This window comes from Heterocephalus glaber, unplaced genomic scaffold (assembly GCF_053883595.1).
Source record: "Heterocephalus glaber isolate CG9 unplaced genomic scaffold, H.glaber_assembly_v1.0 deba00001472, whole genome shotgun sequence".
Classification (NCBI taxonomy): domain Eukaryota; kingdom Metazoa; phylum Chordata; class Mammalia; order Rodentia; family Bathyergidae; genus Heterocephalus; species Heterocephalus glaber.
Genome location: NW_028258315.1, coordinates 42,187,360 through 42,331,538, shown reverse-complemented (window position 1 = coordinate 42,331,538; position 144,179 = coordinate 42,187,360). Strand labels below are relative to the sequence as shown.

General features: G+C 40.2%; 1 protein-coding gene and 1 pseudogene across 1 annotated transcript; both read right to left on the bottom strand.

Moving 5' to 3' along the window:
* Positions 1-48,088: 48,088 nt before the first annotated feature.
* Positions 48,089-132,470, bottom strand: Itih5 (inter-alpha-trypsin inhibitor heavy chain 5). Its single transcript, XM_004854533.3, is given in 15 exon segments — positions 48,089-48,296; positions 48,298-48,605; positions 50,232-50,609; positions 52,683-52,799; positions 54,799-54,852; positions 58,833-59,392; positions 62,177-62,486; positions 64,834-65,002; positions 87,435-87,551; positions 88,317-88,486; positions 109,778-110,028; positions 112,854-112,955; positions 114,043-114,206; positions 124,110-124,154; positions 132,279-132,470. Coding segments are annotated over 15 exon segments (2,859 nt in total). The 5' UTR covers positions 132,369-132,470; the 3' UTR covers positions 48,089-48,272.
* An 8,378-nt stretch (positions 132,471-140,848) lies between these two features.
* LOC101725567 (transmembrane emp24 domain-containing protein 5 pseudogene) lies at positions 140,849-141,534 on the bottom strand (annotated as a pseudogene).
* Between the last annotated feature and the right edge of the window lie 2,645 nt (positions 141,535-144,179).

The window sequence follows — 144,179 nt, the reverse complement described above, 5'->3', positions numbered from 1 at the left end:
TTCTACTATTGCCCAAAATGGAATAGAATAGAATAAAAGCGGTAATTTTCTTTCTTCCAAGTTTAACCCTACCCATGTAATTTTTCATTTTTATAATATCATCTAAATTATAATGCTGAATCATTTTACCTACAAAAGAGTGCCAATCGGCGCCAAATGAATTTAGATTTGATTTGTTTCCTGGGATCTTTTCCAATCTCCAAATATGGAGAAGCTCAGTAGGTATATCTCACCAGCACAAACAACTGACTTTTCTTTGGGAGACCAAAGAGACCCTAAAAATGTCAGCTTGAAAGACCTAGAAGTTTATTTCTCCCTTAATAATCATTCCAAGGTGACAGGTTCAGATTCTTGGGGTGCCTCTGTTGTGTGTGACCACTTGGGGACATAGATCCACTGCTTTTTACCACTCTGCCATCCTCTGGGCCAGACTTTAGGAAATATTTGTCCTAAGGGACCATGCAATAAATACTTTTTGGCTTTGTAGGTCATATGATCTCTCTTCCAATAACTATTCAATTTTACTGTAGTAGCCCCAAGGCACTAATACATAATACACACCTTATTTGCAAAAGCACTCATTGTGTGGAATTTGGCTTGCAGGCTGTAGTCTGCCAACTCCTGTTGCACAGTCTAGGCTGGACTATAAGATACTTCCATGTTCATACTCATGACAAAAGAAGTGAACACATAGCTATTGCAGGAGGCCCAAACCCTATGATGATCCAACCAATTCTCTCCCTCTGGGCTCTTGTCCCAAGGAAGACAAAGAATGAAGCGGACAGGACAGCAGTGCAGAGAGAGGGCACTAGCAGGGCAGCCATATGCACAGCCTTAACCTAATTACTCTCAATAAGCAGAAGATGGGTTTTTGATGATAAGCAGCAGTTTCTATTACATTGGCCAAACTTAATTAAAGAGTTATCATCATCCCTTTCTTAGTCTTCTTGTTGTTGTTGTTGTTGCTTTTGCAGGACTGGGGACCGAACCCAAGGCCTTCACACTGAGCTACATCTTCAGGCCTTTTTACTTTTTTTCTTATGAGGCAAGGTCTAAGTTCCTAAATTGCCCAGGTTGGGCTCGACATTGCGATCCTCCTGTCGCAGCCTCCCAGAGTACTGGGATTACAGGCACATGTCACTGTGCCTGTCTCCTTTCACCTAGCATAGTACCTGACCTACAGAAGATGCTTAAGTTAATAGTGGAGTAAACGCATGAAAGAAAATCAAAGCCAACCTGCATGTTAAATCCTACTAAGCTTACTCTGTAACCAAGCAACTTCCTCTACACAACCTGTTCAGGCTATCCAAAATCAGTAAAAAAATGAAACCGGGGGCTGGGGATTTAGCTCAGTGGTTTCGCCGCCTGCTGCGCAAGCGCAAAGACCGGAGTTCGATCCCCGGTACCAAAAAAAAAAAAAAAAAAAAAAAAAAAATGAAACCGAGTGCTTGTCACACAGTCACTCTTTCTGACTGCTTGTTAATTGAAAAGGTGTCAAAGGTTTTTTTCTATAAACAACAATAATTTTACATTTACATACAATGTCATCGGATCTGCTCAGCGCCTTGCGTGGAAATGTATTGTACTTGCTACATTGTCCCAAGGTGAAGCAATGGACGCTGTAATTGATCCAGACAAGGAGGAATTAGGATTCAAATGCAAAGGCAATGACCCAGATCTTTCTATTACTACTCGAAAGAGTCTATTTCACTCATTTGATGTAATTTCAATCATTTAAATGTTTTGTAATTTAGAGACAGCTCTAACTGATTAATTCAGACCATAAGTGATTTCATTCCTAATGTGACTTTTATAACATCTCAGCAAACTCAATTGTTGGTAATATTTCATCAGCATATAAAGATTATCTTGCACACCAGGTTTTGAGATAATAAACTGGATGCAGAATAGCCTATTTTCAACAGATTATAAAATTTGTCTAAAAAGGCATTCATGAATATAATTGTTTGAAAAAGCACCACAGACTGTAATTAGAAGTTATAGTGGTGACACATCTGAGCAGTAATGAGATAAAAACTTCATAAATTCTTAGGATTTCATGTACTAAAGGCTAGTTAAAAGGCTGTTTAAATTTTTAGTTTTAAAATAATATATTTTTCTACATTTTGATATATTAACTGTGCTTCCAGGCACCATATGGCCCTGAGAGCCTAGCATAGAAAGAGTAGCAGGAGGGGTGCAGGTGAGAGAAGTGGAGGGGAAAGGAAGCAAAAACCTGTCTGGATTTGCCTCCAGCGCTCAGTCACCAGGATAAAAGCTGCCCTTAACAAAATCCTCGGTGGGATTCCTAAAGGCAGAAGCTCTGAGACTGAGCCACCCGGTCCCATACCAACCACGTCCTGAGCTTTGGAGCTCCTCGATGAATGCACCCAGCAGAGCCTTTCCACTGCCCGTGTCCTCCAGTGATGTGCACACATCCAGAATTAAGAGTGATGCCGAAGATAAGTCAAGAAGATCACAAGTTCCAGCCCAGCCTGGGTAACTTAGAAACAAAGTGAGGCTTTGTTTCAAAAAAAAAAATTAAGGGTGCAGTAGACAATAGCCCTCTGTTGCATACAAGGTGCCCAGGGGTTTCTTTTTAATCAGTGTGGCCCCCAGTCAGTGCTTGTGCCAGGCATATTTCCCCCCTCACTGTGATCCTTACTATGGTAAATCAAGGTATTTAAATAACATTGGGGAAAGGAAGAAAGTTCACTAAGTCAGATTTCCCAGGAAGTTGCCAATACCTGGTCATCCCCATCCCCCCTCCTCATCCATCTCCTTTCCTTCTCATTCCCTTGACAGTGTCTTTCTCAAAGCATTTTAACTTTAATGAAGTCCATCTTATCAATTATTTCTCTCATTTGTCATAATTTTGGTGTTCTATCTAAAAATCATCACTGGACCCCAGGTCACCTAGATTTTCTCCTATGTTTTTGCTTTTTACACATAGGTCTATGATCCATTTTACCTTTTGTGAGGGGTGTAAGTTCTGTCTAGGGGTGTGTGCGTGTGTGTGTGTGTGTGTGCACACGCACGTGTGTGAATTCCAGTTTCCTATTGTTCCAGCATTATTTGTCTGGTGTTCTTTCAGTAGCTTTTCCTAGAAGATGTCTCCAACTCAGTCAAGGGCTTAACTCCAAAATGCAGTCCAGGAAAGCTTTTTCTGAAGGTGAGGCTGCACTGTACAGTCTAGTTATAGCTGATATTCTGGGTCCATCCTGGGATAAAACCTCCAGTAGTGGTCTTCCAAACCCTACAAACTGGTTATGAGCTCTGTGGCTCTGCCTCTGAAGCCCCCTCTTCTCCCTGTGTCAGAGGCCTACTCAGGACTCAAGGTTCTGGGCACCATCCGCTTACACCTCAGTGACTACCTGATGTGGACTCCTGGGCAATGCTTGTCCTTACCATCATATGATCTTGGATTATTGGATGATGCTCAAGTACATCTTCCCTCCCCTACTATGCTTCTTGGTGGCCAGGACAATATCACTAATTCTTTGGTCCCCATGTAGCTCTTCGTACAGAACTTGACAAATAGTTTAATAAATGTTTGTTAGCTAATTTATTAGAGAAGTTCATGTGAAAACCTACCAGTAAGTAGCTTCTGACCTGTGAAAAAATTTATACAATTATCCCAAGCAGCACAGAGGAAACTATGACTTTCAAAGAAACTGAATCCAAGGGTTTTTTTTACTGAAAAATGTATTGTTTTGCAAATGTCAAATGTGCAGTTAAGAAGCTGTGAAGTGAAAGGGCTTTTGTTGCCATATGTGTGTGCATATCTTATGTTTATGTACATGGGTATGATATGTGTGTATTGTGTGTATTGTTGTATACTAGTAAAGAATTAATCCTTGCAACTGTTGATGTTTTCCTTCTACATAGTAAAGATTTATAAATTAGTGAAATTATCAAAGTTAAACATGTTCATTGTAAATATTATTTTAATGGATGCCATTCATTTACTCACAAATAATGATCGTAGTTCAGGATTCAGAGCAAGACAAGCAAGATTCTGTCCTTAAGTCATACTCAGGCTATTATAAAAACGTAACTGAGATAATTAATACAAGATCAAAAGAAACCATTTTATGTGCATTTTATGCAGTCAGAAAGCCTATGCATCACATCAATTTAAACCAATGCACATTTATCCTCTTCCCATTGTCATCATCCCTTCTTGTCTGCCTGACATTGTTTGTCAGATGTTAAGCACATCATGGGACTATTCAGCCGAGGCCCCTGCTCAGTATAATGTCTTGTTCCTATGTGCAGATAAATGTACTGCTTTTTAACAACGTGTTGTCGTAGCCTTAGAGATTTTCCTGCTTCAATAATGTAAGTTGTTTTTTTGCCCATGTAGACAGGAACTGGATCAATAAAGTAAAAGTATAATGACTTTCCCTGCTTTATTTTAGTAGGTTATCTGATACTGTTTACTTTTGTAGTCTCAGTCAATATTGGTGTCTCCAGGGAAGCAGGGCTGATAACTCTTGCGTAAACCCATTTCTCCACAATGCTAAATTAAAAGCCAGCGAAGACAAAGGGCATTGACAGGCAGTGCTGGGGACTTTGAAAGTGGTCCTGGAACCAGTGAAGGTACAGCCTAATTTCTATCATGGTAACATCCTTTGCTCCCCTGAGACCCCGGGCACTGTATTCTCCATCGTCTCAGCTGTGTTAATGATTAGGACAGGCTCGGAGGATAAGGACAACATGGCCACATTGCTTAGCAAAAGCCTCCAAAGCTCCTTGCTGACAGTTTAGGAGAGTTGAAAGCTGAGGCACAATAAAGTCTGCAGCATTGTCAAACAGAAGGAAAGAAGGACATTCTTCCGCTTGCATCTGCATTTCTCTGGCTGTAACAAGTTCATTACATTCTGGGGTGCCACTCCCGCCTTTCTCATTTCTGAAAAATTCCATTCCTTCCCTCTTTCCCTCCCACCTGATTTCTACAAATGGTTATTTCAAAGGATTAAGCCCCTTGGGAGAAACATTTGGAGTTGCCCAGCATGATGGTGAAAATGAGATCCCTCGTAGAATAACTAGCCTCACATCCTGTTTCCACAGGCTGCTGGGCTTAATCTAGCCTTAGAGGGCAAGTGTTTGTGGGGCTTCTTCCTCTACATGGGACTTTCACCTTAACTGTGACATTGATACCCAAGAAAGCTTGCCGAATGGCTCCTCATCAACAACTAAAAATGAAATTGTTTCCCAGAGAGCATCAGAAGTATTTTTGCAGGAATTAATCTCGCAGTATGTCCATGGTCATTGTCCAGGTTCTTATTTTGTATATAAGGAGACTGGGGCATAAAGAAACAAACTTTTTGAAAGCTGTACATTAAGCATCATTGCAATAGGGGAAAATATATGGGCTGAGTAGACTTATAAGGAAGACCATGTAGGAGTCAGCAATAAAATGGAGCTCTTGAGAGCTCTACTCATGCTCAGCGTCCTTTGTGACATTTCCACTTGGGAAATGTCACTCTTTCCTGCTTATTTCACAGACCTGGAAGGTGGGAGGAAGAGGATTATTTTTCTGGTGGTCCATCTGTAGCATGAGTGGTTCCAGTTTTTCAAGCTATTTCCAAAACATTAAGCATAGCATGTTAAATCTGAAGCAATTCTCCTTTCCATGTTTAAGAGATAGATATTCCACTCATCCGCTCTGCCTCAACAATCAAATGTTTTTATCCACACAGAGATTCAGTACACAAGTCCTGGGATAAATAAATTAAATTAAATTTGATTTAAATTAAATCTTACCTCCCTTTTTTTGTGCTCAATTTCTAGTAAATTTTAACAGAATTAAATTTGGATTCCTTTGTTACCTTCGTTTGGAGTATTTCAAGATGAACAGATTTTAACCTGAGGTTTATGGACTCTCCCAGGGACCTTACTATCACTCCTGAACAATATGAAGTGGTTTTTCAATTCTCTGCATAGAGTTAAAAAGATTTCATGTGTATGTCAATACCTGTAATCTTTTCACCTGGGCAGAATGCCATATTTTTTCTCATAAATTTTAAGAGATCTTATTCATAAAGAAGATTATTAACAAGAACAGTGCCCAAAAGAATAAGAATCACTCACTACTCTGGGTACTAATTCATAATATTTGACTTGAGAATATACCATTTCTTTTTTCTTCTGTCTTAGCTATAGTATCTTTAATTTTTAAATTTTTATTAGTACATGGTTGCAGTACACAATGATTACATTCATCATGGGGAGTTGGTATATGTACGTAACATATCTTAATTCTTTTTACATCCCCTTCCTCTCCACTCTCTGTCTCCTTTCTCTAACACTTTCCAGTTGCAAAAAATCTATCTCCCTGTTTCCTATTATCTGGCTTTTATTTTGCTTTTAAAATTATTTATACTTTGGATTTCTCATATAAGAGAAACCATACAATATTTAAGCTTGTGTGCCTGTCTTAGCTAGAGTATTTGAATTGAGCTACTGTGTGCACAGGCTTAAAAAAACTCCTAAATTTCCAAAATGTCATCTTTGTATACTAGAACATCTACCATTTACAGGAGTTTGTGCTTTTGTACTAAGTATCTGTAAGACCCATTTGGTAAAAGGTAACATGCTACATTTATTGGTTTTAAGGATAATGACTTTACACAAGATTGTGAACATCCTGGGGCCTTCAGATTCTCCTTTATGAATTATTTGTCTTTTGGGAACATAGTTATAGTTTCTTCTTTCTTTACCAAGCAAACACAAAAATGCTACAAAACCCGGCTTTTTGCTCTACACTTGAGCTGCTAAATCTTATCTCTTCAGTACAATATTTATGACCTTCCTTCCTTTGCCTCCTTTCCATTCACTAGTTTTGAATTTTGACTGAGGTTACACAGATAAAATGTTACCTTTGGGGAAAATGTTGGCAGAAATTGGGAAAATACCAAGAGTTAAAATGAAATAATCCGATCTGTACAGAACAGTACAACTTATAACCTGGTCCAGGAAGTCTCCTCTTTTTCTAATATCCACAAAATTAACACTGCTTAGTATAACCGCATTAGTCAATTTGGACAATAACTTTTACGTGGATTATATGTATACACTGGGATCTAAAAAACGGATGCACATGAAAATGATCAAGGTCATCTTGTGTAAGTTACATTGATGTGAGGTTTCATTCATGCATTTATTGGCAACCTCCTAACTGTAGGAAAGGCTGAATAAGGAAATGGAGGACCTAGTCCTGTAGACCTTCAATCTCAATGAGTAGATGAGACCTGAACCCAGGAGACACCAAGGAAATAAGATGTGGACTACAGAGTTCAGTTTTAAAACACCCCCAATGTAATTCTGTGAAAAGTTAAAAGAGGACTAATTGAGGGCACTGAAACCATGGGAGACAAGATTCTTCTTAAAATGCACTTGAACAAGCCCAAAAGGTGGAGAGAGCATTCAAAGCTGGGGCAACAGCACAGTGAAGGCTATGGTGAGGTGCCACAGGAAGGGATGAAGCCACCAGGAAGTGTGGACAAAACACAGGAAAGTGCACACAGGGGCTGTGGCTCCTTGTTGGTGTAGTAGGACTCCCTGAGATGGGGCTGAAGGCGCTGTTTTCCCAGCAGCAGGGATGGAAGCCTGAGCCGCACCTGCCTCCAGGGCCAACCTGCGTCTGGGTCACCAAGGATGGCCAAAGACTTGGGCAGGACCAGTGGTGGAGGAAGCAAGATAGAGGAGAGAGGGAAGAGGGGATGAAAACAAAAGCCAACAGCCAGATTTCATTAGCTGCCTACTATGACCAGGGCTTCGTAGAGCCATTCGATAGCATTTTGGCTTTATGAAAAATGCTTCTATGGGTAACTTCCTGGAACTAAGTACAACTCTTAAACAGTATTCTGATCCTTTTAACCAGTCTCCTTCCTGAGACAGAGAACCCGTCGTCACAGACAGAGGTTATGAATAAATACATGACTCACACCTAGTTGGAATTGCCATCAATGTAGTTTATGCAGGATGACCTTGATTATTTTTGTGTGGATTCCTTACCTTTGATCTCAGTAAGTACTTGGAGTCCATTGAAAAAGGAATGGTCCAAAGCAACACATGTTTTTTCCCATATGTGGAACCTAGGGAAAGAAAAACAAATGATGTTAAAGTAGTGGGCCTATCAGGGAAAGTGAAGATATAAGAAAGGGTAGTAGAGAGGGTGAATACAATCAAAGCTTGTTATTTGCATGTATGGAAATGGCACACTGAAGCTTATTCTTTTGTTCAACTCATATTGATAATATTAATCATTATAAAAAGAATATAGTCCCAAATGACTCATGCTGCACGATGCCCCACCCAACTTGAAAACCAAAAGTGCCCCCCCTCAGAGTCTGATTCCTGGACCAAGCAACTCAGCAGATGCCCTATTAAGCAGTTAATTATTTCTCTTTGATACTGGCTTTTTTATCTTTTAATACAACAGTTTTACTGTCTGTGATAATTACTCTGTCTCCGATAACTCTTTTAAATCTAATGAGGCGTGGCCAGCTCCACTTAACAAGGCAACACATCATTAACTTCTTGCCTCTTTATTTGTCATCGTATCACACTCAATTACTATGTCACCGGCCATATACCCAACTTGTCACTCACCACTGGAGAACAGTGTGAGGTGACCTGCTGTCAGCTCGGCTGGCAAGTGGGACTCAATAAACTTCCAGGGCCACTCAAGCCCTGCAGCTTAGCCTGCTCAGTCCAGGAGCAGGGACTTCCAGCGACCCCTGCTTTCTCATCCCTGGACTACACATCTGGTTAAGATGTTGTACCATTTTGTGCCTAAAGTCCCCAGTAGAGAAGTGCCAGGAGCACCAGGTTTAGTCAAAAGGCTTTGGGTCAGTCTAGCAAGCTCATCACCACCTGTGTGATTTTGGGCAAATAATTTAATCTTTGTGAACTTATTTCTTTATCTAAAACAGCAACGATAACAACACATTTCTGAGAGAGATCTCAAAAGTTAAAAGGTAATTACTAGCTGGGCCTGGTGGTGCACACCTGTAACCCCAGCATGCTGGCAGGATGCAGCAGGAGGATCACAAGCTCTGGGGCAGGAGGCAGCCATTTAACCAGCAAGCATGCTCAGAATGATTACAGGATCTGACTTCATGCAAAAGGGAATAGCTTTTTAGAGTATTTTTTGCTCATAATTTCTCATTGCCCAGAACACTGGGTATATACATGATGGCCTTGATAGTGTGTGAATGTAGTTAGAGGTGAGGAGAGTTACCAAACGGGGGTCCATTCTGAGAAAGCAAGTGCAGGCTCATGGCCTGGAGATTGAGTTTGGGCTCCAGGTGCCTTCCTGCTAGCACCTCCACCTTAGCCAAAGAGTAGAACTGCAGGGGCATTGTTAAGGCAAAAGTGGGAATGCTGCACTCAGGAACAGGACTTGGAGAAGACACATGTGAAGCAGCTGAGTGTTGCAAACTGTAAGTCACTACTGGAAATATTATCTCTGGTTTTGGTTGATTTCCTGGGTTGTGGGTCACCAGAGAAATGACTTGTGGTAGAAGAAGGTGTTTGTAAATGAAATGTGCCCTGTCTGGGTGATGGGGAGAGCTGCCATCTCCTGCAAAGGACCACCTCTCTCTGGCATATTTTCCCATTGCACCTCTGCTTTGCTGCCAACTGCATAACCAAATCTGTTTCTATCAGTGAACTGAGAAGCAAGATCCCAAGAAAGGCTTTCCATCTTTCCATGATTACTGCTAGGGTTTTGGAAGTAATCATAAGCATTTCTTTAGCAGAAATTCAGTGTTAATCTGAACACACAAATCTCTTCTATTTCTGGAAGATACAAGGTCAAGTCATTTGTCATATACTCTCCAGGTTATCATATTGTGGGTTCCATCAGCTTATATAAACACAAAGAAACTACATTTCTATACCTCACAATCTGGGAAGATCACTAGGCTGTCACTATCAAACTCTCTTCCTTAGCTCAGAGACAGGACCATGGGGACAGGGGAATGGGGTCCTTTTCAAGCTATCAAAAGCAATAGGTTTTCTCCAAATTACTAGAGAAAAGTCACCCCTGTTTTCTCACTGTCACTTAGAGCACTCAAATGTTGTCCTAAGGTGCTTCTTTCTTTTCTGGAAGGTGCTTTCTACCATGCATGAGGAAAGTGAGAAGTGAGAGAGTCCCACCCCCGTGAGCTGTGCACTCTACTCTAGAATGACACAACTCCACTGCTTCATGCTCACAACTTGCACAGAATCGGCATAGTCACATCTTATATTCGATTTTACTATCTTACATCCTGTCCCCAGCACACTCACCCAGAGAAACCTGGTCCAGAAGCCAAGCTGAGGCCCACTGCCCCAGGAGATCCCTGAGGATCCTGCCTGCCTTTTGTGCCTGGGTCCCTGAGGACAGCTGCACTTCTGTCCTGGTCCTCTGTATACCCACGGTGCTCAGTACAGTGCTTGCACCAGGGCGCCACCTAGCAGATTCCTTGGGGTGGATGAATGAGTGCAGGCCCCCACCTGAGGACCATCCCACCCACAGCTGTGGGCCTTGACTTTCTCCCATACCCAAAAGGTCCTCTGCTCGAGATGTTCTTTAGACCGTAGAGTAATGAGTGACCCACATCGCCTTGATAAGTTTTTTTCAGCAACAGCTAACATGGCAACTTCAGCACATCCAGGCATTGGTCCTTCTCTCCTAATTCCTGTGTTCATTCATTCATTCATTCTTCCTTTCAACAAAATTCACTGAGCACCTGCCATGGGCCAGCACTACTCTTCTTTTTAAAATTCCATAATATAGGGGTCGGGGATTTAGCTCAGTGGTTCCACTGCCTGCCTGGCAGGTGCAAGGACCCAAGTTCGGTCCCCAGTACCAAAAAGCAAAAACAAAAAAAACCCTCCATAGTATGTTTACATGACTCAATTTCCAAATGAGGTAAGAAGGTATAAACTGAGTTCCTCCACTGGTAGCCATCACTACTAGATGTGAATGAGACAGCAGCCTTAGCTCTTCCCACTGTCCGTCCCTCTCGTAGTCTGTTTTCTGCTGCTATCACAATGCTATGGATGAGCTCATTTATAATTAAAAGAGATTCATTTACTCCATGGTTCTGGAGGCTGTGAAGTCCAAGATTGAGGGGTCACATCTGCCAAGGGCCTTTGGGCTAATCACCCCATGGCAGAGAGCTGAGCGGTAGTGAGCTGTACAGAGGAGCCAAGCCCAGGGAGTCAGGCTCACTTCATAGCAACCTGCTGCAGAACAACAGCACTGACCCATGACCCAAGTGCTTCGTAAAAGCCCCACCTCTTGATACTGTTACAATAGCAATTCAATTTCAGCTTGGATTTCAGAGCAGACAAACCTTCAAACCATGGTGATCCCCATCTAGTTTATAAAATTGTTGCCTTTTTTCCAACTCCTGTAATATATCTTTTTAATTGGGGGCTGAATCTCACCCGTTTCTTTTCTTAGCAAAGAGAATAATTGATGCACTTTAGTGGATGATTAAGTAAAGATGAGTCAAATCAACAGCACCTTTAGACCATAATGTTAAGAGAAATAAATCAGATACACAAGCTTAAATATTGCATGGTTTCTCTTATATGAGAAACTGAAGTTATAAATAAATACCAAAATAAAAGACAGATAATAGGAAGTAAGGAGATAGATCTTCCTCAAAGAGGAAGGGAATCAATAGGTGGAGAGAGGGAAGGAGGATAAGGAAAGGGGTAAGAAAGGGAATCAAGATGATTTATGTACATGTATCAATTTCCCACAAGGAATGTAAACATTATTCCTACAAATATATACTAATAAAATAACATTTTAAACATTATTTAAAAGCAGGCAGGGTGATGTCTTCCCAAGGCCAAACCACTCACTTTTGCATCTGCTTGATGCAGTGATGGCTCCTAACAGCCACTGGTCATAACTGATCATCCATCTTCTTGCTGTGCCTGCAGATCGTGCAGTGCGTTATCTCCTTGTGATTCATATCAGAAGTGTGCACACTTTCTATTATCTCTGTTCTGCCGTATTCACAGTGGTGATTACTTGAAAGATAAGATTTGCTGCTTTGTAATTTTATAACGAATGAATTTTTATAATCTGTTAGAGACAGGTCATGTTATTTTAATGAGTGACAGAGGGCCATATGAGCCCTTCTTATTTGTAGAGCGAGGTTATCAATATGCATGATGCAATACAAAATAGATTTATTATAAATAAGTGCAATGGGAAATCTGTAGATAAAGAAAAAAATATATCCACTGGTGTTATCCTGACAGGAAAAATTTCCTCGGCTCTTCTTTCTTTTTTAATTTAGTGTGCCCTATGGCAGTTGTCCACTAGATGGTGATATTCATCCATTTATCTGTCACTGCGTGGCTCTTCCGCGAGGTCAAACTCAATTTTGAGACTTGAAAGCTAGAGGGCAAGATTTCCTTAGAAATTACATCAAATTTAAAAACTATTAAAATCCCTTTGAGGAGAACGTGTTTGTGAAGGTCCCAGATTTTAAGTTGCAAGACTGAACAATGGATGTGAGGGGTTGTGTGACAAAGCACAGGCTGCGATTTTCTCAAGCTGAGTCTGAAATCATCAAGGAAAGGTTTGTTTCCACTCTGCATAATTCTTTTTGTTTTACTGTGGCCCCAAAATACAGCTTAGATCAGCTTTCTTTCGTTTCCATGATCGCCTTCCGTCAATGACTATTTGGGTGTGTTGTGAGCAACTCCTCCAGTCCCCCATGATGAGAGCAAAGAAAACATGCTGCTTTCATGAGCTTGCAAGAGACTCAGTCCATCATCTGGAAGTCATAAAAGCCACTCTTGGAAACATTTGATGTCATCTGTGATGAATGCTGGTCATGTTTCAAGGTCTCTCGAGGGTCTGAACTCTGAGGCCGAGAGCTGGTGCAATAGGTATGCATTTCAGAGGTTGGTGTCAGGCACTCTTGGTCATGAAGTGGAAGCATGGACCTGCTGTTTGCTTCCTCCTGCTGTGCCTTTTCTGTCCTGTCCCCTGACTCTGCTTTTGTCCTCTTCCTTTCACTTTCCATTTCATGACCTCTGTCTAGAACAGCCAGTCACTTAATCTCTTTATAATCTTGATTTTGTACCTTTCAAATTTTCCTCTAAGATTTAAACAAATGGAATACATATTGGTGTACATATTGGAATGGAACTGGATGCTTATCTCGGACTCACAGAGAGCAAAGCTTGTTTCCGGAGGCTAAGACTCATCAAAGGCTTTAGTGCTTATGACCACCCTTAACCTAAAAGTGGGGGCAAAAGAGGTCCCTGAAGCCAGGAGATGGGAGGCCCTCTTGCTCTGTCACCAAGCTGATGAGATGCAAGTGACGACTCTCCCCAGACCACCCTGATGCTTGTCCACTTGAATTAACATCAACATTATGGATGCAATGGGGTTTGGGTCCTCAGGAAAGGGCCTTGGACACATTGGCAGAGGAATTCAGGCACACATGCCAAGGTATCCATACTTTTGTGACACACACACACGGGAGTCTGTCCCACACTCCAGCCCCCTCTTGAACTCTGCCTTCTTCTGTCTGTTGAAGGCATTCACCAAGCAGAGTTGGCTCCAGATTTCAAACAGTACCACCTCATACTGCTTTCCAAAAGTGGCCTTAGTTTTTCAAGTTTAAGTAAAGGAAAGGGTGTGAGAAAGTAGGAATGAGTGTATTTGGCCTCTGAAATATGGGGTGCGGTTTTCCAGGCTAAGAAAAGTCACTAGAAGGGACAATTGTGTTCATTTTATTTAACAAAAGAGATGATAAATATAGATAGATAGATGATAGATAGATAATGCATATATACATACATAGATGATAGATGATAATATAGGTGATAGTGTGATAGGTGTAGACAGATGATAGATAATAGATTATAGATAGACTTATAGACAATGGATAACTAGACTTTGTACAACAACTTATTTTTCATAACTATTAGAGCAATCCAAAGAAAGCCAAACATAATTTATGAGTACGCTTCATAGGCAAATCCCATTAGAAGTTTGCATTTTTGGCGAAATGAGCTTCTTGATTTCCTTCTGGTTGGAGCTATCCCAGCCCAGCACTGGGAAAGGACATGCTCAGCTCTTATCAGTGCTGTCTGTGGGAGAAGGAGACCGTTATGTGGAGGAGCTGGACCTTCGTCTGCCAACCATTGCAACAAAGCAGAGTGAGAATTTAGAGACAACAATAAATACGTTTACCCTGCTTTTAAGTGGCAGAATCTGTCCTAAAAAACCTCTGCAGGCTGCTGTGAGTCTCTCTTTAAGGGATTCCCGAGAGGCAAGCCCAATATCATCAGACTTGAAGGCCTCCTTGGGGCACTGTTGTTCCAAGAGCACCCTACTGGGAAACTGACTGTGGAGGAAAGTAGACTACTTTGACAAGAGGACATAACTGAACTGATAGGATGGGCCCTTTTTGTTCAAAAGTTAAAATATTCCACTTGAGGTCACAGCAGAAAGTGCTCTTGATGAATTTTCCTAGAGGCCTTGGATGCTTCCTGTGATTTATGCATCCCTGAGGTCTATTTGCCATGAATAAGCCACTTTAAAAAATACCCAGCCCTTCTGCTGTTTGAAAAGGATCCCTCAAACAACAGATTTGTTGTTTTTTGGATTGGTTTAGATACAACGGGCTCACTTGATTACAATGCCACATGCTTCAAATATTTTTACTGAAACCGATCAGGCCACAGGGAGAGCCTCAAAAGCCAGGGGCCCTGGAAAAACCTCTGGAGAGAAAAGGGAGCTCACTTCAAAGGTTTTGGTCCTGTGATTAAGAAGAAAAAAGACTCCACAAAAGGTACAGGATATAGGTTTGGATCTTTCCTTTTCACATCCTGGTCTATGACTTTTCCCACTTCAATAAATTCGAAAACATAGCTGCAGAATTTTTATTTTTCCTTTTCCTTTTCTTCTAGTATAACATATTCAGGAACCAAAGGAAGAAAAATTCTTGGATGAATCTAGTTAGATTTAACCATCTTCAATATATGGAACTGAAGAAGATGGAAAGATCTCACCAGCTTCCAGAACATCTTTCCCAGTGATAACTTGTGTTTCATTGCTCATTCATCTCAAGTGTTCCAAACATGATGCCTCTGCGAGAAAGGAGTGCTAATTTTTCTTGGCTTAATTAGCCTTTAATATAAAATAAGTTACCTGATTCCTATTACACACATACATGAAATTCAAATGAGATAAGCCTGGTATGTACAAAAAAAGACATAAAAGTACTTCAGAAATATTTGCTGGTTCTCTTTAATTTCTGATTATTTTTAAAATCTCATTGGTTTGGATAGATGAATGTTCCTCAGATTTCTGGTTTATTCACTGACCTGCTAATAGACTGAAGATGTTTCTTAAGCAGTCTCCACCTCAGTTTCCTCATATTGTGAGAACAAAATCACATTATTACTTATGATCAAAGTTATTGTAGAAATAAATAAATATAATACTATAATTTAATTTCTCCAGTGAAGTTATTGGGATAGTAAAAAAAAAATCATAACAAGCAGAGAATTGTATTTCTAAATGCTTGCCCTTGTCGATGTTACGGAACTGAATGCATTTACAGATATATGACAGAACAATACAGTGTAGATTAGAGACATAAAATTAAGCATTAAAAGAACTATTTCTAGGTTCTATGATATCTTGAAACTTCATTAATATCTATTTTTCATATCTTATGAATCAGTGCAAGAATCTATCTTTAAAACCTACCACAGCCCCTGTAACCAAAATTAATTGTATTTTCAACGTATAATATGTGTTATCCCATATTTAAGTTTTCTTTTTTTCTTTTTTGGTACCGGGGATCGAACTCAAGACCTTGCGCTTATGAGGCAGGTGGCAGAACCACTGAGCTAAATCCCTGGCCCAAGTTTTCATTAATTATTATACAGCAGATAATTGGCTCAAGCAAGTAATTAGCAGTACCAAGTGACTTTATAATTGATATTCAGTGCTCTTTGGCACCATGGCACATTTTAAGCAGAGCAACCTGATGTCATAGTGATAAGCTTTTCCTTTTCTTCAACCCTTAATTGACTAAGAATGCTTAATAATAAACAAACATGTTTTTTGAGCAAAGACTCAATTCACTTTCACTGGGCGTTGCTGCATTGCATTTTGCCTTTGACCTGGGAAAATGGATTGGTCAGTTTCTTTTAAAGTGAGTGGAAGCATGGTCTTTATTAGAATTGAAACAAGAGGGCACAATAGCATTTGACTCAACAAACACAGGTTGGTACCTAGAACCATATACCAGATATAACGCTGAGTTTGAGACACATAAATTTAGCTTCTTCCCTCTGCTCCTGGCTTTATGAAAACTATAAACCTCTGATTCTCCTGCCCTGTCTGATGCAGAACCCCATCATTTTTGTTAATATAATTTTTAAGTATATCTAACTCCTCAACACTTTTCCCTTTTAAAATCCATTCATTCAACAAATTACTACTTAGTACCTACTGTGTGCCAGCACTCTACTGGGTCACAGGGGTAAAACAAGGAATAAAACCATCTGTTTCCTGAGGCAGGAAGTTTATATTTGAGTAGGGGGAAAGACAATATAATCAGAGAATCATTCCAACCAAACACACATTGGCATCCATGACAAATACAGTGAAAAAGAGACACAGGTGGGCACATGTGTCATGTGACAGTAAGAGGGGACAGGAATGACAACTGGGCCTGAGATCCAAAAGTGGAGGAGGAAATAAGTCAGCACAGGGGAAGGAAGTGCTCCCTGCTTCCCCAGATGAGAATCAGGGAGTGAGACAGAGACAGAGGAGGTAAAATGACAGAGCAGGTGCAGAATTGGGGGCAAGATAAGGGAAGAAGGGGAGCAGGAGTCAAACCATGGATTTAGCCTCAAAGGATTCATGACATGTGAGAACATAAAAATGTGTGTGCCTTGATATCTACCTGCAGTGCCCTGGGTTGTGTAATTCTCCCCCCACCCCAGCACTGATCCTAGCGGTCAGAAATTGCTGTGCTAGTCTTTATAACACAATTTTCAGAACAGACTGATATCCTTGGGAAGGAATTTTCCTTCAGTGGCCTATGAATAGAAGATATGGAGTTTGTTTGTTATCTCTCTCTAGGAAGCAGCTATGGAAACATGGCAACAGAAGTAAAATTGTAGAAGAAAATAACATTGTGAGCTCCTAAGATTCTTCTTCCTTTGCAGGATTTCCTTTCTCCAAAGGCCACACTCATGTCTTCATGGTCTGGAAATGATGATGCCTTTGTTCTTTATCCACAAAATGATGGTGAAAGACTGATTCATGTAAATAACATGGATTGCCATTACAGAACTAGCTGCCAATGTCAAGCCTTGAATTTTTTAAGGTTGTAAGGATGGGAGACATAGGAAGCCATGTTTCCCAGTGAACATATATTTATGCATCTCTTTTTTATGGGAAAAATCTGCAGGTTTGCATAGCATCTCTTGTTCACTTTGCCCTTTTTCTAGTTATCCAGTGAGAGTGTGACCCAGTGGATTTTGTCTTAGATATCACAGCGGGAAGGTCACTCATTTAGCCTGGAGTAAAGTTAGTCCTGGATAGTGGGATATTGGGATCATCCCTTACTGGTGTGTGCAGAGAGCATGGTAGGTAACAAAGGAAATCCAGATTTGGTGGATTTAGCCTGTGTGACACAGAAGGAGGAAGTAGTGTGGAGTTTCTGTTTGCTTGGAGCTTCAGCTGGATGTCTCACACAATGGACCTTCACAGAAGGTCCTTTGTCTGGTCACCCCTACTCCTGAGCTCAAATGACCAGCATGCTGGGTTAGTCAGGATGCACTTGCAGAGAGTAGCATCTGCTGTGTGGTTTAAACAGAGAAAGATTTATTACAGGTGTTAAATGACTTCCAGAATCATTGGTGGAACTGAGAAAATTGAAAAAATTTAGCTGAGTTTCCTGAAGCTGCTCCCAAAGCTACACCACAGAAATGGGCCACAAAAGAGCTTCAATCCTGTCATCATCACAAAGTGATATGCCATTGTAGAGGCATCTGATGTGTGTGTTTCTACCATGTCCACACCAGCCAATGGATGACTCACACCCTGTCTCTCTCTTCTCTAAGTCAGTTCAGAAGTCAAGGCCCAAGGAATTATTTCTGACTGATGGCACATAAGCCACATCAAGTACCTGGTATTAGGGTTCTCAAGTGAGAACCAGTAGAGGAATTGTTGACCCACACAAGTATGGAGTCTTGGCTAGTCCAGATGCAGAGTTGGTCAGCAGGCTGGAGACACAGGAGAGTTGATAGTGTAGTTCCAGTCCAAAGGTCATCTGCTGGCAGAATACTTTCTTGGAGGGATAATTATTTTGTTCTATTGATATCCTAAACTTATTTGATGAGGTGTACCCACATTTTGGAAAACAATCTGCAACAAAGTCTAACAACTGTCTCCATCTGCTCCCCTAAGAACACACACTGCACAGGAAGTCATAGCATCACCTGGAGAGAGTCTGCAATAGAGGTTGTATAAGCCACTCCGAAGAATCAGCAAGATGTTTATGGAGTCTGTCTTGTGAAATTAAAATAATTCCCCTAGAAAAGTTTATTTAGGAATCTTCTTAGAGAGCAAAGATGAAGTTTCACTTGCAGTTTTTGGTCTCTCCCGTTCCTATGTGCTCTTATCGGAAGGTGAAACATTGAATGGAAGTTCTACCCAAATGTAGGGGAAATATCTTCACCACAATTATGACTGATGAGGGTCTTGAAAGCAAAATCAAGGTCATAGGTTACCAAGAAAAAAATACAGGGACAAGAGTCTCCTGGTCACGTTCATGGTTGTTCACAGAGGTGTCCTAAAATTGATGCTTCCATTCCTACCTCTCCTCTTAAATGCTATAGAAGTCTCTTCATGTATGTACATCCTCCAAAATTAATATAAAGTGACCAGCTGCCAAGATTTTAAGTTTCTCTCAAAATTTCAGCCAAATGCCATCTCTTCAAGAGAGGATCTTGACTCCTCCCACTAGAATTTAGCAAACCAACTTTCAGAGTTTTTATCTAACCAGTGAATACCTTTGAGCTCTTTAGGCACTAATTGAAATGTAATAATTACTCCCATCCATATGGTTTTTTCTATATTTGGAAATATTTTCTTATCTAGTATGTTCTTTAGTCTGCATGAAAATCTGTGGGGTTATCAGTACCACCTCCTTAGAGACAAAGTGCATTATTTGACTTCTTCTATGTAGTTAGTATATGTGGTTAGTACTAGGGGCACCAAGCCCATTTTCTTTACTCAATTCCTGTTTGATTTCCTTCCAGCACATACCCATATACATACTATACAACTCTAGGTTGCAAGTTTAAGACATCAAGCCTTAAGGTAATTCTCAGTCTTGGTCTGTAGCATTCATTTTGAGGTAGCTCAAAGAGTTGTGAAATTTTGCAAAGCTTAATTTTAATTCTCTCTCATTGAAAATATATTTGAGACATATATTTAAGATACAGACTCTTGGTGTAATATTTTTCAAAGTCCCACAAGGGGGCAACAAGACTTCTTGGAATGGCTAGAAAGTCTAGCGCTGTCTTTCCTAAAATAGTTTTTTAAGCATTTTTTTATTTATAATCAGATCAGACAACTTAATATTTATGAATTTTATAATAAAAATCCAAGAAGATTTGCAAGAGCTTACTCTTTTAAAATTCTCTTTTAACACACTAATTTAAGCTGTTTTCGTATTAGAATATGCTAAATGTTAAGGGTGGGGTTTTTTTGTCTCTTTTCTCTTTTAGCTTTTGCTAGTATTTTCTTATAATTAGGACCCTCTAATCTTTTTCAGATCCTCTCACCTCGTAATGGCTCACACATAGGTCCCATGGTATCTTGGCTACAAGAACCCTAAAAAATAATGTCAGCTTAATGTTGGAAGCTTCTTTGAGGAAGGAACCGTGCAGTGTCTTTTTCTGTGTGTTCCACAGGAGCATCATAAGAGGGAACATCTTAGTGCCCATGTGATATAGTAGATGTCTTCAAAATAAAATAGTGGCCCAAAAACTTGGGAAGTCCAGAAAAATGACTGAATGGATGAATCAATCAATAACTGGTCTGTAGCAGAGATGGATAGAAGGATTGTGGACCTGAGTCCAATGCTCATTTCAGCTAAATGATTTTTCATCCCAAGAAGCAAAGCCCATCTCTCAAAGCCTTGCCTTTTCCACAGCTGATAGGTATAAACCTTATGTCATATCTTGATGCCTCTGTTAAAGTTTTTGGAGATCCTGGAACAGAGACTTCTGCTGACAGTATGCATCACCGCTGGAGATTACAAAGGGTCACGTCTGGGCCTCTTGCTTGGATTCAGTAGGTCTGAAGTAGAGGAAGGAGTCCCCAGGTTTCCCCGTCTACTGGATGCACACAAGACTATGAAAGCCATTGTTCTAAAGTTGAAAGCCAAGAAGTATGCACTATTGCAATTCTCAAAGCTTTGAAAAATAGTTTTCTTCTTTTGCTCTTCTTTATAATAAGCTTTGCACTGAGAGAGAAAGGAGAGTCTATTTGTTATTTTACACCCTATCAAGGAAGCACTTTTAGCATACTTACCCTAGTGAGACCTTTCAGAATTTCCAACTCTGTCAGCTGATATGGACTTGGCTGAGTTGTGGCTGAATCCTTGACTGATGGCCACTTACCCTTTCTCACATTGGTCTCACTGGATGTTAGAGTAAACCCCTGGAAAATTAAGAAAGGTCTAAAATAATGCCATAGTTGCTGTCCGAATTGAAGCATGCCATTGACATCCACTGCACTCCTGCTGTAGCCAGGCCTTGAGCTTGTCCTGTACATTGTCTCTTTTCAGTTTCACAGCAATCCAGTAGAACCTGCCACCTTGTTCCCACTTTAAAGATGTAAGAAGGCAGCTCTGGTGGGCTGAGCAGTGTGGCCAGAGCTACATAGGCTCCAGACTCCAGAGTCCTTAACCACTGTGCCATCCATTTACTGCTTAAATTTCTATTTGAAAAGGATGAATTCAAGCTTCCTCTCTGTTGGAGCTGTTGTTCCTAAGTCAAGAGGGTAAAATTAAAAAAAAGTCTCTAGGCAGTACCTGAGACTCATCCAAACTTGCAGTGAATTGCATGCTGGGAAGTCCATCTAGATGGAAGGGGATTCTGGCCATTATTTTAGGCGGGGAGTTGTTATGGTTTGGATGCCAAATGTCTCCTAAAGGCTCATGTGCTGAAGACTTGGTCCCTATCTAGTGCTACTAGGAGATGGTGGAAACTTTAGGAGAATAGGCCTAGGAGGAAAAAGTAGCTTATTGAGGGCATGACTTTGAAGGGTATATTGGAACCCCCAGCCACTTCTCTCTCTCCCGCTACTTCCTAGCCACCATGAGGTGTGCAGCTCTCTCTACCAGGTGCTCCCTGTCATGATGTTCTACATTGCTACAGACCCTAAAGCCAGCCAATCATGGACTGCAACCTCTGCAGTGTGACCCAACATACATTTTTTTCTCCTTCTAAATTACTTATCTCAGGTATTTTGTCACGGTAATGCAAAGAAGACAAACAAACACAGGACTGAGTATAAATTAATTTTCAGCTTCCCACACAGACTTAACAATCAGTAGTTCCACAATACATGCTAGATTAAATTCCCCAGTTCTGACATTGCTGATTTTTTAATAACTACTCTACTGAAATGACAAAAGATAATGAATATTTGCAACTGGTCATGACATGAGCCCATCGGAAGAATAGAAGAGCACATGGAATAACTGTTTGGCTTTAAACAAACATAGGTGCCTGTTTTTCCGAAGACATGTTTAAGAGGTAGAAACGGCCTGGCTTAAGAGGCCAACATATTAAGTGAGTGAAGCTCTAACCTCATCATTTATCTCTGGGAGCCACAGGAAGAGGAGGAAAAGTTCAGATAAAGGAATATAGACCACTCCACCCAATGCAGTGCTAAGTGGAAATGTAATTTGAAAACAAGTTTATCAGTGCCCTTGAAATGAAAGGCAATATGTATAAAACAATGACATCACTTTAACTTTGCTGAATTTTTATGTACTCTGATTTCCTGCTGGAGTTTTAGTAGGACTGAATCAGGAGGCTGGTATGAAATCTATCCCATTTATTAAGTATTGTATAACAAACCACCCCAAAACTTAGAAACAAAAAACATTTATTTTGTTCTTGAAAATGCAATTTGGCAAGGACTTAGCATGGATGGCCCCTCTCTCCTCCACTCACTGTCATCTGGGGCTGGCATTATTTGAAAATGATTCTGCTGGACTTGCCATCGTAACACCTACATCAGGCTTCTTCCCAACACGGCAGCTGCATTCCAATGGCGAGGTCCTCAGAGATGAGCAGAAATCATATCACTACTTATGGCTTGGTGTAAAGAGTCACAAGCATTATTTCCACTGCAGTCTATTTATTGAGGCTGCCGCAAAGTTTCCCCCAAATTCAGAGGAAGGAGAAATAGACTATAACCCTTGATAGGAGCAGTAGCAAGATTCTGGACAAGCGTGTGAGACCAGAAATATTACTGTGTTCGCTTTTGGAAAGTAAAACCTGCCTTAGAGCCCATTGCATGAAAGTGATCCAGAAAGCCATATGGAAGCAGAATCCTTCTACAATGGAAGATGGGCACTCTGAAGACCAGATGACCTTTGTCACCATTCTCCAATGCCAGCCTTTTCTCTGACCCAGGAAGGACTGTCTGTTCACAGTGGCTGAGCCTTTCTGTCTTTCCTCTTGGTTTCTGATACCTTATCTCTACCAAGCCTCAGTGACATCATTTGCATTCTTCTCTGGCTGTACTAGTCACAATATCCCTTCCCTTCTCTGAACTTTTACTCTTTATGTCATTGGCAAAGCCCCACGTCTTCTTTCTTCTCTTGCAAGTGGATTTTCTTTTGTACGTGTTTGCCTGTGAATTAGATAATAAGCCCTTGGCATCTCTTACAATGCCTTGCACAGACTAGGCATTCAATCCATGGTTCTTGATTAGGTTACACATTCATTACATCACTGTATAGTTAGTTTCCCTGAGTTACATATCAATATGAAAAGGAATTACAGTTCCATGGTCTATTATAAAAGTGACATCTCACTTGAGTGTTTGGTTGCCCTTCAAAGACAAGAAAACAAATGACAAATTTGCCTTCTTGTTTTTCTGATCTTCATGCGATCAGGGCTTTGTACTTCTGGAGATGGAAAGAATTGGATCACTTCATAGCTGCTTTCAATTGAACATAAAATACACTGTAGCATGTAGCTCTGAGAGTGATAAAAAGAGGCTGGGAAGGGTCAGAATGGATGGAATCTGCTTGGGTGCCCCTTATTTTCTCTTGTGTCGGGGAGAAAAGCAATTGAAGGAAAGAGAAAGGAAAGGCTATTTCAAGTTGTTCCCAAAACTGGGAGTGGTGGGAATGCAGTCATCATTGGGTCAAGTTAATACTGGTTAGTTAGCAAAGTGAACAACGGTGAACTTAATACTCGTGTTTATTTTGTTGGAAGGAGTTTAAAAGTCCTCCCTACAAAGCATTCCAGTTTCACCTAATTCAATGCTTATGAGTTGTCCCAAGCAATTTCCATTGACTTACTGAGGCTCTGTTTTCTCTGTGGATTGAAAGTTTTGCCTTTTCCTTACTTGGGGCGGCCCAGTGTGGACAGAATTTGTTTTCCTTCTGTTTCTTTAAGAACCCTGTTCCCAGCTGGCCTCAGCTTGGCAGAGGCCGTAGTAGACTCCCTCTCCTACCCTGAGGAATTGAAGAATGTGGCCTGTTCAGAAGCACCAGGCAGACCTGATGTGAGTTCAGCAGCTGTGCACCCTGGACTGAATACCTGAGACATATTCAAGCCTTAACTGAACTGTAGAGGAGTGGAACATTCATAGCACTTATCCAAGAGGGTCGTCAATCCAAAAATTCAGAGGTTTTTAGGTTTAAAATATGGTGTGCTGCTTTCAGGTCAAATTTTCCTCTTCAAATTGTGTCTTACTTGTTTGATATTATAGTTTCTTTGTATTTATCTAAAGCACACACCAATTTGCACAAATGGGATGCAGCCAGAAGTGCATTAGGTATAGGAAAGAAGCAAGTCTGTACCACCATGGTCTGGACACCACATATCCATTCACAGGGAACAAATATGTACATATGACCTGTTTATCTAATATATGTCATCTAATAATATATGACATAATTATATATTTGCCTTTCTTTCCCCTGTATGGAACACTAAGTTCCTTGAGGACAGATATTCCTGCTGATGTTTGTTCCCCCAACAGGCTTTGTGTTTACATAGCGAGTACATGGCAAATATCTATTTCCATAGCATAAATCAAATATCTCAGTGTGTGTAGTAGTGGACATATACAAAGTATCAACTACCAGGCAACAAGTGCCATTTTGGAATTCCTTAACCTACCAGGAATTTTTTTTCCTACCAGGAATTTTGCATAATGATTCCTATCTATCTACACACACACATATATTCGTATATATGTGTGTGGGTAAACAGACTTGACAAATAACAGTTGTGATTAACTTGAAGGTGAAAAAATTTTTATTCTAGCATATTATAAGCAGCATTTCACTCCTTTCACATATTTAAAGCAAAGATTGAGAATCAAAGAAAACCTGCATTTGATGTTTTGTACTTCTGAAGAAAAACTCCTTGAAGGCAGAGACAGTCAATCTCTTAGAAGAAAACCCCACAGCATGTCACACAACACCACACATATAACAGGTGTATAGCTGGTGTGGACTCAACGATACCATGCACAAAGAACAAGATGAAAGTTTGATATATATTCAATCTCTTACCTAAGAAATAAGACCACATTGTTCAGAGAAAGACAGAACTGAAACAAGCCACAGCTCTTGCCTTTCTTTGTTTCTCAGGACTATAACCATAGGTATGGCCCTTGGGATCTGTGGTCATCCACCATCCCAAGGACACAACAAAGGGTCACTCCTTGATAACATACGGTGGATTCTGTTTGTGGCTGGCTCTTCGTAGTGCTGTCCTGGACCCACACATTCTGCCAGCTGCAGAGCAGCAGGTTTTCAGTGCGTTGCTATGGCACTGAGCAATGTTTCCATAACACAGCCTTCCCACAGCCTTGCAAGCCAACTTGGATGTTTTGTCCTGCCTGATACCAGTTCGGCTGGATAGTGATTAAGGATCTTTGGGATTGAGATTCCGTGTTTTTGTGTGAAAGTTTAACTCTGGCTAATACTGCGCATGTACATAGCAGAGGCCCATAACCTAAAAGGGGAAGCCCTGGATGCTTTCTACCTCCTTTCTTTCTATTGTGCTTTTGTGAGTTTGTCTGAGTACTTGGGCTGCAAGAACACTCACATGTGAACACTCTGAGCAGCTGCAAGGAATGGAATGGACCAGAGAAAGCAGTGAGCTCATGACAAGTGGGCAGGCAAGGGATAATTCATGGTTCAAGATTTTAGAAAGTGATTTGAAAATTTCATGACTTTCTTTTTGTAGAAAAAGGCATGAAAGAGTTAGGTAAATTCATTTTAACTTGAACTAAGATCTTTTGTTTCTGGGCAGTGGTGAGCCATTCACCATATCAGGCTTGTGTGGAGCAGAGTGGTAAGTGTAACTTACCATCAACACACAAGCTCCTGCCTTAGTCAGCAGTTTCATGGGAGGACCAAGTATCTAGGAAACAAAGTTCACTGCTGAGCTCTAGTGAGAACCAGAAAACACTTCGGCCCAGGCTGAGGGGAGTCCTCTTGCTGACCGTGGCTCCACCTGCAGCAGACGTGGGGCTTCTACCAAGATCTGGTGGGGCATAGCCAGGTTTCCATGGCTGCTTCCATGGCTCTGTCTTGGCTTGCTTCCCCCTTCTCAGTGCCTGAGGGTGATCTTTTTCCCAAGATCACCCCATTGTACCATTTTCCTTTAGGCCTGGCTGACTCCATAGTCTACCTGGTTTCTAAAATGAAGACGGTATCTAAATTGTTTTCGCATTTAATAAAGTAAGCCATGGTTATATATTTGTCTTTCTTATCCCTTCTATGAAACAGTAAGTTCCTTGAGAACAGACATCATTCTTGCCTGTGTCTGTATGCCTTAAAGGGTTTTGTGTTTGCATAAGTACAAAACAAATATGTATTTCAATAGCATACATTAAATATCTCAGTCTTTTTATAGTGAACATATACCAATAAAGTAGCAACAATGAGGCAACACTCCCATTTTGGAATTCTTTAACCCATAGGAATGGAAATGACCATATAGATGATGTTTTCCTGCACAATACTCTACTTTCTTCACATGATACATGAGATAATATATTTATAATTCTGTGATCCATATTTAGTTTGTTAGTAGATTCGACTGGTACTTTGATTTTGCCCAGTTTGTTGCTCTGATGTGATCCCAATAAAAAGGCTTGACAAAGTGCCTGGTGCAAGGTAGGGACTCAGCATAGGTGGGAACCTTTCCTCTCTCTGCTAATGAGCATCCAGCAGGAAGCAGCAGTAGAAAGTAGAGCCTGAATCTTTGGTTACTGGCCCTGAGACTGCTATCTTGCTTACCTGGTCATCAGGAAGTCATTTGCTGATTTGTTTTATGTGCTAGGAGAAAGTGATTGATTTTTTATTGGATCACAACAAGAAAGAAAGAGTGCAGTGCTCAAAGATCTCAGACCATTTCTCTGTTGTCAAGAAAAGAAATGTATGCCTGGTACAGGGACTTACCTGTAGCAGATAATAGCAATATGTTCAAGTGAAGGAACTAACAATCCCCCCTCAAACTATCAGTGTAGCAATTCATCCGTTTTGGTTATCTGGTCCTCTTGAGCACATGTCCAACTTTTGGGGACTTCTCCCACTTTGTAAGTTCCATCTGCCATGTGCAAGCTTTGGAGGGGTTTATTGTTGGGGCCAAGTTTGAATAAGTTGAATAAGAAAGCTCTACTTTACCACCCTCATTTGTCATTATCCAAGAGGTGCTCTTCTGGAAGTTTCCTTGGAAGAGATAGAGTCTTAAAGAGGATCATCCTTGGTTCTTTTTGGGCTTTTCAGTCAGAGTTCTACAGTCTTCATTTTCAGGGGATATGGAAGTATGAGATAGAGCTGATGGAGAGGAAAGAGGTTTAGACATTTAATACTCACAGTGTGGTCCAGGCCATCAGCATGGGCCTCATTGGGCACTTCTTAGAGAATCTAAGGTTTATCCTTTCCTACTGTCAAAGTCAGAGTCTTTTAACATATTCTCTAGGTGATTGTACGGACTTTAACTTTTGAGAAGACTGGTTGAGAAAAAGCCCAGAGTCTTCAGAGCTGTGAAAAGAAGTGTGTGCTTGACCCAATCAGAGGCACTTACTTGGCCCAGCTCCACAGATGACAGAACATTCCAGAAAGATTTGGAAATATGGATGTAGTTCCAACACAAAATTTCATTGTAGAGTTTACTCTGTTCCTTCAGTTGCAAATCCTGAGCAGATCAACAGTCTGACTAAGCCCTGCCAAGTGGAAAAAAGGCAGTGGTACATAAGAGAGAGAAGGAGAAAAGAGAGAGACCGCAAATCATTTCTTATTAATTTTAAAGTAATCCATATCCACTATAAAATTTCCAAACACTACACACAAATGTAAAGTAAGACTTGGACATGAAAATTATCTTCCTTTAAAATTGTACACATAAAACTGATTAAGGGGATAGACTCCGTGTGATCCTGAGATAATACTGTAACCTCTCTGTGCCTCAATTTCTTTGGCTGTAAAATGGAGATAATGCAGGGTTGTTGTGAAGATTCAACTCCTATGTGTATAAAGCACTCTCAAACTGTGACCTCGCATAAGGATTACATGTTGGCTATTGTCATTCTAATAATGTGATGATTTTTCATGTTTAAAAACATGGTCCATTTGGTATGTCAGAGTAAGGAAGAGGGTAATGAATTCTGAACTTATTTCCCAAGTAATTAAATGATTGATTAGTTACAAACCAGGCATCATAGTACATATATAATCCCAGTACTCTAGGAGGATGAGGCAGGCAATTTAGTGAAACCTTGCTTCAAAATTTTAAAAAATAAAATAAAAAAGGGCAGAGAAGTAGCTCATTACAAAGGCACTGGGTTCAATCCCCATTACTAAAAATAAATTAGTCATACCAATATTATTCATAGGTTAATCTCTTTCTATATGTCTTATAGATTGAAATGTGTCATCCTCCAAAACATGCAGATGTCCTTATTCCTAGTACTTCAGAATATAATCTTATTTAGAAATAAGGTTGTGAAAAATGTAATTTGTTAGGAGAAAGTCATATAGGAGTTGGTGAGCCCTTGATCCAATATGACTGGTGTCTTCATAAGAAGAAAAGACAGAGACTCAGGGACGACAGCATCAAACATGAGGGACACAAGGGCTCAGAAGCAGGAAGAGGCATGGAAGGGTCTTCCCTAGAGCTTTAGAAGGAGCCAGCCCTGCTGTCACCCTGATCTCAGGCTTCTGGCCCTCAGGACTGTGCAATAAGAAATCTCTGCTGTCTTAAGCCACCACATTTATGTTACTTTAGTATAGCAGCCCTAGAAGAGTAAATATATAATGGGAATTTTTTTTCTTTGGGTCTTGTTGCTTATTTCTGTGACTTAATGATATGTTTTAATGAGCAATAAATCTAGTTCAGAAGAAAGAGATATAGAACATTCATTCCCAATAGAAAATTTTTGAGATAGAATTTGACATCTCAATATTTCAAGTGCCAGCTCAGTAACTGTAATTGCCTATTGTAAAAATTTTCATACTTTTCTGAATTCTGTGTCCCAGAAGCCCTCGTAACCCAATTGTCACGTCATGGCCCCAGACACTGAGAGTCTTTGCACTGTGACACGCAATGGAGGATTTTAGATCACAGCTGCTGTGTCTCTAACTGAAGAAAGTTCACAAAGCTTAGTGGGAGAAGCAGTCAGTGATTAATAAACTCCATCCATGGAGAAAACTGAAGACCACGTTAGTGCAAAATGAAGTCTTTGCTCCTTAGCTCATGACGGTGTTAATGATTTTAAAGGATCATAGGTGAGTGGGTAAGTGTGATGCCAGGCTCTATTTCACTTGAGTAAAGCAAATCAGATTAAAATAATGAATGACAATCCAGGAACTGTGAGTCTTCCTGGGGCAGCTAATCCTGGTCCGTGGGGCCTTAGTGTGAGACCTCCTTGGCGACATAAATAGGGATGCATTTCATAGCAGCTAAGCATCAGGAAATATGCTTTTAATTATCACTTAAGATGTAACCTGTCAGAGGTATTAGGATCACTTGTGTTTAATGAGAATTGATTTTCAGATTGCATTACCCAGGAAGTCAAGGATAATGGAAAGCCCTGGTTCTCTGCCGAGACCTTTAGTCACCACATGTCTCTCTGTAGAAATGCTCCCCCGCATCAGCAGCCACCAGATACCTGATCTGCCCACATGCGGCCCAGGCAGAGGCCTCCTCAGTCTTAAAGTGATTTCTGATGAATGAGATTCTATGAAGCTGAGCCTGGCCATGAGTTTCGTTGCAAAGTGAGGGAGGCCCAGGGACAACTAATTAAGGGTCAAATTTTTCACTGAGGTCTACAGACTGGCCTTGTCAGAGCAAGGATGTAGGCTGGAAACAATGTGTTGATAGGAGAAGCATCCATTGGAGCAAGGCTCTCCTTTGGCTTGACCTTTCTCAAATGGTCAGGCAAGTTCTGAAGAGGCAGCTCAGTGTGGGTATGCAGTGGGCAGTGTACGGTAGGAAATGCTTCTTCAATTTCCCAAACTTAAGTCATTCTACCACTGCTTCCACCGCCTTCTCCTTTTTCTCTTCTTCCTCCTCCTTGTCTTCTTCATCTTTTCCTCCTCCTCTTTCTCTTCCCCCTCCTCCCTGTCTCCTTCTTTATCTTCTTCTCCTCCTCCTTCTTCCTCCCCCTTCTCTTTCCCATCTTCCTCCCCCTCCTTTTCCTCCTTCTTCTCCATAAACTTAAACTATCTTGATAATAATTGGCTTAATATTTTCCTTAAAGCTGACTTTGTTAACTTTATAAGCATATTTTGCCTAAGAGACTTAAATCACTACAGTACACAGGTTAGTAGTACTGGTTTGAAAATAGAAGATCTGTGGACTTTAAAAGGAGGCATATTGGGCCCCAGTACAAGAGGTACTAGTCAGTAAAATTCCAAAGCCCAGGAATAGTGAGGTCTTAATGATAAGTTGAGCCTTAACTCACCAGACAGTTCATTAAATAGTCCAGTGTGAGTCCCCTGGGTGGCTACAGTGTGAGTATTAGTGAGTTCCACCTGGTGACCCTCCCCAAACTGAGACCTGGATTGGGCAGGGTTTGAGAAGACATCACCAACTTTTTTCTGCTCATCTCAGGCCAGATCATGGTAAGGATGTGAGTGACATTTCTGTCCATTTTCTTGGTAGATTTTGTGAGGATGGTGGGGTTTGGAGCAAGGAGCAGGATTAGATCTGACCAGTCCTTGGCTGTTCAAGCATGGATTACACAGATTTAACCTGCCACCAACATTTGAACCATTTCTCTTATTTTCTAGGGGGATATAAGCCAATCTATTTTATTCATTGTGAAGCAGTTCTGGCAAAACACATCTTAGGGCAGAAAATTAAGCTTTACTAGAGTCTTCTTGAGATTGGGAGAATTTCATAGACTTCAAAGCTCACCTCTATTCTTCCATTGCTATGGATCATTGGGAATTTCTTCCATTTGGTTTCAATTAACTGTTCCCAAAGCACTACTCCTCCATTCTTCATACTTAGTTTTGAGCTATATGCTTGCATTGGTCACCTTTCTGTTGCTATGACAAAATATCTGGCATACACAAGTAAAAGTAGAAAATATTTGTTTTGGATCACTGTTCCAGAGGCTTCAGTCCATGGTCAGTTGGATCCAAGGCAGAGACATCATGGCAGAAAGGCCTGATGGAGAAAAGTTTTTCATCTCATAGCAGCCAGGAAACAGTGAGACAAGAAAAGAGCTAAATAAAGAAAAGAAGTGGTTGGGGACAGGAGACCCCCTTTCAGGTTATTCACTCAGTGACTCACTTCCTCCAACGAGGCCTTCTAACAGCACAGTCAACTACTGTGAATTAATCAGTTGAATGTGTTATAGGGTTGTCTAATCACCTTCCAAAACTCCACTTCTGAACACATAAGCCTTTTGGGGGACATTTTTGACCCAAACTATAACAATGCTTCTTCATGTTTCCCAACAAGATGATTTGAGGTCCCCAGAGAGAGGGCTGTCACATGACAAGGACTGAGGTCCCGGGAAAGATTCTACTCCATTGTTGTGTGGTGACTGTTACTCTCCCCATACACATTTCAGGATGTTTTGGTGGACCACATCACAGACTCTCAGCTAGAGTCACCTCTGGGGATGTGAAGTGTGCCTTCCTTGTCCCTGCATGTTTAAACAGGTCTCTGAGAGCAAAACAGAATATCACGGCCAGGCACATGTGCCAGGGCAGAATGAGGTAGAAACACACAGAATTCTACATTGTCCTTTGCAAAGAAGGTTCTTCCAGGATTTCAATTCCCTAAAAACTCTTAAAGCAATAAAAATAACATGTCCTTCAGATTCAGTGAGAACCACTGGACACATCTATAAGGCAAGAGGTAGATCACATGAGGAGAATACCTCAGATTTTCCACACAGGACCTTTGCTTTGCTTGGTTTCCAGAGTATTCTCTTTGGAGTCTTTTCATCTACCCCAGTTTTCTGCAAACAACCTGGAAACTTCGATGACTTGGACTGCTGTTCTGATGCTTCCGGTCTTTGACATTTAGTCTCCACATAAAAGAGGCACGAAGGGAAGTTTAGACTATGAGAAGCCTGATGGTTGCCATTGGCTTGGTTCAGTCAAGGGACAGGAAGTGGAAAATAATCTGTCTGTGCTTAAATCCCAAATGCATCAATTGTAGAAGACAGAATGATCTCTTAGCTTCTCGGAACATCAAGATATTTTTGGCTTATTCATTTTTATCCACCATCATCTCCCCTATACACAAGTACATTTAATCACAGATATTGTTTCCCACATTCTGTTCTTGTCTTTTCCAGTTACTAGGGTCTCTTTTCACCAGAGGTATATCATCTGATGCCCAGCAAATGATTAGGGAGTGGGATATGAGCACCACGATGTGGCAGAGTGTTAGCGACACACTGTATAAAGAATCATACATACACTGGCCCTTTGTTCCTCCTGCCCTTACCAAGACTTTATGATAGAAAGCATGCTTCATCATCCTTCACAACCCAGTTTCAGGGTTTTGTTCCAAATCATTTTCTACCACAAATAATAATAACTTTCATGTCTTACTGCCTTCTTGAGGCTGTCATGTTCCATGTAGTGGAAACTTTGATCTTGAGGAAATAGGAAAGAAGACAAACAGTAATGACAATCTTTGGTCAGAGAGGGGCAGACTACTGGTCACAAACCAAGATGAGAAGCAGGCACAGGCTGGTTCATGAGATTGACTGAAACATGATCTCTTCAGTTTAGTCAGTATGCATTAAGTCAGTCATCTGGGTACAAAAGAAATATAATCATATTTGTAACATTTATTGTAAAAAATATATATAACTACACAAAGGTAATCACTATTATTATTTTGGCACATTTCTTTTAGTCTTCTATGATTTGTATATTGCTTTCTTTTTCAACCAATACATATGAACATTTTCCCCTCTCATTAAATATTCTTAGCTGGAATAGTGGTTTGTGCCTGTAATCTCAGCTACTTGGGAGGCTGAGGCAGGAAGATCACAAATTCCAGCCCAGTCTGGGCAATTTAGTGAGATCCTGTATCAAATAAAAAAATAAGAGAGGCTGGGGTGCCAGGCATGGTGGCACATGACTATAATCCCAGCACTTGAGAGGCTGAGATAGGACTATCCCCATGAGTTCAAGGGCAGCCTGGTCTACACAGTGAGTTCAAGGGTGGGCTGAACTACAAAGTAAGACTTTGTCTCAAAAAAAAGGCCAGGGCTAGGGATTTAGCTCAGTGGTTCCGCCACTTGCCTCGCAAGCACAAGGACCCAAGTTCGATCCCCAGTACCAAAAAAAAAAAAAAAAAAGGCTAGAGGTTGTGATGTAGTTCACTGGTAGAGCACTTATCTAGGATATAGAAGACCTGGATTCAATCCCCAGCACTGCAAAAGTAAAAAGGTAATAAGAGGGGCCGGGGATTTAGTTCAGTGGTTTCACCGCCTGCTGCACAAGCGCAAGGACCCAAGTTCGATCCCCAGTACCAAAAACAAAAAAAAGTAATAAGAATAAAAATAAATGTTCTTATACAATAAGATTCCACCACAGGGGTTGCACCATAGTTAATATCACCTTTTCATTAGATACTTGAATTATTTCTGCTCTGGCTACACTGCTGTACATGATCTTTGGCCCACATCTTGATGATATATAGCATCCCTTGAAGCAGGGTATAAGTAAGGAATGCACACATGTTAAACATGGCACTTCCTGCCAGACTGCCTGCAGGTAGATTGCTCCATTCTTGCCTCCCACCATCCATGGAGAGAGTGCTTGTGGACGCAATTCCTTCAATGGGTTGTCAGAGGGAAGTTTCAATATGGTATCCAAGGTGAGTCTGAGGAAGCTCAGAAATGACAAGGAAGGAATGGTTACCCAATCAATAAGAACTGCTTTCCATATTAAATGAAGCCTGAACTAGGACTAGGAGTCAGGAGTCCTGAGTTCATGCCCAGCCCCAACAAGCTGTGTGACAAGCTTGAGCTAATTTACCTCTTTGGACTTTGTCTTCTAAAGAGTGAAGTGATGAGTGAGATGACCAGACAATAAAAATTCCAGAAATTAAGCTTCCTGCTCCCAAGCAGGCCCCAGGTGTGAGGGCAGCTGCCTGAGTCATGCTCAGAGCTGTGGATGCACAGCCAACATGCTCTTGTCTGGGGCTCCCTCTCTACGGCTCGGTTTCATTGGCATCAACCTTCTGGGTGTTAACTCTGGATTGCTGGAGAACATGTTTCCTCCCTCTTAACTAATGGGGTCTGATCTTCAAAGTAGTAACCAGTTTGTAATGTGGGCTCATAAAACATGGATTGCCACACTGGTCTTCTTCCGGAGTGGAGGAAGCCTAGTGAACCCATGATATGAACCCTGCCTAGTGAATTTCTATCTTTGAGGGACACAACAGAACTCCCAGCTCCTAGGTGGATGCTTTCTTTCTCTGGTGGTTGCCAAAATGTCATCAATCAACTTGTTCCATGAATTACGCAGATTTAGGAATGAGGAGACTAAGTTGTAACCATGCAACAAAGTTAACCAAGAAGTCTCAGCATGACATATGAGAAATAACCAGAGGTCTCACAGAAACTCCAGCCATAGAAACCAGAAGCAAAACAAGGGTTCAATATCTTTATTTATATCGTGGAAAGGAGTGAGGTCAGGGGGTCCCAAGTTAGGAGCAGGCTCACCTGCTTATGCTCTGCCTCTTATCCATCTCGCTCTGCCCAGGTGTCAGAAATGTTGGGCTACATTGGCTTCTTTGCTGATCTGCAGCAGACAAAGGGTCCACTCAGCCCTATCACTGGATCTTGGTTTCTCCTGCTGGCAACAGCATCATGGGAAACAGTGTTCGTGGATAAAGTATCTTCCATAGAACTTGAGCAACAGCAAACACTCATCCCCATCCTGCACATTCTCACTCTTTGTCCTGGGAACACACTGCATCCAGCAGAGCAGAAATATAGAAGTATGATGGTGTTTCCTTCACACACCCTGATTCACACTGCCCACATTTCCCAAGAGTCTGGGGCAGGCACATGGATAAGCCAGTCCAAACAAAACTAAACAAAAAACCTTAGGGAGTGAGCTAATACCCTCACTGGTGAGGAGCAGGCTTTCTCTTTGTATTAGCTCATTGATTTTTCTGTGCAACTACGACACAGTCATTAGCATCTCTGTTCTACAGATGAGGATGTTTTCAAGTTGTAAAGTGACTTTCCCAGATCATGTGGACAGATATTGCTCAGGTAGGACTAGGGTCTCAGACCTTCTTTGCTCACTGAGTGCCCTTCTCAATATGATGCCATGTTGCCTTTCTTGAAGGTCAGACAAACATTTACCAGTGAAGGACAGGATACAGTATTTTGTGGCAAACACAAAATCCAATAATATTGGACTATTGGGACCCAAATCTTTTTTCTCAATTTTGGCTCAATGTTCTGAATTAGTGATTAGTGATCAAACCCAGGGCTTTGTGCACATTGGACAGGCCACTGCACTCCATACCCAGCTCTGATCTCCCTTCTGAGAATACATTTCTCGGTTTTTACTGGCTCACCTTACATAAGCTGACTGGAAAGGTGTTTTATTCTTTATAGATAATCTCTTAGAATAAAAAATATCAAATTAAAAAGAAATCAGTTCTTTGTGATCTTCTGTATCTTTCAAGGTTTTATTTTTAGCAGTTAATATGTATTATTTTTCCATCAGATACAAAATGTGCTTTGTAATTTAAAACAGAAGGCTATTAGCTCAGCTTCCAATGAAATAAAGAGTGGCATTTTAGAATTTATGCCCCACTCCACTCTATTTCTTGGGCTGGCTACTTATGTAATACTTTTCTTAGGAAGCTAACTTTTGTCATGTCTTCCAAACAAGGAAGAATCACTTTCACACTTATTAGCTCTTGTCAGTTACTTAACAAGGGAGAGTGAAGTAATTTTCAACACTTGTAGTTGAAATATTAGAATACAAAGTTGAATGCATTCGTAGTATAACTTTGGAAGGAACTTTGGAAGTACGAACATCTCGTGGGTCTTATCTCATAGATCCACATCAACACATGATCTCTTTAGCTTTATTTTTTAAGAAATGTAAAATGGTTGAAACAATATTAATCTAAACAATGGTCTATTATAATTATTTTTGAATTATGACAAATACTAGTCACTAAACTTTTTTGGTCCAGGTTTAGATCTTGTTGTGGGCGAGATCAGTCATAGATCTCCAGGTTTACAGATGGTAAAAGGAGGTTCCAGGGACAGTGTCTTGTTCACATGGACACAGACAACGTGGGAATCTTTGTCTTCACCTCAGTGTGTCATCCTAATTGTGCTCTTCAGACTGGATCAGAAAAGTGGAAATTTGAACTATGATGCTACATGGCTCATGTGCTAGCATTTGAGCAACGTATTAAGAAGGATGGGAGCAAATGTGATATGCAAGCCTTTCACAAGAAGCATACCACTGGAAGGAGAGAAACATCATCCCATCTCGCCCCTCAGAAAGTGAGATTCTCTCTTTTAGAATTTAAAAGTATTGTGGGGGTGGGGATTTAGCTCAGTGGCACCTTGCCTGCAAGGTTCTGAGTTTGATCCCCAGTACCAAAATAAAAAGTATTTTTGGTTCTGCAATCCATTTGTGCTTTTTCATTTTGTCCCCTGCCTCTCACGGAACTTGGGCTGAGACATTACATTCTGTTTCAGGGATTGAGACCCCAATCAGAGGAATATAGGGTCCCTTTTAGTTCACAGACAGCCTGGACAGATGGTCACTACCTCTGTGCCAAGGTAAACTGTGAGTCACCAACATTCCAGGAGAGTCTGGATGGCTCGGGCAGCGCCTTCCTGGGGTTTCCGTGGTCACAGCCCTGCCAGCCCAGCCCCACTCACACCTTTCTACTCCTGCTCCTGCTCACCCCTGAGGATTTTGGTCAGAGAATAAAAGACTCAGGGGATTTTTTCAGTTGTTTTAAGCTATGCAAAACATAAAATGTATAATCTTAGCCATTTTGTATGTTGTTCTTTTAATGTAGATTGTTAACTAATAATTTAAAATGTTTGCATCTATGTTCATGAATAACTTTGGTCTATAATTTTCTCTCATTGTGCAACTTGTCAAATTCTATTATCACTTCTGTGCTCGCTTTTTTCCCCACATTTTTATTGGTGTAAAAGCCATATAACATAAAATTTGGTATCTTAACCATTTTTAAGGATACACTTGTAGTGGCATGAGGGACATTCACATTGTCCTGCAACACATCTCTGGAACACGTTCATCTTGCAACACGGAAACTTGGTTCCCACTGAACAGCTCCCCTTCCCTCCTCCCTGCAGTCCCTGGCAGTCCCTCTGTTTTCTATCTCCTTTATTGAGCTGGCTACCTCATATAAAGGGACCCACGCAGCATTTGTCTTGCTCTGCCTGGCTTATTTCATTCAGCACAGTGTCCTTACAGATCATCCACGCAGCAGCATGTGTCACAGTGTCCTTCCTTGCTAAGGCTGTATGTATACACCACATGCTGCCAATTCATTTGTCCATCATCAGACTTAGGGTTGCTTCTACCTCTTGGTTATCAGAACTGTGCTGCTACAAACATAGATGTACAAATATCTCTCCAAGATTATGCTTCAATCTACAGGAAGTACACAACTTGGTGGCATTACACACATTCATTGGTGTGCATGGACACAGAGGACTGAAATTAACCATGAGTCCGAATTCCACCAAGAAGAGAGCTGTCCCAGTATCCAGGGCTGCATAGGAAAGTGTAGGGTATTCCTGAGGATCTCCCAAGGGAAACTTCCTCTCCAGCTAGTCTGGGAGAGTTTGGCAACCAACAGTGTCCCAGGATGGCATCCATTCCCAGGCTCTGCTCAGGACCTTAAGTGGCCCAATTCACAGCATCTTAGATGCAGACGGCATCTAAGGCTGTGTGCTGGGCCTGTGTGCTCGCCCCATGCAGGCCCTGTTATGTCCCCAGCTCTAGAAGCTGAATGGCCGACCTGGGGGTCCTGGGAGAAGTCGGCCTCTCTCCTGCCCCTCTCCCCGCACCCCGCCCCTTGTGGTCCTCCCCTGTCCCCGGGGCGCTAAAGTTTCCGGGCTTCCTCAGGGGTTCGGGAAAGCGCCTCTGGGTTTATCAGAGTTCATCAGACCGTCTAACAGCAGGCGCCGGGCTGCCAGCATCGCCTCGACTTGAATTTCAACCCGTTTTCTCTGCTTAACACCTCCCTGGCCCTCCTGTCCGCCCCAACATAATAAGCTCCATTCTTTCCCGGCAAGCTGGGCAGCGTTAGCAGCCTGGGACCTACCATGTGGGGACAGGAATTGGCTCTATTTAACCTGCTGGGGTTTCCCTCCCTTTCTTACCAGCGCATTCAGCTGTAATCCTAGCAGGCCCCGCCAATCAGCGGCGCCAAGGCGTTTGCTTCTGGGAGGGAGGATCCTAACCCAGCCGGGAGCTGATAACTGGCACTGACTGTGTGGTCACCAGCGGGTCACTGAGTGTGATGCCCACCGTGACGCTCTGAGCCACAGAGAATAGGCTGGCCTCCCCTGCCCTCACAGGGAGGTCTTGGGAACCGCATTGGCCTAAATGTTAAAGTAATCGAAGAGTTGTAGGAGAAAGGAGGCGAAAACCAAAAACAATCCTTGATATTGTGTCTAGAATTAGAATCTATTTCCTAAGAAGGACAGACAGTAGGGAGTAAACTGGGCAATGAGGGTCATTCAAGGACCCATGCTGGATGCATTAGGCTTAAATCACAACACAAGGTCTGATTGTGCAGTTTGGCTTCCTCAGAACATGGCAGCTAAGGGCCTGCTGCCCTCAGCGTTAGAGACAGCATGGCTAATGTCCTACTCCTGGAGTTTAGCTTTTCTCTTTTCTTTCTTTTTCTAAAGGAGAGTGCCCTCGATTTCCTCAGACACTTCAAGTGTCTAGAGCGAAAAAGACATTAAGCATCACATGGCAATCTGCCCAAGTCCCTGCTGGCTTTTGGAGCTCCTGTTCCCTAATGTCCAATAAGCTGCTACTTACTTCTTCCATTGCCCCTGTTGCTTTTCTCCAGACTCCAGGACCAAGGTACCAGGAGTATGAACATTGGGCATGAGCAAGCAGATCAGACAGAGGGATTGGACCATAGCCACCTCCCAGACAAGGGATGAGAAGACAGAGGAAGGAAAAGGGGTGGGAAGTGCACCCACCTTGCCTGGGAAACCAACTCAGGGCTGTTCCTGCAGATCTTCAGGAACTGTCAACCTTTCTTGTGTATGGCAGCTCCCAATTTGATTTCATGTTGTTCACCTGAGTGAGTTTTGGTGGCCAAGGATGTGCAAAGGAGATTGGAATATTTTTTGGAAGGATTTTACCTCTTGGATCACAGTATTCTTGCAGCACCCTCCCACTCTCCCTTCTCTGCAGCCATTAGGGATACTCTCATTTGCCTGTGGCTCATCTCAAGTGTATGTTCACCTTTTTCCTTTCTTACTCCCTGCAAAATTCCTCCTGAGAACTTGCTTATCTCCTCTGCAGAAACTAGGGCAGGTCCCCCAGCACAGCAGCAGTGTGTCTGACAGAAAGAAAGGAAGTTCCTGCCTTCTACCTCCTCAGCCTCATGCTTCCCGCCAGGTGCAGCCCAAGTGGCTCATTAATCATGTCAATAGCTGCATTGTCTAGGCTTCTCCCAAGAAGACAAGTGACATTTAAAAGCCACTCGATATGCATATGAGTTCTGGAGCTCTCTATTTCTGTGCATCTAACCCCCAGCTGCCTCTCCACATCCCCACCCAGCTTCCCAAAGTTTCCCCATGCTTCCATCTCACTTCTGCCAAGATGTTTCCTAGAATATCCTTTCCAAGGAAAAGAGAGGAAGATAGACTAGGAGCAGCAGCCCAATGGGCTGCAGACCTCCTGGAGTCTCAACCACAGGGCCAGCAGAGCGGCCTGGCTGCCAGGACTAGGCATGTCTGGTGAGGAGTCCCGCAATACTTCCCATTCTAGCCAGATTTCTTTCCAAGAAAAGCTTTGTTCAACAGAAACACTTGGAAGATGGTGGCTGTACTTTCTGCCGATGCCCCATCATGTCCACCCATCAGAACTCCCACCCACTGCCCACCTTAGCTAGTGGCAAAAGCAGCACAACAGTCAGCCCAATGGATTCCACTTCTCGGGAAGTGGCAGTGCTGGAATCAGTGCCTTTGGGGCAAAGCCAACACCTGCTGCCATCCTCCCTTGTCTTCTCAGGGCCTGTGATGCATTTGGTGGATACTGCATCAGCCTGATCTCAGGGTCTAGCAGCCTGTGGCAACCACAGTGGAAGTTGCTCCTGATTGGTCAGAAGTATCCCAGAGTCCTGCAAAGAGGAAGGACATTGGTTCCAGGTCAGCCTGAACCCTGGATTTGCTCCGTGGTAAGGGCAAGTGATGCAATCTCCCTGAAGTTTGATTTCCTCTTCCTCTATATAATTTATTTCCCTTTTATTTATAGTGTTTTTCAAAGAATAATCATCACATAAAATGCTTCCAGACATTTTCCCCCTTCAAATCTGATCTGTTATAGTTAAAAACAATCTCTACCTTTTTTGTGTGGTGCTAGGGATTGAATCAAATGTCTTCATATTGAGCTATATTTCCAACACTGTTGGTTTGTTTTTTGTTTGCTTGGAGACAGGCTCTCACTAAATCACCAAGTTGCCCAGGCTGGGCTCAAACTTGTGATGCTCTTACCTCAGCGTGCCTGGGTGCTGAGATTACAAACATGTGCCACCATGCCCAACTTAATTTCTACTTTATAAACTACCACATTAAATTCCCCTTTTAAGCTTCTGCTTTCCCAAATCTCTGTAAGGCAGATTGCTGTCCATGTCTTATTCTGACTAATTACATAAAACATTATCTCCAGGGCTGGTTGGGATACTTAGTGTTATATACTTTTTTTGTTTTTGGTACCCGGGATAGAACTCGGGTCCTTGCACTTGTGAGGCTGGCGGTGGAACCACTGAGCTAAATCCCCAGCCCTTAGTGTTATATACTTAGTGCTCACTAATATCACTCTTGAATGCTGGAAAAAGCAAATATTCTCTGCTGGGAAAATCACATGAATAATTTAGGGTGTTATAGTCAAAGTACAAGGTTTTATCCTATGTTTTCAGCATCACAAGTTCCAAAGTGTGTTACTTTAGCTTTCCAGACAGGCAGACAAAAAAGATTGAAAGGATAAGCAGTTATCATCAAGTTCTACAACTTGTAGTTTCTAGAATATTCTCAGGCTCAGCCTTCTTCAAAGACAAATGCACTTGTTTCTTGAGCTGAGTCTTAAACTGATTTTGCCTTTCCATGAAAAGGTTTGTTTCTTCTCTAACTTCCCAGAATAGAAGCCAGACTTGTGTGAATTGAATTGTGTGACTTTCTACTCTCTTTTAACATTCATATAGTGTATATTAACTTCATGGCTGAAAGGTGATAGAAATGCAAGGCCAACTTTCAGCTGGAAGTTTAACAAGATAGATGGGGAGTATATACCATTCACACCTTCACATACATAAAAGAAGCATGTATTTTCTATATTGCTTTCATACATGTTTCATAAAATTTATTCTTAAAAGTGTACTGAAATCCATTTACAATATATTTTACACTCATAGTTCAATGAAGTTATTAAGCATGTCAATACACTTAGCACATCTGAGTTTTGACTTACATAAGCAGAAATTCCCAATAAGCCATTAGAACATTGGGTCTTCTCTTGCACAAACACAGCTGTTGTTGAGAAAATAGTATGATTAACCAAGAATTTTCAGGAAGTACACAGTGTCAACAGAGATTAATTTGGGGTTGGCTTCCTATGAAATGAGCCCAGCACATGGATATATATTTCCTTCTTCATCTACTTTATTTGCCATATACAAAATAGCAAAGGAAGGGGCAGGGGCTTCTCTTTCCTGTTCTCCCAGGTTCCTGACCCCAAATACCCATGTTGAAGATGGAAAGTTTGCTTCAGTTCCTGAGTTTAAGATGAAGCCAGAATGACTAAAGGGAATGATATCAAAAGAGAAGCCCACACTGCAGTTTTACATGCAGAAGCCACTTATGTGTGGAAAGCATGATGTGGATGAAGTTCCTGAGGGAGACAGTGTGGAGGACCAAGGCAGAACCTCAAGGTAAGTCCATTGGTTGGTAGGAGGAAAGACATTCATAAAGGGAGACTACGAAGGTCTAGGAATGATCTAAGAATCACATAAAAGAAGTCAAAGGATCCAGCATTTCACAAAAGAGAACAAGGCTACCAGAGTCACACAGTGGAGGCTGACGACAATGCTCGCTGGAATTGGACTGAGACTTAAGCAACCAAGTAGGAGGAGGAAAATGAGAGTTCAACTACCAACTACTAGAGTGAATCTGACACTGAAATAAAGAAAAGAGAAGCTGAAAGGGAGTCCAATAGAGGGACAACAGTTTCTGGCTAGAATGAAGCTCTTTTGGGATGGTACAGATTGAGCAACCTTGATCAGAAAATTCCCAATCTAAAATGTTCCAGCATCTGAAATTTTTGAGTGCTGACATGATGGTAACTCTATGCAAATAGTTTGAAATTATAAAAAGTCTTAAAATCAGAAGCACTTCTGGTCCCAAGCATTTTGGATAAGAGGTGGTTCACCTGCATTTGGTGTCAAGAGGGACACACCTGGTGGGGAACAAGAGTCTAGAGGGAGTCACTGCCGAGAGGATGGTGGGAAGGGGTCAGCAGGAGCAAAGACAGACATACAGGGAAGGAGGGAAGAAGGTGATGGAGCCCTGTGAAGAGAGAGTCCCTTGATAGGAGGAAGGCTTAAGGCAGGTGCTCCTTCTGTTTTCTCAGTGAAACTGGAGGCAGAGCTGTTATGGAAAGCTGCAGGGACAAAGGAGCCGTTACAGCCAGGGCACTGATGACTGCAGTTTGCCAAATACCAGAGGAGCTTGTGTGCTGAATGGACCCATGACAGAGTCTTGAGAGTTTCCCTAGGTGTTCTCTGTATCCTGGAAGCAGGAGTGAAGGAAACAGACCATGAGGATATTGGCTGGAGACTCTTCAGACATAAGATCCAGGAAAGGAGGAACCCAGGACTCTACCAAGTTTGGGTTCTCAGAAACTACTGAATCAACAATGCTGTCTGAAACTGAGAGAGGTTAAGAAGATTGTTTCCATGTAGAGTATGCTCGGGGCTGTCTACCATTACAGAAAATATCTCTGGTGCTGCATCTGTGGTCCTCTTCCTGGCAGCTTAACTCATGCTCTGTCCTGGGAAAGTTCTCCCAACCTGCCTTCTGCCTTCATTATTGTCTCTCCTCTGTGCTTAGCTGACAATCCTCTACAACATGCTCCTGTTCATTGAGCATGCTTCTTCATCCTTTGCATCCTTTGTCTTGTCTTAAACTGCAAACTCTGGGGCAGTAGGGACTTTGTTCTGCTCTGAATCTCTGACCTGGCACATTAGAACTCAGAGTATACTGGGTTACTGGATGAAGACACGCCTACTGATCATTTGACAAGTGAGAGGTTTCTTCATCTGAAAGCAGAAGATAAAGGTCAGAGGATCTTAAATCCAAGCTGGGTGCTATGGTACAGGTCTGTTATCCCAGTTACTTGGGAGGCTGAGGCAAGAGGATTACAAATTCAAGGCCAGCCCGGGTAAATTAGCAAGGCCCTGTCTACAAATAAAATAAAATAAAAAGGAATGAATTGGGTATGGTGTTGCATTTCTGTCATTCCAGCACTCTGGGGGGCTGGGGCAGGAGGATCACAAGTCAAGCCTAACCTGTGCCACTTAAAATCTTAGGGAGACCCTCAAGAAAAAAGCTGGATATATAGCTCAGTAGTGAGGCCCTGGGTTTAATCGCTATACTGCAAAGAAAAAAAAAGTAGTGTAGTAAAAGAAATTACCTAGTCTAATCCCTTCATTTTATGACTAAAAAGCCCAAAGCTCAGAAAAGTTGACTTGAAGTTCTGGATATCAGTTATTTAATGTTTTCTCTTTACCACAGCCTACCAGTGATGGCTACCTCATTTTTTGGGCTCCATTTGAGTTCTAATCAGGTGTTGCTTTATTCAGAATTTAGTGTAGATCAACTGGGATCTTTTGGCTGGACCACTCAGAACTCAAGGTGGGAATGCCAGGTCCACAAGCTAGGAATGGTACCTACCGAGGGAAAAATGACTCTGAGCACCAAGCAGGTGATGAGCAAAATGCACATGATAGAGTGACCCATTAAGGTGATACCAATTTGGGATACCAGAGACCCTTGATAGTAATGCACTGAGGGGTTTTAAACAGTCACATGTGGGTGACAGGTTCATAAGAGCATAGGAACAGCTGCTGTGAACCTGCTGCTCTCTACAAGGATTTGTATTACTTTAACATTAGTCTTCCAATGTCACTACTCCATTTACCTATCATTTAAAATACACCTGATGGTGTCACCTAATGATGGGGATACATCTTGAAAAATGTGCCCTAAGGTGACTTTATCATTATGTGACAAGCACAGAGTATACTCACATAAACCTAGATGGTATAGTTTATTAGACTTGCATTATGTGGTACATTCGGCTGCCCCTCGGTTACAGGCTAATGAATCCTCTAAGCAATTGTAACACAATGGTGAGTGTATGTGCAGATAAATACATATAAACATCAAAAAGTACAGTAAAAAATATCAGACAATAGAAAAATTTCAACTCTATCATAACCTAATGGGACCACCATCATATACACAGCCCACCGTTATATAGCTCCTATGATTCAGAAATTCCTACAAACAAACAGTGCAGTTAGAATCACCGTTTTATTTTCAATAGCCCTGATTCTGTTTCCCCTCAAAAAATAAACATGTCATGTAATTTGTTTTTAGACATCATTTTCTTACAAATATTTAAGAAAAATGTCTCTTGAAATGTGAACTATCTTGTACCCTACTTATTATTTAAAACTGACTAAATATTTAAAGTTACAGCTCTAAGTATTTGGTTAGCTGTGTTATTTTATTTGCTGTTTATTTTAGCTGGATCATGTTCATATGGTCCCAGGAGTCCTTCAAGTTTTAATAAGAACATTGTTTGTGTACACTCTGAGTGGGCTGAAGAAAGTAAAAGAATTTTTAAATATCTTGACCAGCTTGGGCTGCTATAACAAGAATCCCATAGACTGGGTGGCTTCGCAACAGGCATTTATTCTGCACAGTTCCAAAGGCTGGGAAGCCCAAGAGCAAGGAGCCAACAGATGTGGTGTCTGGTGGAGGCTCTGCTCCTGACTTGCAGATGGCCATGTTTTCACTGTATTCTTACAAGGTGGAAGGAGATAGATCATCTCTCATGTCTCTCCTGGTAGGGGCACTCATCCCACTTACCAGGGCTCTGCCCTCAGGACCTGATCACTTCTGAAAGGTGCACCTCCAAGTACCATCTTACTGGAGATCTAGGCTTTAACCTAAGAATTTTAGAAAGACACAAAGAATCCTAATCCACTTATAAGGATAGTATTTATTGTAAGGATAGTATTCAAGTAAGTATTTAGTGTTACTCCTTATAGGAATAGGGAGGTGCCCTCATTCCCTGTCACCTGCACACCCAGGACAGCTGCCTGGCTCCAATGGAGTGTTTTGATGGCCCATTCTCCCAAATACCGCCCCCCTCTGGCCTGAAGTGGCAAATCATCAAAAAGTCAGGCAGGAAGGCAAAGCAAAGCACGGTGTGTGGGCCAGTTGAGAATTTTCAAAGCGTTTTATTTTGAGAATATGAAACTTCATGTTAGAAGATCCTTCAAAATGACGCGTTCAGATGCTTTTCTTTGTGAGACAAGGGAGGAGATTGGAACCCAGAGAGGGGAACTTGCTCAAGATCCCAGCTAGCCTACTCTTATAACTCATTAGCATTAGCTATTAACAGTGAGATTCATCTCTAATTCCAGCATTTTTCTCAGTCCCATTCTAGTGCTCATTTAGTAACCTCTCACTTGTTTTTTGTATTAGTAGTGCTTGAGAAAAATAAATGATTGACCAGATGGTGAAATATTGCCAAAGCTAGTCAGTGAATCCTGGAAGTTTAGCCTAGCCCTGCTCTAAGCCTTTCATGTAACATGGGGAAAGCCACTCAAATGCACTCTGCCTCAGTTTCCTCTTCATTTTCTTTAAAGAACTTGCTATACACAACACATGTGGCCAACAGGAAATACACCATTTTTCAATCAAATGAAAAGGCTGTAAATGTAACACTCGTGTAGCATGTGAAACTCACAGATACAAATTTTCAGCTAAAACAGAAAATGTATTAGTAAAAACCTTTTGCAAATAGAGATCTACAACAAAAGAAGAAGAGAAAGAAAGATGAGATTTATCTAAAGGTTAAAATATAACTCTATTTTTTTTGTACCAGGGATCGAACCCAGGACGTTGTGCCTACAAGGCAGCCATGGTGCCATTGAGCTAAATCCCTGGCCCTAAAATATAACTTTTAAAAATAGAAGCTCCTCTTCACTACTTTTAAATTCTTTTTCTGAGTAGAAGAGCTAGTGGTGGGCATCTCATTGGAATATGTTTCTCAAAGCGGCAACAAGAGCAGTAGAGATGGATCTCGCCACAGCATGAGGCCTGCACTGAAACAACAGACAGCTGTGCCAGATGTGACCAGTGGCCTGGGCTTCTGGTCCCTGGGACAACTGCCCAGCTGGATTTCCATAAAGGGAAGGTCCCAGGAATCTGGCAGAGCCAGATTAGCCAGGCTAGCCCTGGCTCATGTCCTTCTTTGAAATATAGAAGCTGAAATACAGAATATAGAATACTGGTCATCTTTGCACTTTGGCATGAAGACAGGCAGCAGATTTGGGAAGACAGCAGCCAGATAAACAGCATAGCTCACCTGCCGTGGTCTAGTGGGTCACTAGGCAGAGAGAGATGGCAACTCCAAGAGGGGGCTGTACAGTCACCTAGCACTGATTGGCTCCTGAAGCCCCCCCGATCTGACAGGAACATGCTCAAATGCTTCCCACGGGAAGGTAAACATGATGAACAATGTTCTCAGTGCAGGGTTCTGTCCAAGGGCTGACCACACTGCCTTCCCAGTTCTTGCAGGCTTCCCTGGTGTCATGCCCCATGGAAGAAACCTCCTGTGAGAACAACACCAAGCCCTTCACCCTGGCCCCATGTCTTTTCCCGGCCACATTCTTTCTCGCTCTGTGGTTTGGCTGCACAGCCCCTTCCACCTATCACTTCTGTCCGGCCTCCTCATGCACAGGCCTTGAGTCATGAAGGCAGAGCAGAGTGAGTGCTACCAAGGAGAGCGAAAGGACCATCAGCAGCCCCTGTTCCCTCTAATAACAGGACCAGGCTTGACTAAGGGCATCCAGACAGAGCCAGTTACACTCGGTGACTTTTTTACCTCAAGCTCCCAATTTTAATCTTTTCCTTAGGGATTCAAGTTTGTCCAAGTTCTGGAACCAAAGCCCCCGGCTCAGGCTGATCTCCAGTCTTGTGCCCATCTGCCATGTGGAAAGGCTTTTTAGATCTCCTGCGCATATGCATTCCTGCAGAGAATGTGCAGGCCTACTCTCGCTGTAGGCTGGGCTCACTCTTGCTGGCTCTTCCTCCAATCCCAGCACTCTACACATAACTCATCACCTCCTGGAAGGCTAAAGGCAGAAAAGTCCAGGAATCATGACAAATGCTGAAGAGATCCAAGTAAAAGATTGGTCATTTGACTGGCCAACTTTCCAGCACCAAGAGAGGCCAGTTGAAAACATCCACCATAAATTGGAGAAAGTCTAACAGTAAAGTCAAGTGGTCTACAAAGCCCATTAAAAAGAGATCAGTATCTGGGACATAGGTTTTCTATTTTTAATCATTTTTAAAATGAAAACTAGTTTTTAAGGACATAATTCCACAGCAGAAAAAAATGTTCTCTTAAGAAAAGCCTTAACTATTTACGATGATCCAATTTATATGCTATTTGAATGCTTGGTGCCCTGGGACTTAATGGAAGGTGTGTTTGAGGAAGAAGTCAGGGATGGCACATCTGGAGAAAACAGCAGAACTAAAAGGAGAGATTCCTAGGTATGAATATAACTCAAAAAAGCAGAATTTGGCCATTTCAACAGGGCAAATAAATATCATGGCAGCCTTGTTACATGGAAAGAGTTACCTTATGGTAGGCTACAAGAGGGACAAGCCACATGGTATAACGTAGGAGCTTTAGTGCTTTTAACTACGACCTTTCTCCACTTGATGCTCCCAGTTTTGTCTACTGCAGATGAGGGGCTGCAGAGGAAGGAAGAGGAAGGAGGAAAGGGAGGGAAACAGTATCTTCACTCAAGCCTTCTGCCTTACCCCTTGCTTCAGCAGACATCAGCCCTAGGCTGCAGAGTGGCTTGTTGCAAGAGCAGAGGCATGCAAGGGTAACAAGGACAGCTGTGCCTCAGTGTCCCCCACTGTTACTTCCCTTTCATGCGCTGTCATTAATTAATGCTGCTGGGTTCAGATCCAGTGGATCCTCCCTGGCCCAAGGTTGTATCTGTGTCAAATGGATGAGATGCTAGGTAATCTTTATACACCCCATCAATCAGTTTGGCGGCATTGTTCCTGGCAAACCAGCAGTCTATCTGTTCGTCCCCATTGTAAATCTTCCTTTGTTTCCAGACCACTGGGACTCGGTGCTCTTTCACCTGTAGGATGGTCTCAGACATCCCTTCAGTCTGAGGGAGGGGTGAATTAGTAAGATTTTTGCTGTGCCCTGCGGGCTTCTCTGTGAGTTTGGCCTCCTGGTTCAGGAACTGACCTGGGAAAACAAAAAGACACAAAATGTAAATCATTTGAAGAGAAAAATAAAGAGAGATGATGAGAAAAGGAAGTATACCCTGTGGAGATGAAAAGGGGATGTGGGAAAGGGGAGTAAAAATGATCAAGAAGCATGTTTATGTATGAATTTCCTGAGATGAATGTATGTATTAAGTATTGCAAACATATACTAATAAATGTTTTTCTTAAATGCATTGAGGTGTAGTCTATCAGCAGCATCAGTATCAAAAGGGTTTTTTGTTTGTTTGTGGTACTGGGAATTGAACCCAGGGCTTTCACACTGAGACACATCCCCAGCCCTTTTTTAATTTATTATTTTGAGACAGGTCCTCATGGGATTACAGGTGTGTCACCATGGTCAGCTGGGCAGGAGGGGTTTTCACTGACCACAATCCTAGGTCAGACTCTCCTGGGGGCTGTCACACATTGTCCAGCCTGGTGATGTAACCTGGAGAGGAGTGTGCTGAGCTCCCACACATAGTGGCTTGCCACTTCCAGAAGCCGGCCTGTTGCTAATGCTGGGAGGTCACCTAACCAACAAATGGAGATAGCCAGTCTCCTCTGGAGTCAGAAGGGCAAGTGGAGCACAGATAAATAGGGCATGGGTATAAGTCCCCTCCATGCCCTCCATGTGGTGGGCACACACCAGGGTGGAGTGTGGAAAGTCGTCAGGCCAGGTTGTCCCTGACACTCTCCTCAGAATGTTCCAGGTCAAGTCAGGGCAGTGCTAGGCCAGGGCAGCACAGATCTGCACCTGTGAGACAAAGCTTATGCTTGGCATCAGCTCGGCAGAATTTATCCAGCTCAAGCACTAGGAAATCTTCTTTTTAAACTGAGTCCTGGCAATGGCTCACTCTTTAGTCTTGGACAAGGGGCCTACGTAAAATCACACATTGACGAAGACCGGCTGGGGTGGCCTGGTGGCTCTCACAGCAATGTGATGACTCCTAGGAAAGACATCTGTCTCTCATGCTGGGCCTGGGCCTTGGCTGCCCTTTCTCTGTTCTTTGCAAAGGGACAAGGAACCAGACCTTAAGATGATTACTCTCCCTTTCTTTGCACTCCTTCCCAGAAGACTAGTGAGAACTCGTTAACAATGCTTATTTCTATGCCAGAAAGTCATCAGGAGGCAAGAAATCTAATTTTCATAAACATACAATCAGCTTTCTGTACCCATGGGATTCTGCATCTGTGGATTGAATCAACTGCAGACTGAAAATATTTGAAAGAAAATGCATCTTTACTGAACATAAACTTTTTTCCTTGTTATTATTCCCTAGATATAGAGTATAACAACTATTTACATAGTACTGACAGTGTATCAGGTGTGATAAGTAGCCTAGAGATGATTTAAAGTACATGGGAGAATGTGTGCAGGTTTTATACAAATTCTACACCATTTTAGGTAAGGGACTTGCACATCCTCGGACTTCGGTATCCTTGGGAGATCCTGGAACCATATTCCTGTGGATACCAAGGGACATCTGTACATATAAGTACCCAATGCCTACTAAATTTCTCAATCAACCTAACAATACTGGCAGTCTGGGCTACACTTGGGAAATCTAACTCCTCTAAACTCCGCATGAATACACCAGTGGCTTACCTAGCAGTCCGTGGCAGTTGCTGGAAAGGCCTTTGCTGTTGGAGATGTAGAAGCCCAAGTGGTTTCGCTGGAAGGGTGCTGGCTTTTTGTAGAGGTGAATGAGAACAACAAAGGCAATGGTGCCCTGGATGGTGACAGTGACATTTGCATTGGCAGACACAGCCACTTCCAGCCCCCGGCTCCCCACTACCATGCTCTGGTTGCAGGGGAGGACCAGCCTGTCGCCACCGTCTAAGATGACTCTGCTGGGTGTGATCTCGAGGTAAGATCTCTCTGGCCGATTGACGAGGATGGTGATGGTGCGGAAGTAAGTGCGCTGTTTCTTGTGACCATTGGGAGGAGCAGGGGCCCCGATTAACTCTCCATTCACCGTCACACCTCAAAGGCAAGGGCAAGAGAATGGTAGTTAAAAAAATTGGTCTCACCCTTCTGCCAAAGGGACCAGGTCAGAATTTCCTTCCTCCTTCCTTATTTTCATGTCTCTAGCACCAATTCCCACATTCAAGCCACTTGGTTCAAGCCACTTGGTGGTTGCCATGTGAATCTGAACACGAGACCACAAGGGAGTTTCCTCCATGTTTGACTGGCAACTTAGATTGTGGGAAGGTTTTGGGTTTGGGTCAAGGTATCACAGAAGGGCTTCCATATTTGTGTGCTTTCATTCCAGGGACTGATTGTAGTGGCAGAGCCTTGTGGGTCCTGACATATGTTTTGTATTTACCAGTTACCACTGATCCTAACCTAGAGATCCTTTGATGCCAGTGAGCAGGGGGAGAGAATGGTAAACTGGAAACTTTTAATTCCCAAAACTCAAATTTTTTCACCCTTAGATCAAGTCATTTAAACATTAATCTTCAATTCCTTCATTTTGGAAAATAAGGAGAATATAAAATTAAGAGAACATGAACGAGGATGCAAGGGGTGGGATATGTGTGAGCTGTTTACTGCCATCAAACATAAGCCTCTTTTTCTGCTGCAGCACCCCAAACATAAGCTCAGCTTTCCTGGACTCATCTTTTGCATGAGGTCAAACCCCCAGGGTTCCGTGCTGTGAAGCTGGCCAGCAGCAGGTGCAATTGCACAGGTGATGTCTGAGAACAAATTAGTTGATGCATGTTGGATATGCTTTGTTCTCAGGCAAAGAGGCAATTTTTAATAAATAAAGATTGCTATATAATTAGCTTTTGGTTTCTCTGCTTTGAGGATCATCTTCCTAATAAATCTTGACTGGCAACTTCTTAGTTATACAAGGAGAAAAGTGACTTCCCTGGGGAAAAGATTGAAGGAGAGGAGCAATCCCAGCCACAGCCAAACCCTGCTTTTCACCCTCAAACCTCTCTCTTGTCCAGGCTGAGGTTCTATCTTGGACAACTTAGAGAATTTACTTTTTTGTTTTGAGACAGGGTCTCACTATATAGTTCAGGCTGACCTTGAATTCATTATGTAGCTTAGGCTGGCCTTGAACTCATAGCAATCCTCCTCCCTCAGCCTCCCGAGTTTGCAGACATGTGCCACCATGCCCAGCTAATTTAGGGAATTTAGAAACCATAGGAACAGCTCTCAAGAGAGAAGGCACTTCCAGGGAGGGATACAGTTAGGTTCCCATCTCTTCCCTGCACCCTGTGGTATTATAAACATTAAAAACTTAGCTCTGAGGCTAGGAAGGCCTGAAAGAGAAAAATATAATCAAGGAGACCTAAGACCAAACTTCACATAAATATATTACATGTGTCACCTTGCTGGGAGATGCTCTGCAACCTGAACTTCTAAGCCCCTCATTTTCTCAGCACTGAAAAATACCACATGGTCCCCACAAAGCTGGCCCGTGTGGCTGTCCACATGGTTGTGCCCAAGTATGGTTACCTGCCTTGAACAATAGCCTTTTCTGTGCCAATGGCTTTTCCCCGGTCCCTCTCTAGGCCGATGGGGACCAGCTCTGTTTTTACCTATATGCTGCTGACACACAGAGCTGTGTGGTTAACATCTGGGCTTTACCTCTGAGTTATCAAGGAACCAGGGCATATGAGTTTGGGTCTCTTATCTCCCCACCATTACAGCTTTTGAATAGAAAGACATAGTGACACTAATATGTCATGAACGTCTGTAACACTTGAACATTTCTGAAGCTACTTCATAACCGTTACTTCACTTGATTCACTTCATAATATACTGTGAGGCCAGCAGAGTATCACTGTCTCTGTTTTTACAAGGGAGGCCACTGCAGCTCGTGAGGACTGTGTCCAAGGCCACACTGAAGCTGCACAGTGTGGGCCTAAGTGCACATCGGGCTGACTCCAAGTCAGGAACCGCCCACTCGCTGTAGCAATCATCACAGTACCCACTGACCATCCACCATGTGTCCTTATACAGCTGGTCATTCATCCTAAAACACAAGTAGGTAGAACACCTCCCTGGTCCTGGCCCCGATGACACATTAAGGCCAGAACTTACCGGAGCCCATGTGATCAGAGACCAGCTGTAGGATGTCCCCGGGCTGTCCATCGATGTTAAAGCAGACAGTGAGTTTGCTCAAAGGGAAATCCACAACAAAATGGGGATCACCATCCACTGCCAGGGAAGGCACAAAGGAGAAAGAAAGACAGACACTTACTGGCTGCCTTCAATGTGTAATTATGTATTTAATCCCAAGGACGGCACTGGAAGGAAAGTGCCTTCAATTGCTAAATAAGGAATGCACAGGAGGGAAGTGACTCCCCAAAGTCATCCAGTTAGTGCCTGGTGAAGATTGACCCTAGGTCTTCTAAACGTAGATCTAATGCTCCTTTCACCATACCTCTGTTAAGTGTAGACAACTAGGCTTTGAAGGCAAGGGGTATTAAAATGAATGACAGATATTGTCCTACACCATCAACGGTTACTGAGTCCATAGCCTTCCATTTTCTAGGTGGGTTTTCCCATTCATTTGCTCTATCCTTTTACTGCCCATCTAAAGAGTGAGGAGAACCTTCCTTGTCTATGAGAAAACAAGCCACAGACTGCCATAAACTTTCACAGTGCCAGCTGTATGCCATCTTTGCCTGTAGGCACTAAGAGCCTGGCCCCATTTAGGGACAATGACAAATGAGCACAGAGTCCCTAGAAAGGTGGGCAGAACAGCTAGTGATGACAGTGGAATCACTCCTTTGGGTCATACTGACTTCATTGCTCTCAACTATTTGTCCACAGTTGAGACCATGAAGCTCAGCTGGCCTCTGGTTGTTATCTGTTCTCCCAATTTTCACCTCTGCTACATATGAACACCCTTCCTTCTTACTGCACAGACCAAACATTTCCCAAGTGTTTACATCAGTTCTCTTCTCTCAGTAGATTGGAGATTGAGTTTCTCTCTGACTTAGACACGAAACATAGCATGTTTGGGAAACCTCTCTACTTTTGTTCAGGTGCACATGAACAAGTGTGTCCCTGTGTATGCTATACATATGGGTCCAGAGGAGTCATCTTTTCCAGCTGATAGTGAATTCACATCCTTTCTGTAGCTGCTGAAAACCCAGCATTACTCAGAAGAACCCTTGACACCCCGAGGAGAAAAGTCTTTACTGCTTTCTGTCAATGTGCTGTCCATGCAAGTCCATAAAACAGGCATGTCCTGGAGATTAGCCATAGGGATAGAAATCCGCAGGCTCCCATGAATGGAATGCAGTTCCCTTGAACATATGTGCTCTATGGAATGCGAGACATCCTTCCTCTTGGACATTGTCTGCAATAATCACTTTTGGACTTCTCCATTATTATTTTGAAACAAGCAACATCTTTTCTTGTAGAGGGCTTTAGATGCTTTGAGTAGAAATAATGAGTTTGGAGCACATAAAATCTCTCAGAGAACTGTCACATAAGCTACACCTAAAGAGTCCCAATGTGGGTGAGAACAATGTGGGTGAGAATGTCTCCTCTGGGGGCCATTATTTTTTCCATCATCAGAAGACAAACACCTGTATTTCTTTATATGCTGCCATTCACAGGGGCCTCAAGGAATTTCATGGTGAAAGCAACCAAATTCTCTCAAGGCCTGTCCACTGGAAGAATAAAACCCAGCTGCCCCATCCTGACTTTTATTGTCATCCCAGGAAGCTGCCAAAAGAAAATATTATGGCATTTTAAATCTGTCCTTTTCCTTCTAAGGCCAACAACTTAAAAACACAAAACAAAAAATCCTGCCTATCACTCCAGACATTTAAATTTTTATAACACTGTTTTTGTGTCTGTGACACCTGAGGTTGAAAGCATGTACATTTTAAATCTCTAAAGCCAATGCCCCTTAAACTCAGCCATGATCAGAATGTGCTTCTGCAGTCTGTCTCTTCTTCCCTCGAGGCTCTTGACAGGCTTCCTGGAGACTGTGGTCTCTCCACAGTGTTTAAGCAGTGGCTTGAAGATGGCCCTGGTTCTGGGCATTTGCCTCACACTGCAGGCTCGAGCTATAGAAATACAGGTCGTGATGCCTTCTTCTATGAGCCGCTATTTTAACTGGCTTCAGGGAATTCCCCGGGGTTCACGTTCTAAAAAGTCCTTACTCTCAATTCACATTCAACCACACCCTTTTCTTTACCTGATGTTTTAGAGAGTTTGATTTTGGGGTCATATGGTTTCTTCAGCGTAGGTCCTAAAAAGGAAAGGAAAAGAACACTGTTATTCATTAAAGATGATGCACTAAAGCAGATTGAGATGAGTAATGCCCAGCTTTCAGATACATTTGTAATAACCAAAAGAATCCAAAACATCATTTAGTTTAAAGGCAGAGCCTGGCCTCAAAAGACATAACTGTGATATCAACTGTGGAGGCTTAATTATTTTAAACCAATTAGAACCAATTAGATTCTATTTTTATTTTCTGTGATTTCTGTGAATATATGTAATGCTACTGAACTGCACACTTAAAAATGGTTAGGGGGGTAAATTTCATGTTATTTGGTTTCTAGCGCAATAAAAGTTAAAACCAAAAGGCATGGCTAGAGTCCAGTGTCCACAAATATATGTGTAAGCTTAATTCATAAAGCATTTTGAAACACCAAGTATTCAAAGTAACTCAATTGAATAAATATTTCATTAACGTATAACCTAAAAGAAAATTAATTTCTGTAAATAAGATCACTATTTTATTTCAAATAGTGTATAAGGTGAATTACGCTCCTCTTCACTGGTCTTTATCCTCAGAGAAATTAAAGATAAAAGGGTCTAAGCATTCTCCATCCTAGTCTCTGGCACAGAATATGGGCAGAGTGCGGATGAACCAGGAAGGAGGAGGCAGTAGTTGGACTGGGGCATGGCTTGGAGAAGTGGTAGTTATGCCGGGCGCAGTGACACACGTCTGTAGTCCCAGCACTCTGGGAGACTGAGGCAGGAAGATTCCAAGTTCAAGCCCAGCCAGGGCAAATTAATGATACCCTGTCTCAAAATATAAAAATAAAAAGGCTGGTGATTGTAGTTCAGTGTGAAAGCCCTGCATTGAATTTTCAATACTAAAAAAAAAAAAAAGTAGCAATTGCTATAGACACTCAAAAAAAAAAAAAAAAAAAAGAAAGAAAAGAAAACACCAGAGCTTTGGAAAAAGGAGAGCTGTCTTATGTCACTGACACTTCAGGAAAATCTTTCTGAAATCTATTTGAAAAAGCTCCTTATTCTCTAATGTTGGTTGTTTCCTTGTCTGTGTGCCTGGTCCTTGGAGTCCATTACTATTTGTGTCTGCTCTCTCCTGAATCTACCGAGATTTGAGCTGCTGACATATAATAGAAGACCTTATTCAAAAAGGCATTTTTCCTAGATGTGGCATGGATCTTTCAGATGAGTTAATGCTCTCCTCTAGCCTGCTTTTAATCAGAACAAAAATTACACTAACTTTTAGAAAGGCTCCACTCTTTCTAAAACAGCAAGATTCTTTGTCGCCTCTGAGAAGGGTAAGGATTTCTCAATAAATGTCCAGAACTACACATCTCATGGGAAAGGATGGCTCATATTTGTAGAACACTCATTATGTGCCAAAGACTTCCATATTAATGCTTGCCGTAGGCCTTCAGAAGCATTATTATTGCTCCCATTTTAGAGGCACAGAAATGGAGATACAAAAATCTGCCCTGGGCCTCACAGATGCCCAGGAGGCTCACTGGATCCATACTTCATATTCTCTCTCCCACACTCTGGTGCTCATCAGAGTTTGGAGTGTGAAGAATAAAGAAGACAGGGTCTGTGGACTGTCTCACAAGGCCTGGCTAACTTCGGCTCCCTTTTTTAGCTGAAGGAACTTGACAGGAACCTAATAAAAACACACCACTTTCCACAAATGGATATTATCCAGAATACACCCCTCTGTCTTGATCTCACAGCCTTTTCTCCCTCTTGCTCCTGTCAAATTGCCATCAAGAGTGAGCATGACTGACACACTCAGCCATTTCATCTTCGACAAAGGAGCCAGACACCCTCACTGGAGGAAAGATAGCCTCTTTAATAAATGGTGCTGGAAAGAATGGGCTTCAACTTGCCAGAGATTAAAACTAGACCTATATCTTTCACCATGCACTAAACTAAAATCTAAATGGATTAAAGATCTAAATATTAAAATAGAAACGTTGAACCAGTTGGAACAGAGGTTAGGTAGAACCCTTGAAGACATCAGTGTAGGAAAAGATGTTATGAACAAAACCTCAGTTACCAGTGAACTAGCACAAACAACCAACAAGTGGGATCTCTTCTTATTAAAAGGCTTCTGCACAGCAAGAGAAACCACCAGCAGTGTGAAGAGACAACCCACAATGTGGGAAAAAATCTTCACCTGCTCTTCCTCAGACAAAGGTCTACTATCTCGAATCTACAAAGAACTTAAAAAGATCGGACCTCCCAAATTTAAAGACCCAATCCGAAAATGGGCATCTGAAATGAACAGACATTTCTCAGACAAAGAAGTAGAAATAGCAAATAAACATATGAAAAAATATTCAACATCACTGGTCATTTGAGAGATGCAAATGAAAAAAACACTGAGATTCCACTTCACTCCAGGAAGAATGGCTGCTATCATGAAATCAACCAATAACAAATGCTGGCAGGGCTGTGGGGAAAGAGGAACCCTGCTCCACTGCTGGTAGGAGTGTAGACTGGTGCAAGCACTGTGGAAATCAGTATGGAGATACCTCAAAGAACTAGGACTGGAAGTCCCATTTGACCCCACTATTCCACTGCTGGGGATCTTCCCCAAAGAATTAAAAGAATCATACCACAGTGGTATATGTGCACCCATGTTCATAGTGGCACAATTTGTGATAGCTAAAACTTGGAAACAGCCCAAATGCCCATCAACTGGAGACTGGATAAAGAAAATGTGGTTTTTAAAAATAAAATGGAGTACTACTCAGCCATCAAAAATGAGAAATTAGAGACACTTATAGCTAAATGGATGCACATTGAGGTGATACTCTTAAGTGAAATAAATAGGACACACATGAATAAATACTGAATAGTTTCTCTAGTGTGAAAAACTGAAAGTGTAAATAAGGACTAAATGTATAATAGGTAATGTGAAATAGGAAGAAAAGGAGCAAAGGGGAAGGAAGTGGGAGGGCTAGGGGAAAGGATAGAAGGGAATGGGATTAATATGAAAAAATGGAAAAATAGGAACAAAATCTTTGTAAATAGGGAGGAATGGAGGGGTTGAAGGGAGGGCTGGGCAAGGGTGAAAAATAAGAACCAAGAGAGACTATGTAAAGGTGCAAATTTCCAATGATGAATGTCATTATATTGTATACCTAAAATGTACCAATGGTTAGAATGAATAATCGATAATGCAAAATAGGAAGAAAAGGTGTAAAAGGGTAGGGGTAGTGGGAGGGGCAGGGGAAAGGAAAGAAGGGAAAGGAAAAATGCTGAGAAATGGAAAAAATGGAAATAAAGTCTTTGTAAATAGGGAAGGGTGGAGGGGGTGAAGGGAGGGCTAGGAATGGGGAAAAAATAAGAACCAAGATGCATTATGTAAAGGTACAATTCCCAATGAGAAATGTAATTGTGTTGTAAGAGTGAGCATGGCTGCCTCTGTGTAGATTCTGGGTGGATTCTCTCAAGAACTGATATCTTGGTTCTTCACAAACTTCTCAAGAAAATAAAAACAGGTACACACATAAAGTGACCTAACTCTGAAGTATTTAAAAATATAAAAAGGCACTTAAGGTTTGGGGATTTAGCTCAGTGGTGCCATGCCTGCCTCGCAAGTGTAAGGCCCTGAGTTTGATCCCCAGTATCAAAAAAAAAGGCACTTGAAACTGAATATTTATGTCTGTTTGTTCTTCTTGGTGCCTCCAGTCATTCCTGGAGTATGGCAGGCACTGGATTTATTTGTGATTTATTGATGGGCTGACCAATGGCCACATTTCTCAGTCCATGTGCCATGTTTTCTCATTTCCCTTGAAAGCCACAGTTTATAACAATACAAACACACAATCTCACGTATTTTCTGAAGACTTCCTGCTGCATGTAGGGCTCTTGTTTATAAAAATTATAATCTGATAAAATAAAACAGACTCCTGCTGAGGTTGCCACAACCTTACAAAGAGTCAGAAACAAGATCAAGTGTGCCTGGCCACAAGGATGCTGCACTACCTGGCTGCATAGTGGATCCCCGCAGGCTCTGCATCACGGTTTCAGGTCCTGTCACAGCAGACATGCCCCGGGCGACCTCCAGTGTGTCCTCATGAAGCAGCAGCTTCTTCAGCTTCATGGAGGTGAAGGGGGTGAGGAAGTGGTAGCTCATGGCCAGGTCCTGCGCCTTCTGCCTCAGTCTCTCCTTCTCCTGCTCATTGTCACTCTGCACCCAGGAGCTCAGCAGCCCCTTCACAGTCAGGTAGCTCCAGAGACGCTCGATGTGGTTGGGGTCCTCCTCTCCATCACCCCTGGAACTGGGGCTTCCTGGGACACCACTCCCCACCTTCTGAGGCTCCACAGGCACATCTGTCTTTAGGATGACAAATTTCTTACTGTTGCTGGCAGTGACCTCCACATGCAGCTGATCTGTCTTCTTGTCCACCAGCTTCCCCGCAATGACAATCTCAGAACCGTTGAAGTAGTTGGGGAACACAGTTTTAGTGGCATGCTCCACTAAGCCAGAGGGATAATCGATACGGATGTCAGAAAGTAGGGGGGTCCTGATCTCATCATAGAACCTGCAGGGGAGGAACAGAAAGAATCAGGGCCTGTCTGGCAGCAAATTACATCTCTCATAGGGGTGTGATCTGACTTGCAGTGATCAAGTCCATCTCAGTCCACAGCACAATCTTTGTGGCAGAGGACATCCATCAGGAGCTCAAATTCCTCTGGTGGGAGAGTACTCCTATCTCACAGAGCTTTTGAGCCTCTCTGTCAACTGCTCTGATGATGAGGGAGAACATCCTTAGAAGTGATTAAAATTTCCTCCCTAAAATCTCCACCCAGCCATCTAAGTGTTGCTTCTGGAGCAACAGAGAACTAGTCTAACCCATCTTCAACATGACAGCCATTTAAATGCTCAAAAGACATTGCTGTGTGTTCCCTGAAGTCTTCCTTCTATGCTGCCTAATCAACACCTACTTTCATGAATTATTCTTCGTGTGATACAATTTCAAGATCACCCTCACGACTCTTAATATATTTTCCTTGTACACACCTAAGTTTCTCAAAGGGCTCCTGAAAACTTTTCTCTTAAAACCAAATAGGGCTGGGGATTTAGCTCAGTGGTTTTGCCACCTGCTGTGCAAGCACAAGGATGCAAGGTCGATCCCCAGTACCAAACAAAACTAAACAAAACACAAAAAAACCAAATACATGTTACAGATGCACTTTAAGTGGCACATTATTTGTATTTGTTTCTGATAGCTTTTCTTGTGGCTCTGTTATGTGGCTGCTTCTTGCTAAGTAAGGGTACAAAGTCCCCTTTCCAAAGATCTACACACCATGGGATGTGGAGTTCAACTTCCATCTCAGCCATTTCCTTGCTCTGTGTTCTAAGGAATATGACAGTTTCTTCATCTATGAAACCAATATGTTAACAGTTAGTACTGAGCTACTTTGGCAGATTACCAGCTATGTCTCCAAGTCCATTCTTCCTTTCTTTTATATCTGAGTTCTAACTAGGCACTCATCTAGTAGTGCCTACAAAAGACATTTCCTGTTCTCCACTGCACTAATTAAGGCTGTGTGACCATGTCACTAATGGAATATAAGTGACAAGAGATTTGCCTAAAATAAAATCGCGTTCAATGGCTTTCTTTTCTTTCTCTCTTTCTGAGGCTGCAATGTGGAAATGATAGTGCCTGAATTTCAACCTTCCAGTTAAGAACAATACCTAAGTACGTGGGGAAGAGCAATAGGCTAGAAAGAACCTGAGTCCCTGATGATTGATTGCATGGACCAGAATTTAGCCCATCCTCTGTTACAGGAGGAAGCAATGAAGGTGTCTCTTAGGTCAGCCTTTTCACCTGGCCATCTCTGCCTGGCAGCATAGCATCTACCTTGATATGCCTAGAACCTCCTAGGACAGTGGTGGTGCAACTATGGTGTGCACATTGTTTGTTTTTCTTTTAAGATCAAAATGCTAATGTATGAGTTGTTTTTTCTAAACTAAAACCTCAGTATTCAGGTTTAGTTGTAGTGTTGGCACTTTGCATTAAATAAGTGGGTTTGGGGTTGCAGTCTCTGAAAGATTCACCATCACTGTCTTAGGATTTTGTGAGGGTCACATGAGATGATGCCTGGAGAAATGCTAGGCAAATTTTAAGTTCTCACTTAGTGCTAGAATGGATAGTATTTTTAGTACTATCAAGAGGGCAATCAATCTGTTTCCAAGTAATTACTTTCACTGTGAACCCCTTACCAAATCTCAATTTGGTACATTCAGTGGCCCTTGAGTCTAGTTTTAAAGATGTTTTAAAGTATAGGAAACAAATTCTTGTTTTCATTTAAATGTTCCATAAAAATGCAGGAAGAAAACTGGTGGCCAGTTCCATACTAACTGCCGGTCTTTGCTGTATACTCTAGAATTTCAGTGAGATTTATCATTACTAAATGTCTTTGGTTATAGCCATTGAACATCTATAAAGGTACCTCAACCTCACTTCTCCTTTACAATATATGCTATTCATGTCAAGAATTAAGATGTGGGCTGAGGATTTAGCTCAGTGGTTCCTCGAAAGCACAAAGTCCTGAGTTTGATCCCTGGTACAGAAAAAAAAAAAAGAATTAAGATGTGTTATGTGCATGTACTAACTCCCTGTTATGAATGTAATCATTATGTATGCAAATATGTACTAATAAAAATTTTAAAAATTATAAAAATTATAAAGAAATACAGATGATGTCATACCATGCTGAACTGCAAGTGGACACTCCATTGTGTTAGTAGCAAAATTACATACTGTAATCATGGTATCCAAGGGAAGTTACCTTTGTGTTAGAAGGCCTAAATTCTAGTTTCTTCTCTATCTCAAAATAATAATCTGATTATTATTTAAAGTATCTTTGCTAAATTATTATTATGATGATTATCATTAAATTATCAATTTAAACTGGCTATTTTCCTTCCAAATTAAAAAATGATCATTGAATTGTACTAAAAATATCAAGAAGGCAATTACAACCATAAGGACTCTTTAAATGCCTAATATAAAGAGCCATTGTATCACTAACTTACAAAAGTTTTCTCTTCAAATACTGTCAGCTAACTATAATTCTCATCTTATGGATGAGGAACTGAGGCACAGATAGTCTTAAAGTCTGGCCTAAAGCCACAAAGCAGGACTAGAATTTGAACCCTGATCTGCCTACTTTCCAAACCCAGGATGAGACCAGTGACTTAGAAGGACTTGGAGTAGATGTGAGGTACAGGAAAAACAAACTCTCGTCTGGATTTCTATGGAATCCAACCCCCAGCCCCCTTAGATAGCATTTCCTCTTCCTGAGAAGAGAAAACAAACCCAATAAGCTGTGCACCCGCGTCCTCCTCTTCATGGACGCGCCGTGTGAGGCCGCAGTTGTCCAGTGACAGTTTCTCCAGCAGCTTGAAGTCCACATCATTGCCAATGCCAACAGTGAAGATGCAGATCTGACCCTGGGCAGCCTCCTTGGTATTGTTGAGAATCTTGGGGCCATGAGTCTCCCCTACCGTGGGTTTCCCATCTGTCAGGAAGATGACAAGGGACACACTCCGGTCTTCGATGTCATTGTGGGACACATAGTTGTTGAGGAGCCTGATGGCTGCCTGGAGAGCCCCATTGATGTCTGTGCCTGTGGGACATAACATAAGACAGCTCACACCTCTGTATTCACCTTCTGACCCTGAGTGCACATTCACAGCTGCGTGGAACCCTCAGCTTGGCTAGAAACCTGGCAAGTGTTCACTAGATAAATATAAATGGCATGGGGTAATCCCGCTGTGAAAACCTTCTTCTCAAGGTAACTGATGTTACCTTAGTGTAGAAGTTCTCACTACCTTAGCATTAATTGCTTCTCCACCCTTTTCTGGGACTAGCTTTGAAAAGAACAGGAAGGTGTTGGGGGCAGGAATTTGAAGGGAGAAAGAGTCACAGAGAGAAGAATGGCACACAGAATAAGGAAGCGGGGTAGGGCAACTAGGCACAATCTCAGGTGATTCCAAATGTTACCAGGTGGCGCTGATGGAACTACTTAGTTCCCTTCATTCTCTTTCCGTTCCTTACTTGCTGCTCCTTCAGGGCTACCTCCGCTTATTAGAACCCACAATGGAAGGAACCATTGAAATGCACACTCCTGGACCCTGGAACTTTTCCTTTAGAAAGGTGCTTGTCGTCAGCAGCTCAAATTAAAGCTATGTGACAGGGTGTGTAGAAGCTGGCAAATAAGTGTCTACTTGGTATATAGAGAGGTGGGTGGTTAGGTGAGGTTGAAACCCCAGTTAAAATGAGGTTTCCGGGTTAGCTAAGAATTTCACTCAACTGAGCCACTACTGTTCCATCATCACCAAGCAAAACTGAGAGTTTTGAACATCTAGATCCTTAAGTCACTTTTTTAATAGCTTGAGGTAAAATTTCCATGCCAAAAAAATCACCTATTTTAATTCCACTTATTTTTTAATGGTTGAGCTAGAATTTGCATACCAAAAAAATCACACTGTAAGCATCCAATTCATTATTTTTAGTAAATGTAGAGTTCTGTCACCCTCACCATCCTCCATCATCCTGTCTAGAGTGATTTTTAGCTACCTGCAAAATGTACAATGTTTGAAAGAGGCAGATCATTTCCTCATTACTTTAAATCCTCCAACATTTCTGGCTTTAAAAAAAAATAGCTAAGTCCGTGCTCGTGACAAAAATGTTTATAATGCCTGCTAAGATGCATTCAGATTCCAAACAGAAGCAAAGTTACAGTTGAAACAGTCTTTAACATTTCTTTGGAATCATTCACTTCCTTTTGCAATGTGGGTCTCATTTCTTGCTGCCTCTGGATGAGTAGGCACATACCACCTGGCAGGTGTTGTATTCTTTTTAATTTGTACTTAGGAGCTATGCCAAATCTCTCACTCCACTTTAAAGCCAAGGAGAGCTGGGGCCAAAGGGTGGATTTAGCTTCACTGATTGCACTCAGGTGCCAATGGCACTGCAGGGCTTGGAATCAAACCTAGGTTATGGCGAGGCTTCTCCAGCCCACTCAGCAACAGTGAGGTGCTCTCTGCAAGAAGAATCCTGCAAAGCTGCCTGACGTTCCTGGGGGCCACCAAGGAGACTACTCAGGTGAGCAAAAACAATGGCCACATCACAAAGATAACTTCCTACACACCAGAACCATTCTGTACACTTTGAATATTTTAACCCATTTGATCCCAATAACAACTCCATTATTCTCCTCATTTTGCAGATGTGGGAACTGAAGTACAAAGAAGTTGAATGGCTGATGGATTCAAATCTAGGCAGTCTGACTTCAGAATATACACTTCCAATCCTGAAGTTATACCTCTTAGAGAAGCAAATTAATCTGCTCTTCACTTGCAGAGTAGAGGCAATGAAATGTCAAAAAAAAAGAAGAAACCAATAGAGTTTCTAAGGTTTGGATTCCAAAAGAACATAATATATGACAGCTGTTTTCTGAAGCTGTTTAATCACCTCCCACCGACACACACACATAATTCTAATTAAATAAATTCAGTTAAACATTTATTGAGCATGCACAGCATTTCAGAAACCATGCTAGGAATCGGGCTGCAAAGATGAAGAGGAATCTCTTCCCTCCAGGTTACAGTCTTATCAACTTCCTGTCAGAGACAATAACTATAATATTAAATCTTTTTTTTCCTCTCATCAAATAATTAAACAGTTCTTAGATTATACTACTTTTGGAGGATGGAAGTAAATACCATGGTAAGTCTAAGTACCAGCCAGGCAAGATCAAGTTCCAAATGAAGTTTATTTGGTAAAGCAGTGCTTTTTCTTGGATGGGAAATAATGAATATATGAAAAATGAAAAAAATCTCAAATAAGATAAAACTGATACGAGTGCTTCAAATGTTTCCAGATCATCAAAGTGAAATTAACCAAGACCACAGCAGAAAATTTGCTTGTTATCATGCCAAAGCTGGTGTGAAAGGAAGGATCATTCTTACCTCCACTGGGAGACATGAGGTGAATGTAGAATTTGCCATCTATGACATTACTAGGAGTGACTGGTACCAAGTGGTCCTTCCACACTTTAATCCGGTTGGAAAATCCAATGATGCTGAAATGATCCTGGGGTCTCAGGTCATGGAGAATGGTGGTAAGAGCATCCCTGGTCTGCACAAATACAAAACAAACACGTCATATCTGATCAATTAGTCCACTTGTCCCCTGCCCTGGGAACTGCCCACTAGGAACAATCTCAAGGTTCAGATTCAGGGACCTGGTTAAATGTCACCTAGCTGAAAAAAATGGCATAAATATGTTCCAATTGAATATAAGACACAAATAGTTATTTAATATATAATAGATCACATGCTGCTACCAGCCGTGTCTTCATATCTTTGCAATTGGCATACCATAACCTGCAGTGTTCCTCACCACTTCCCTACCCCATCTTTCACCTAACAAGCCACTAGTAATTCTTTAAGACCAGGATAGTGGCCAAATTCTCTATGTGAAGCTTTTTCTAACTTCTCCAAAGAGAGCTGATCATTTACTCCTCTGAGTTGGCCTTGTCTCGAACACAGCCCTACTATAAAGTGCTTATTACAGCAATGATGATTTGTTTTATGTCTCTTTCCCTAATTATACTGTAAGCCCTTTATAGATGGGTCTCGTTCATCTTCATATTACCCAGCGACATACAAGAGGTGCTAGACAAAGGTGAATGAGCATTGAATAAATGAACATTTAATGATTTACATAAAAGTGTAAATAACAAATATCATGGGAATCTAAAAAATTTTTATTGGTACATGTTTGTAGTACATAATGTTTATATTCCTTGTGTGGAATTGTACACATACATAACACATCTTAATTCCCAAGTCGTTTGTAGGAAAATGGATGCACTGTGAGACCATAATGTTAAGTGAAACAAATCAGACACACGTGCTTAACTGTCGCATGGTTTTTCTTAGATGAGAAACCCAAATTATAAACAAAGAGTAAAATAAAAGATAGATAATAGGAAGTTGAAAGATAGATCTTTCTCACATAGGGGGGGTATCAAGGGATGAAAAAGGAATTTTAAATATCATGAAATTACTATGGACTTGAGTGAAGGTTTTATGAAGAAAAAGGAATTTGAGCACGAGGCTTAAAGGAATTTGACAATTTGAAAGACTAGGAAGAGTACGTGAAAAGTGAGATGGCTTAAGTAAAGCTAAGAGATGATGCAGGTGAGTTTGAGGGATACTTACTGGATAAAAGGTGTGCATTTTAGTTAGGACTTGTGGAAAGAAGAAAGAAACCATATGAAGTTGAAAACAGAAAAACTTGAAGAGCCTGGGCAAGAGTTTCTATAATAATCTACCAGATTTCATGTCCTCCCTAAACAGCATTGTTGCTGGACATTTACAGAGATTCAGTATATAGAATTGGGGACTTTGGTCACTAGTTCCATCATTTAGTCTCTGTGAAGTCTTATGCAATAAGCTGCATCACATACTATATTTCCTGTCTCCCTGTGCTAAGTTACCCATTGGCAAAATTAGGACAGTAATGCTGCCTACCTTATCATTTTGCCACAAAGGTTAAATCAGGTACTAGATGAAAAGTACTCAGAAGGAGGCCAGACATGCAATAAAAGTTATATTGAATTTGCTATTATTTGCCAGCTGGTGGGAACCAGGAGAATTTAGAGCCAGGAGTCTGAGTGGTGATGTCCAGAATGGCTGGTGTTGGGGAGCCATATGCTTACTCTTGGGGTATCACAAGAGTCTTTTCCCAAATCTTATGACTCTGCCTTTGACTCATTCCCCAGTGCAGATGTATCACGCTTTCTACCTCTCTAGCTATGTGAAATGACCACCACTTTATTTCACCCCTTTCCTTTCTGAAGTTTCCCTATTTCTCATTCCTTGGTCTTATTTTTCAGTTGTATATCCAACTGCTCACTCCAATATCCAGTTGTGAATTTCATAGGAGCCTCAAAATACAATTTATAAAAGTACTGCCAATGTGTCTACTTTTAAAACTCTACCTGACATTTGTTCCTAACCTCAGAGATTCTAGCCTGAGCAGGGTTCACCTAACTTTCTTGCTAGACATCAATGCTGAACCAGTGCTCCTCAACTTCCCACCATTTCTTCGTTCCTGAGTTGCAAAAGCAGCAATGTCATCAGAAGTCTGAAATGATGGTGGTGATGACAATGACAACTACAATGATGCTGTGCACAGGTGGTCTTTCCTGGCAACTCCTACTCACCAGGAATAATGCTGAGTGTAAATGCTTTTTTCCTGTGTTGAAGTGATTTACTCACTTATAACCCATCTGAGTAAAGTGACTATTAGTATGCCCATTTTACTAATTAGGCCGCTGAGACATGAAGGTGTTAAACATCATAGCCCATGGGAGCCCGGATTACGACACAGGAAGTATGACCCCAGGATCAACACTTGGACTCACAGCAATGGGATTTGCAGCCCTAAGGCTGTTGGAATTTAAACTACTGTGAGTTCCAACCTCACAGTGTGCAGCTCATTTTGGTATCTCTTCCAGCTCTGTTGTTGGGCTCTGCTTATTTCTTTGTTTCTTTCATTTCATTCCTGGCAGTAATTAATGGATTCATCTCCTCTAACCTCCCTGCAGAAAGCACTGCATGAATTCTGCATCCACCCAGCAATGGGAGCAGGGGATTCATGTCATTAAATCCATCTTCCTGTCCTACAGAGGGCTGCCTCCAACCTCCCCAACCTCTGTTCCTTCCAGGAGAAAGGGTGGTTTGGAAAAGCTGGTTTTCACTCACAGGGCTAGGAGGCCTACTTTCACTCCTTCTGGAACAGGGTCTTTAAATGAAGGGGCCCTTCCTGAAAGCCTCTGAGGAATTTCTTGTCTTCTCTCAATCCTGACTCCCAACACCAAGATGTGTCAAGGTGCATGTGACAGTAAAAAGAATCCACACCCCAAACAGGCCAGTGTTCTCAGGAAGACAGTAAGGATCTGTGAAATGTTTGACCATGACACCCATCCCTCCTCCTAGAAGCTCTTCTCGCTCTGGCTTCCTGGATACATGGAGCTCCTTCCTCCCTCTGCTCAGTCATCCATGGGCTCTGCTGGTGCCCCTTCCGGGTCACTCTTCAATGAAAGGGTCACAAAGTAAAGTTCTCGGCTGAGCCCCCAGCCCCACTCTCACACCACCCATGTCCCCCAGGCAGGTTTATCCATCCCCAGCATCAATCCTCCTCTTGCTAACTTCCAGACTCATCTCCAGACTGACATGCTTCTTTCACTGATCCAAACCAACCTGACAACCACGTCTCCCTGCCTATCCCATAGGTAGCTCAGACTCGAGATGTTAAAAACTGGAACCCTGATCTTCTTCAAGCCATTCCCAGGAGTGCGGCACCTTGAGCCATCCAGTGGTCCAAGTCAGAAACCTGGACATCACACGAATCTTCTTCCTGCCCGATTCATCCCTGACCCTCGTATTCTTCAGCACCATTCCTGGAATTCCACTCCTCTTCCTAAATATCCTGGGACCATAATCTGAGTGTTTTCTTTTGTTGTTGTTCTTAATTTTAAAAAGTATTTTAAAAAGCATCCTGAGGATGTTCCTGCTTCTGGCTCTTTTCCACCTCTGGTCCTCTTACACCCATCATTCCCTTTCCCTGGAATCCTCTTCCCTGGTCTCCACACTCCTTCTGCTCTAAAGCCTGGCCCTCATTCTTTCTCTTCACACCATAGAAAATGCAGTTCTCTTTTGTGCACGTATATATCTGTCCATCTCAATTCTGTGCTTTTGAGTGCAGGAATTTTTTGTGTTTTTTTCATTCTATGTCTAATACCCAGAAATGCCTGACACATAGTGATGCTTAAAAAATGTTTTCTGGCTAAATGGGTGGTGAATAAATTGCTTATTTGTCACATTAGCTAGGGAGCTCCTCAAACAACTGTCCCCTGTCCTTCCCCAGGCCCAATGTGATATTCTGCACATTGTAGGCATTTAGTAAAATTCTAGTATCAGCTATATTAGTATTTTTAGTGTTAGTATTATGATTGTCTGTTGAAACTGGTGAACATATGAAAGAGAGAGAGAAGGAGACAGAAGAGTAGGAGAAAAAGAAATAGAGACCGCACATGAAGATAGAGACAGGGAAAGAGAGAGACAAAAAACAAGTGATTCAGAGACAGAAGGGAAGCTCAAGGGGTGTGTGTGTGTGTGTGTGTGTGTGTGTGTGAGAGAGAGAGAGAGAGAGAGAGAGAGAGAGAGAGAGAGAGAGACAGAGACAGAGACCTGTTAGCAAAGGATGCCTACAGCTCATCCTTTGGCACCCAGATGGTGCCCAGAGTGGCCTGGTAGCCAGACTGCTACAGCTGCATCAAGAACTGACATATCCTCCCCTGCACTCAGCAGATGTAGGTGGAGTCCCAGCATTGACATGGGTGGCCTCAGCAAGGTTGCTGGCCACAATGTGTTCTTCGTCCTTCCTTCCACTTAATGCAACCATACCCAGCAGGAGCACTGTGTCATCCCCTGCAGAAGCGTCCAGACCTCTGCAAGGAGCTGTCTGGGAGCCCAGTTCTGAGCTCCCGCTGGGCCCAGAGCTGGCCTGGCTGCAGGGGATGGACCCTGGGAAGAAGACCTTGGTCAGTGACTGTGATTTGTTTAGCTGCCAGCATCCCTAGGGACCCTTAAATAGTGTGCTAAAGGCCTCGGGAAGGATGAGCCTGGCTCTCTGCTGGTGTTTTTCCCACCACGAAGGATATTCTGCCATAGGGATTCTGTCCCAGTCTCTCCACCTTTCTCCCTCACCTCAGCAACTGAGATTTCTTATGACCTTGTAAGGCTGCAGCTGTGACTTATCCTCGTGTGCACTGAGGGAAGGCGGGTCAGCAGGCACAGTTGTTCCTTCTCACTTGTGACAGAGCTTCTGGATGGCCTCCCACCCGATCCCAGAGAGGTATGGGCAGAAGTTACTGCTGCTGCCTGTGGCCTCCACCCTACATTAACCCTTCCCTGGTTCTTCCCCTCCCCTTCCATGAGCTGCATACTGCAGAACTCTGCCAAGCATAGAAGGCTTGGGAGAGAGGAGAGAGGTAAGTGGCCACATGGCAGAGTTAACGCAAGCGGCCTTACACGGATCTTTCTGCACAGTGTTTATATACTAAAGATTAGCAGAAACGAAATGTAGGCAGGCTCTGTCCAAGAATGTAATCCAGCAAACAGGGTTAGTATATTCCAGAAAGATCAGAGGCAGCCCAGAGAGGCAAAGAATGTGTTAAGGGGGCTAGACTGCTCTGAGGGCAAAGGCACAGCCCATGGGGGGTTGGGCTAGAGTCCCTGAAGGTTCCTCTTCAACCTGAGATGACGTGGTTGTAAATAAGAAGAGCTATGGGCTCAGTGGATAGACAAGGCAGCTGCCCTGTACCCTCAGTGCCCTTCCCAATGAACAAAGAAGATGCTGGACACCCCGGGAATCCATGTGCCCTGGACTTCCTCCTGTATCCTCAGAGCTTCTTCTCCTAGCCTGACACATTGGAGAAAGACCAAGGAACCCCAAAACATGCCGGTTGGATTAATAATGCCCCCCAATTAATTTATTCATAGGTGACCACAAGAGACTGTGGAAATGTCTTCCTGAGAAATCTAACATAGGCAGGTAAAATTGATGCTTATGTGTATTGCACAGTTTCCGTGGAGATGAATGCAACTGGGGATATATGAGTGTGACGAGAGAGGATGCCAAATGTCTGGCATCAGAAAGTTTGCTATTGGTGGGCATAAGGGTAATTCCCAAAAAGCTACATGCTTGTGTGTCATCACGTGCTTGGACAGGACAAGGGCTTATGCAGGGTGAGAATGAGGAACGGAGGAGAAGGGGACCCTCAGCACCTGCTAGGTGGTGGGGTTGCAGGGGGCACTTGGAAAGCCTGGGTAGTGGGTGAGAAACTCCTGTACAAAGTGAGAAAACTAAACCCTGTGCCTCAAGAAAAAAAATGAGACATGCACAGAAGCCCTCTCAGGACCAAACAGGACTTTTAAAGAGATCAACTTGGGCTGGGGATTTAGCTCAGTGGTTCCGCTGCTTGCCTTGTAAGCGCAAGGTCCTGAGTTTGATCCCAGGCACCAAAAAAAAAGAGCTGAAAGGAGATCAACCGGCCAGAGGTCCAGTGGGCTTCCCCTGAGGGGTTCATGCCAGCTCTTGAGAGCTCCAACGCACACTGGGCAGGTATCCGTGGACCTGCCACTGAAGTGGAGGCACAATCTGCCAACATTTGTCCATACAAACATATATAACCCAAAAAGATCCTTAAAATCCCAGACTGTGTTTCAACAAAAGGGAGAGATAAAGGCATACAAATACAATTAATAAACGAAAACAAGATTCATGCATTTCTTATTATTTGGGTAGTGAAGATACATATTGACCTGGACAAGATTCCTTCTAATCCTAGCTATTTCGAATTAAACAAGATAGGGATTATTCTCTGTTTCAAACTGTTTTGTGGTGATGAATCCTTATCTTTCATGTACTTTTCTTGGATTAAAAGAAGAAAAGTTATTCCCTTTAAAAACAAATGTCTTAGTAGCTCATTCCAGCTCTGTCTTAGCTTTACCATTAAGTAAGTCTTTTAATCTCCTCCATTTAAATTCTCCTAGGCACAAGATGGGACATAAATAGATAAAAGTAAGCTCTCTGCTTCAGATTCCCCATCCATTCAATATGGCTAACAGTGGTCCTTCTTGTTCCTGTGGCTCTTCGGGAAGAAAAATGACACAGAACTCTCTAATGTGCCTGGAGAATGCAGAGCTGAGCTCCTGGAAATGCAGCCCCCTTTTCATCCTTCACTCCCAGGGAAGGCAGTGGCCAGGAGGTGGCTCTGTGCTGTGCACTATGGGCCCTGCATTAAGCTGCACTCAGGACGAGCGATGGAATCTCCCTTTTTCCTACATCTTCCAAGCAGCTGCAGGCTTTTGGCAGAGCCCCCGAAGGGCTGAGCATTCCACTGTGGTAACAACCATGTCATGAATGATGAGTAAATACTTTCCAAGTAGAGAATCATTATCTATAAGACCCTCACAGAGAGAGGTCAGTGGAGCCAATGAAAACCCCAGCCACTCCCTGCCCTGCCCCACCACTTCCATCAGGGAGCCAGTGATGCAACTTTGCTCAAATATCTCTGAGTCCAACCACACTTGACAGGCACTACACAGAAGGCTTTTGTACACAGACCCTGGGTTGTTGGGCATGGGGCAAGAGATCCCATGACATCACAAATGAATCCAAGTTCAAAGGAATCAGTTATTAGCTGTACTATATTTTCAGCACAATCATGAGGCTATTTTCCTACCCATGAGTCCCCTCACCTCACTCTAAAATGTTTACCAAGGAGTTGACATTTTCCTTCTCATTGGTCCACACAGTCCTTTTGAATGAGCCCCAGAGAAAGATCTTTTAATATGTACACCTTAAAAAATCCAACAAAGAAATCAAAGACTTTCTGAAAGTCTGATTAGAGCCACGGAAGGAGACGGTGATCAGCAAATATATATGATGAAAACAACCCTAAGTTTCTGCAAAATAAGATGGAAAAATAAAATATGCGCAGGACAAACTGTGGCTACAGGTCAGCCTTCACTTTTTCAAAGGAGAGCAGAGCTGACAGACTCCAGGCTAGAAAGGGAAAAGCATGTTTACGCAGCCCTCCTGTGGGCCCTTCCTCTTCCTCCAGGGAGTGCCTGAGTCCTGCTCCTTGGTGAGGGGCAGTGTGGGTCTGTGGTCATGCCATTTGAAGAGATAGAAAAAAATGAAAAATGGTCTAAGACTCCATCAAAGTTTGCAGAATATTCCCATTGTGCCTTAAATCACTTATTAAGCCCACATTGACCAGAATGCAAACGCCCACCATCCCACCATCAGGGCTGGGACCGCTCCCTGCACCCTACAAGCACCATCCCCCGCTCTGCCCCAGATCATGTTGGAGGGGAGAACAGAGTAGCCATGACTCACTAGCAAATATCAATGGCCCATGGGCATCAGCTATGTTTCATTTGGGGTATGTTATGTCCATAGTGTTTCTAGATCACAGAAACTTAATCTGTAAAAGACAGCATCACCTTATACTCTGCAAGACATCCAATGACTTCAATGAAAGGATGCTGAAATTTATCATAACTGACTCACCAAGTAATCAAAATTTCTTTTGAATCTCAACTTTAGGATCAAGGCAATACATTGAGTGAGAAAGACTATTCTTCCATCATACTTTTGCATCTATATCATTGTTACACTTTAAAATATTCAGCAATAGATTGGCTTCAGAAAAGAAACAAAAGCATTAAAAAATAATGCTGTTCCAGTGCCTATAGTATATATAACACATCAAGTAGTGCAATGATCATGCAAGATGTAGTTCCTTCTTGCCACTCTCCCATAAATATCTCCTGAAATGAACCACTTTCTATAATTTATATTAAAAATTTAAAATTTAGGGCCAGGGATTTAGCTCAGTGGTTCTGCCGCCTGCCTTGCAAGAGGAAAGATCTGAGTTCAATCCTCAGTACAAAAAAAAAAACATTTAAAATTTAAACTTCAGGAATCAGAAAGTAACCAAAAGTGATATCTCTAATGGTATCTCAAATTTGAAGAATCTTGTTAAAAGAAGCTAAAACTATTTTTCTATTGGCCAAAATGTTCTCCCTGGAGAAATAGCAAAACAACCTTTCCTTTTTTTTTGGTACCCGGGATCGAATTCGGGTCCTTGCGCTTGTAAGGCAGGTGGCAGAAACACTGAGCTAAATCCCCGGCCCCTACCTTTCTTTATCTAAATAGAAATTTGGGATAGAAATCATCATCTCTTCCAATATTTTGAAACAGTTTAATAAATGCTAAATAATAGCTTAGCATTTCAACTAGAAATAAATGTAGAAAACAGTTTTCATTTGTCTCAACATTTTAATATTCACATTATTATGAAACATATTTCTTAAATTAAGCAAAACCACAGTGTGCTCATATTTAAAAATACATGACTTTAAGCTAACATAATTTCATGTATTGTCTGAACTCTAATTTCCAATGTTTTTTCAAGCAGTATTCAAGTGCTAGGTAATATTGCAACTCTGATTTGGATCATGTATTTATATATCAATTTATTCAGTCCATATAAAATAGAAAATGCTTATGTCTTCATAGAAAGATAAAGAGTGTCTTTATAGTAAAAGTTAGGATCTAAATATGAATATCACTTCAAGTCTGTTTCTAAACTAGAATAATTCCTAAAGATTAAATTTTTCTAAATGCAGCCTTAACTTTTAAAAAAAGTTTTACTAGGTTGAGATTGAGAACATTTTTTGAAAAGTAAAGATAACTAAATCTCATTAGTCTTTGTGTTTGCATGACATTATTCTACTTATAACTCAAGAAGCACACTATACTGTATCTCATTTTAACCCCCTGGCTCATGTTAAGATTACCTAGTGTGTAGACATTACTTTAACAAATATATCAACCATTTATCTAATAATTTCATTGTATATTTTTCTAAAAAGTTCCTTTGCAATAATATTCCTTTGATTCTTATGACATATCCCGTACATCCCTTTTTCGTATTTGAAGTGTGAATAACTCAAGGCTCAGATTCTTTTGTACTCTCTTCATGCAAGATTAGTACTCATGAAGATCTACACTCAGTATCAACCATACTTCTCACTCTAGCCAAGAATATAACCTTACCCTTGGTTCCTTGCCAAGACTATAGCCTCCATGGGTTCCAGGTGGTTGTTCCCAGTAAGAGCTTCCTGCTCTAATAGGAAGAAAATAAGAGGATGCTGCCTAAGAGTTCACCTTAGTATACAGATTTCCTCCATAACTGGTGGCCCTCACCCACTGTTTTGTCATGCTTACTGATTTCAATGATTGACTTCTTGGTATGCAGTTCCTGATCTAAATTCAAACATTTATATTGTCCAACTGCATGTTTGGATTCTGGAACCCTGCCTCTTTCATTCTATGAATTTTTGTTGTCTGACTCTTGGACTGCCTTTGATTCATTCATCTTTCCCTAAGTCTGAGTTCTTATGATTCTTGTTGCCTTGGCTTAATCCTCCCTGTGGCTCTCCCTATAAATTCCCAAAATGTACCTTGACAAATACCAAGAACATCAAACACGGAGATATGAAGAGCTGTGAAAAAGCCATACTAAATGTAATGTCATAGAACAATTATGTGAGAAGTAAACACAGTTTACCAACAAATGTGATTGTATAAACAATAAAATATTTAAAGGAAGTAGAGCAACCCTGCTTTATGCAGAGAGAGTAATCCCTGTGCTTCTTCCATCTTCCCACACTCCTGAAATCACTGTGAGACTGAAAATTGAGCTTTTTGTTGCAAGAGGGAAAGGATCATAAAAACAGATGAAGTTAATTGTTAGAAATTAGTTACTTTTTCTTGTCTGCCTTATTTACACTAGGAGAGGGGATCTGGGCCACTAGCGGGTCCAGAGTACAAGAGGCAGAGGTTTCCTTGATAGATGGAGAAGAAGGAGGGCCAAGGGAAACCTGATGTCACTTCCTATGTTCTCTGGCTCAGCAACCAGGAGAGGAAAACCAAAATGGCCGTTAAGGCAATGTTCTGTTCAATGATTCAAGTTGTCTATTGGCAAAAGTTTCAGATATGCTACAAAGCTCAGAAATCTGAGCTAGAAGACAGGATAATTTCAATCACACTGACTTAATTTTTCCTCTAAAACTCCATCCTCCCATGGCCTCCAAACCCCTGCTAGGTTTTGTGGTTTTTTTTCTCAAGTCTAGGACCTTCCTCAAACTACCTAAACTGTCTTTTGCACAGCTCTGAGTCCTCAGAGGTTCAATTCCCTGCTGCCGCCAGCCTAGCACAGGCACCAGATAAGCCCACCCTCTCCTCCTGGATGTCTGTCTTGTTCACTTGGCCTTTCAGCCTTCCAGTTCAAGGTATGAATGTGCCTCAGAGAGGTGTCTGGTTACCTTTGGTTCATCAAATTAGTCTTCTGAGATTTAAGAATTTGACCTAGCCTGGGAGTAAGAACTAAATGTTCAATGTTCCATTGGACCAAATGTGGTCCTCTTCTCCAATTCATATGTTGAAATCCTAACTCCAAGGTGATGGTATTGTAAGGTGTGGCCTTTGGGAGGTGATCAGATCATGAGAACAGAGCCCTCATAGTTGGGATTTGTGACTTTGTAAGAAAGGAACTGTCTATGAACCAGGAAGAGCAACCTCACAAGACACTGAACCTGCTAACACCTTGACCTTGGACATTGAGCTTCCAGAGTTATGAGAAATAATTTTATACTGTTTATAACCGTCCTAATCTATAGTAATTTTATCATTTGGGCCAGACAATGATACTGACTCTGACGCATTCATCTTTCTAACCACTCTGGAGGAATTAGCAACTGATGTCATTTGTCAGACTGTTGAAACTTGCATTATGATCACACCCAAGCAAAAGTGGTATTTCAGAGACTCAAAGGGACATAGCATCTAAATCAGTGATTATTTGAACTTCTTTTTCTTTTACCACAACTCAAGAGAGAGGACCAGCCCGGGATGATTCTTGGAGGTCAAGTATCAAATGCCAAGTGTTTATGGGGAGTGGAGGTGACAAATTTGTCCCCACAGAAGTATATCTGCCTGAGCCAGACTCAAGAAGAGTTTGCCAATAATTGTTAAATGATAACAGGACTCTAGGCACTGACTGACGCCTTGCCTTTGCCATGTCTAGATCTCTATCTTGAAGACACACATCTACTATACAGAAACTCCATATGCTCTCTAGCATCAGCCCCTAAAATTTTCTCCCTCCTGCAGCACTAGGTACAGCAGACAGCATTAAGCAGGTCCCATGCTGCAGACTTTGCAAGATGCCTCTGGTGGTCCTGGTAGGGGGTCACATGAATGCTTTGATCATGCCTATCATGGGGAATGCCCTCCCTCAGGCAGACCACCACCCATGAACAGTAGTTTTACTTGGTAGAAGAGACTTTTGTAATTGTGCTAAGTCTCCTCCCTGCAAACTCTCTTCATTGACTCTAGAATTATTTATCTTACGGGCACATCACTCCCCTCTTCCTCCCATCTCAATCTCATGTATGTGGGGGCTCAGTCCTTGCCTCTCATCTCTGTTGTTTTCTTTCCCCCTTCCACATAGCCCTGTCTCTTCTTCCTTAAAGGAATCTTATTCATTCTGCAGCCACTGTTTCTGTTTAGGTTTGGCTTCTCCCCCAAGCTTTCCCACTGGACACTTTTGTAACCCCACTGTCACTTCCAACTTCATCTGCTGAAAATCTTGTACATAATATTCTTTGTCTCAAATCAGCTCCTCCTTCAGAATTCCATGCTATACCTCATGGTTCCAAAATCTTAAGACTCTTTCTTCTCACTCTTCTGCTCCCCTGGATCCAGCCTGTGCTGGACTGTTGGATTATGAGCACCTTCTTTGAGGGGCTTGATTTGGGGAACCCTGAGTAGTCACGACTCATGTGATAACCCTTCAGGAACTTCTGTTAAGCATTTCTGGGTGGTCAATGAACCCCTTTATAGGTAGGCTATCAGAGAGTTCCTTGAGCACATGGTTGTATAAATCCAAACTCCAACTCAAATGTTTGTGGTATTATTTGAGTCCCTTGGTTATAAAGGAAGCCCTCCCGCCCAGCCTATAGAGAGTTGCCCAATTCTATATTATCATCTCACATCTGTTTCTTCTGCCTACTTCACTGAAGGTGTGATCTTCAAAGGAATCAACTGGGTGCAAGGGTCTCATCTCAGGCTCAACTTCCTACCTTGGAGGACCCACAGTCTCATCTGCTGTTCCCATGGGAGCTCTAAAAGCTCTTAAACCTCACACTTAAGACACGGAGACTGGCATCTCTCCTGGGGGGACATAATTAACTCAGGTCCTCACCACTTGCTTTCCAGTGTCCTCTTTAATCTTAGACTCTGCAGAGTGTTCTTGGCTTGCTTACCAGCTCGTCTCAGCATTAAAGACCTCTTTCAAGGAACCAAGGAATTCAGGAAAGTCTCCAAGTCATCTAGCTCAAAATATGATCCAATGCTTCAGACTAAACATATTCATTCCTGTTTCAGGCCTTTCTTCATGTTTTTCCCCAACCAAGAACTCACTCATTCCTTTCCTGAAGAGAAAATTGTATTCCATCTCCAAGGACTGGTTCCTTCTTATTCCACCTTCTATTCACCTTTTGCTATTTCAGGTCTTTCTCCTTCCAAAATTCTTCCCACTATCTACATGACAGGGTGGATTTGAATGATGTGTGATTGTTCCATGTTTCTCTTCCCCAGCAAAATTCTGAAGTCCTTTAGTAAAGTGACTTATTAAAATATTCTTTTCTCTTGTCTCCATGTTGTTTTACATGCTATCCATCTGTCAGTCTGCATGGATCCTCTGCCCTCTTCTCATCCCATCCAGTTGACTCGCTTCAAAGAGAGCTTTAAGAGTGACTCATCCCTGCCCGCCTCTGAGAAGCATTACCCCTGCTGACTTACCCCACCTCATTATGCAGTGGCTGAGCCTTATGTATATCTCTATTATGTAAAGCACTTCATATACAAGTTTTGTCTGGTTTTCTCTTCTCTGGGCTTCTTGAGAGAAAGCCTCTGTCGCAGTTATCTTTAAATCCCCCATGCCTCTCACCTCTCCAACAGTACACATTCAATGTTTGTTTCATTTTCAGAGAATCTGAAGTTGGAGTCAAAGCCAAGATAGGAACTTGAGGGAGAGTCAGGTGTCCTGTACAAGAGAAAGGGGTAGCTGTGCTGTCTGGCATTGGCAGCTCTTAGGTGCAATTCAACCAGCCAGCCAAGGCTCTGCAGTCCCTGAGATGACAAAGCTTTCTGATACTCTAATAAGCACTTCCAGGTTTGTTATCTCATTTAATACTCTTTGACTTACAGTGTTTATCTCACTGTTTCTTGTAGCAAAGTTTCCTTTCAGCCTCTATCTAACCCTTTACAGAAAAATGTTGCCAATTCCAATTTGAGATTTGAGTGCAAAATTAGGAAACCCAGAAGGGAGAAGATGGGCTTCTCAGTTATTTGCTGGCACTATGCTTTCAGATACTGACAACAGGTCTGCAACCTGAGCGGGTAAAAATGCGGGGGCACTCAGCATTCCACATTGTTCAGTTTTTCTTTGTGCGATAGCCAAAGTGCCTACATTTAGAGATAAGTATTCAACAAGCATGGTCTCATTTGGGTAGCTCTTAACTGCCTTAAACAAAAAAAAAATGTTTTTTAATGGGTGCCTTGAATTAATCTAAATTAATCTCAGACAGCAATTTTTTTCATGAAACTCTAAGTCCAAGTCTTCATGGTGGTCTAGGACAAAAAACAGTTTGACCTCTGTCTATCATTTATTACCTCATATTCTGAATCAAAGACAAAAAGTGCTATCTCCTGGCCCAAGTCCTAGATCTCTATTTTGAAATATATTTTTCAAACGTGCATCTACTAGTGGCAAGGGCAGAGCAAACACTGTCAACTGAAATGACCCTAGTGATACGCCAGTTAGTCATGGTTCAAGATGAGGAGTGAGCAGACTCAACTCCACAGTATTTACCTTCTAACCTCAGGAGGGGGTGCTGGCAAGATCTGACTGGGTGGTGTGCCTGCAGCCTTCCTCCTTTCTGAGTCTTCCTTTGTTCTGATAGCGCTCTCCTAAGGACACTGTAAGTCCTTCAAGCCCTTCTAGGTTCCCTTGCCCTTATCTACCATTCTTCCTGATGCTTGGGGAACTCCAGACTGCCCCCTTGGATGCCCATTACCTAAAAGCTACTTTCTCTATGTCCTAACATCTTTCCAGAATTGTCTTTCACAGTGGGGCAGGTCCACTTCACATGTTCTCTACAAGGATGGCCAGAATGTTCCCCACATGGAACATCACTGGACTATACAATCATGCACCTTCCTCACTCCGCACATCTGTCTCCACTTTTCTAACCCAGATTACAAAAAAGAATGAAGCCAGCATCTCTGTACATGCCCATATGTGCCTAATGTTGAACACTAAAATGCTGCTCATTAATTCTATGGATTGGAGCAGAACAGCTCAATTAGTTTTTTACAACCTCCATCCACAGACAGAAGTCTCAGGGCTCAGTGACTTCTGTGTGCACTCACCTGAGATACACAGCTTTCTGCATCACGTTACTTGGCAACAAGAAGAGTAGAGCTTCAAAGTTTGAGAGGTGCTTTGAAATTAGGTTATCATCCATGTCCAATGTTATAGTGAGGAGTTTAGGGTGGGGTTGGTGTGGACTTGAGTCCTGACTTTCTACTCCTAACACTGTTTTATCACCTTCCTGCTCATCATCCTCTCATCTATACAATGGAGATGGTAATCTCTATTTCATTGGATTGCTTAAAGATGAAACACAAAAACGTACATAAAACCTCAGAGTGCTTGGAAAATACTGATCACTCAAGGATATTTACTGTGCCTTCAAAAATATAAGGTAAATTTAATGTTCATGTGCTGATAGTTTTTCAACAAATATCATTACCTTCTAAATATTAGGTGTTGTATTAAAAGCTGTGATATAAACAGTAATGATTAAAATCATGATGCTTCCAGACTCATGGAGTTTACAAACTTTTCACCTGTAAGATTATACATAAAATGTCCAAACTGCTCTTGGGAGACCAATTTTGAACAACAAAAAAGAAATGATGCCCTAGAGCATAAAACAAAGTCTATGAATGAAGCATTCATAGCACACATATCACAATTCTCTAATGCACCAATTCACACTCATTTTGCTTTGGCAGTGACAAATACATAATTCTTGTTCTTTACCCTCTAATATTGCTAATGCTAATGAAGCAGAGAAAGAAGACAACCTTCCAAAAGCCATATGGGAACCTAGGATTGGCACAGACTGCAAAACAAATTTGGAGAAAGTTACAACATGAAAAACACCTAGGAAATGATCCATTAGTCACTGCTTAGTTGCCAGAGATCTCTTTGCCAAGCTTTTTAATATGAAGGTGAAACTAGTACATCTAATTATATGGATTAGGGAAAAGAAAGAAAAGAAAGTGTGGGCTTTAGTCAAGGAAAAACATATTTAGTAAACAAGAGCTCATCCTTTGCAAATCATCATTTGCATATGCCTATGCCTTCAACATGCAACTAACAAGAAAAAAAATCTACCTGATCACATTTTACCCCCCTTTTTCTCTTCTTAGCTCCCACTCTCCCTGAGTTTTACAAACTCAAGTTGGGAGGCAGAAATCCTGCCCCATGCAGCCTCAGAGCCATCTTTCAACATGTTCATCTGCAGAAGCCTGTGGGAGAGAAATAACCAGGCCGAGTGCCAACAACAGCTGGAGGCTGTCGCTGTTCCCAAGCCGGGGAAGCCCTGGCTTCCAGAGTCACATTCCCACTGGATTAGAACCAGAAAATGTCAGTTGCACACATCTTCAGAGGCTCCAGAGGCTGAGACACCCCTTACTAAATAACCATTTTAAGATTGAATGAGTTTTACAATTCTTTATAAATCAGTTGTTCAAGTCATTAGTAAAAACCATAGGCCCAACTCTGTGATAAACACAGTATAGCCATTAATTTCCATCAAAAATGAAGGAAGCCTAAATGCCCAGAATCACAGTGAATAATTCTTGGTAGAATCCAAGTGGACCTGTGACAAATGCCACATGACCCTGTGCTTGTGGTCATTGTCCCCTTCACCAATAGACCCAGCATCCCATACAAGCCTCCACAAAAAGCCAGCTGAGATTTCATTTAGTGCCCTGGCCTTGGAGAAGCTGTGAATTGCTGAAACAGTCAGCAGTTTTCAAACCCACTCAAGGCAGCAAGGGGCTTTAGAAATTGCTCAGACATGTGTTTGGCTGGTCTAGGGTGGTTCTCCTGGAAACAAGCCACACTGGAGCTGAGAAGCCAACAGAGTGCATGCCAGACTGTCACTGACTGAGAAAGAATGGGATTTTCACATCCAGGAATGAAGGAAGATGGGAGAAGAACAAACGGCCTGACATCTGTCACTGCATTTCTCTTGCATCAAGCAAGGAAATCCCAGCCTCCCGCAAGGCAGCCTTTTCAGCTAGATCTTGAAATGTGAAGCAATATTGACCTTGCATCCATTTACACCTTGTTCAACTGCACAGGAGAGCGCTGCCTTACCACACTATGGCTTATACAACTCCATAGCACCATGGTTTTTAGTTAATGGGTTTCAGAGTCAGATCTGAGACTGAAACCAGGCCCCCACCATATATTAGCCAAGTTGTCTACCTTTGCAAACCCTCAGTTTTGCCATCAGTAAAACAGGGATGACAACCAAATGGCCATAAAGATTAAATATCCCCTTATTTTATAACTCATGTAGTACTATTAGCATCATAAATAGCACACTGAAAATGCTCCCTGCTATATTGTTATGAAGTGCTCATATTATTAGGTAGATTTAGGAGACCCTGATTCATCTCATTGCTTTTCTCTGTATAATCTGAAGCAACATGTCTGGGGGTTACATGGTAAGAAGATTCTTGATCACTGACTGGTCAGAAACGGAAGAAGATTCCAGTGCACTGGAATGGACTAGGTTTGGGGTTGAACCTGAAGTGATCTCAGACACCCAAAGATATGAGTCTTATGAGCTGCTGTAACTTTTGGGCAACTAATAGCCTTAAAGTGAAAATACAGTAGATTTCACAAAGCACTTTTCCACTTTAGCATTTCTTAATCATTTATTGGGGATTTAGCTCAGTGGTTCCACTGCCTGCCTCGCAAGCACAAGGTCCAGAGTTCAATCTGGTACCAAAAAAAAAAGGAATTTATTGGGAAAAATCTAAATATTATAATTGTGTTAAGTTCTACAATGCCTACTATTGAAAGTGTCATTATAAGTAATTTACATGATTTAAGGCTTGAAATTATAAAAATAAAAATAGTATTTTCATTTATATTTCTTTAGTTACTATTACACTTGGCCTTTTTTCATTAGTTCATGGAATCTTCTTGTTTCTTCATTGTACATTGTTTCATATTTTTTGTTCATTTTTTAATGCAGGGTTGATCTGGAACAGCTTCTTATGTAGTAATGATAAACTGTCTCTTTCCTTCATACAATTTTCCAGCCTTTTATTGACTTTCATTTTTTGAATTTAGAACAGAATTTTAATTTTATATAGCTAAATTATTGATTTTTTTTCTTTGTAATTACTTTCATTTTTTACTTGTAGGCTCAGAAAATTTCCCCTTAATTCAAAACTAGTTAAATATGTGCCTGTATTTCTTACATACCTTTGAGTCTGGTTAACCCTTTTAACCTTTTAGTCCATTTGAAATTCCAACTGTAATAACAGGCTTGAGTGTTATAAATTGGTATGGTCTTTCTAGAAAATGTTTTCTGTAATTTATCAAAATCACATATGTCATAGGGAGGGAGGGGGATTGAGGGAGGGAATGGGATAAAATAAAATAAAATTTATTTTTAAAAAACTCACAAATGAAGTTGGTATTCTGTCCCCCAGTGATCCCATTTCTAAGGATCTAACTCAAGCAAACAACTGGTCATTTGACCAAGGATTTCTATGGAGAGATAGTCATTCCAATGCTGTAATGGCAAAACATGAGAATAACTTAAGTCTTTAATGGGTGGGGGGTAAGTAAATGTTCCACACCTGTATTCTCCCATTAGCTATTCAAATTTACATTAAATTAAAAATTCAGTTCATTGGTTGCTGCAGCTACATTTCAAGTGTTCGATAGACTAGTGGCTACAGTATTGGACAGCACAGGTACAGAACACTGTTATTCTTACAGAAGCTTCTGTTGGGGAGTGCTGCTCTGTGCCAACTAAAATCAAGATTTAAAAGAATATTTAACAAGTTATATTCATGGTATGATGGTAAATAAAAACATCAGAACAAAAAATATTTGGTGGTAACAGAAATTAAGGTTATTTGTAGTAATCAACAATATCTTTTTATTATGCTTCTTCAAAGAAACATAAATACTGTCTTTGTGAACTATTTAAAACAAAGGAGAGGAGAAAATAAATAAAGAAAAAAAGGAAAGTAAGGGAGGGAGGATGGAAAGAAGAAAGGAAGAAGGAAAGCAAGCAAAAAGAAAGGGAAAGAGAAAGAGAAAGGAAAGAATCTGAAGACATAAAGGAGATACCTAAGAGAATCTAACATATGACACATACTCAGTAACTGTCCATTATTTCAAAATCCAAATGGATTTGTCATGCTACATTATATGTAAGGCCTAATGAATATGGCATTCTGTGGCCAAGAGAGGCCTCAAGGAAGTCATGATCTACATCAATTATCTAGACACCAAAACCATAAAAATAATTTGGTCAACAGATGGCACTTAAGAACTTTTAGTACAGAAAGCTACTAATCTAACAAAGTACTTGGTAAATATATAAAGGCTGTGAGGTCTCTCAGATATTAATAATCAACCTCCATCAAGATACACTTCACTTGGGTGTGATTAAAACTATGGGAAAAACTTGAGAAACCTGTAAGCAATTTGGACTCAGCCATCCACTGAGAACAACTAAAAAAGTCAAAGAATATGCAGATTTTTTTTTAAATCTTGAAAATATCAGAGGGTTAACAAAACAATGAGAAAATTGTCTAGGATAAGATGAAAATTTAAAGAAGTAAGCTCAGCATTTGAGATCACTTTCTTTTAAAGGATGTTTGTCAAAGCCAAAGAGATTTCAGAGCCTGAGCATCACTTTTGCAACTTTGAGTGCCAAAAGTTTAAGTCCAGAGTCCACCATGGGTGGATGCTCTGGAAAACCCTGTGTATTTTGTGCAAAACAGAAATATACCAGCACTTGAAAGGACCACAGAGCAGCCTTGGGACATCTGAGGTGCAGAGAAAACACTGAAGCCCTGAAAATGGACTAAAATGATCCCAGATTTTAATTTCCCCATGTCTCCAACAGAAACAAGCCAAAATTTTCTCTAGAGGACCAGACCATCACTCCAGGCCTCAAGCTGTTTCTACAAATTTTCAAGTATAAATCAAGTATAAGTCCATCATCTGTCCACTCAAGAAGAGAAGACATGAGACAATAAATACAGCTCCTAGAAGATCCCAGAGTTTGGATTTACCAGGCATAGACTTTAAAATAACTAGGATGGAGGGAGTGAGGGAAAGGGGTGGGTGACCAAAAAAAGAATCGAAGAAAAAAAATGGAAATAAAGCTTTTGCAAATGGGAAGGGGACCAAGAAGTGGAACAACTAAGGAGGGGTAGAAGATATAAGAAAAATTAAAATGGATTATGTAAATGTACCAGTTCCCTACAAAAGTGTAATTATTATGTACTGCAAACATGTACTAATAAAAAAATAAACAAACAACTATGCATATTTTACTTGAGAAAATAAAAACACATTGTCAAAAATGTTTATATTATTTGTAAAATAGCAAAATGATAGAGTAGATATGAAAAAGGATAAAGCAGAATTTCTAGAAATACCAGGTAAGTACAATAAATTAAATAACTCAGTGGGTGAGTCTAACAACAGACTAGACATGTCTAAAGAGAATATTTGTGAGCTAGATGATAGGTTGAGAATGAAGTATGGAAAAGCAAGAGGCAGAACATATAGAACAGAGCATGGAAAACAGAGGAATGAAGAATCTCTAACATTGGGATCACACAAGAAAAAGTGAGCAAAAGCAATTTCAGAGACTAGGATTTAGTACACTTAGGAATCCACAAATTCATAAAGTCCTACTACAATCTTCAGGCAGAATCAATAAGAAGAAATCCAGGCCTAGAACCATCATCTTAAAGCTACAAAAAAAACTTTTTTAAACTAAAGACAATGAAGAAAAATTTTAAAACAGTCAAAATAAAAACACCCCTCAGAGGAATAGAAGTTAAAATTTTAACTTACTTTTCAACAATAACAATGGAAGCTAGTGACACTGGAAGTCAACCTAGAATCCATATCCAGTAAAAATATCTTTAAAGAATGAAGTAAGTCATTTTTCCAGGCAAATGAAACTAGGGGAATTCTTCACAATGCACCCACAATTTAAAAGATTTTAACAGTATTATTGGTGTTCTTCCTTAAAAAGAAAAGTAAACCTAAACAGAAAGTCAGAGATGTAGGATGGAAAGAAGAGTAATAAAAATAGAGGAGTTGGCAAATTGAACTTGGACAAAAATGTGACATTGAAGAGCTACAAGGAGGTGTTTGAGAGGGTGAGATTATTGTCTGCCTATATTAATTAGAAATTATATTTAGTTATATTCTGAAAGAAAAGTTAATCTTCACATCACATTTGGGAATATATATTTTTGCTGTTTGGCGGTAAAGGCAAACCAAACACCATAAAAGAAAAGATTGACAGATTTTACTACATGATTTTATAAGTATAAATGAAGAAAGAAATAATTTATAAAGTAATAGACTGAGATAAAATGCAATAATTATTAGCTAGAACCATGATTAGCCACATGTAGGCTGGGACCTACAGGTAGAAACAGATGGCAGAGAGGGTTCTCATGAGTGTTGAGAAAGTATCTTATTCTATTCATGCATTACTAATTGAAAAAATAGAAAATGAATTTAGAAATAAAAACTGAAGGATCTCAGTTTTTTATGAATTTACAAACATAATCATCTGCCAATAATAGCCCTCAATTTACATTATGTGTTATGATTAAGATCTAAAATATCCCCCAACTGTGTCCTGAATTTGGAAGGTGATTGGATCACGGGGGCATTATAGTTGCCATGCTGCTAAGGAGGTGGAGCTTGGTTGGAGGTGGGTCATTGGGGACATGGCCTGGAAAGGTGTATTCTTGTCCCTGGCTCCTCCCTTCTCTTCTAATTCACGCTGCCATGTCCCTCTGCTATCCTGTTTCTGCCATGGAGGCAGGCAATCATGGACTGAAACCATGGGCCAAAATAAACTTCTCTCCATTTAAGTTGCAGGTGTTGGATATTGTGACATGAAAGTGGCTAAGACATTATGTGAGTTGGGAACATATTATAAATTCTAAATTCCAATATTTATGATACCAGAGTAAGATAAGGAATTACCAAAAGGTAATGATTTGTAAAAAATCATAAATAGTTGTATTTTCAGGATAATTTAATTTTTCAGCCCAGATTACATGTCCCCTCAATGTCCCTTCCAGCCCTGTGCTTTTGAGATTCATTGTAAATTCTGTGAGAATTATTCTAAGGATGTGACAAGGGGTTTTCCAGTGATTCTACTCCACTGTTCTCAAAGGGATTCTGTCAACAATGGTATTGAGTGGCCATCTCACTATATTCCTATCTCACTCACTTTATCCACTCTGCCAGTGCCCTGAACGTCAGTGTTTCTGTAGCATGTTTCTCTTCTCTACTAAAACCACCATATTAAAACAATAGTTTATATCAATGATATCAATGGATCAATTCCAGAATGTTCTTTGTTGGTAGGAATAGCCAGGTAAGTGCACATTGGGCATCAAGTGAATTTTATTCACAAGGCTGATCATTGTCCATGGAAAGATTGAGAGGAGAAAGATTGGGCGGTTTGCACTCACTCACCTGCTGGAGCTTGGTTCCTACCATTGAGGCACTGCTGTCAAGCACAAAGACCACATTCTTGGGTAAAGGAGGAAGGTCTTTAGGAGCAAAGTAGTGTACAAAATAGCCATTTAGAACCTGGTGGAGGAAAACTCAAGTAAAAATGGAGGGAAATTACCTAGGAACTTCTAGAGCTCGATGACAGCATGAAACAGACTAGGGTCACATTATCTATGGTCCTGATCCCCTCAAAGAACTGGCTGCTAATTAGTCTTTATAAGGAGAGAATCATCCTTTTAAATTCCATTAATTGTGGCCCAGAGGTGTAGCTCAGTGGTAGACAGCTTGCCTAACATGTGCAAGGTCCCGGGTTGGATTTCTCAGCATTCAAAAAACAAAAAAAATTACTGATCATAACAACCAGTTCGACTTTAATTTTCCATCCCCTCTGACCTTTCTACTTGAGAATCCTGTTTCTTGTATTGTTTAGTTTTTAACAAGCATCTTACCCGACATCAAGGTTATCTATATTCTAGATGCACATTAATACATTTTAAAATTCCCACCCTGTCTCTAGAGTAATAAAACCTGAAGAAAAATAAGTTATAGAGCAGTTTCTTTTAATTAAAAGGGGAGATGAACTAAAATTCTAACCTAATCTAAAACACCACAGGAAAAACTTATATTATAGATGTCATTTGCTGTGCAGATTAATGGAGCAGGAAATAGGTATCCTGAGGTTCCAGCAAAAGAGTATCAAGAGTCTCTTTGAAGACATATTTTGGGTTAAAACATTTACTAAGAACAAGAAAGATCTTTTGCCCTTAGGTAAGTGTCAGAATAAACAGTTCTGAATCTAAAGAAAAATATTAAACTATAAAATAGCAACACAGAACCTGTTACCTGGATGTCCCCAACTCTCAGTTCCCTGTTGACATCATAGCGAATGATGAAATCTCCCAGAATTCCATTCTGTGCAATCTTGGCTTGTTGTACCACATTAGGCTTAAAAACAACTTTGGCAAAGGTTTCATTTTGGTTGATAGCAGTAGAAGGAGGAGGCCCAGAATCATCTGCAAAGAAGATATAAACATAATTAATAACTGAATCTATATTTTGCTTTAAAGCAAATTTTTTTTGCATAGACACAAAGGGTTATACTTCTTCTTGTTGCCGGTTTGCAGTTCATATGATCTTCTGAGATTTTGTACTGTTAATGTATTACAGTGAAAGAGATACATTATCATCTAATTAACCTTTATGACTCCTTTTTAATCCTTTTCTTACTGAAAATCTTTTAAATGCACAAAAGTAAAAAGAATAGCAAAATGAACCCCTCATCTTGAATGTACCCATTCTCATCTTTCAAAGTTTTACATTTTGCTGATTATTTGTATCTATTCTGAAATCACCAGTTTTTTCTAGAATATTTTAAAACAAATCTCAGACATCATATTTCATCCATAAATACCTCAGTATGTATCTCTACCTATAAGTACTTTTTTCTATCATAACCACAAAGTCATTATCATAAGTAACAAGATTAATATGCAATGCCTTACTATCATCTAATAGTCAGAATTTACTTAAATTTCCCTGATTCTCTAAAAAAAAAAAAATGTCATGGTATGGATGATTGGTTTGAATCAAGATCACAACAAAGTCTTCACATCACATTAGGTTTATGTTTCTCAAGTCTCTTTTCATCTATAAGTGTCCCTTGCCTCTACCCATTTTCTGGTGCTATTTATGTGTTGGTAAACACTTTATTTTTTCCATGAGATTTCTCACATACTGCATAAATGTTGTGTCCTTTAATTTGGTCCTCTCTCCTAATGATTTCCAAGCTCAGTTGACATTTTAATATTAGGAGTAGCAATTAAAAAATACTGACACCCAGACCCAGAGATTTTCATGTGAGTGATCTGAGACACAGCCTAGGCATTGGGACTTTGAGAAATTCTCCATATGGGTAAAATGTATAGCTAAGGTTGAGAACCACACCTCAATCCTCTGTATTTACTGGTGCTCTGGAAATTGGAAGTAGAAGCCTGGTTAGATTCAGTTCCAATGCTATTGAATTACTTCGTTAGTCAAAACTCCTCAGAGAATGCCTCATTGGGGATGTTGCATACTTTCTATTCCATCATTAGAAGGTACATAACATCTCATTGTCTACTTTTAGTGATAAAAATACCCATTCTTAATGAATGCAAGGTCCTCTATTTCACTGAAATTCCAAGATGATGACTTCAGTTTTATCATTCATTCCTTTTGAAATTATCTCATAAAGCAAACCTTTCCCTCCTCAGTCATTTCATTGATCTAACGTACTGCTTGTCCAGAAAGCTTATGGCTCTTTAAAGAAAGAAACATTCCCGGGGCCGAGGATTTAGCTCAGTGGTTCCAGCGCCTGCCTTGCAAGTGCAAGGTCCTGAATTTGATCCCCAGTACCAAAAAAAAGAAAGAAACATTCCCAAGGCCTTCCCTAAATGAAACTTAAGATATAATTTGGAATTACAGAAATATTATCAGATAAATGGATTTTATGTGATTTACAAAAAATGTAGTGTAATGGTAGATCAAGCAAAAAGGACCCAATTTTTAAACCCTTAACTTCATTACCTATTAGAAGACAGAGATTTAGAAGATTACCCACTTTTATAAATCCAAACAACACCAATCTATGTACTTAGCGATAAAAATCCAAGTTCTGTGGCCTGCATATATCACAAAGAATATGAAAATAAAAGTAAATGTTCTTAATCATAGGTATATGTGGAGGTTTTGTAATCCAGATACTGAATCAAAGCCAGGCTTAAAACCACTGCAGAACATCTGATTCTCTCCTTAGATCTATTCAAATTGATACCATGGACTAGGATGCCCAGTAATTTCCCATCTCTAATTAGCAGAATAAAAAGGAAATGAGGCATAAATGAACCAAGTAATTTGTATTTAAGAATAAACTTCCCTCTGCCAAGGGTTTATTTGGCACTGAAATCAAAGGAAGTTTAAATATTTCCTTCAACAGAAGTTATTTTTCAGAGACAATTTAGGTGTAACCTTAAAGGGAACCATAGGGATAAATGAATTCTTCTATTATTTGTGCTTAATAAAGGCAGGAATCTGGGAAGTGATTGGAGAGCTTGCAAAATCGAAAATTTTACTTTTGTAGAAAATCAGCCATATAAGAGGTATCATGCCTCCAACCGCTCACTTGAAGGAGTTGGGAAAACTGAGACGGTGCAATGACAATGTCATGATCTAGTTCAGCAGCACACTGATCTAGTTCAGCTTGGCACCATCAGGCAAGAGGAGGAAAACAGGGCTGAGAATGGAAAGGTCCTTGAAAACAGGAAACTGTAGTTCTCTGGGGTCATCTCACACTGGAGATTCTCAGTAAAGCACCAGGAATGAGAGGCACAACTGTACAACAGCTGAGAACTTGGGATCATGAGTTAGAAGGATCTGAGTTTAAACATTGACTCTCTCTTCTCCACTGTGAGACCATGGGCAAGTTACTAAGCCTTGGTTTTTTCATCTGTAAAAAGGATTAATAGTCCTAATGACATACTATTGAAAAGATTAAGTGATGAAGTACTTAGCACCATGCTGGTTCATAGTAAGCAGCTATGTTAGCTAAGATTGTTACCAATCTTAAACATGTACAAAATGGAAGAAGGAATTAAACAAGACTATAAAACATGTTAAAGTTGGGATGACACATGGCAATAAAAAAGAAAGCATTACTACTGCTATTTACAACATAGTTGAATCTCATGGTCATTTTGAATAAAAATGTCAGATACAAAAGAGTTATTCTGTATGCTTCCACTTACATCAAGTTTAAAAGCAAACACTTTGTATCTGTGGCAACTGAAGTGAAGCAATGGTTCCTCTGAGGGATGGGTACTGACTGGGAAAGAATACAATGGAACTGGACATGGTGACTCACACCTGCAACCCCAGAACTCTGAGAGGCTGAAGCAGGAGGATCTTAAGTTCAAGCTCAGCCTGAGTGATTCAGCAATTTAGTGAGACCTTGTCTTAAAATTTTTTAAAAATTTTTCAAGGGGCTGGACATGCAGCCCAGTGCCAAGGCCCTGGGTATCACAGTACCACACACAAAAAACAAAACAAACAAACAAACAAAATCACAATGGGACATTTTGGAATGGCCTGTATCTTGATGTGGAAGGCAGTTGTATGAGTATAAATATATGTAAATACTCATCAAGCAGTATGCATGAAGTTTATGCACTTTATTTTCATATTCCAATGTTTTTAAAAATTAAGCTTGGGGACAGCAGAGTAGACTGAACAAGAGCTCTCTGGCACAGAACATAAAAGTATAAGTTGCCAAACACACCCTTAGCTGCACTTTTCCTTAGGATAAATGTGTTTATGGGGGCATTTACATGGGGATTAAGTGTATCCCAAATAATTCCAGCTGGCAGAATCAGGACCAGGGGTCGAGTTACTCAGAAGCACTTGTCACTAAACTCTAAGAAAGGTGATTTTTTGGCCCTGGCAGCTTTCACACTGCATCTCATTACCAGTCTCTGAGCAAACCTGGGAAGTGGCCCACAGGGGAGGTGAAGAGAGGGCTTCACAGTGTGACCTGGGACCAACAGTAGAAGCGTCAGTAAGAACCTGCTAGAAACACCAATTCCAGAGAAAGCCATTTCCCTAGAAACTCCAAATCAGAAACTTCAGGGATGAGGCTCAGCAATGTGCATTTTAACAAGTCCTCCAGGTGACTCTGGTTTCTGCCCATGAAATGTGGGCATGTTGCCTTACACACCACTCATGTGCCTTATGAAAAGAAAATGGTGAATAAAATTTGTCGTGTGTGTCTAAGCAGCGCTTAGATTATCTCTAAAATCACACAAGAGATTTGATTCTCTTTATACTGCCAGTATGTACCTACTTTGTCTTGCTTCAAATCTCCCCCATGAAAATGCTTTTTACAAGCGCCCTGAATCAATACATTCATGGCCAAAAGAAAGCACTGATGTTTAAAAAGTATAATTTCTCTCTTCATAATTCATTTGACTAGGATCTTTGATATGGACCATGAGAAGGAATACTGCATTATTCTTCTGACTTCCTGTTGCCTCGGGTGTTTGTTCATTCACGATGAAAATTCATGAGAATATCTAAATGGGCTGATTTTAGGGGCCCAAAGAGTAGGTTGATTCTCAGTTTGGTTACTCACCAAGAACCCTAGCTTAAAGGCTTCCACCCATTAAGCACCAGGCAGAAAAAGTGACCTAATGACTTTTCCACTACCTACTAAAAAGAAAAAATCTACCAAGAACAATTCCATAGAAATATGTCCAGAAAGTAAAACCCTTTTTTACTAGAGGACAAAAAAAACCTTGCTACTTAAGTTAGCATAGACTGTTTCATAGCTACTGACCAGAGTTCTGAAGCAGAATAATCTTGTTTTATTTTCCTTCCTGTGGCATGGAGCTCACATTGCCAATCACCACATAGTGTTTCATGAGGACATAAGCCCTATCACCAGGCTGCAGAGTCAGGGATATGTCTAAAGACAATGAAGAGGACAAGGGGAGAGTTGGGGCCGACCAGAAGAAGGGAAACGTCTGACCTTACTTTTCTAATGAAAACCCTTCCCTTTCCCCTCTTTGGTTTCCTTTCTCCTTGCCCAGTTGGTTAGTGGAAGGTGTGAACTGCTCCAGTTGTAGGAAGCTGAGTCTTCCTGTGTCATCTTCTTGTTTTCATTCAAGTTCTAATGTTGTCACACAAGAAAAGCCTGGTTCACACCATCACCTCCAATGTGCTGTGTCCACTCGGGCCACCAGCATTCCCACCAGGCACTCTTCCTGGGTACAGCCCAATCTTTTGGTGCAAGAAGTGAGGTATTACTTTTGGAAGGCACTTAACACCAAAGAAAGTGGGCTCCAAGTGTGACAGAGTCAAAATGGCTGGCTTGATATCTCTGACCTTCAGTTCCACATCTGTTAAATGGGAACAGACCCACAATCACAGGATTATTGTCACAACTGAGTGAGATCACATATGCAAGGTGTTGAGCTGGAACCTGTGCATAATAACTGCTCAATACATCCCAGTCTGCATCCTCTTCCCCATCAGAAGTCACTTCTTGTGCTCTTTGTCCATTATAAAGGCAACTTAGGAGGCAAAATCATTCTTTGATAACACACAGTTTATATTTTGTCATAACCATTCACTGAGAGCTTGGTAAAACAATCATTATTTGGAAAGAACAGACACATCATAATGCACATTCATAGTAGGGAATTTTGAAATGTTTATATATTAAGAACGATGTCCATAAAATACAGTGGGGTCAACTGATGCCCAAGAGCCCCCTGAAATGGTACACAGAATTGCATGTGGCTAAACATATGTACCATAGCTTTCCCTACATTCTCCAAGAAGTCTAAACAATGTTAAGAACAACATCTAAAAATGCTATTAAATATTCATCTATTTGATTCTATGTTGTAATGACAAAGTGCATATATAGACAGATAGATAGAGAACACAAGGGTCAGGGAGAACAAACTTATGTCTTTAGCTTTGTCCTAGAATACAGATGTTATTCCAATAAACATTTTCCTCCTAGACAACCACACAGAGGAAAAAAAGAAAGCAATCACTAAGAAAAATGTCAAAAGATTAAAAAAGCTTTAAGAGCCTAGAACCGTGCTCAAAGCCATTGGTCTGAAGCTACAGCCGTGGTCTGGGGGGCCATGGACAGAGGGAGCTCCTGGCCTCTGTTTCCTGTGGGCCTTTGGTTTGGCTACTATTGGAAAAAAGCCACCAACACCTGGGCAATACAAAAGGATTTCCAAATAAACACTGCCTGCACATTTCCCCTTGGAAAAAGGCTAAATGTCTAATGTTTGCTTGTATAACCCACTCAACTAGGACCCAAAGAGACAATTCCTGAAATTTAGGGCAGGCAAAAATACTGTGAATGATTAGACAACCATTGGTGGTAGCAATAAAGACAAAATTCATGCAAATCAGCAGAGTATTAAAAGAGAAACTAGTAAAACTGAGGCAATGAGATGAAGGGACTTGGCTATTTTCTTAAGTCTCTTATTATATATAGTTTTCTTCTTTGAAAGAGATTTTCTGCCTTATATTAATATTTGGGAAATAACATCATATAGATATGATAGCAACATAGTAATATATTTGCAAATTTATAACTGAAGGGGTTCAAATTCAACTCTTACTTTATAGTTAAGTGTTTGACAAGTTTCTTGGCAAATTAGCTTTCTTCACTCCTTAGTCAATGTTCTTTCTTCCTAAAGTAATGCAGTACCTTGCCAATTTTTCACTTTGATCAACTTCCCAAGTCAGTCTGCATGAAAACACATGCTTCCACATCAGGAGCATGTAGTAGGCCCAGGAGCAGCTAATTCATAATACATACCATCCTTCCTGATGTCACTTTATGCCCACTGAAAACTACAAATACTAGCATCTCTAGGGATGTGACATTGAACCACATGAAAGTTCACTGAAAGCAGCTCTAGAACACCAAAGGAAAAGGGAACTGCGAGATTTCTATTAAGTTCCTTTATATTCTCCTCTTGCAGGCAGGCAGAACAGGGCCTGTTGAGAAAAACTGGGTGGTATTTTATAGATTAAATCATTTTTTCTTCTCCCTCCTTCTAGGTGTAAGTGAACAGCTTGTTCATCACACAGCCTAATATAATCAATCACCTTCAGACCGAGAGTTTTATTTTCTTTTTTAAAAATTAATTTTATTGTAACATTTCAGGTATACAATATAATGACATTCATCACTGGAAATTTGCACCTTTGCTCTTGATTCTTATTTTTGCCCCATTCCCCTGGCCTCCCTTCAACCCCTCCATCCCTTCCTATTTATAAAGACTTTGTTTCCATTTTTTCATTTTCTCATATTAATTCCTTTCCCTTCTTTCCTTTCCCCTTTCCCTTTGCCCCTTTTCTTCCTATTTCACATTATCTATTATACCTTTTGGTCCTTAATTACACTTCCAGTTTCTCACACTAGAGAAACTATTTGGTATTTACACATGTGTCCTATTTATTTCACTTAAGAGTATTGCCTCAATGTGCATCAATTTAGCTATAAATGTTTCTAATTTCTCATTTTTTATGGCTGAGTAGTACTCCATTTTATTTTTTAAAAATCACATTTTCTTTATCCACTCTCCAGTTGATGGCCAATTGGGCTGCTTCCAGGTTTCAGCTATTACAAATTGTGCTGCTATGAACATGGGTACATATATACCACTGTGGTATGATTCTTTTAATTCTTTGGGGAAGATACCCAGCAGGGGAATAGCTAGGTCAAATGGGACTTCCAGGCCTAGTTCTTTGAGGTATCTCCACACTGATTTCCACAGTGGTTTCACCAGTCTACACACCCATCAGCAGTGGAGCAGGGTTCCTCTTTCCCCACAGCCCCACCAGCATTTGTTATTGGTTGATTTCATGATAGCAGCCATTCTTTCTGGAGTGAGGTGGAATCTCACCATTGTTTTCATTTACCTCTCTCGAGTGACCAGTGATGTTGAACATTTTTTCATATGCTTATTTGCTATTTCTACTTCTTTGTCTGAGAAATGTCTGTTCATTTCAGATACTCATTTTTGGACTGGGTCTTTAAATTTGGGAGGTCTGATCTTTTTAAGTTCTTTATAGATTTGAGATAGTAGACTTTTGTCTGAGAAACAGTAGGTGAAGATTTTTTCCCACATTGTGGATTGTCTCTTCACATTGCTGGTGGTTTCTCTTGCTGGGCAGAAGCTTTTTAGTAAGAAGAGATCCCACTTGTTGATTGTTTGTGCTAGTTCACTGGTAACTGAGGTTTTGTTCATAAAATTTTTCCTACACCAATGTCTTTAAGAATTCTACCTAACCTCTGTTCCAGCTGACTCAGTATTTCTATTTTAATATTTAGATCTTTAATCCATTTAGATTTTAGTTTAGTGCATAGTGAGAGATATAGGTCTAGTTTTAGTCTTTTGCACGTTTAAACCCAATTTTTCCAGCACCATTTATTAAAGAGGCTATCTTTCCTCTGGGGAGGGTGTTTTGCTCCTTTGTTAAAGATGAGGTGGCTGAGTGTGTCTGGAGTTGTTTCTGCATCTTCTAATCTGTTCCTCTGGTCTGTTTCTTTGCCAGTATCATGCTGTTTTTATCACAGTAGCTTTGTAGCATAGTTGCAAGTTGGAGATCATGATCCCCCTGCCATGTCTCTGTTGTCTAGAATGGCTTTTACAATTCTAGGTCTCTTCTTGCTCCAAATGAATTTTTGGATGGTTTTCTCAAAGTCCGTGAAGCATGCTGCTGGATTTTCAACTGGGATTGCATTGAATCTATATAGCAGTTTTGGAAGTATAGCCATTTTCACTATGTTGATTCTTCCTACCCAGGAGCAGGGGATGTCTTTCCATTTTCTGACATCGTCTTCAGTCTCTCTTTTCAGAGTGCTATAGTTTTCAGAGAAGAGGTCTGTGATTTCTTTCGTTAGGCTGATTCCTAGGTATTTCAGTTTTTTGGATGCTATTGTGAAAGGAATTGTTTGACCTATTTCCGTCTCAGTCAGTCTGTTGTTCATGTAGAGGAAAGCTATTGATGTTTGTGTGTTGAACATGTATCCAGCTACTTTACTGAAATTGGTTATTAAATCTAGAAGCCTTTTGGTGGAGTTCTTGGGGTCTTCTATATGAAATATTATGTCATCTGCAAATAATGACAGTTTAACTTCTTTGTTTCCTATCTTTATTCCTTTTATTTCTTTCTCTTGTCTAATGGCTGTGGCTAATGTTTCCAGAGCTATATTGAACAGGAGTGGTGATAGTGAACATCCTTGTCTTGTTCCTGATTTGAGTGTGAAGGATTTCAGGTTTGACCATTTAGTATGATATTGGCTGTTTGTTTTTTGCCAGTATCTTATTGAGGATTTTTGCATCTATGTTCATTAGTGAGATTGGCCTATAGTTCTCCTTTTCAGTTGGGTCTTTCTCTGCTTTGGGGATCAAGGTGATGCTTGCTTCCAGGAATGAATTTGGGAGTATTGCTTCCCTTTCAATTTCATTGAATAGTTTAAACATAGTGACAGTAATTCCTCTCTAAATGTCTTGTAGAATTTGGCAGTGAAGCCATCGGGACCAGGGCTTTTCTTAGTTGGTAAGTTTTTAATCACATTTTCAATTTCATTGATTGATTTTGGGTTGCTTAGAATTTTTAGGTCTTCTTCATTCAACTTGGTAATTCAAATGTATCTAGGAATCTGTCCATTTCTTCTGTGTTTTCCATCTTATTGGCATATAGGTTCTTGATGTAGGTATTGATGATCCTTTGGATTTCTGCTGGGTCCATTGTAATTTCACCCTTTTCATTCCTAATTGCATGGCTTTGGGCATTTTCTTTCCTTTTTCTGATAAGGTTGGCTATGGGGTTTGTCAATTTTGTTTATTCTTTCGAGGAACCAACTCTTGGCTTCATTGATTTTTTTGTACCATTCTCTTAGTCTCCATTGCATTGATTTCTCCTCTGATCTTTATAATTTCCTCCCTTGTATGAGCTTTGGGGTTGTCCTGCTGTTCTTTTTCTAGAAGCTTGAGGTTCAGCATTAGGTTGTTTAATTGGGCTCGTTCTGTTTTCCTAATATGAGTATTCACTGCTATTCATTTCCCTTGTAAGACTGCTTTCATTGTGTCCCATAGATTCTGATAGGTTGTATTGGCATTCTCATGTAATTGTAGCAACTATCTGGTTTCTTCTTTAATTTCCTCTGTGACCCATTGGTTATTCAGAAGTGTATTATTCAATTTCCATGTATTTCTGAAATTCTTGCCATTTCTTTTGCTATTGATCTCCAATTTCATCACACTATGGTCTGATAATATACAGGGCATAACTTCAATTCCTTTGCACTCACTTAAACACATTCTATAAGCGAGTATGTGGACTATTTTGGAGAATGACCCATGTGCAGCTAAAAAGAATGTGTATTCTGATTTTGCGGGGTGGAAGACTCTGTAAACATCTGTTAAGTTCATTGGTTGAAGAGTTTGATTGAGTTCTAGTATTTCATTGCTTGTTTTTTGTCTAGTTGATCTATCTATTTATGACAGTGGGGTATTGAGGTCCCCCCCCTACTATTGTATTAGTGCTTATTTGATTTTTCATGTCCATTAGTATTTGTTTTATATAGTTGGAAGCACTAGTGTTTGCTGCATATATGTTTATGATGGTCATCACTTCCTCTTGGATTGTTCCCTTTACAAGGATGTAGTGTCCTTCTTTGTCTCGCTTAATCAGTGCTGGTTTGAAATCTGCTTGATCTGCAAAGAGGATAGCTACTCCTGCTTTTTTTCAGGTTCCTGTCACATGGAGTATTGTTTTTCACCCTTTAACTTTCAGTCTATGAGTTTCTTTTTTAATTAAGTGTGCTTCTTGTATGCAGCATATTGTTGGATCTTGCTTCTTGACCCATTCTGCCAGTCTATTCTTTTGATTGGTGAGTTGACACCATTAGCATTGATGCTTATAACTGATACATATTGACTTATCATTGTCATGACTTTTTGTTTTTGTTGGGTTCTCCCCCTTTGTGTTTAATTTCTTGTCGTGCCAGATGGATTCATTCTGCGGGGCTTCCTGGAGTTGTGATCCTCAGTGTCTTTTCCTAGGATATTGTGTAAAATTTTTGGAGTCCTGGTTTGGTATTCTTGAAGTTCCTAAGGTGGTCTTTGTCATGAAAGTCTCTTATTTCTCCATCAATTTTGAAAGATAGTTTTGCAGGGTACATCAGTCTGGGTTGGAGGCTGCTTTCCTTTAGAGCTTGAAATATATCACTCCAAGCTCTTCTTGCTTTGATGATTTGTGTTGAGAAGTCTTCTGTGATTCTGATGGGCTTTCCTTTGTATGTGATTTGTTTCTTTTCTCTAACTGCCTGTAGAATTTTGTTCTTATGTTGGGTTTCTGGAATCTTAACTATTATATGTCTATGTGTAGATTTTTTTTTGATCAAGGCTATTTGGAGTCCTTATGCCTCACTTATCTGTATGTCAAGTTCTTTTCCGCTGCTTGGGAAGTTTTCTGCCTTCTGTGAACAGTTTTTTTATATCATCTGCACTCTCTCCTATTTCTTCATTGAGCCCAATCAGTCTTATGTTATTCTTCTTTGCTTCATCTAGCAGCTGCTGGATTGCTTTCTCATGGTCCCTTACAATTTTAAAGAAATTTTTCTTTTCCTGGTCACTAATTGCAATCTTATGTTCTATATCTGAAATTCTGTTCTCACATTGGCTCATTCTGCTGCATAGACTTTCAATGGAGTTTTTAATCTCCTGGAAATCTGTTTGTAACAATTTTTTTGGATTCCATTTGTTTCCTATGTTGAGATTCCATCATGTTCCTCAGCTCCTCTATTTTTCTTGTCTGTGTCCTCTCTAGATTTATTAATCATGTCTTGCACTATGGGCACAATGTCTGCTGTTATGTGAGAAATTATTTCTGATTTCATTTTTTCCAGATCCTGTTTCATTGCCAGTTCAGGGAGTCCAGGGGGTTGGGTATCAGAGTGTTCCGTCTCATTTCCCTTTGAGGTTGCTTTAGGTGATCTGGAAGTCTGTTTTTGAGACTTGTTTACATGTCTTCTCATTTCAAGGTGGGAGGGGGATGGATGTGTGTTGCTGGTCCCTGCATGGCTCACCTCCTCAGTGCTAGAGGCAGAGGTATGGTGTCCCAGAAGTTTAACCTCCTCTGCACTGTGGGGTGGCTCGGCTTCTCCTAGATTAAATCTTACAGGAGTTTTTTAAATGAAAATACTTGGCCTGTGAAATATTATTTTTTTATTATTTTATTTTTATATTATTTATATTTTTTAAATATTATATTATTATTATATTTTTATTATTTTTTGTTTGCAGTCCATAATAATTATATTCCTTATTTCTTTTCTCATTATTTAAAATCATCATCTCTGTATATTCCTTACGATCCAGGAAACAAAATAACAAGTGTTGGTGAAGATATGGAGAAATGAGAACCCTTATGCCCTACAGGCCAGAGTGTAAGATGGTGCAGTTGCTACCTCAAAGAAACAAAAATAGAATTACCATATGATCCAGGTGTCCCATGCATGGGTTTATCTGAAAAAACTGAAAGCAGAATATCTAAAATATATGTGCATGCCCACCCATACTCATTGTAATTTTATTCACAAGGGCTGGGGTTGTAGCTCAGTGGTAAGCACTTGCCTAGCATGCGTGAGACCCTGGGTTCCACTACCAGTACTGAAAAACAAAACAAAAACAAACAGACAAACAAAACAAAAACAAACAAACAAAATCCCCAAAACAAACAAGATCCAAGAGATGGAAGCAACCCAAGTGCCAATTAACAGACAAATGTATAAACCAAATGTTGTATACACTTATAATGGAATATAACTCAGGTTTAAAAAGAAAAGTTATGTTGACACATGTTACAATATAAACTTTGAGGATATTACACCAAGTGAAATAAATCAGTCACAAAAAGATAGTACTGTAAGATTCTCTTTACAAGAAGTATAAAGCAGTCAAACTCATAGAGACAGAAAGCAGAGTGGCGGTTTCAAAGGGTGAGAAGGGGGAATAGAGAATTGTTTAATTGGATACAGAGCTTCAGTACAGGAAAATGGAAAAGCTCAGAAGTTTGGCTGGACAACAATGTAAATACAGGCTGGGGATTTAGCTCAGTGGTTTAGCTGCCTGGTGCACAAGTGCAAGGACCCATGTTCTCGATCCCTGGTACCAAAAAAAACAATGTGAATACAGTTAACACTAATGAACTTAGGAATGGTTACTTTGATAAATTTTCTTTACATGTAATATGCTTTATATCACAATTAAAAGCTTAAATTTTTCATTGCAGACTCTTAAGTTCTTAAGGGCAGTGACAATGTCATGAACACCTTTAGATTCCAGGCATCTGGCTTAGTGCCAGGATCATGGTGCCAACGAGCTGAAAACAAGCTTGTTGATCATTCACCATGAAGATGAGTAACACATCAGCAGATGAGTAGAGCAGCCATTCAAGAAAACAGAAAAATCTCATCCTAAATGTGCCTGGGTGAGTGAGCAGATGCTCTCAGAAACCTGTATCATATCCCTCGATCACTTTGGGTTTCTGCTAGAGCAGACAGTATCATAAGCACTGGCAACATTCATGTCACACACCAGACCAAGACAGCAGCAGAAAGGAAGAAGAAAAGAGTGAGGATGCACAGGATGGGTGGGATCCTCCCCAATATCGGGCAAAAGACAGAAAGATGAATCTCTGCCACAGTCATGAGTCATGTATGGCCTTGGCCAGTCTGCAAAGGGATGTCAGAACACACAGATGACATGGGTTTCCCACTGGCAGTGAGAAACAAAACAAAACCACCTCTGGGGCCAAATGATTCATACCTGAATAATTTCTGAACTGAACAATGCTGGAAACCCTGGCGACAACCAGATTGTTTCCTGGCAAATGCACAGGGATTTCAGAGGCCAAACTGGGCCATGCCCTTCCAGCTGCTGAGAGGACATTGGATCCGGGGGAAGAATGTTAAACTGGGGGATTGTGGTGAGTCACAATGCAGCCCTTTTTAATAAAGCAGAGTTGCCAGATTTAGAAAATCAAAATACAGGATGCCCAGTTACATTTGAATTTCAGATAAATAATGAATAATTCTTTAATCTGTCCCAAGTCTTGCATGGCACATATTTTTGATCTGAAATTCAGATGTAACTGGGTATCCTGTACATTATCCAATAACCTGAGCAAAGGGGGAGATGGAATATCCAGATTGTTGGAACCCAAATTTTCTCAAACCCAAGGTGAATTATTAATTTTTGTCCCCTAGTTCCTCCCTCATTACCAAATAAAAGCTATACACAAGATCTGGCACAATAACCAAGGCAAGCCAGGAAAGTATTGAAAACCTAATGGCACTTTCATTGCTGACAGTTATTAATCCCTTAATGTACTGAACAAATATTTATAGAACAGCACTATTCTATGCACCTATGGAGTCAGCATCTTAGGGGCCTAAGAATACAGCCTTGACAGCAAAAGACAGAATCATGATGTTAAGGGAGTAAAGAAAAGAGCAAATAGAAAGCTAAGTCACATTCTGTTCAACCCCATATTAGGCATCTACTGAAATATATAACACCATGCCAGTCTCAAATCACAGGTGACTTGATCTTGCAGGATGTGTTTGCTGGTCATTAAAGACAGCTGTAGAGTCGAGCATGGTGGCACACCCTTGTAATACCAGTGCTTTGGGAGGCTGGTGTAGAGTGATTTAAAGTCAAAATTGTATAGGAAACTTACATAATGATCATGTGATTAAAACGCAAGCCACAAACTGAGTTCCATCTTCTCCTATCACTGGCTTTCTGAGGCACATGAAAGAACCACATTTAAGTGCTAGAGAACAATAATATTTAATAACAGGTTAACATAAAATCATATGGGTCTCTCAGTTGTGACAAAAATGAGGAATTGAGATTACTCATGAACCTAACAGAGTCAGCAGCCCTAGAAGAAGGTCTTAAGGAACAAAGGAACAGAAACTAATGACAAATAATGCTAAAACATAAGAAGTCATGATCTAGATCCCAAACTTTGTTCAACATAAGAATCATAAGAAGTCTTTTAAAAAACCAACATCTGGTTTCCATCCACAATAACACTGATTTATTTGGCATGGGTGAATTTTGAACAATAGATTTATAAAAGCTGCCTGTGTAATTCTAATGTCCATTGAAGTTTGGGGAAAACTAAGCTAATGGAGCTGTTTAAAACAACAAGGATCAAGGCTGACACTAAGCCAGACTTGAAAGAAAGTAGGAGGCTACTCTCTCAAAGTAGGAAAATGAGAGTTAGGAAGACTGTCAAGGAACAATTCCCACAAGTCCAAGAAGCCATGGTGGAAACAAAGTAAATAAGAGAAGCTCTTTCCTGTTACCAAAACTGTCCTGAATGATCATATATTTCTTCTCTAAGACAAAAACATGTTATGATTTATATCTAAAATGTTCCCCCAAAGCCTCATGCCCTCATAGCTGTGGCTTCGGGGATCATAGATGTGTGATACTGGGTTAGTCTACTAATTACGCATAGTTCTGGGTGTGGATAATGGACTCACTGAAGAGGGAAGACCCACCTTGGGTGTGGGTGGCACTAACCAATAGCCTTGTAGCCTGGATGTAATAAAAAAGGAAAGAAGGAAATCTTGCTGCTTTCTTCCTGCCATGCCATGGGCTATTTCTCTGCCATGGTGCCCTGCCTTGGAGCCAGTTGACTATGGACTGAAGTCTCTACAAACTGTGAGCTAAAATAAACCATTCTGGGATGGAAATATAGCTCAGTGGTGCCACACCTGCCTTGCAAGTGCAAGTTCCAGAGTTCAATCCCTGGCACCAAAAATAAAATAAATAAACCTTTCCTTCTTCAATTTGTGGGTGTCGGGTATTTCTTCCAAGTCATGAGAAGGTAACCAAGACAGGACACCTAACTTAGTAAACTGAGTTGAATTACAAAGATTGCACCAGCCCCACTGGGATTTCTTGTTGGAAGTTCTCCCTCTAAAGTTCCCATATTGATGAGCAGAAGTTTGGATATGGGAAAATGTTATTTCTATGGTGTATGCAATTCTACAATGACCTTCATCTTAAAGTTAAACACTTTTTGAAAAAGAGGAACAGTATACATTTTAATAAAGATCTAAAGTCAGGGTATTCTGAGGACTCCATGGAATTAAAGAACAATCTTGTTTAATTTCAAAGCTGTTTATTTAGGTCAGAATCCTGACATAGGATTCTGATTTATTACTAAAGTTCTGCTCAGAAGTACAAAGTAAAGTTTCCCAACCTGTACTGAACATCAGAAGTACCTGGGGTGCTTTGAAAAGGACAGCTGTCAGAAATCTAAAGGAGAGGGTGGATTAGTCATTGCCTAGGGCTGGGGTGGGACCAGGGAGTGACTGCAAAAAGGTACAAAGATGTTTTGAGGGTGATACAAATGTTCTAAAATTGGGTTGTGATGATGGTCACAACTCTGCAAATACGCTACAAAGCACTGAGTTGTACACTTAAAATGAGTAAATTTCATAATATGCATATCAAACCTCAATAAAAAGTCATTAAAAAACAAGGAGTATAAACGATAAAGCCATAGAATCATACCTATTCAGTGGCAGAAAAAATATACAGCATTATACTTTAATCTTATGAATAACCAAAAATTGTAGAATTTCTAAATTTTTAAAGCTTTTCATAGAAATTTATAGAATATCATTGCCCAAAACATGGGTCCCTGAGCCTCACCCCAATCCACTCCAATTACTTGTCTGGAGTGGGAATCAGCCATATGCATTTCTTTTTTTATCTTTCCAGGTTACTCTTGGATACAGTCAGGTTTCAGAGTCACTGATAGAAAGTCAAAGATGTAATTTAAAAGAATAGGTATCTCATTTCTCATTTTATCTTACCACTAGTCATCAAGGATCTTGTCATAAATTAAAATTTTTGTACCAAAAACAACAAGAATCAGGTCAAAACAGTAATTTAAGTGCCATGTGTGGGCCATGAAGTTTATAAGTTAAGCATCCCTGTTACATTCTGGGAAATGTTTCATTTCAGAGAGAGATGTGTGCTATGTAATGACATTTTGGTCAATGGTAAATCGTAGGTATAATTGTTCTCTAAAGATCATAATGGAACTGAAAAATTCCTATTACCTAGGGAGTTTATAGCTGTCATAATGTCAAGTACAACTCATTACTCACGTGTTTCTGGTAATGCTGCCATAAACACACCTATTGCACTGCACTCATAAGAAAATACAGCACAAATGGGTGTGATGGAAAACTATGGTGGCAAATGTTTAAGTTTAAAAATTATTACAGTAAAAGACACATTGCTATTAATCCCCCTTTAAATACTCCTGTTGCTTTGAATGCACTTATTCCATTGTTCTTGTCACTTTCCTAAGCAATTCTGGATGTCTTCTTTCATGAGTGTCTAGTTGCACAGTTCTGGCTGCCTTACTGTTCTGAATCAATTTTAAATATTTACCTTTCATGGTCATTTTGACTTGAGGAAGAGCCAGAAGTCACATGGTGCCAGATCTGGTGAATAAGGTGAATGAGGACACATGTAATGTTTTTATGCGCCTGACTTTCCATTGGGTGGTGCTTGGCAGCAGCATTCACTGTAGTTTTAATCACAATTCGTAAAGACACTCATGAAGGAGGATATCCAGAACTGCTTCAAAAAGTAGCAAGAATGATGGGATAAATACGTTCAAAGTGAAAGGAAGTATTTTAAGACAATTAATGAAAATGTGGGTTTTACTGTAATAAATTTTATTAAACATGTGCTGTATATTTTTACCACCCCCTCATAAAATTATATATGATACATAATACTTGATAATGAAAATAAATGACCATGCTTCTAGCTTATGAATTTACTATTTAGTATACTATACCTTTACCATTATTTTAGAGAGTATTCCTTCTACCTGTAAAAAGACTTTCACTGTAAAACAGCATGCTGTATTGCTCTGGAAGCAGCCTCACACATCTCTTTACATGGTGTCTCTTGGTTGCATCAAGAGGCCATGTAGAGCAACTGACCTTCTAGGCTATGCAAAGATGCTCTGTGATGTTCAGACGATGGCAAATAACATAAAGACAGAGATCTCATTCATTAAGTGATGAGTGGCCATATTCTGCTCCACTGAACCCAGAATGCATTAAAATATTTCAAGGGAGAAGGACTAGAAGGATGGACAGCAGGAGGACGGAATAAAGAGTGTCTTGTCTTTAACAATTAATTTGTAAGATTTTAGATTTTGAGCCATCTACATGTGTTTACTATTGTAATAATTTAGAAATTATAATGCTTTAGCTCCAATTTATAACTCACAAAATTGACTTCTACATTGGGAAGGAGTCAATAGATATGGGTCCAATTTTGACCCACCAGGCAAGTAAACTGAGGCAAAAATAGATTATATTGATTTTTAGCTTGCCTTTTTATTTCTATATTTAACTATGAAGAGACTTAGAATTGGAACACATACAATTTACAATCTTCTATTTAATTAGAGGATAGGATCCTACAATGATTAAGGGCATGGAAGGAGTCAGATGGATCTACTCTTACATTCTGTTTCTAGTAATAAATAGATATAAGATGCTGCCCATATTTCTGAACCTCAGGAAAGCTTAGCTTTTTCTTAAATAAAATGAAAATTGAAAATACAACCTAAGAGGGTTATCATAAAGATTGAATGAAATAGCACTATATTTAAGCAAAGTGCTTAGTCTAGTACCTAAAACATAGTAATCCTTATCCAGAATTGCATCTCTCAAGTTGAAAGTGGCTCCAGGGGTCAGATATTTGCTTAGACAAATCACAGAAGTCTGATTTCTTAATTCCAGCTAAATGTATCAGAGGAATGTCCTGCCCTGGGCCACCTACACACAGATACAGCGTATGCTCTGATGCAAGCCCAATCCTAGTTTGATCTCTACCCTGCATCTATTTTAGAAACTTGCTGTGGTGTCCAGACAAAATCACAACATCACGTGCTGCGCACTGCTGAAGCTACCATTTTTCAGGAATACCAGCTGAGCTGGAAAAAATGGAAATGAGAAGCAGCAAAGAGGGAATTAGTCCACTGCACCTGGTTCTGGGAAATACTTGTGAAATCTCAATGTTCTGGAAAGCAAATGATCTGCTTTGGTACAAAGAGTTAGGAAAAGAATTTTTTTAAAAAAATAAACAGATCCCAGGAGATCAATGGTCTGGAAAAATTCCTCTGAGAGAGTAACAAGCCCTGAATATAAACAGTAAGCAACTTTTCAACAAATTGCAATCCAAGCGTAAAACACATACACACACCACAAAGTGCACACAGCTCTGTAGAACCACAGTGGTTCTGAAAATTAGGCAAAGCACATGCATTTCATTAAATGGGTTTACTACCCCTGAGTATTCATCCTAGACATTCTGCTCTCCCCATGATTCTGCCAACTCTGACTGAGCCTTCTTCCCCCTGGAAAAAACACTACTTTCCTATGGTTTTACAAGGGAAACTTTCCGTTTAGATTATGATTAGAGAGAAATGAAATATAAGACATTCCCTAACATGTGTGTATGTGTCTGCTTTTCTTCTCTACTCTGAAGACACTCAATTAGTGATAGACTATTTAGAAGGCATCGGATTAACTCCCACAAGGAGACAAAGGTAATGCAGGGCTGCCTTCAAAGGCACTATGATCTTACAACATTTTTATAGGAAAAAACAAACAGGTAATCATAAAGTGATAATAATAATAATATTTAGCAATTATTAAACTCTTAATCTGGGCCAGTTGCTTTAAACCCATTAATACTTCACTCTGACCTTATAAGACAACGATCCTCCCTGTTTTGTAGATGTGCAACTGGTCTTAGATTGCTGCAGTAATTTCTTTCAAGGTTATGGTCAAGAACTGAACTAAAATCCATTAACCATATAACTGCCACCAACATCCTTCAAGAATGGTGTGTTGTATCTCATGCTATTTCTGAATGCAGACCCCTTGGCAATAGCTTAGTTTTCTCAGTTAGATCTGGATTGCAAATATCAAGTTCAGTGTTTGAAGTCAACATGGTGCAAAGGACTTGAGTCTACCAAGAGGCAGGGGGCACTCAGTCTTGGAGGGTGAACAACTTCTCACATGCAAAGTCATTAACTAAACCATATGCTGCTGTCAGGATGCATTCCTTCCATATTGTTTGCTTTCCCATGTACCAGCTCCAAGACTTAAATATTTTTTGCTTTATATTAAAGACCCACACTCTCTTATTCCACTTGTCTAGTCATTTCTCTCCTCTCCTTCCAGTCTTCTTGATACACATCCTTGTCCAAGAAGATTCTCCAGTCTGCTCTAGAATCTCTGTTCAGATTTTGCACATTTCACTTATTTGGTTATCATTTACCATTTCCCTCCCTGCAACATCACAATTAATTGAAATGTCATTCCAATCCTGGTAAAATTTTTAATATATCTGTCTCATCATCTGTTTGACATCAATCCTTACTGGTATATTAAGTATAGAGTACAACACAAGAAAATATTTAATATAAACTATTAGTTTAAAATAATAGTGATTAAACTTAGACTACATTGAATTTTTCATAGTCATTTTGATAAGTGGAATTCTATTTTAAAAAATCAAAATTTGAGAAAAACTTAAACTCAATGATCCTTCTAATAAACCAAAGCACCTGTATCTAAAATCAAATCTACAGTACATTTTTTTAATTTAAGAAAAAGGTGTGAGAGCATAGTTCAGTGGTAGAGTAGTTGCTTGGCATGCACAAGACCCTGAGTTTAATCCCCAGCACAACACACACACAAAAGGAAAGACTATAACATTGTTGAATGTTAAAAAAACAAATTTTTAGAAAGCAACCCTGTAATTCCATCCATGTCCATAATATAACTAGTTCATATTTTTTAATCTTTAACCAGCTTTGTATTTAATACATTTGACATTATAGTGCATATACAATTTTGCTTTTTTTCGGTCATATGCAAATTGTTTTTATCAGTGTATTTTACTAATGTCCTCCACACTGTTGAATATTTAAGCTGATGGAATGTTTTTACTATGTACTACAAATAATCAGGCAGGTTCCTGTATATAATATCCACAATATTTAAGTGCTTTGTCTCATCAGATTCCTCAGAGTGAGATTACTATTTCAAAAGACTTAAAATATTTTTTCAATCTCCTGTTAGACCTAGCTCTGTAAAAATAAAATTGTGCAGGCCATACTCTTAAGTGAAATAAATAGGACACATGTGTAAACACTGAATAGTTTCTCTGGTGTGAAAAACTAAAAGTGTAAATAGGAATCAAAATGTATAATTGATATTGTGAAATAGGAAGAAAACATCTAAAGGACTAGGGGAGGTGGGAGGGGTAGGGGGAAGGAAAGAAGGGAAAAGAAAAAATATGAGAAAAAGGAAAAAATGGAAATAAAGTCTTTGTAAATAGGGAAGGGTGGGCAGGGGAAGGGGAAAAAGTAAGAACCAAGATACATCATGTAAAGGTACAAGATTCCAGTGATGAATGTAACTGTATTGTATACCTAAAATGTACCTATAAACTTAATGAAAAAATAAAATTGTGCAAGTCAAGGTGTTTGCTTTGTAGTTATCTTTCCAATTTCCACAAAAATGCAAAGCCTTTGTTGAAGGATGCTATTTCTTCTAGAGACTTCTCCGCAGCCAAGTCGCAGCTCTGACTCACCTTCGGCCCTCGCGCTGCCCTTCTGCCTGCTGTTGCGGAGCGGCAGCACCTCCAGGCCCTCGAGGCCCGACCTCTCCAAGACAGTCACTTCCACCGTCAGCCTCCCGACCAGCTGCTGAGGCCGCACGCTGATAATGTGCTCGTATTTGCCGAGGCGCCTCTGCAGAAGCTCCTCGTAACTCAGGAGGAAGATGGCCTTGTCCTTGCTGGGAATCACTAGGGACGCTTTGAACATGTCGGTCCCCTGGTCCCTGTCAGGAAGGCAAAAGAAGCCGCTGTAGGGCTCAGAATAAGAAAAGCCAAGCTACCTGAGTCCCTTCAGACACCTGCTACAAAACACCATGCAGGAAAGACCAGTGGGCACTGCAGGGTGCATCCTTAGAAAGAAAAATAAAAGTTAGTTTTGGAAGAAGCAAAGACCAGTGCTAGAAAGGTTACCAAGGGCTGAAGGATACTGAACAGGAGAGAATTCAAAGACTGCTGACCCCTTCTGCCTCTCCCTGAAACAGACCTCAGGGGGTCAGTGGGAAAGGGCCCCGTAAGCAGGTAAACTGTTAGAAGAGGGAGCTTTGGAGTTAAGCTGTGAATTGCATTCAGCCCTTTGCAGGGATGGCCAATGAAATCCGACATTTTATGTAACACCTAATACATTGTTATGTTTTTGCACCTTGGTAAAATTTAGTAGATGTGTTTAAAGAGGAAAGAACACCGATAAGAATACCAACTATCTCAAACGCTGTCAGTACTTGGAGTGAGGGTTCTCTGAGGTAAAATGTCAGACTAACCACCCAAAGATTAAGAGTGGAAAGAGTAACCCTTAATTCCTAGGACATTTCGGAAAGTTTCCAAAGACTTGGGGGATTGCATAGCAAAAGAATTCTATAGCTCAGAACATGCTGGAAGAGGCTGCAACAAAGGAGAGAACCAAACTGTTGGAAGAATCTCAGAGAAACTGCAGGCCATGGGTTTAGGAGGGCACCAAATAAAGGGAGATGATTCTAAGTCCTATATGAATGAATGACTAAGCTGTACTCCTCTTTTCGGGAACTAACAGATACAAATATTAAGATTGAAAAGCTTCATCAGACAGAATGAATGAAAAAGAACTGACAGCTTAAACCCATTATGGTAAAACTTCAGAACATCAGAGAAAAGATGTAAAAGGAGTGGTATCAGATCACATTAGGTGCATCATCAGTGATACCAGATGTTATAAGATGTTAAGCAATACCTCAAAGTTCAGGAGGAAAATTATTTTGACCTTAAATTCCATACACAGCCATACATATCATTGTAGGTCTCACAAAGTTTATCCTCATGCACCCATTCTAAGCAAGCTACTTGAGAATATACTTGAACAGAATAAAGATAAATACCAGGAGAGACAAAACTATGGAATACAATAAACAGCAAAACAAAAGCAGAAGAAAAGGAAAAGAAATTCCAGGGTAAATGTTTGCAGCAAGCCTGCAAACAGTGACAGTATTGGATGGATCCAGATTCACCCACGCTTTAACATGTTTTAACAGCTCTGAAATCAGAATGTTTTCCCATCAATGGTATCTTTCAATTGCTGCTAGCCAGGCATCTGGGTGATGTGGCTGTCATTGCTTGTAGAAACTTAATTATAGCTATTCCCTTTGTCTCCATTTCAAATGAATTACATGTCTTGTTAGATGTTAATAGTGAGAAAATTAAATTCTACCCCAAAAGGAAAAAGAAACACAATTGGAAACTCCAGGAAAAACAAAATTATGTTCTGATCCAACTCAACTAAATTGTGGCACAATTCTGAACAATTTCAATGCAGACAACTTGGGACACAGCTGTAGTTCAACAAAGTGAGGTTTTAATCGTTTGCTCCAGTGAGGGAGACCACATACCAGAGGCACTGCAAGGCATCTTGCCAAACAAAGGAAGAGATAGGGTTATTACAGGACTGGGGGATGGGTAGAGTGTAGGTAAAGCAAAAGTTCAAGGAAGGAGTGTTTGGACAGGCTAGAAGCAAAGCAGGGCTGTGTGTAAAACCATGAATGTCGGCCTGTACCTTGAGGAAGACTTAAGGTTTTGTGTCTTTGGCAACTAACTGTAGCATTAAGATAAATGTGGAATGTTGTGTCTGAAAAATCTCTTATCTGAAACTCTGGACCTCCTTTGATTTTCTGTGTCAGAGTGAACCCATGGCTCAGGTCTTGCAGGCAAGAGTTTCATTCTCACTAAGAGGATTTCCAACAGCAGATTTTTGATGGGCTATGATTTTAGAGAACTGGGCTTCTCACAGGTCTGCTCTTTTATTAAGGAACAAAAATCAGGTTTACGAGCTCACACCACTCCCTCTAGGTCACTTTTCTGTAAAGGGAATGGAGGCCTTTGTGTTGGGCTAGTACATATTAGTGTACTAGCTGGCTCTTCAGTTAATGTGATTTATATAGTCAAAAGCAAATACTATTTATTGATTTTTAAATGTTCAGATTCAAGTTAGAGGCAAAAAATGTAAGGATCATTACAGACTACAATTTAAATATTAATAACTCTGACAATGCAAACATAAATGATTATATTACAAAAGATGTACACAGGAAATAAGTAAGGACAGTCAGAGTGAAAGGTAGAATACTATCACTTAAGAGAGTAGGGATAGTGTAAAATAATTTAAATACTTTATTAATGGAAGAAGAAATAAAACAATGTAAAAATTTAGATTGCAGAGATGGAATTATTATAATTTTGCTAAATCCTGTTCCTTCACAGAAAAGAGTCAACAGATAATATCTAATTTTTATTAAGAAATCAAGAAAAGGCAACATTATCACACAAGTTAGAGTTAGGTAATTACAAAGAAAACTCTAGAAATGTTAAAAGCAAGTAGGAAGTAAAAACTAAGCAACAGGCACAGTAAAAGTTTCTCTTTTATTATAAATGTTTATCTATTATAGTGTTAATCAAATATATTTATTATTTTGATAAAAAATAAAAAAAAATTTGGAAGAAAGGAAAAGCTAGGTAGGCAAAGGGGTAGAAAGTATATGACACTTTGCTTCACTGGATTTTAATTCCTTAATTAAATAGTACCTACCCATTATCTTCTGTGGTTTTATTCCTTTTCTCCTTTACCCTATCTCCATTCTTCTTTTCTCTTTCTGTAATTTCGCCCTGATATACCTTGTCTCCAATAAGCCTGAAACCCAAGAGACAGCTGTGTTAACAGCGTGCAGTTCCAAGACACATTCAAACATGGACCTCAAAACCATGGCAACCCAAGGAAATATTTTTATTTGCCTCTTGGATATGCAGACAGAATGCATTCCAGACTAGGGCACCAACTTGAATCATTCGTTTCATTCTAGGGCAGTTTTCAACAGGTCCAAATGATGAGACCCAGCCCAGGCACCTCTGTGACTCTCTAGCAGAGAAATCACAAGATCTGCTCAAACTTCCATAAAGATTCTTCAAGTTGACTCTTGCCCACACCAAAAATTAAACCCAAACATCCACCCCATTTTGTACATTTTTATCTCTTGGACCAGAAAAAGAGGAAATACATTCAATCAAGAGTTTCGTGCTATTTGTTTGGGTCTCTCTAAGCCACCTCCCTAATTTCCCTGACTACGAAAGTTCCTCTAGATCCTACTTGCCATCCTTATACTGTAATGTCTACTACTCTCTCAAATGATCCACTTTGATGATTTATTAATTTATTGACTATTTCTCCCAACTGGAATTTCTGGAACAAAGCAACTTTTTAAAAGCATAGGGCCAGGGATTTAGCTCAGTGATGCCAGCGCCTGCCTTGCAAGTGCAAGGTCTAGAGTTTGGGCTATCCCCAGTACCAAAATATAAAATAAAATAAAATAGAAGTATACCAATCCTCTTGAAGAGTACTTGGCCCAGACTGATGAACCAGGATGAAGGAAAAGAAAACGGAAAGGAAGGAGGGAAGACTAGAGAAGTGGAACAAAAGAGAATGGAAAGGAAAAAAGAAGAAAAAGGGAAGAAGGAGGGAAAAGAGGAAAGAAGGCAACCTTCTGATCCATGTATAAAGATCCATATTCTTTTTTTTTTTTTTTTTTTGCGGTACCAGGGATCAAACTCAGGACCTTGTGCTTGCCAGGCAGGCACGGTGCCACTGAGCTACATCCCTGGCCTAAAGATCCATATTCTTAATGGGACATAAATTCTCACAGTCAAAAGCTATGGCCCTCATCATCTTAAGCCCACTCTGAGCGCCCACATAGAAATCTCTCTCTAACCAGTGTGTCACCTACGTGGTGAAGTTTGTGACAAAAGCTGCAGCTGGAATCTGCATCTGGAACTCAACATCCTGGTCCTCAGAAGCTCTGTTCAGCATTTTGCAGGAAACCGTAGTGAAGGCATAACGAGAAATAATGGTAGATTTTACCGAGAATTCTGCCATCAAGGGCTTGGTTTTCTGTTGAAATTAAAAGATACAGAATTCTCAGTGATGCATGGAAGCATGAGTCAAACATTTTGCAAAAGATGCAGGTCTTTTTCCAAAGAGGAAATGATCTTGAAATGATCTTGAAACCCAAGCCAACTAAGACAAGGCAGGATTCCACTACAGTCTTGGGGCACACATGGGAAGTAGCTGTTTTATTCTCATTTAATAGATGGTAGCACATCAGGGTTAGTGAGTGTGCATGCTGGCCCAGGTCAGCACATCTTCATGTGCCCAAGCCCCAGCCTGGTCTTGGTCACGGAGAAGGTGCTCCATAAACGTTGAAAGCAGTGGACTGACTCGAATCACATTGTGCTCTCTACTTTGGGGCAATACCTGAGCAATTCAACCCTCATCTGCTTTATTTATTTATAGTCTTAGGCTCATTTTCAAAATACAGTGAGTTATAACATGTTGATGCCAAGCCAATTGTTCCCATGCTATAAAGAATGACCACAAACCTATTTCCAACAGGTCACCAGGAAGGTTGTTCTGTTTGAACTAGTAGTCATTCGAAACCTTCGAGCCAAATCATGCTCAGCACAGAAAACCACAAGAAGCTCGAGAGATATCTTATATGACACAAGAGAGAAGCAGACATGAATATAAAGTGTAAGTGAGCCTATTCTTAAACACCCACAAGACAGTGAGCTCCATGGATCAGAGCCAAGCACATGAGCAGGAACGGAGAACAGGGAGTGATCAGTGCAGGGCGCTTGATATTTATCTTTGTGACTATTTGTGGCAGAACTTTCAGTCTTAGTGATTCAAAAAAGTTAAAGAAACTTCCCCAGCTTAGGGAAAATGTTAGGGATATGTGTGGTTTTGTTTTTCTTAGGGAGTTAAAATAGAGAAACATATGGAGTCTAGTTAAGTAATGATCAAGTTAAAAAAAAAATAAAAACAGCACATTTGAAAGATTTTTACCTAAAATAGGAAAAGAAACTCTCCAGAGAAGGAGTTACATCAAAATAGTGGTTCCCAAAGTCTGATCCCCAATCCCGTAGCATCAGGACCACCCAGAAATTTGTCAGAGAGGCAGATTCTCAGACCCTACGTCAACACACAGAATCAGAAACTTGGAAGATGGACCAGCAATCTGTGTTTTAATAAGCCATCAAAGTGACCGTGATGTGCACTCAAGTTTGAGAGCCATAAGCTTAAAAGAATTTAACAAGATGACCTTTTTCATATATTTCTTCATCTGTAAATTGAGAGGGCTTTACTCACTAAAATTATATCCAATTTGAGATCCACAGACATAAGCCAAAACCAAGAGTAAAGAATAAAACCTTGGAGTTTAGGAAATTAGTCTTGAATTCAGGAATAATTGGATTGTACAATATTCTTTTATGAAAAATCCAGTCTCTTTAGGACAAAGTCTGTCTCTCTCCCCAGAAGTGATTGGGATTTTAAAAAGATTCTATATGTACCTTAACGAAATGCTTCTGTTAAACAAGCTCATGAAAAACATTTAATATATTTCAGTGAAGACAATGAGGATTAGACTGAGAATGGCAAAAATAATGGTCTCAACAGCATAGCGACCTGGTGAGGTTTTTAAAAATTAAAACTTGGAACTTGTTATCTTTCAAAAAGAGAGCTCCAAGATGAATTAAACCATGAGCTGAGATGAAGCATTGACTTTGATCTGTTATTTCTAGAAACAGGTTTTCTTCATAAATTATGCATAATTAAATGTATTCTTTTATCTCCAAATCTGAGCTGATGCACAAAAAATGGTCCACAGTTACACTTGTGTGTAGTTGTGAAGAATCTAAAAAAAAAATACTGCACACACTTCTGATCTGTATAGATATATTAGACAGGAAATAGTAATCAATGCTTTAAAAAAAATCCTGTGGACTAAGGAAATTCTAGCTTTATTATTCTCCAATTTATTTACATATTAAACTAGTTCTCAAAAAATTGTCATCATATATACACATGGTCAAAACTTTGAATTATAGTGAAATAAAATGAAAAGAATCTCTGTTCCATCTTAGGGTCACAATTTCATTCCTCAGAGATAATACTTCATAATTTTGTCATATCCTTCCATAAATAGATACAGTATTCTTTTGCCTTAAGAGTAAAAATGTATATATAAATATATAAATTATATAATGTATATGAATTAATATATAAATATAATATGTAATTTATGTAATATAATGTAAACATATAATATATAAATGTATGGTTTATATAAATATTTATGTTATTAATATATAAATTAAAAGAAAAGTCATTTTATTTTATTTTATTTTATTTTATTTTATTTTTTTGGTACCAAGGATCAAACTTGGGTCCTTGAGCTTGTGCAGCAGACAGCGAAATCACTGAGCTAAATCCCTAGCCTAAGAAAAATCATTTTAAAATAGGTCCCAAAGGCTTTGCTTCTCCTCCCATTGAGAGGTGCAGTTTAATCCATTCCCCCCTTTCTGGGCCTTAGGGTAAAGTGATGTTCTGGGATTATAAGGCCAGGTCATAAGAAGCCTTCCATCCAGGTCTTCTGGAACACTCTTTGTCCAGGTCTTGAATTACCATATGAGATGCCTGACATTCCCTGCTAGAGAGTCCTGGTCTAGACCCTCCCTTGGCCCAGCTCCAGCCATCCCTACCTAGGAGCCCAGCATGAGGGGAAGCTATCCTGAGTCCTCCAGATCAGCCCATCTGCCGGCTGAATACCACCAGCAACCCACATGGACATCATTGGCCAGAAGAACCACCAGGATGGGCTCTGGCCAAATTCCTGCCCCACAAAACCATATTATAAAATGGCTGTTGCTTTAAGCACTGAGTTTTGCAAAAGATTTTTATGCAGTAATAGAAACAGGACCACCTGCCCAGGCTCTGTTGACATTTGAGTTTGCAGCCCTAGTTAAGTGTGACTTGTCCTTGAATGGAATTCAGTCATTTTATTACTTATCTCAAACATTGTGCTGGTTCCAAACTGTAGATGTTTTATGAGACTAGATGATACTTGACTGCAAAAAATGTTTATAAGCAAATAGCCTAGGCTTCTTACATTTTGGTATAAAGCTGTGAACTTCATAGCTTTGTAATGCAATTTGTAAACCAAATACAAGAGGAAAATAAAGTACTTTTACTAACTGAAAAAAAAACCCAGAAATTTACTAACTGAATAAAATTTTTTAAAAACTGTAGATGTTTTGCTTATTGTGTTTTATAAACTAGGCTTCTTCAGATGAAAAATACCCCTGGAATCTTTTTGGAAGAGGTTACAGAATAAATTATAAAGACAATGTAGAAAGAAAAGACTCTGAGGTCAGAGCCTCTTATTTCACCAATGCAGGCTAAAGTCATTTACTGTATGACTTAGCCAGGTCACACAGGTAGAGGATAGTAAATCCAGGATGTCAGTCAAAAGCCGCTGATTTCCCAGCCTGCCCTTCTCATAAAAGGATTCCAGAGGCATCTCGGCTGGTCAAGACTGATAATCATTAGATATTAATCATTGAAATACAGAACTCCAGGGCCAGGGATTTAGCTCAGTGGTTCCGGTGCCTGCCGTGCAAGTGCAAGTTCCTGAGTTCAATCTCCAATACCAAAAAAAAAAAAAATACAGAACTCCAAAAATTTACTAAATATAACTTTGTCTTTGTTGCTGATTCAAAATCTACTTATGAACCTTGGTTATTTCCTATTAAATTGTAAGTGCTGAAGAAAGAAGATCAAGCCGAATCTATTCTGCACTGTTGTCGCGTTCTGACACTTTCCAAAAAGTCTCCTGTCAACTTCTCATTTTACTGTACATAAAAGAGGGTTACTCTGGGGGCAGAGGGCTTACTCATTAAGTACATCTGAGTTCAATGGAAGTTTGTAACTCTAGCTACACAGCATGCCAAATAAAACTTAGCTCTTTCAGTATATAATTCTTGCCCAGTACTATTTTTAAAATAATTGAAAACCTTCCCTTGGTACACTGAGACTACTTTTTAAGTCATGTTGATTTATTCTTACAAGATAAATAATTTTCTTGAAGTTAAAATGTGAAAACATTAACATTTATAAAACATTAAGTCTATTACAGTATCCTCTTAGGCCTACAATTAAGATTATGGATGCAGTAGATTTTCCATAATATTACATCAAGAATATGGACCATAGTTTACAGGCCCAACAGACAAGCAGAAAAGTTTCAAAAAACTATTTTAGTTTTATTGCTTCTTCCCAGTTACTCTTTTCCAGGAGTCGCTGCTGCTACTTATGCACCATAGCCTTGCCCTCTTGGTACAGAATTCATGGTCTAGAAGCTACCAGAATCGGTTATGTACACATCTTTAACAGCTCTGGCTACCAATCCCTTACCCCTACCCCTGCTATACTGCAATCACATGGGAAAGAGAAGCCACGTGTTCTCATTCTCCCTCCTCTTCCTTCTCTCCTCCTCCTCCTCTCCCTTCTCCCCCTCTCTTTTTCTTCCTCCTCTCCCTCTTTTTCCTCCCCCTCTTCCCCTTCTTCTTCCACTTCCTCTTTCTCCTCCCCTCCTTCTCCTTCTCCTCCTCCTCTTCTTAATTCATGGCTCTCAGAACAAAGAATAACTTAAAAAACATTTGTGGCATTAAATTGAATCTAAATCTTGAATACTCAAACAGAAAAATATATATCCACCAAAATGAAATATAATAAATATATTATAAATAAATTATAAATATATAATAAATGAAATATAACTAGTATTTATTAGGCACTGCTAAAGACTAAATTCTATGACAGTTTGGGAAGCAGTATCACACATGGTTCCTTATCTCAAGGCACTTACAATTAGTTGGAAAGAAAGGACCAAAAAATGTAAAAAATATAAAAAGCAATATAGAAACATATAGGAAGGAAGATATATGTGTATCTCCAGATAGATGGTAGGTAAGTAGGTAGAAACTTTGACTACAAGATCTTCCAGAGTTCAGAAAACAGATAGGAGGCTTGAGGTGTGGCTCCATAGCAGAGCATTTGCCTACCATAACTGAGGCCCTGGGTTCAAGTTATTATTCTCCAAATAAACAGAACAATATCCCAGGAGAAAGATAAGTCAGTGGGGTCTTTAAAAATGTAAGAAAAATTTCTAAAATAGATGTAGAATTTGTATATGATCAAAGAGAACAAAAAGAACATTTTAGACACCCAAAAGATGTGAAAACAGAAATGATCCTGGGCCTAGCCCATGACAGTGAATGGGCCAGTTTATTTAGAAAGGAGAGCACCTTGCAAGAAGCGTATCAGACAGGCAGGCGAAAATTGTCAGGCAATGACACTGAAAAGCAAATACAGAGTTTCGAATTGTACAAGTTCATGAAAATGTGTCATAAAATCAAAGACATAATAAAACAGTTGCCTCAATGTTTCCCACTACACGGTTTTCAAAAATCCAGCATGTTTTCCATATTTCCACTTCAGTGATAATTTTGTTTGGGGATGTCAACTACAAAATAGCAGGCAAAAAATTAATCTTCCTGTGACAGAATGTCATTTCTTCATTTTTCCTACAAAAGCAAAACAGATGGAAAAGTAGTTTAAAGCAGGGAGTGTCTTAATTAGCTGCCTAAGGGACCAAAGGTTTTTGTATGACTCATGTGAGTTACTTAAAATCAAGTCACCCTGATGTCCCGAATTACCCATGCTGCCATCTGGAAATATGACTGAGGAATGTTTGGGACACAGTTGCCAGCACCCAAGCCCCAGTGCCTCCTCCAACAAGATTAACCTTTTGATGTTTTATTCTGGTCTAACCATTTTTCAGACACCATAATTTGGGAGTTTCTTTATCACCTCGGAAATCATTTACCTCCACTCTCCCTCACGGTAGAGAGGAAAACACTAGAGTGTGGCAATTCAAAGATATTTATAAAACATTAATTCCTCTCCTTCTTGGAAAAAAATACAGTGCACATTGTTGTTACGCTAAGCAGAAGACAAAGATATTTCCCAGTTCTTACCACCCACACTCTGTTCATTAAGTGAAGTGTGGCTCATTCAGAAGACTGCAGTTAGCATGAGATGGTTAGAGCGCCGGATACAAGGACACTCACGCCGTGAACTGAGACTGCAGACACAGGCAGGAGCCAGATCACCCAGGGTCTCATATGTTCTTGGATTGTATCCGGCAGGTGATGCAGAGTATTGAGGACATTCACAGGACAGTGTGACATGCCAGGTCTACTGCTGAAGAGATCGTTGCAGTACATTCGGGTAGGCAAAGTTCGTGTAAAAAAGTTTATAAGATAGCTGTCAGGCGTGGTTGCGCAAGTCAGTAATCCAAGCATTCAGGGAGTCCAGCCTGGGCAGTTTAGGGACTCAGAGAGACTCTGTCTCAAAATTTAAAAGGCTCTGAGAATGTAGCTTAGTGTGGAGGCCCTGGGTTCAATTCCCAGTACTAAAAAAATTATAATAAACATAAGACTTCAAAATTTCTAAGAGGTTTCTAAGAAAAGCTAAAAGATCATATAAGTAGGCTAAGCTAAGGAGTAAGGAAAATCTTGTGACCAAGAACAAAAACGTAGAAACAAAAAGAAAAGACAGACTTGTTTATTACTTAGGAACTCAAAACTTTTATGTGACAAATATACCATAAACAAAGTTAACAGACAAATGAGAGATTTGTGGAGGAAATTGTCCAACTCAGAAGACAGAAAGTATTTAAATATGCAAAGATCTCTGACAAATTGACAATTAGGGGGCATAAAAACACAACAGAAAAATGAGCAAAGGATCTGGTAAAAGCAATTTGGAGAAGAACTACTCTGGATACCTAACAAATCTATTTTAAAATGTCCAACTCTGTACATACTCAGGGAAATGCAAGCAAAACGAACTAGGAGATGTCTTTTTATATATATCTAAGAGACTGGCAAATCAAAAAGTAATTATATTGATTGCTGGCAGGAATGTGCATATTCATCACTGCTGATAGAAATGGAACTAATAGAGTATTAAGAGTAATAGTATTCAAAACAGAACCTGACAAATATCAAAATTGAAAATGTATACTACTTTGAATCAGCAATCCTTTCACTGAAAATCTAAGCCACAGCATTAAACTAACTGTGAAAAATAGAATATACAAAAGAGAAGAGGTTTTGCTTTTTTTTTTTTTGCACTGTTTATGGGGCAAAAAACAAAATAAATAAATAAATAAAACCCTGGAAACAAATTGAGCTTTCATCAGTAGTAAAATGCTTTATAAATTATGGTGTGCCAACTGAATACTAGTCACCATTTAAATAATGGATACCACTATGCCAGATAGAGTATTTTTAGGTGAAAATAATAAGAAAGAGAGGAATACATATAAGTGAAAGGGCAGTTTGGTGTATTAATTAAGAGCATGGACCCAGAAACTTCCACATCTTTGGGATTCAATCCTGGCTCTACCATTTCTTACCAACTGTGTCATCTTGGAAAAGTTACTCAGTCATACTGAACCTCAGTTCTCTCATCTGTCAAATGCTGCAAAGAATCGTCATAAGAGTAATTAAATTATGCACATAAAGCACTCAGAAGAAATCTAGAATCCTAGCACTCAGGGAAGCTGAAGCAGGAGGAACATAAGTTCAAGTCCAGTCTTAGCAATTTTTCAAGACCTTCTCTCAAAAAATATAAGTAAGTAAGTAAATAAATAAATAAATAAATAAATGGCTGGAGATGTAGCTCATGCCAAAGGCCCTAGGTTCAATCTCCAGTACCATAAAAGATAAAAAAGGCCTTTAGGATAACATCTGGTGCATAGTAAGCACTTAGTCAATGTCAGCTACTGTATGTTCCCACTGTTTTAAAGCAATGATCAGAAATTTCATACGTACTGATGTATATAAGCTTCTCCACCTGTCACTGGTGGGTTTTCTCAGTGATATTTGTCACCTTCCCAAATATAAATATTTATTTTGTCTTTTTGTCTTAATCTTCCCAATTTCAGGCTCTGTGAAAGACAGAGTATTCTCTCTATTTTTTTATCACCATATCTCAATGCCTACATCAGTCCTGAGCAGGTCACAGGCACTCCAAAAACTATTTTGTTGGATGAATGAATGAATGAGTGATGAATCCATATATTGTTAGGAGACTATTCTCCATGAGTCTGTGGCATTTCTGCACATTTTGCAAGCCCAAAAACTAGCTTCTTTTGTTCTGAACCATCTACATAAGGATGCCTGTATAATAAACAATTAGAAAACAGGTGGTATCTCGCTCCAGAGCAGAAGGCAAGTTGGCTGAATAACCAGAATAATAAAGGGAATATCTCCCTCCACAGACATTGATCAGGCAGCTTTAATGCTCACTATCTCAAATCAGGTTCTCTAAGCTTAAAGTCACTCATTTGTGCAACCAACTTCATGTGTAGGTGCCACCTGGCCCTCTCTGTATCACCATGTAGGAATTGGGGTTGCGGAACCAAGCAAATCCACCCTTTGGCTACTGCTGTTACTATAATAACACACACACTAGGTCTCTGATGTAGTATGCTCCACCAGCCTTCAAGAAACGGTAACAACTTCTTAGCTTGAAAGCAGGGAGACTCCCAGGTGCTTCACAATTTGTATGTACCTATGTTTATTATGATTATGTGAGCAGGGAGGAAAACATAAAAGAATGAATTCTAGGCTAACAAATTCAGGGTTGTAGGGAAGTAGAATGGGGAAGAAAGGGGAAGATGAAGAAAAGAAAGAGGAGGATGAAGAGAAAAAACAACGAAGTCTCAGTCCAAGTATAGTAATGACTGTGACACGTGTAAAGATAAATTGACTTACACACCTGCCAGAGATAGGCCAAGGTGTACAAACACTTCACCAGAGCCTAAATAATTCATAATTCACTGCACACAGTCATAAGGAGAACTGAAATTTTTTAAACACATTGCCACTTATTCCCTTCAAAACATTCCCTCTTGGGCTGGGGATTTAGCTCAGTGGCACCACATCTGCCTTGGAAGAGCAAGGTCCTGAGTTCGATCCCCAGTACCTCCTAAAAAAAAAAAAATTCCCTCTTGCTTCAAATACCCTTGTGCCATTGTTCATGCCACTTTCTGGAGCAGTTCTGAAAGCCTCTTTTCTGAGAGTGCTTATGAGGTGTGAACAAAGACGTGTGCTGCCAAGTGCCATCCAATGGAAAGCAGGCCTGTAAAAACATTATGTTATGTGTTTCATTATCCACGTGGATCTGGCACCTGTGACTTGTGGATCTTCCTCAAAGTCAAAATGACCATGAAATATAGTAAGTGTTTTGAAGCTACTCAGGACATCAAGTCAGACACAACAGTGCAACTGAACACACAGATTTCCAGAACTGCTTCAGAAAACTGCAAGAACCATGGGATAAGTGTGTTTGAAGTGAGGGGAAGTGTTCTGAGGAGGATTAATGGCAATGTCCCTTTTATTGCAAAAAATGTTTAATTCGCCATATTTTTCTATCACACCTCATAACCCCCTGGAGTTTCTAAACATTTGCTCAAGCTTCAATCTATAAGCCTCCAACACCCATTGAGGGCCTGCCCAGCATTCATCACGTGTCATTTTAATATGCAGATGTGCATTCTCTGTTTGCTTTAGGGGCTTACTTCACAGCAACAAAGTCTTCATTTCCTGGGTAAGGATGTCGTAAAAAATAAATAGAGGTTATATTTAGATTATTTTTTTGAAGGAAGTCTTTGAAACTCCATGCTTTGTCCTTATATAGTCCTACTAAATCATTTTTTTTTCAAAGAAAGAAAGAGCTACTTCAAGTAATGTTATAAAAGAATCAGCTACTTTGCTCTGTTAGGGTTCTTCTGTAAGCAACTTTCAAGCTTTGGAAGGCGAGCATGCAACGCGGTACAGAAGAGAGGGGAATGGACTCCGAGTGTGCCACAAATATACATACCAGTCTCTGCAACAGCCTGAGCTGCCTGGGAACCCTCAGTCCAACCTAGAGAGAGAAGAGACATGACAGAGGATTGAGAGGGCATCCTTGAGTGGCATCTGTGAGGGGTTAAATGCATTCAACTTCACCTAAAGGACTATTCAGCCTGAAAAGTAGTTTTGATTTTTCAGCAGAGACTTGGTTTCTGGGCCAGAATTTGCATCCATCTCTCTCAGACCAGGTTGATCTTTGACCCAAGAGGTCATACTACCTTGTCCTCTGATTGCTTTTAAATTTGTAAGAGGAGTCTAGATAAAGTGACAAGGACAGATAATTAGAATATTTGTATTGTTTCATTTTAATTTTGGCTTGATCCAGGCATGGCAGTGCATACCTGTAATCCCAGCACTCAGGAGGCTGAGGCAAGAGGATCATCGTGAGTTCAAGGCCAGCCTGGGCTACTAATGAGTTCAAGGCCAGCCTGAACTACGAAGTGAGACTTGTCTCAAACAAAACAAAACAAAACAAAACAAGACACTGTAAAACTGTTTTCCAAAGTGACTACAGTATTTTATATTATACCTGTATTCATGTCTTTTAATTTAAAAATTCTACTTACAGTCAGATTTAATATAATACTTAAAGTATCATGAGACAGGACATCAGTAGAAAAAAATTAATGTATAAGAAAATTCTTTTCAACTTTTAAAACAATTTTTCTTAATTAGAAATAGCCTAAAATACCCTTAAAAGTGGTTTGGTTACATATATCATGCGACATTGATTAATTACAACACAGGTCTTGAAAATAATGGTGTGGATGTATATTCACTGTCATCAACATGACATCATGTTAGTGGGTTTTAAGGCTGTTCACTAAATATTTTTCTAGCTCTGCCAGAATGACCCCCATGAGTAGATAGGGCCATATACTACTCTAGCCAATAATGTAAATAACATCTGTCACTTCTGGGCCAAAAATTAAAATACAGACATTTGATCCTGCAGAACAGCCTTCTCCCTCTGGTACAGTAATTAACAGTATTTGGAATGGTATCCGCTCCATCAAGCCCAAGTTCACAAGTGATCACAATGTGTATACTTGTTCCACTGCCAACTCAAGGTGGACAACTTGTATAAGCAAGAAATAAATGTTTGTTATTTAAGATATAGAGACTTGGGGCTTGTGTGTTACCAAGTGTAACCTAGCAAATTCTGACAGATATACTAAAAAATATATTTTTATTATATATGTTTTACATTATATATATTTATATTTTATGGATATATTTTATATATATATATTTTTTTGGTACTGGGGATTGAACTCAGGGCCTTGTGCTTGCAAAGCAGGAGGCGGCACCACTGAGCTAAATCCCCAGCCCTCAAAAAATATTTTTAAATACTAATCAACAAGACATTATATTTAAAATCATTTGTTTTTAAGTAGACATGTTTTATATGTAGCATGTGCACCAAAATGCAAAGGGCTATTACTTTTGGATGGGTGAATTCCTTTTCTTTATGCTTTTCTTTTTTTTTTTCTGTTTTTAAATTAATTTTGTTGGTACATTTTAGGTATACAATATAATGACATTCATCATTGGAAATTTGTACCTTTACATAATATATTTTCCTTCTTATTTTTTCCCCATTCCTCTGCCCTCCAACCCCTCCACTCCTCCTTATTTACAATACACTTTTCAAAATTCAGTTTTTAACATATTACTATAGATTATTTCAGTAATGGAATAAACAATAAATATATTTGCATCTTAAAAGCTGAAAGTATAACAAATTGTTTTAATCTCATCCTTTCCTTTATCCCTCAAATATATATATATTCAAATATACAAATGTATATTTACATAGATATATGATATATTTGCATAAATATATATATATAATATTTGCATATGTAAGTTAACACTAGAAGCCATGACATAGTCTGCTGTTTAATAGAACATAAATAGAAATGGTACAGGATCTAGATTGACAACCACCCTAACTGCAAATGGAAATCAAACAATTTCCGGAATGATGCTGTTTTCTGATTTCTAACGTGAGTTGAGCTGTATGGGGCACCAATGGAAGGCCATAATAAGGATCCTAGGCAAGTTCTTCACAAATTCTGCAGCTCATCTCAGGTCTTTACCTCCCTAAAATTGTGGAATAGGCTAGGGAACACTTAAAATAACTATGGTTGGAAGGAGAGCCAAGCCCCTCTCAGGTGTTAGATTCTCTATGTTGACCTAAAGTATTTTCTTTGAAGTTTCCTCCTTTGTAAAATAGGCTTTCTAAGAAAATAAGCAAGGTTTAAGGAGAACAAGAGAAGTTGGTTTTTTCATTTTGAAGATGACTATCTTATGTCTCAGGGGATCCCTGTGGCTACAGTTCAATACAAGTTTAAACTCAGGTTGACCCAGAACCAAAACATCCTAGTACAGACAGATTCCTGGTGCCAGCTAGGATTGGAAGTGGAAATAAGAACAATGTCGTCATCATTGTTTTTGGTTAGGAAATCCTGATTCTTTATATATTTTCTAGTATTTTTCCATTGCCTTATAAGAAACTGGGGCCAGAGAAGTAACTGACTTCCAGCTTCATGGCAAGAACTACTATTAATAGTAACCTTAGAGCTTCCACCAACTTGCTTCAAGCTCCAGTTCATAGAAGCTCCCATAGAATTCTCTGGTTCAAGCTTATTTCTCCAACATCAGAACAGAAGATGTCCAAAAAGAACAGAAGATGTCCAAACCACAATATTTATTAAGAAATATAAGCCATGATCTCTACCATCAAGGACCACACTATATCTAATTAAAAGAAAAAAATAAAAGAAATATACTCATGAAAACATAATAAACAAGGTGAGCATCTACTGATTTGCTCTGCCATGCTTTTCTATTATGATATGCTGCCTCACCACAGGCTTACAAGCAACATGGCCAAACGATCATGGACTGGACCCTCTGAGACTATGAGCCAAAATAAATCTTTTCCCTTTATAAGTTGACTTTCTCAGGTAGTCATTGTAGTAACACAAAGCTGACTAACACGGTCCATTGTGGGAAAGAATGTGAGAAGGGACAGGAGGGACAAAGCCTAATTCCATAGTATGTCAACTCCCTTTGAGTCTGGATGCTTGACCAACTGAGGTTGACCAATGAGAAAGCATAAAAGCAGGTGTGTATCTTGCACTCTCTAAAAATAAAGCCAGTACAAGATTTTGCAAGCTGCAAACTCTTTATACTCTATTACTGGACCTATGACTCCAGATGAACTTGAGGACTTGATTGACCAGCTAAAATCCATTTCTCGGAGGACTTTCTGAAATACTGCAACTAAGCAGTCTATTATCTTAGAGATCTGCTACAGAACCTGGAACAAAACCAAGGCTAGATGTTGGAAAGTCGCAAGATACCATTTATCACTAGGTCTAGAAGTGTTAGTCTGGGAGTATTTCCGTTTAGATAATTCTATATCATCTGCACAAAACTGCTCTTCTTTGGGGATAATGTTGTTGGAAGTTGTTCAACTACAAACCACTTGCAATTTGGGGTGCCTTATTATAACCTCAATGATGGAAGAAAAATAACTTCCGGGAAGATTTGGGACCAAAAAATTAACTGGCTGTAAGGCAAGTCACCCAGTTTTCTTTCTTTATCTGTGAAAAATACAGGAAATTGGCCTTACTTGGGGGAAAATAATGAGTGATGCAGTATCCCCCCCAACTCCCAAAAAGAAAAACTAAGTTCTTCATTCTATAGCTCCATCTTTCCACATTGACCTTGCTGATCCTTGGATCCAGAAGCATTACTGACATTCCTGACCACAATTCTAACAGTACATTAAGTAAGGTTCCTTAAACCTGAGCCCCCAAGCCTTTGAGAAGACTGCAAGCTAAGAACATGAAGACACATGTAATTCACCCCCAGTTTTCAGGACTCCCCACCCTTTTTCCTGCCCCCAAGGAATGAGCTATGGCTGGATTGGGAGTGAGCAAATCTCTGGAATTTCTCCCACAACACCCTCCTTTCCCATTCAGTTCTACAATTCCTTTCCTGCAGTCACATCCCTGTACATAAGGGAAGCAGTATTGAGGGGCTTGAAGCTTGCAAAATCTTTTACTGGCTTTATTTTCTAGAGAGGTTTTTAAAAACTTGTCTCAATTCTCTATTTTCCCCCCAAATGTAAAGACAGGGTTGTAGATGAGAATTTGGAAGAAATCTTAAGTACAGGAAATTTCTAGTTCCCAGAATTGGAAATGTGTCACAATAGATGTTTGAATTATGACCAGCATGTATTGAACACTGTCTATGTGCCAGGAGAAACAAATAAAAATCACATTTAAACAAATTAAGGTACAAATATGAAAGAAGCCTGTTATTAGTGGATTTATGGAGAGCTCCAGCTTTGGCAATTGACACAGCCAGGCTCTAATCCAGCTCTGCACGTAGTCACCTGGGTATGTCTCTTCTCCAGGATGGACTTCCCTAGCTGTCTTTTATAAAACAGATATGCTGAGACCTTGCCATGGTTCTGGGAGATTTCACCAGGCTTTACATAAAGAGTGAAAAACAGCTAATCATGCCGTATTTCTTCTCATGTGCAAATGCTTTACCTGAATTAACTCACTGAATTCTCACCGCAACCATTAAGAGCATATAATGGGTTTATTATTTTTTATCTAATTTTTTAATTATTATTTTTTAGCAGCACTGGAGATAGAATGCAGGGTCTCACACGTGCTAGTCAAGCAATATTTAAAATTGTGTTATGATTTAGAATTTAGTAGGCTATTAACTTTGAGCTTCCCTTACTTGTCATAGGCATCTAACACTGGGTGGTATCTATGGTGTTTATCAGGCTGACAAAATATGTAATCTGCTATGCTTTATTATTCTAGATAAATGTCCACTCAGGACCTAATTTTATAGTCACAGTTTAATATTCTTTCTCTTAAAGGCTCTAAAATTGTGCAAATTTTACTTTCTTCCCCAAACCTAAAGCCACGCTCCTTATGAGATAGAAGTAATTAACCACCCATCTCATGAGTTCCAAAGCTGACACCTAAGGAAGTGAAGTTCTTAGCCCAGTGACACACAGCCCAAAAATGGGGTTGCCCAGATTTCAACCCACACAGTCTGGCTCGAGCCAGAGTGCTTTCAACAGTAATACTTTATTGTTCTTGATTTCTTTTACATAAAGCTCCTAACAAACTCTCTGGGTCACTGGACACTTAATAACTAGTGGTGATTAATATTTCATGAATTCAAAACTGCTTTTGTAATAATAGGAATACAGCCCTGTCATATTTATATTACTGAATTTACATTACCATATAAATTTTAAACTTAGATAAATCAGCATATTTTGCCAGACTGATTTTATACAAAAGAACTTTTTTCTCATACTAATTTCCTAAAAGATTCTTTAAGTCTTTATTTTTTTAAGCAATACTGAGATTGAACCCAGAGCCTTTGCACTGAGTTACATCCCAGGCCCATTGTTGCTACCAAGGTTCTTTTTGTTTTTGTTTTTGTTTTTGTTTGAGACAGGGTCCCAAAAAGTCTCTAAATTGCCCAGGCTGGACTCAGACTTGCAATCTTCCTGCCACAGCCTCTCAGGATACTGGAATTACAGGCATAATAGGCTCTTTAAATCTTATTCAAGGTATTAGGTTACCTGCATCAGAATCATTTGTACCACACCCTGTGCCACAAAATCAAATAAATCTACATTAACAACGTTTAATGAATTCCCTGAGTGACTTTTTGGTACTCAGGTTAGAAACCATCACTTTTTAATAGTCACTCCACTACAGGTAGCATAGTTTATAGGTGGAGTGGAGAGTAACAGGCAGAGAAAGGAATTTGAATCTAAGGTGTTACTAGTGTTTTTACCTTTACTTTACCTTTAATAAGGTGAATGACAAGAATTACAATGTAAGTTAGTAGGCATGTTTGGCTACATTCAAATTTGCATAAGTTTACATATTCTATTAAAATTAAGTTTATATGTAATTTTGAAGACTATAGTAATTAAGAGTAGAACATTCTCAAGTTCTGTTCTAAAATTTAAGTATATTAATCCATTCACTCTTTAAAATCTTTTTTTTTTCCTGAGACATGCTCTCACTTTGTAATTCAGACTTGTCTCCAACTCACTATGTAGCCCAGGCTGGCCTCAAACTCTAGGCAATCCTCCTGCTTCATCCTCCCCAGTGCTGGGATTATAGGTGCGCACCACCATGCCTGGCTAAAATTCTTTTAATTAAGTAATCTTATCACCTTCATTTTGAGGCAGAGGCTCAAAAATGTTAAGTAATTCTCCACCAAGCCCAGAGAAAGGATTTGAACCCAAGAAGTCTGGTACTAGAAACTGTCTGTTAAATCCTGCCTCACATACACACAAAAAAGGTAAATTTTTTAAAAGTATGGATCAAGGTAAAATTCAAAGTCTTCTTTATAATTTGGAAGCATATATTTTGATTTTTTTATTGTTATTAGTACTTATTTGCAGCACATAATGATTACATTCATTGTGGGGAGTTGGTACCAGTACATAACACATTTTAATTTTTTTTTTACTTCCCCAACTTTGGATTTTGGAGTTTTTCCTCTGTTTTGGTCATCTTCAAGACAAATATTAGCCATGTGTTGAAGACATAAAATGTATGATATCAGTAAAATGATCTAAATCCACATTTTTCTAAGAATGAAAATTTAGAGAGTTAGACTTGAGGGTGTTAGAGCTCAGTGGATCCGCCTAGCTCATAAACAGGATCTTTGTTTCAGTCCCTCCCACATACTCCTCCCTCCACCTCTCAAAAAACTTTCAAGATCTTTACCCTAAATTCCTTCCCTCAGCATTTCTGCTGCTGGAGCCCAACAGTTGGTCAAAGCTGACATTAGACTCTAACTTGGCTCTAAGCACTTTACGTACGTGAATTCCTTCAGTACTCACAGCTGTATTATTTTTCCACATTTACAGAAGAAACTGAGGCAACAAATGATCGGTCCAAGGTCACAGAGAAGGTATCAAGATTGAAGAAGGACAGAATCAGGATTGAATCCCAGGCAGCCGCATGCCTGCCCTTAACCACCTACTAAAAAGTCTTCTTCCATGTATTGAGTGGCCTCTGTAAACCAGTCCTTCACACAAACCAGCCAAATCCTCCCAGGCCTGCTCAGAACTGCATTCCCTGCTGTGGCCAAGAGGGAAGGAAGGCTGGGAGAGATGAAAGGCCTTGCTCTGGCCACACAGCTGGAAAGGGCACTGTGGGCACCAGCCTGGATCCAAAACCTGCCACTTCCTACTCCACCACAAAAGCCCCTTGGGATTTTTATTGGTTACTACTCAGGACAAGCCCTAGAGAGAATCACCACCATTTCCATTTTACAGATAAGAGCCTTCACCAGATAGCCTGAAAATAACCTTCCAATGCTTGGGTTGATTCCATCTTCTACATCTGCTCTTCAAAACAAGAGTCTGGGAAAGGAGAAGATGTAAGCCTACATTCATTCACATTGGCTCAAGGTTAAGCCAATAAAAACCCTAGCTCTGGCAAGTGTAGAGAACACCAACTGAAGGAACTGAGATGCTTTGGATCTCAGTACTGGCGGGTAACCAGGCCACCTTGAAACTGCTAACCCATTGATAAGAATAGACAGGGACAGTTGTGTGCTCCCGACTTGTAGCCCAGGAGGCTTCCGAGAGTTTGGGACATTTCCCTCAGATTATCTCTTCTCCCTGAATCAACAACAGTAACCGCAAAGTACCTCACAAACGCAGTAATGACAAAAACTTGTTATTAATTTCTTTTGGGAGGAGGATGGGCCCAGTCTCAGAAATTAACAAGAAAGACCGGCAGGTAACAGGAGCCAAGAAGGAAACTCGGTTCTGCAGGACTCTGAAGTCCCTGGCAAAGTTCTTGGGGAAACCTCGCGGGGGGCAGGGGCAGCAGACGATAAAGAAGTGACCCACAAGTGACTAGCAGATCGGCGAGCTCGGGGACAGAAGGCTGTGGACAGGGACGAGATGAAAGGAGAAGGAGGTGATGCCTCCTTTCCTAGCGTCCGATCGGTCAGAGGGAGCCTGTCCAGAAGCCAGGCGGGCCTGAGAGGCAGAGAGAGGAGACGGCAGCCTCGCCCAGGTCCCCTGGCTCTCTGCCGCTCTCGCACTTACTTGCTCTGAAGTGTCACCCAAGCTCCGTGCCTCTTCTTGCGACCCCGTGCAGAGGGGCAGTCCCAAGCACAGCCCAAGGAGCAAGAGCATGGCGGGGTCAGAGCTCCGCGACCGCAGTGGGACTCGGCGGGACACGCAGGAGCTCAGGGGACTGGAGACTGCAGGGAGGGCTGCGCTGCCGCCCCGCCAGCTCGCCCCCCGCAGCCCCGCCCCCATCCCGGGCCCGGCCCCTCTGCCGGCTGGCCCCGCCTTCCTCTCATCAGCACCTCCAGGCCCCGCCTCCGACGCCCGGGTCCCCACTGCCCAGAGAGAAAAGAACCACTTCAACTCCGCAGCCACCTCTGCTCCTCGCCCCAGGTCCTCTGCCTTGCCCTCATCTTGTGCCCTGTGACATTTTAAGAACCAGACCCCTCTTCTGTCGAGTTCCCTCCATTTCCACCTGCCAGCAACCTCCCGCCTCATTTTCTTTCTTTCCTGAAATGGCCAGGATATTTCTTGTGCACTTCTTTAATTCCCCTGAGGATGCGGGATGGGCCAGTCCACCCCTCTACCTACACCTGCTACCCTAAAGCCAAGGCGGCCTGCTTCCCTCTGCCTCAATAGAGCACGTTCCCCTTTCCATCGCCACCGATTTCTAGAAGTCAAGATAAAGGGTTCTAATTAGGACCCACGCAGACTACCAGTGTTGTCCTCTTTATGCTGCCCTGAAACAGGGGGACAGAAAAGAGAAAGGCAGAATTGGCACCGCGTGGTCGTAATTCTAAGTGTTTGGTTATTAATCTGTAACTTGGTTATAAACTGTTGGTGATCTTTCCTCCATGCCATAGGAAGAGTGATTATCTACGGAGCCATCTCTGCCTGGCCTTTTTACGTGGCAGATACATAATGTAGCTGAGACTGCTTATGTCTTCTTCTAAAAGGCAACTGCCTCCAGAACACTTTCTGTCTCTGACAATTCCATCTAAATAGCTGAGGGGTATAACCGTTCCCAACAGCCAAGGACAGGGAATCACTACCATTTCCATCCTGGTCATCGGTGGCCATTAAATGATAATCACAGGGACTGTAGAAAGTGTTATCTAAAGGAGAAAATCAGATCACAAAATTGTATCAACAGTACTATCGTATTTAAGTAAAAATGTTTATGACCGGACATAAAAAGTATGAAAAAATGAAAATGACAGCAGTGGTTGTGCTAATTTGAGCTGATATCTCCTCCTTAAAACATTTTTTTTAACTCTTGTTGAAATGCTGTGTGTTAAACAGAGAAATGAAGAGAGAGGTTAAAACAGACTTGGGCCAGGGATTTAGCTCAGTGGTTCTGCCGCCTGCCTCGTAAGCACAAGGTCCCGAGTTCAATGCCCTGTTCCAAAAAGGAAAAAAAAGACTTGGTGATACTGTTCAGCAAATGAAAGAAAACATTTGTCACTAGCAGTTAATCACTGAACGGCCTCAACACTGACTAATTAAAAAGCACACATCCCACAAGAGGTAAAGCAGTCAGTCCAGTGCAACAAAACACATTATACACCCACTTTGTCCTAGGAGGACAATCCCAAATCTTCTGGAATCAGTTTGCCTATTTTCCTAGGAGGGAAAAATAACAACTTGTGAACTCAGAATTGCATTGGACAAAATCATGTTATTTGAAAAAGAACAGTAACTGTGACTATGGTTCCAGTGTTCCAACACGTCCAGCTTCCCCTTCCAGCCCTCCCTGCTGCAATGCTGGGAGGGATCGTACTCAACTATATTTGCCCTCACACCTGTTCTTTTTCCAGATTTGTATTAACTGGCTTTTGCAACAGTAACACTAGGAAATGTAAGTTTTCTTTGGTACGTCTTGGAAGATACTGACTATTCTGGACTTTGTTGGGCAAGAAGGCTGGGAGGGGGGCTGGGGGGTCAGAACTGGCTACTATGTAGCTATGTGACCAGGCAGAGTTTCTGAACTTTCAGAATTAAGATGGTTCAACTGACAATTTTTCCACTCTATGATGGTGTATAAGTGATATGTGTTCAGTAGATATCATACTTCAAACTCATAATTCTGATCTTCTCCAGGGGCTGGCAGTGTGATGCTAAGTAGCAGCAGGGAGCCGCAGCTGCCCTTCAGCCAAGCAATCAAGAGGGTAAACAATAGATACTCTAGGGTGTGTTGTGTTGCCAGGGTTTTTGAATGTTGTCTTGTGCCTTTGCATCTCAAATCCAGCTGTAGGCTAATCTGAGTGTTCTGAGCATGTGTAGGCAGGCTGGCTAGGATGTTGGGTGTGTTAGATGCATTTTCAACTTAATGAGATTTTCAGATTATGATGGGTTTATCAGAAGGTAGTCCCATTTTTAAACTCAGGACTATCTGTATTTTCAATCTGTGAGGGTCTAGTATTCTATTTTATTTTTTAAAAGAAATGTAATTTTTACTTGCAGATAATGCACCAATCCACACTAACTGCTAAACACTTTGAGCTGACATTTGCTTTTTTTCCAGTTTTTATTTTTTGTTAGCACATGGTTGCAATACATAATGTTCACATTCCTTGTGGAGAGTTGGTACATGTATATAATGTGTTTTCCTTCCTTTTTTGACCCCTTCCCCCTTCCCCCCAATCTCTTGATTCACTTTCCATTTGAGAAAGATCTATCTCCCCTTCTCATTTGAAAAAGATCTAACTTTTATTTTGCTCTTTATTTATATTTTGGGTTTTTCATACAAGATAAACCACATGATGTTTAAGCTTATGTGTCTGGTTTATTTCACTTAACATTATGGCCTCAAGGTGCATCCATTTTCCTACAAACCCAAGTTTATCTTCCTTTTTGGCAGAGTAGTACTCTATTATGTGTAAATATCACATTTTCTTTATCCATTTATCTATTGATGAACATATAGGCTGCTTCCAAGATTAGCTATTATAAATTCTTCTGATATAAACATGAGTATGCATGTATCACTGTAATAGGATGTCTTTAACTCTTTGGGGAAGATTCCTAGAAGGGGTATAGCTAGGTCAAGTGGAATTTCTAGTTAGTTTTTTTGAGTAATCTCCACACTGGTTGTACCAGTTTACATTCCCACAAACAATGGAGAAAGTTTCCTTTTTCTTGGAAGCCTGACCAGTATTTGTTATTATTTGATTCCTTGATGATAACCATTCTTTCTAGGGTAAGACATACTAGTCTAGTATTCTATGTGACACCTGAGCATTGGTAGAATGTTGTTTAAAAGTTATGTAAGTGTAATAAAATAAGACCTAGTGCAAGTTTTCCAAGATTCTTGCAAGTATAGGCAATAATTTATATTGGCTTTCTAAATAAGAATCCAACAGTGAATTTCCCCCCAGAGGGGACATGTTAAAATGAGGACTAAGGTGCCTCCACACACATCTGTGCTTGATCTCATGTTTCTCATTTTACCTCCAGTTAGGGCTGATTGTCTAGTCTAAGACTGCTGAACAGGTAGAATCTCCAAGCTAAAAGAGACAATGAGGGACATCTAGCCCAATTCTGATTTTTCTAAAGAGTCACCTGAAAGGGCATGCCCAGAACTACACACTTGTTGGTGACAAATCCCAGGCAAGGATCCAGTGTCCACAGATGATGGTTCATTGTGTTTCTAGAAAGCAGTTTCCTTAGTAGCTGAAGGACTAGAATCAGACTCAGTAGTTAATAGCTTTTATTCTCTTGCTTAAGACCACCACTTAATGGGCCCAAAGCTATCACTAAACTGGCTCCAAGTTAGATTAAAGAGCTGAAAGCAGATTTTATATTTGTTTTCCTTTCTTTCACCTTGAATTTAGACCCTGCCACTGCCTAGTGCCTGTATCCATATAGGATTTTTATCAGTTAGATTCCAGCCATAGCCAAGTCCTCTGGGTTCACCTTGCCAGTTTTGCCCTCTTTCTGAGTGTCCTAAAGCCGCCATTCTCTTTAGGGTCAGCTGTTTCTCCCACTCCTTGGTCCAGACTTTTTTAAAAGTCTGTTTATATGGCCTTTTGTTTGTTTTTGTTGACCCCGACAACTTTGCATAATTGTGACAGTTCTTTACAAACTCAGAATTTTTTGTTTCCTTGATCAGAGGGACTGGAGAGGAATTGGGTTCCTTTTGGGACCGCCTCAATGATTTTTCAGGAGCCATGGTGGCTTGGGAGTCTAGTTACCCCCATTTTGCATCTATCTTACCAGCCACTGAGCTTTATCCAGCAAGAATACTTCTGGACATGAAAGTAGAGAATGCGGCTTTCAAATTGAGGACTAATAATTGGCTGAATTAATGAACTATTTACTAAGTGCCACAGTTCATTATATTTTATTTTAATGACTTGCTGTTATGGTTTAGATCTAAAATGTCCCCCCAAAATTCTCATACATCTGGAAGGTGACTGGATCATGGGATGTTATACTCATCAGTGGATTCATCCATGGATGACTCAGTAGCTGAATATTTTGTTAGGAGGTGAGGCCAGATTGAAGGTGGGTCATTGAGGGCATGAATTCTTGTCCCCAGTTCCTCTCTTTGCTCTCTGCTTCCTGGCTGCCCTGGGTTGAGCACCTTTTTCTCTGCCATGCCCCTCTGCCATCCTCTTTCTGGTGGACTAAATGCATGAGCCAAAATAAATCTCTCCTTCTATTAATTGCAGGTGCTACATACTGTGTCTCAGTATGAGAAAGTGACCAAGACATCTGCTTACATATTTGAGTCTCAAATTAGACTCTGATTTCCTCATGGGAAAGTATTGTATTGGGCTTATTTTTATAACCCCAATATCTGGCACACGGCAAGGGATACAGTAGACATGATATGTTTGATGAATGAATGAATGTGCATCTGCTAGTTGTATACAATATAATGGAAGTCTTAGATACAGTCCATGACCTAGAAGGATTTTCCACTTAGAAATGAAGGTGGAGCTTCAGAATGCATGTAATTTGAGTTCCATTGTGACATGCTAAGAAGAGGAAGTTGAGACTGTGAATGTGGGCAAGATGGCTTCATGAAGGAAGTAGAAATTTATCTCTGCATGAATTAGATTTTGAAAGCCAAATGGAGAAGAGAAAGCATTAAAGAGACAGAGGATAAAGTGGGCACCAGGGTAGAAAAGGCTTGGGTATTGAGGAAATGAATACAAAGTACTGGGGGGAAGGTTCAAGTGTGAGCAGTTACCTGTTGACATGTGTTGAGCTGAAAGTTGGGAAAGTATATCCCAGTGGTTCCTAATGCAAATGCCCAGACCAATGCAGACACTTGATAACACTGCCTTCACTTCCTTGCAAAAAGAGAAAAACAGTCATTATGATGTATTTTAGTAAAATTATTTTTTATTTTAAAAAATAAAAAAATCCTTTGCTCTTTGATAAGGATTTTATTACTCCCCAGGGGATAAAAGAATAAACAGCTGTATCTCCAGGGGAAGTGTATACTATAGATAGAGGGAGGGGGTGGCAAACCAGAATCTCAGGAAGGCAGTGGCAAAAACATGTCTTTGGAAAACCTTCCTTGATAGTTTGAAAATCCTCCCATAAAACCCACAAACATTATACCATACACATGAGAGTGACAAATATTATCACAATTTCTGTTTCCTGTGCTGGTTCTCACTATCAATTCTATGAAGTAAGTAATTAAGACTAGTACATTTTTTTCTTTCATAGTAATTTTTATTATATATACTCAGCTCCGTACCCATAGTCTTGTTCATTTAAGATGGCTGTTCACAAGTATAAACAATGAGTAACACTGTATATTATACACCAGATGAAACACCATTCACTACATACTGAATTAATTTCTTTTAAAACTTCAAAATATAATTTTATAATCAGATACTTGATAAATATCAATTTTTTTTCTTTTCTTTTTTTTTTTTTTTGGTGCCAGGGATCAAACTCGGGCCCTTGTGCTTGCGAAGCAGGCGGCGGAACCACTGAGCTAAATCCCCAGCCCTAATTATTATCAGTTTTAAGCCACCATAATATTCAAGAGGGTCAATATACTTAAATATAAATTTGTAACTTATTTCAATGCTTTTCAAACACTACTTTCTATATGTTCACATTCACATGAAAGAACACATCAATGCTCCAAATGCAAATCAGAACTCTAGGCCTTAGTTAATGTTGTAGTATTTTAAGTTAGGCAATTAGAAAGCCATGACAAATTAGCTCTTAAGTGATGAATAGCTTCCTTCATTTTAGCATGACTTTAAAAAAAAACATATGAAGTAGATAATATACCTTTAAAATATTAAAGATTTTTGACCTTTGTTTACGAATTTTATTTTTTTTGGTTAATACAGATTGCATGCTTCTTAATCTCACTCTTTTCACTTTGTGCCTACAAAAAATAAAACTGTCCTTAATCTTCCTAAATTCTTTGTTTTTCAAATAAATTCAAATAAATTTTTCAAATAAATTTTTCAAACAAAAATTTTTTCAAATAAATTTTTTTCAAATAAATTCTTTGTTTTTCAAATAAAGACATTATCACTCTTGTATGGTAAGAAGTTAGTGAAACAGTTTTAAAGTCAGTGACAAAAATCACATATTACCATAAAAGATGATGTAACAAATTTAGTGTTAGGTGAGAAATTAGAGCGCAGTACAGCAAAGACATATATATCTACCATATATATGTATATATATGTGTGTGTGTGTATATACACCATATATATAGTTGAATTCTTAATCACAGTTTTATAGAACAGATGCAGTAGTGTGTATCTGTTTCCTGCTTTATTAGTTACAGTACTACAAGTTTGCTTATGAATTTAACAGAAAGGATGAAAGGGTGGGCTCTTCATAAGCAGTGATCTTACTGACCCTTGTTTTGCATGTGTTACAGGGACTTCTAGCCACCCAAAGAATTTTCTTGGCCAATTAAGGTAACTGGTCATATATGGTATTAGTCTCATTTTTAAAAAGAAATTTACATTTTTCTCCCAAGGGCTTTAAGGAGGAGGGAAATGTCTCTCTCTGTACCACTCTGAGCATAAATTATAAAAATATCACATTTCTCTGGGTATCATTATTGTTCATCAAGATCTCCATCAATATATAGATGGGTTCTATGCCCAAAATTTTAATTTGATTGTTTCTAACTTATGATGTATTTATTATATTACAAATGGGAATAACTTTAAATTGTTTAATTCATGATGAAGTTAAATTACTGTTCCTTTAAGATTCTACAGATTGCAGTAAACTACGTTTGCAGAGAGTTTCATGTGTATACGTCTTACTTAAATGTTAGGTGTTTATAATTGGAGTCTCCTTTTCTAATCTTTCAATGTGAATAAATTGATCAGAAAGATCATTTTATGGAAGTTATATTTACATCCAAAGCTAAACTTTGTAGTGGGGCTTACATTTCATAAATGGCTCCTGAATAGTTAGTTATAAACGATATTTCAAAACAGTAATTGTAAAAAATAAAGTCAAATACAGGTTTTTTTTCAGTTAACTGGAAATTCCTCTTATGATTTATTTTAGGATTGGGATGTCATAATGAGCATATCAGATTGCAGATATTCATTTATAGTTCCACTTAAGTAAATTTTAGTTTGAATCAGCTATTCTCAAGTTTACCACAATTCTTTTTGTGCCTGATAATTTTGAGAACTCAGAAAAAAAAATATTTACTTACACTAGGTCTAGATCCTTTGAGCAGAATTTCCTTCACAACTCCTGGTAATAACGTGTTATTGAAATCAATAATCATGTTAAAACTTGCATAACACTGTTGACAGATAATATAAAAATAAATTTATTTTATCTTATATTTACTTTTAAAATCCTATACTTTAGCTATTGTGACTGAATGCATCCTTACGGAAAATGAGCAAGCTTTATTTATATATCCTCAATTCAGAAAACCATTAATTATATATTTCCATTTCAAAGAGAAAACTCATCCTAATTTAATGAGAAAGTATGCCTTTGCAGTTTGAAAAATTAATATAATGTCACCTTTTGGGAATGTAGGCCAATTATATAAAATTAATACTTTTTGCTAGTATTATACACTGAAATATATTTTGTTTTAAAAATCTCAAAAATGTTATTTTATTTCAAAGGTATCTATCTTTAGAAGAGATACATATGTAAATAGAAAAAAGTTGATATATTTAATCCATAATTGCATAATTCTCTGTTGATTTATAACTTGATATACCAAAAATTTCTACAATTAATTTGTAATTGCCACCATTACAAAGAAGTAGCTAAATAAAAGCAGGTTGTATGGTATTGCATTTATGCCCAGTGTTAATTTATTTAATTCACAAATGATATTTGTAAAAATCTTTCAAACTTAAAAAAACACGGTTATTAATATGGATTAATTCAATTAAACTTAACATTGTGTAAAATATTCCTGCTATACACTTAAGTATAATTGGATCAATAAAGTACCTTGCACAGAAAGTGAAGACTTCCACATTAAAATTATACTTGTTTCACACTTACTGAGAATGCCTGAAAACATTTTGGAAAAGACTACTAATGGCCTTGACTATTAACGGTAACAACTTCTTGCATTTTTCTGCCCTTTTTTTTCAATTTTGTTTAGTTGAGTGTTAAGTTCTACTTTTCCTTTTATCTTCAAATAGACTCTTCAGCATATGAAGTTGAATGGCTGACACCACCACCATGACCACTAAATTAACGATCGACCAGAAACTGACTCTATCAAAGTTGCTTTTTTGTATGTTTCCATCATGAGCCTCAAATGCTCTAAATAGAGTTTGTATATGAATGCATTTGCTTACTCTGCACTTGATGCTGTTGATAGATTCCAGGATGTCTTTCAGTTTCATCTCCAACATATCTCTACTGGTAATATATTTCTTCCAGTCTTCTTGTTCTTGTGCCTGTTCTTCCCTATTATCCAGGAATAATTCAAAGAAAATTACTTTCTCAGAAATGGTGCTGAATGCATTGTCAAAGCAGAACATGTAATCACCAACTTCAGTTTCTGCAGTGTGAACCCCATCTGATTTTCTTTGTTCAAAAACTAAAGTTTTGTCTTCTAGAGAGGCCAGATGGAAATCAATATCTAATCCTGCTCCACCTAAAACTTGGTACTCGACACCCAACGGCCTTCAGCGGCAGGGACTGGTAGAAACATTCCTTCTGGCTGGCCTGAAGGGTAAAGGGTAAAGGTAAAGTCGCTGTCTAAGGAAGGCATGAAGCTGGCAGCAACCCTAGGGGCAAAGCAACCAGGAGGAGCAAAGGGGAAGGGCAGCCAGATTTTGTCGCCCATCCTAGTCTGGGCGATATCAGGCTGAAGGCCTCGGGGGAGATATGGGAGAGCGGCGCCTGGGCTCTACTTTTCCTCCCTGAACTCCTCGTGGCAGGAGAGCTCTGAATCCAAGAAAACTTCAGTGGTGGCTGCAGTAGCAGTGGTGGTGGCTGCAAGTGATGTCCTCCGAAGGGTAGAGCACTAGTACATTTTTTTATTTTTTGAAAAAATAAAACGAAACGGAGGAAGGCAGGGGAAGGAAAGGGGAGGGAAGGGGAGGGGAGAGGAGAGGGGAGGGGAGAGGGGAGGGGAGGGGAGAGGGGAGGGGAGGGGAGGGGAGGGGAGGGGAGGGGAGGGGGGAGGGGAGGGGAGGGGAGGGGAGGGGAGAGGCGAGGAGAGGAGAGGAGAGGAGAGGACGGAAAGGAGAGGAAAGGAAAGGAAAGGAAAGGAAAGGAAAGGAAAGGAAAGGAAAGGAAAGGAAAGGAAAGGAAAGGAAAGGAAAGGAAAGGAAAGGAAAGGAAAGGAAAGGAAAGGAAAGGAAAGGAAGAGAGAACAAAAACAAAAGCAAAAACTCAAAGCCAGTGCTGCCCTCTTGGACACTCACTGTCAATAGCTGTCACTGCCAGTCTGCATCTGCCTCATGTGTAATTCAAAGACAGGCAAAGAGTTCTACAGAAATATTTATCAATTAAGCAACAATTTGTCCCTATAGAAATATTCATTGAACATCAAAAAAAAGATTTAGTGCACAGTCAAGAATCATTTTTATTTCCTTCTGGGAAGTTGCTAGAGTAACAAGCACTGGCCCAGTTTTCAGGAATCCCAGAAGACTTGGAAGAGCACAGCGGATTTGCTAGTGCTATGGAGTAGATAGAGGATCATTCCACCTGCCTTGATGCCGAGTATTGATCCCCCAACCTGGTGATATCTTTGACTCTGAGGCATGAAGACAGAGAAGCCAGCAAAATATGAGGTTGATTCACAGGGAGTATTTTCAACTGGAAAAGCTGCCAGGCATGCTTCAGACAGATTTTGGGAGATGTCCAGAGAGCTTTCCCCAAAGCCACAGGCGTGTCTCTGGGAGGGTTTTGGCTAAGGCAAGGCACTGTTGGTTTTGTGGTTGATGCCAAAAGACAGATCACACTCTATGAAACCAGGCCCTGGCAATAAAACACCCTGGGTTCTTCGGCAGGTACAAGGGCAGAGGGGAACACTCTTCCACATGCAGCCCGGCAGCAGGTTCGAGCACACAGCTCTAGACTTGCTGAGCAAAGTCCTCTCTCGTGCTGCAGCTCCCGGGATCTGCTTGCTGAGTTCCCAGTCCCTTGGGCAGAAGACACTTTCCTCTTGTCAGTTCAGGAGAAGCTGTCAATAGTGATTTCTTTCAAGCAATAAATTACATTTTCTTCATCAATTTTGAGTTCTTTGTCTTCTCACCTACCCACTGGATTTGTTCTGAGCTTTATGATGTCTGTAGTACTTGGGCAGAGTGTCAAGGGGACAGTCTTTCCTGCAATGCCTGAAACATCCAGCAGCTGTTTGCACACATATATGTATGGGTGCTATGTGAGTGTGCGTTTGTGTGTTTATCTGTTTGTATGTGTGTGTGCATACATTTTTACATGTGTGTTTGTGTGCATATATTTCTATGTGTGTGTGCATGTGCATGTGTGTCTGTGTGGTTATCTTCTCTCTTCTTTCTACCATAATTACCAATTTTACTTTTGGTCTGACTTACTGCAACAAGGAATAAAGAAAGCCATTCAATTCCATCGAAAATCTGTCAATTAGACATGAGGTACCTATCAGAGGAGGCTGCTCCTGTGAGATGCTACTAGTGGGTCATTTCTCAGCTCTACCACTGATTATGTTATTTGGCCTTGTAATAGAGCCTCCCTCCTCTCAATCTCTCTCTGTCTCTCTCTCTCTCTCACACACACACACATACACACACACACACGCACACACACACATTGTCAGAGTTTTACCACCATTGCAATGCGAATACCAGCACATAGCACATGGCAGACTTCCCTTCTGTCATGAGTTATTCTAAGATAACTTTATAGCATAAGAGGGAAAGATAACTTATTTGTACTAATGCAACCATATACCATATACCAACACCATGCAAAGTCTTTACATGCCAGATCTTTCCTTTTTTCAGCTCTTGGGATTGAACCCAGGGCCTTGCAAATGATGGGAAAGTCCTCTGTACCCCTGAGCCACATCTCGAGCCCTTTTAACTTCTATTTTTGACATAGTGACTTGCTAAGCTGTCCAGGCTGGCCTCAAACTCACAATCACCCTGTCTTTGCCTCCAGAGTAGTTGGGAAGTTGGGATTACAGGTGTGCACCACTATGCTCTGTGTGTGTGTGTGTGTGTGTGTGTGTGTGTGTGTGTGTGTGGTACTGGAGACTGAACTCAGGGCCTTCGCACTGAACCACATCCCCAGACTTTTTCAAAACATTTTTTGAGACAAGGTCTCACAAAGTTATCTGGGCTAGGCTTGAAGTTGTCATCCTACCTCAGCCTTCCAGAGTTCTGGGATTAGGGTTATGCACCATCATGCCAGGCTTACACACTGCATCTTATTCATCTCTGAAGATGATTCACACAACATAGATGCAAATATGACTTCAGGGAAATTCAGTAGCTTCTCCAA